General features: G+C 37.7%; 1 protein-coding gene across 1 annotated transcript; it reads right to left on the minus strand.

Annotated features, from left to right (window-relative positions):
* Positions 1 to 12,033: 12,033 nt before the first annotated feature.
* Positions 12,034 to 71,408, minus strand: ACTR3 (actin related protein 3). The gene is made up of 12 exons (XM_004773362.3): positions 71,087 to 71,408; positions 45,073 to 45,128; positions 41,763 to 41,887; positions 39,122 to 39,232; positions 35,295 to 35,390; positions 33,454 to 33,561; positions 30,581 to 30,724; positions 28,518 to 28,691; positions 19,096 to 19,188; positions 18,768 to 18,893; positions 14,554 to 14,637; positions 12,034 to 13,257 (listed from the first exon to the last, which is right to left on the minus strand). The coding sequence occupies exons 1-12, from the start codon at positions 71,128 to 71,130 to the stop codon at positions 13,162 to 13,164; spliced, it is 1,257 nt and encodes a 418-aa protein (XP_004773419.1). The 5' UTR covers positions 71,131 to 71,408; the 3' UTR covers positions 12,034 to 13,161.
* Between the last annotated feature and the right edge of the window lie 72,771 nt (positions 71,409 to 144,179).

Here is a 144,179-nt window from a genome sequence, read left to right on the forward strand (position 1 = left end):
GGACTCCTTAATCTGTCTACCTTCCCAAACTCAGTAGCCAGCACTTCTCAGTAAGGACAGAGCAAGAGGGACACTATAAAGCACTAACACCAGTCAGAGGAATTGTTTTAAATGCTGCTGCCCTGTTGCTGGGGGGATGAGGGTGGGGGGTAACATTCATGACCACAGTTGTTCCACACACCACTTGGCTGATGTTGAGAGAAAGTGAACACTTTAATATTTACATAACCCAAATATAATTACAAGTGTAAACTTCTCAAAAATTGGGATTTGTTCAAGTCATTTTTTTTAAGATTTTATTTATTTATTGACAGAGATTGATCGATCACAAGTAGGCAGAGAGAGAGGCAGAGACAGAGAGGGAAGCAGGCTCCCTGCTGAGCAGAGAGCCTGATGTGGGGCTCAATCCCAGGACCCATTCACTGAGATCATGACCTGAGCCGAAGGCAGAGTCTTAACCCACTGAGCCACCCAGGTGTCCCCAGTCATGTTTTTCTTAAGAGCCACACGCAGGAAACCCTCATCCACACGTGAGCTTGGGGAATGAGACACACCTGGGCTTTGGGATGAGACAGACTGGGTTTGAATCCCTGCTCTGCTGAGAGCAGCAGAGAGGGTTGCACTTGTACCTAACCACCAAGCACGCAGGTGCATACACACCCCTTCCAAACTGCCAGATTTGTTTCAGTAAGTCACATTCCTCCGCTGGTCTCCCACTAAGCCAGTCACTGAAATCCACCCTACTTAGAACGGACATACGTGGCAACGCTGATCACTGAGACGTAAGGAGAGCTCTTCTGAGAAGCTTGCAGGAAATTTTCCTCTCTTAAAATTAAACGACCACCCAGGACGAGAGGGCTCTTCTGATGCTGGATTTGATTGTCTGGATGTGAAGCCTGAAACAGCAACATCTGTCAACCAGAGGAGGAGACACCCTGAGGACAGAGGCTCTCCACTGAGAAGGGCACGGCAGAAAGATGGGGGAAATGCTAGGGGTACAGGTATCGGTATCGGCAATCAATAACACATACCCCTTCCCAGGCTCTAAGAGGCAGAGATTTCCGGTTCCCCACCAGTCCCCTACATAAAGGGCAAGGCCCAGGGAGAAGGCACTGGAGTAATTGAGACTGTGCTTTTAATGCTGCTACATTCAAATCTAGTAATGTCTTCAGTGGTTTTCCTGAGCTATTTTTAATTGATGGTTTAGTTCACTCTTCTTCAACTGACGTGGTGGATGAACAAAAGTAAATTCGCAGAGGTCTGAAAAACAAATCAGATTGAGGTGAGGAATTGTACATTTACTTCTGCGCATTTTTAAATGCAAATGACATTGTTATTTCCTCAGAGTGGAATCTGACAGCTGATCACCTCTTTGAGTTCCTGTGCATCTATTTATCTCTAATGATACTGCTAACAGGGGGCTTATTTCCACTTACCACACATTATGACAAACACATCTCTCCATTGACATTTAGGTGACTGCAGACAAATGGAGCCATAAAAAGCTTCAATTGCTCAGCGCCTCATTGCCTAAGGATAATTTGTACATTGTAAGGTAGAGGTGGAATTGTGAAGAAAATGCCACAGCCTGCTTCTTTCAAACTTAGTGAAAGTATCAAAGAAACAGCTAACACACAAAGCTGCCTTGATTCAATGTGGAAAGTATTTATTGAGCATCTACTGTATGTACAACACTAGCTAACACTGTAAAAAATTCAGGTGAAATTTTAAGCAGCCAGACTACCCTCCAAAAAGAGATGCTACTTTTGTGGAAGTAAAGTACCTACATATAAAATCATAAAAGTGAAAAAAACACAGCACTGGACTATATGTAATGTACATCTTACGTAAATACATTACACATACACATATACTTAATGCTAGATTTGAGAACTGTCAAAATGGAAAAAAAAAAAATCCAAAAAATGGAAATTGTCAAAAAGAAGAAAGTTTACGTAGTCTCAAATCTGTAATACCAAATAAACTGTTAGTGATACCTAATAAATCATTAATACAACTGCCTTCTTAACGTGTTCCTGAACACTCAGTTAAAATCAGTTTCTGGATCTTACTCTGCTTTGCACTTTTAATGCACTTCTGTCCTAGGCCATCAGCCTAAGACTTCAGGGAAAAATCACTTTTCCTCTGACAATGTCAAGTTTATTGACCCATTACTATGAAGGATGCAGCACATTGAAGAAAGGTGGTAATTTAAGATCCGGGGTGGGGTAGTCAAACAAAAAAATGAAATAAATGAGCTCTGCGACAGACTCAGAGTAAAGCACGGCTGAAAACAGAGGGCTAGACATCAGATCTGGACTGCAAAGTGGACCAAGGGGAACATAACCTTGAAAACTAAAGTTTAGATGTGAAGTGCTATGTCCCCAAACCTTTCATCTGTAGCTCTGTATCTTGTTGGAAACCGAGGCAACTTCTTTGGATCAAAGTAAATTATATTATAAGTGGGATGTTTCATTATTACCGGTATCATTTCAAACAGCAAAATTTCTGACAGTCTGATTTTAAAGAACAAAGTTCCTCTGAGTGAAAAAGCAGTAGACACTGGAAGGGAGTTGTTATGACAAGGGTACAGCTGCAGCATGTCCTTGGGAAAATTGTTTTCCTGCTAACTGCAGTTGCTTTATCTGTGTCTGATGGCAGGGCAAGGCAGATTTATATTTTCTTAGTCTGAGCTAATTTTTACTTTCTCACGTCCATGACAACTCAAAACACACACTGCCTCGCATTTTGGTTAGTACCATTCAGAGCTGTCTCCAAGCTAGACTACAAATACAAAGTGTTGTGTGCCCACCAAGAGCTAGCAGTTGTCTCTGATGTGGTCGGTGGGTGCCCAAAATATTTTCTGGATTTGATTACCAAGAAATAGCAGTATTTCAACTTCATCAATGAGGGCACATCAGGCCCAAGCAAAACTAAGATCAGGGGATATTAAGTAGCAGGTTAGGAATTTCTTCTAGCAACAAAAAAAAACCTCCCACTTCCAAAACAAGGCAGGCCATTCCTCCTTAGCTGGAAGAAACATTTAACAGGATTTCAACAGGAATCCATATAGCAAAGATGCACCTACAAAAAGAACTTGCAAAAGAAATAAGCAGCTAGGCACATGGGTTAGCCTTCTGCTACATGAACAGTATACTTTCAAATCTGCATCATTCGGATTTTGCTCTTTTATGAATGGTGACAGTGATCAGCTTTTTCTATCTTATCCTGCCCTAGGCATACATAATTGCTTAAAAAGGCATAGCCTGTCAAGTTTTATTTGTTCAAGTAATGTCTGTTCAATCATCTCAGTTCAAATATGTCATCATTAAACAATCACACCCATTATAGAGAACACAATGAAACTATTTGGAGTGGAAAACTGTTCTTAACCCCGAAGTACCCCTTAAGTAAAGGGCTTTTGTGTCATAGGAACACTTTCTACTTCCTCTCATCATAAAATGTTAACACAGTTCAACTTATTTGTAAATTGGCCTAGTGGGTGGAAACCAGAGAGCAATCAGTACAAAAAGCTGTTTTTCACAAGACCTAAAGAAATGACACTAGAATCTTCCTATGCATTTAATAATTCTAGGGTAAACTTAGGAGGATTTGGTGAATGCCACAATTCCCATCTCATAATGCAGTTCTGCTTTGCACCAAATTATAAGCAAGAGTCCATGTCAACATTGAGATTACTAAATGAAAACCATTCTTAAAGAACATTCCTTACCAAGAGTTCTTCCAGGTCCTGATGATCAGCCACATCTGGGAGAACGGGCATTCATCTCGGGGTGCGTAAGACACGGGTTCAGAGGCAGCAATGATGACAAATGTCAGCAATGCCTCTCCCTAAAAAAGGCTGCTTTGTTTTCATTCAACATGTGGAGCCCCCTTTTGAGGTAAGGAGCAACATGACACGTGTATTACTAATAGCTGTGTTTTAGAGTCAGGGGGTCTCTGGCCTGGTGTAATCTTCAAGCTCTCCCACGGTAAAGTGACTCAAGGCCACCCAAAATACTTATGCACAAAACAATACATGGGACATTTATTCCATTTTCTCAAAACATTTGTATTTCGCTTCAGGGAGCTTTGATCAATCTGAATCACCATCCCCCAAACTCAGAACAGCCAAGGGACATGGGGGGCGGGGGGCTGTCAAGAGTCAGCTTTGGCTTGTGTTCAGTTCATTTTGAGGTTTATGAGGATGCTCTAAAAGAACATAATAGCACATAGAAAAGAGAAAAATGCTTGTTTGATAAAGTATAACCAGTTTATTTACTACTTGGCTAAAATGCCCCACACCCACTTAACCTTTAATCACTTCCTTCTGCTATTGTTATGTCACTCACTTCTGAGACCATAATGGGTCCAAGCAGGAAAGCTTCTTAGGAATAGGCCATTATCTAGCCAAGAATACAAGAAACCCAGAGGACACAACTATTAGGACTCAGAACACCATAAATTCTCAGTTTTTGCTTCAATTGTTAAGACATTCATCAGTTAGGACAAAAAAAAAAAGTTGAGATTTTCTTTGGAAAATCACTAAACAATAAATTATTAGAATATGTAGTAGAGGAGGGAAGAATCCCAAGTTAATATATTCTGGGACCAAACCCACAATCCTCTCCCATCCCAAAGTTCAAGTTTCTCAGGACCAGACTGCCTATGATAAGTTTTCTGCTCAAGCAGTAAGAGCAACTGACTATACCAATTCATACTGTCATCCAAGGTTCAGTTCAATACATGTAAAACAACTCATGGAGTTCTAGATCACATGTTGCAAAGCAGTAATAGTTTTTAAACTTTGTTTCCAGAAAAGTATCTTCACGTACACTGAATATATTAATAGGAAAATGTGGGACATTAAGCTGATTGTTGCCTGATATCTGCATGATAAATTAAAGGCAATTATCATATCCATGTACCTTCATAGTAAGGGACTTTGTTGACTCTGCAATCAAACTCTGCACCTTTTCAATGATCCTATCACTAAAGAGAATTTGTACAAAGTCTAACCTTAGAGAAACATGGAGAACACTAGTAAGGACTATTTTTTTTTTCATATTTTATTTATTTGACAGAGACCAGGAGAGAGGGAACACAAGCAGGGGAGTGGGAGAGGCAGAAGCAGGTGTCTTGTGCAGGGAGCCCAACTCAGGGCTTGATCCCAGGACCCTGGGATCATGACCTGAAGCAAAAGTAGACAATGAATGAGCTACCCAGGTACCCCTAGGAAGTACTATTAAGAACTAAACTTAAAGCATAAAAAAAGGCTTGAAATGTTACCCAACCCCTTACCTTTTCTGGCTTTCCTTAACATAAGAATATAAATGATGATGGTTGTCCTATTGCAGTTTTAATATATTTTGCTGTGGCCTGAACATTCTTTTCAAGTTCCAGGAGGCAAAAACATGTCTGTTTTGCCTATTATATCCCCACATACCTTGAAAAGTGTTTAGCATATTAAAGATTCCAAATTGATCCTGCTGAATAAATAAATTACACTGACTTACTATCACAACCTAAGGAACATCTTTGTTTTTTTGTTTTTTTGTTTTTTAAATCATGGATATGTTGCCGAAAATGGCATGAAACGGCATTTAAACGGGAACATGAAATGTGTTACTTCCATAACTCAGATCCAACTTGCTTTTGACAGGAGCAAATTTAATTGGAATATATTCATTTACAGATGAGGGGAGAAAAGAGAGACATCTAGTGGATGGACTGAAAGATTCAAAACTCAAAAGCCACATCTGCCTTTCCATTCTTCTCTTGCTAAATGTCTCTGAAAAAAATCATAGTCTTTGTGAAAAGTTCAAGACTACTACTAGAATGCTAATGCCTGAATGAAAATTCTTCTACCTGGGAGTTTAAGAAGTCATTTCGTTCTCCTGGGGGGAGGTGTAGGGGAGTACTTAAAACCATTTCCGTTCATGCTGCAAGTACCCTAAAAAATAATGTTCATAAAGTTGCAACTTTTATAATGGTGAAGGAAAAAAATAGGTAGAAAAATTTAGTGCTGTTCAGATCAAATAACCCAATTTCTTTTGGGAGAAATATTAGAGGCAGGTGAATCCACAGACATACAATTCAAATGTAATCCAAATATGAGTTCATTAGCAGATTACTGATCTTGAGTTTATTAAAACATACATTCATATAAGGACTGAACCATTTTTTCAATGGATCATCTTGAAAGGGATGAATTTTTAAAGGATAGCTATAAATGGATATGTAAACAGAATTTTAATTTGTGCCAAATGTGATTTTAAGAGAGGGAAAGAGAATCCCAAGCAGGTTCCTCTGCTCAGTGTAGAGCCTGACACAGGGCTCAATCCCTCAACCCTGAGATCATTACCCAAGCTGAAATCAGAGTTGGACGCTCAACCAACTAAGCCACCCAGGTACCCCAAACATGTGACCTATTTTAAAAATAGATTTTCACCCTGCCTATATCATAAGTATTCTTAATCACTATCAAAACAGTAAGAAGATCAAAAACACCATTTTCTCAAGTGTTTTTTTAATCCAGAAATTTTTTCAACAAATATTTAAGCTCTTGCCACATGCCAAGAATTGTATTTCATAACATTATCACAAAGTACACTTTTATCTGTAACCTAAAGGTGATTTCCCAGTCTTTAAAACTAATTCAGGTACTTTCTAATTAATAAAAATCCAGTTATATCACTGGCAAGTTTAATTTTCAGTAGATCTGCTACTAGGTACCTTAGTCTAGCTAATCTGGAGAGACACGGCCAAAATGTGCAAGAGTTCTAATACAGTACTTGGCCTAGATCACGACAGTTCAATGCTTCAGAGGTTGTTCTGTATGAAGAGGGGTCTCTTTTATCTTTCTCCTTTTTTTAAAGAGATCATTTCCTTATAACATTCAATTCAGTCTCCAACAGATTTACTGAGTTTTTGCCTCCTGCTATTAGCTCAGCACTTTAGTCTGCTAACTGTGGACATCATGCATGATTTGGTAGACACATTTGATACCTCCCTCACATCAGCAGCATCTACCACAACAATGAGATCAGCTCTCCCAACTAAATGGCTCACTGCCAAGTTTTGAGAAAACTAGTTAATAAACTAAATGCTACTCCATATAAATAAAACATAAAAAGAATAATTACTAATAAGTCCTATTCTGCCCCTAACTACTAATATGGCCTTTGCCAAGTCACTTACAGTATCAGTTGTCTTCCCTCATCTGTAAAATGTGATTAGGACTAGACTAATCTGAAAATTCCGTATTACTGATGTCAGTTGTTTGCATGAGTGGTCTCAATCTTAACCGCATCCACTTTTTTCAGTCCATGTATGAGGACAGCAAATATTCCCATTGCAACCCACCACTATTTCCAACTTGCATACTAAAGTCACAACACACTCACCCAGACCGCAATCACTAATTGCTATTCAGGCTCCTTCTCCCATATTAAAATATCTTCCCTACCTACTTTCCATCTACCAAATTCTTACTCACTGTTCAATGTCTTGGGAAAGTCTGTTCAAACAGAACTGCTCTCTAAAGTACTTTGGTCATCCCAGAAATGTACAAGAGATCCCAATTAAGCATTATTGTACCAAAACAGGAGTCTCATATTTTCTTATTGCACAACCCTCTGAACATTTTTAATTTGTTTGTAAAAGATACTATGTACTCCTAATAAGAGAAAGGATGTACTCTCAATTCCAGTATCAACTTTCTAATAAGACCTCCAAGAAAGAGAAACAATCTACCGTACCAATGATTCTCATTCATTGAAACTGGGAGGAAATTTGGGGGCATCTGGGTGGCTCAGTTGGTTAAGCATATGCCTTCAGTTAAGGTCATGATTTCAGGATCCTGGGGATTGAGCCCGCATCTCTTCCATGCTCAGTAGGGAGCCTGTTCTCCCTCACCCTTTACCCCTCCCCACTCTCATGCTCTCTCAAGTAAAGAAAAAAGAAAAGAAAATGGAGAAAGTTTTGATTTAAGTCATCATCTCTATATTTAGAGATAGGACTAAATAGAGATATGACTCTATTTAAGTCATATCTCTATATGAGATGTCATATATCTCAAAATGGAATCTGGGTTAAGAGAGAATCAAACCTGGTGAACAAAAGCAAAGCTAGAAATTAGTAGAGTTCCTACTGCTGATAGAGAATGGTACCAAACATTTCAAAGCATTTGTTAGCACTGTACAACGCTCAGATTTAGAGTGCACATTATATTACAAAGATTTAAAAATGACCATAAACTAGATGAAGAATTACTGAAGACTCACTTCAGAAAATTTATAATCACTTAATAATCATCCACTGTTTTATATAGAATATCACTGTTTAAAGATAAAATCTAGAGAAACAGAAAAATATAGTAATTTTTACTTTCTTGTTAAATATGGGTATCTTTTAAAGGACCAAAAATTATATACACAATTCAAAGTTTTAATTTCAAAATGAAGGATGGATTTTATATTCACTCATCCATTCATTTATCAAACACATTTATTGAACCATTCCTATGTGCCAGGTAATATGTAAGGCACTAGAAATACCAAATGAATTAAGAATGCTCTCTAATATGTAATTACTTTCTTCAACTATTGTTGGATTTAATATTTCTGATTGTTTTAAGAATGCCAAGAATACACAAAAGACTAATTTTAAACTGCAGCCACACATTTAACTTTTACCATAGTTTTTTCCCCTCAAAACAACCACCATCATCTTTATGAAGAAAAATCCTAGGCTTATGAAGACATCTCTGAAATCTCACTCCTCTGTGTATTTATCACTACACTAACCTCTGAGCTCAGTGCAGAAAGTTTTATTCATAATGAGACACAGTGCCTGAAACACAGTATGCAGTCAAGAAATGTCTCTTCAGATTGGGAGCCCAAACCCTGATGCAGTACATGGGTGGTATAAATGCGTTGTAGTGTTTGAACAAATGTGAAACCATTTCAATTCAGCACCTTAATTTTAATGTAATGTAGAAAAGTCACCAAAAGTGATGGAATGCTGAAATACAGTAAGGATTATTTGTTAAATCAAAGTAACAGTAATTGTTTTCTAATTTTTAACTTCCTCAGTTTTTTCCTTCAGGTGCCATTTTTGCTAAGTCACTCATTTGTATTTTTGTACGCCCCCCCCCTTTTTTTAACTGCTGCACCATTCATTAGAGCAAGATTAACACAATTCTGAAACTGAATAGGTGTTATTTAATTCATTTAATTCAGCTGCAAGTTCCAAGTGCATCAGTTAAACTGGGTTATGGCATGGAGAGTACCACAGACAACCACAGACTTCAATTTATTTCTGTTAAGATTCTATTAAGACCAAGCACATTACAATAAAGTGCCGGTATGCTGATAAATAAATACTATGGAAGAGGAATGAACAATATCGAGGACTCATCAACAAAGAATAGCAGAAATCCTTTTTCACTCAAGTCTACAGACCTTCCTACAGATCCAAAAATTCTTAAGGTCAGCTTAAATGTGATACGGGCCTAATTACAAAAGCAAAGTACTTATTTTTAGGTTTTGCTATGAGAGTCACATAACTTCTTGCTGACAAATCTGCCATGGCCAGGGTGGTTCAGTCCATTAGGCATCTGCTTCAGCTCAGGTCATGATCCCAGAGCCCTGCTCAGCAGGCAAGCTGATTCTCCTTCTGCCCCTCCCACTGCTCTCTGTCAAAAAAAAAAAAAGGACTATATCTTTAAAAAAAAAAAAAAAAAAAAAGGCAAAAATACCTGCCCATGGCCAAGTGTATAGGCTACATGCTATTACACTGAAATATGCTCTAGGGCATAAAGAAGTAGAGGTTTCACTCTGAGAGTCTGTTAAGTATGTTGGTTTCTATGTACTTTAGGTAATATATTTAGTGACATTAACCCAAGTTGGGAATCTACATGCTAACAGCTTCAGAGACTGTACCAGGCTATCGGAGATGCCCAGGCACGGTGATATGAACAAGATAAGGGAATAGAGGGTCACAGGAGTCAAAGCTTGAGCTGGTAACAAAAGCAGAAATACACTGGACTTTATCATGGACTGATTAGTCCAGTATTTAGAGGAACAAGAACTCTTTACAATAGCACCTTATGACACTAAAAATATTTCATCAAAAATGTTACCTGGTACCATCTTTATGATTATCTGAATGAAGAAAGTTTCTATTTTGTAGATATATTCTCTAGGACTTCTCTGTAGAAAATAAATAAATAATAAATATAATAGCCTATTATCCCTATACTTCATATTATTTCTGAAGCTATTTCTACAAATAACTGCAAGAACAGTTATTTCAACTTGTTCAAGTAGCTTTGAAAACAAACCAAAAAATTATATTGGTGGACCTTAACAATACTAGATTGTTCTTTTTTATAAAAAAAAGAAGGCAGACAGGAAGGTGATGAGTTGCAGTATATGCAACTTACTAATGGGTAAAGATTAAGTTGTGAAAACTGGCTTACTGAAGAGTAGGCAAACTAGAGAACCATTATCTACTTTATTTCTGTCCATTAATATTTCCCAATTGATCAAAGCTCTGCCTATTAAAATGGAGACATCAGAAAACACCTTTACTATCACAAATGAATCAATTCTAATAAATCACAAAAACTGCATTGTTAATCTATATATCACCTTCTATGTAAAGTGAATTAAGGTCCAGAAAATACAAAGAATTTGTCGAGGATTATACAACTGTATCTCCCATGTTTTAATAATAACAACAAAAAATAAAAGTTGAAGGAGTTCTATTATCAATTTGTAGAACCAGAATAAAAATTTCAGTCACTGGTCTCTTTTCCAATGTACCACACTCATGCAGCCTGGTATCAAATCAGTGTTACAGATCTGAATTAATCTTGGCCAGAATCTACACTTATATAACCAAAGGTGCTGTAAAATGAAAAATGATATACAGTAATAGGGAAGATGTAATGAAGAAAGAGCACTGTTTCTCTCATACTACAGCTCAGTCCCAGAAAAGCAGAGCAAAAGGGCCAACAAGAAATATAGTAAAGGTCTGAATTTTCTTGTTTCCCTAAAATATATGTAAGTTTAAAGGAAAATTTTTGATTCAGATTTTTTTAATCAATCAGTTAACATCTTTATATAAGTATGTATGAGACTGTAATCTGTAGCTCTGTAAACATGTCTTGAGCTTACTCACTTACTATTCAATAACACTAGGTGGAAAAGACATATTTAAGGTAATGCTAATTATACTTTATTGGACCAGGAGGATGCAATCTTTAATGCTTACCCATTTAGCTCTGTATCAAAAAAGATTTGAAAAGCAGAATGAAGAACAGTATATGTAGCAAACTCCAATTCGTGCTAAAATAAGGGAGCTATACTTCTTTCCATATGCACAGAAAATTACAAAAACACAAAGACATTTCTAACTGAAATAAAATAAGACAAGCTAGGGTGAAAAAGAAAACTACTTTCACTATCCACTCTTTGGTACTGTTTGAATAGTTTTTTTCTTTACATGTTCATGAACTACTTTTTTTAATAGGGGGAAAAGTAAGATCTTTGATTCTGATACTATCACTACCAGAGGATATACACTCTGCTCTTTACTCCCAAAGTTTCACAGAAATGATTAATACAATTTTAAATACCCTGCTTCATTTTAAATAAAATCTGAAGTTTACTCCTCAATTCTATCTTTATATTAAACACAAATAACAAAGACCCTTTACTTGTTCTTTAACTTTTAGATAGACGTATACTAATTCTCTGTGCGTTTTCACAGATAATGAAGTTCAAGTGTGCACTGGCATTAATGCTGAAGTTCAAAAAGGCCTAAAAACATCTTCCATTTTTATTCTTCTATAAATATAACTGGTGAAATTTCAAGTTCACAAGGTATTTTCTACCATACACATTATAGAGATTTCAATGAATCCTATTATTCCAACAGAAACAGAAATCCTATAAGATACATAAACACAAAATAGAATGACACTGCTTCTAAAAAAAAAAAAAAAAAAAAAAAAAACAACTTTAGAAAAGGTAATTCAGTTTTAATTTATTTTCATCACTTTTTCTTCATGATCCAGATATTTTAAAATGCAAAGAAAATGAACTTTCCATGATATGTCAGGGACTGGCACTAAAAAAATTTTCAGACTGCAAATGAGTTATACAAATGAAAATATCAAATGGAGATCCAGTTATCAAAATGAAAGCACTCAACATATTAAAAGTTCACAATTATTTGTTTAGAGCACATAAAAAAGTCAGCTTGCTAACCAATTGTGATTTTAAAGAATTATAGCAGAGGTTTGAAGAAAATAGATTAGTTAACTTATAAAGAGATTAAAGAGCTTGAAACAAGTATTAAAAAGAAATTTGTGCCTTTATTAGAATGGTGTTAGGCTTTAAATATACCAATTTTGGTAATCAAATTTACTTTTAATAAGAAATGACACTACAGAACTGCAGTACTGGTCCAACAGTCTTCTCTTTACTTTTCCTTTAAAGCAAGAAACAGGATTCGAGTAGTCAGAAAGCACTAGCGCGCATCAGTTAATCCAAGATACTAGCTTCTTAGTTCCAAAAGCACTTGCAAAGAAAACCATTGGGGGGCACAAGGGGGTGGAAGCCATTTGTAATAACTGGAATCCCATGAGTGTGTGTATGCCAAGTCTCAGGAGGCTTTTTTTTTTTTAATTTATCCTTTACTTGGTCACTTGATTCTCCTCAAATACTAGTTTTTCTTTGACTTTTTTCCTCAAAGTATAAAAAGTATGAAATATAAACAAGCTCTTGCATTGCACACTTAGAAGTGTACAACTCAAGCATTATAGAGCTATCTACATACCGATAAATCCCATCAAATCTTGGATAATTCAATAATATACAAAATATCAGGGCACAGAAAGAACTAAAACCCACTTCTTTTTGTTACACATAAGATTCAAATATTCAGTCTAAAGAAAAACACTTAATCATTTTGGCTCTCCTCTACATTCGCATGTTGATACACTTATTAAAATATTCCTGTATAATTATGTTTGGTCTTCTTACTTCAAGTCAGGTTTAAAACCTCAAAACCAGCCATCCAGACAAAACAGGTAATCAGAAAGATTATTTCTTCCCCACCTCCCTAACCCCAATAATTATGAAATCAATTTTACGACATGACTCCAAACACTGGATTGTGACGACAAATGCTAGGTCCAATTTCTTCATAATCCTTTTTGGTGTGGCATACTTGGTAGAACTCGGGCTGAAAATAAAAACATGTATTTTTACAAAGGTCAAAAGTGTACCAGCTCTCAAAATACTTTAAAATAGAACAAAATGTTTACTATTAGTCCATCTGGGTATTTAAATGAAGCTTAAAAATTCTAGAAACCGTGACTTAAAAATCAGCTACAAGTAAGTATCAGTAATGAAAAGCAGGATTTAACACATGTCCTAACACACATCCTCCTATCTCAACATGATTCTGACATTCTGAGGACTGGAAGACTGATTCTCAAAAGCTCAACTATTCTGATGAGATTTCCCCACACTGTACAATAAATCAATATTCTAAAAAAGCAGCATTAATTTAAAATGTAAATAAGGGGCACTTAAGAGGTGCAGTTGGTTAAGTGTCTTGACTCTTTAGGCTCAGGTCAATGATCTCAGGGCCATGGGATCAAGCCCGCATTAGGCTCCATGCTGAGCGCTGAGGAGTCTGCTTCAGATTCTCTCTCTCTCCCTCTGCTTCCCCACTCGCACCGTCACTCTCTAAAATAGATACAATTTTTAAAGTAAAATAAAATATAAACTCCTCTTAGTCATATACAAAAACTTCTAGATTGTTTCCTCAATAAAGGTCTGACATAGACAGAGGCTCTCTCTCCCATAACTTCTTCAAAGGGCAAACTTACAAACTCATCAGGTTATGTGAAACAAAAGGAAGATAACTAAAATAAGGTAGAAAGTAACTACCTCTTATGGTAGTTACTACTTCAATGGTTTTAAAAATCCAACTTTATGTAATTTTCAAAAATTCAGATAAAATTTCTTTATCTTATTTAATACTCTGTGTACTACAAGATAAAACACTGATATTTAATAGACAAATGATGTTACATTATCTTTTAAAGAGGTTTTAAGATGTTTTGTTTTGGGGAAATGGCCCTTAGAATAATTCCCTTTACTAACTTTTGAACATCATACTTCCTATGCAGTGATCTTGATGTTTTTAAATATTTGCACAGAAAAAGTAATGACCTTCTGATATCTGTATCATCACAAAATTAACAGAACTTTACCTACAGATTAATTTTAAAACCCTTAAGTGTTCACTCTAAAAAACTGTCTAAGCAAGCAAAAACTAAAATCCAAATAACTACATTTTAAAATACTATGTACATACCAACGTTTCTAATTTTAAAACTTGTTCATGCAATCTACAGCTATATGCGATAAATTTAAAGAAATTTCCCTTGTTATTCTACACTGCATAAATACTGTATTTCTTCTCTCTGGAAAAAAAAAAATCAAATTTGAAATATAAACTTTATCTCACCGTGGAAGCCAGCATGGATCCTCCAAACCAAACTGCATATCGCTGCATGTGGTGTGTAATGACTTGTACATCAATAGGTTTTGGCTAAAAATGACATAGCAAGAGCAGTTCAATAGTAAATTCAAGTAACAATTTCTGTATCATTTAACTGTAAATGTAGGTAACACAAAACTGTGTACTCAAAAGTAAATAAAACTTTAGAAGAGGAAGGATCCATATAAAGCAAAACAGAATACAACAGAAACAAATTAAGCTAATTTTATTTTTAAAAAGTAGTAATAGCCACACTGAAGTGGGGAAAGAGACTAACCCAAGTAACTTATGAACACGGGATTATGACTAGCCCTGTCTTAAAATAAAAACGAAGTAGGGGGACTGGGTGGCACCGTAGGTTAAGCCTCTGACTCTTGGGTTTTAGCTAAGGTCATGATCTCAGGGTCAGAGACCTAGCCCAGCCTTGGCCGGCATCCTCAGGGCAGAGTCTGCTTAGGAGTCTCCCTTCCTCTTCCTATCTTTTTGTTTAAAAAAATAAAAAGGTAAATATTGAACTCCAGTTAGTATTTTTATCACTGTGGTATGGATTAATAATTCTGAAAGCACTATAATATGTATTACAGTTCGAGCAAAAACATAAATATATTGTTTCTGTCAGAGAATAGCATTACAAATATGGAAAATTGGAAGGCTACAATGAACTTCTGGTATTCTGGAGCTAGCAGTATCACTATGAATTAAGTTTTTAATTTATATAAATATAAAATTGGATATAGATGAGTGGGTATATGCATGTGCACAAACATCTCCCAGTTCGACTCCCAAGAAGGCCTAAGGCAGTGACCCAATAACATTGAGTATTTGGTTCTTTTTTTTTTTTAAGATTTTATTTATTTGTCAGAGAGAAAGAGAAAGAAAGAGAGCACAAGCAGGAGGAGTGGCAGGAAGAGGGAGAAGCAGGCTCCCTGGGGAGCAAGCAGCCCAATGCAGGGCTCCGATCCCAGGTCACTGAGATCATGACCTGAGCTGAAGGCAGACACAATGGACTGAGCCACCCAGGCAATCCCCAAAATGTGTTTCCTAAATAGCATTCTCCACTAAAAGAAACAAGGGTGTCTTCAGAAAGGAAGCGGGGGGGAGGCTGATTCCAATATTGGAGAACAGAAAGTACAAGATGAATCTGAATTGTTCTGCTGTATCAAGGAGTAGCAAAGACCCTAAGGAATACTAGGGACACATCAAAAGGACAAAAAGCCACCTTTAATGGCTCCCACTGGCCAAATCTAAGAAAATTTGAGCATCAAAATTAAAGATATTAATAGTATTGATACGCTAATATTTTATTGCAATGATATTAGTGATACAGCCTAAAGAAAAATATGAGAAATCAGGTTTTTATAGAGGTATTACTGAATGAATGAATGAATGAATGAGAAGGGAAAACTCTTCCTTATAGTAAAATGAGACTAAAAACCATAGAAGGAATAACAGAATTTGCAAAATACCAGTTGGCAACTACCACATAGTGGTAACTATTTTAGAAAAGAGAAATGGATGTTAAAACCAGTGGTTCAAAGTCTGATAAGAAACATGATAGCTAGGGGGGCGCCTGAGTGGCTCAGTGGGTTAGGCCGCTGCCTTCGGCTCGGGTCATGATCTCAGGGTCCTGGGATCGAGTCCCGCATCGGGCTCTCTGCTCAGCAGGGAGCCTGCTTCCTCCTCTCTCTCTCTCTGCCTGCCTCTCTGCCTACTTGTGCTCTCTGTCAAATAAATAAATAAAATCTTTAAAAAAAAAAAAAAGAAAGAAACATGATAGCTACATAGTCCGAAAGTATCTTCCCGTAGTATTCTTATTACACATAAAGAAAAAATAACAATTTTATAGAGAAACCCAGCAGAAACAACTAAAACCAACTGATCAAAATTAACATCTGGGACAAATTACACCATGTGTCTAGTGATATAACAAACTAAAAAAGGATACAACATCATTTCTGTAGTATTACTGCCAAAAGTACATAATCTAAACCTAACTAATCATGAGGAAATACCAGACAACCCCAAATTGAGAAACATTCTGTAAAATAAATGGCCTGTATTCTTAAAAAAAAATGTTAAGGTTAAATAAGAAAGACAAAAAAGGGGTTTTGGGTGGCTCAGTCAGTGTAGAGTCTGCTTCAGATTCTTTCTCCCGCTCCCTCTCCCTCAAACCCTCTCCACTCAAAAGCACTTACGCACACTCTCTCGCTTGCTCTCTAAAATGAATAAATAAATGGAAGAAAGGAAGGAAGGAAGGAAGGATGAATGAATATAAAAGAAGACTGAGTACTTACTCCAGATTGAAGGGACATGACAGCAAATTAATGAACTGAAACATGCAATCCTAAGATTGGATTCTAGACCAAAAAAAGGTGTGTTTTTGTTTTCTCCCTTTTGCCATAAAGGACAATAATGGAAGAAGTGGTGAAACGTGAATCAGGTCCATAACTAGATTTTTTACTTTATCAGGTTAGTTTTGTGACATTTGCAATGTCCTATTTTAAGACACACACACTTAAGTATTTAGGCGTGATGGGACATTATACTTCCAATTCATTCTCAAATAGTTCAGAAAAAATATTTGCACATATAGGTATGTGTGTTTATTTGTGTATGTAGGTATCTTTGTAGATATAGAATAAAACAAATATAAAATGCTAACATTTGGAAAATCTAGGGGAACAATATATAGAAATTCCTATTAGGTTCTGTACGTTTTCTGTAAGTATGAAATTATTTCAAAATAAAAAGTTTAAAAATATTTACATGTCATAAAAAATGGCATTATTTTTTGATTAAGAAAAGTTATTTAGTTGTCATTAAAAATTACAAATTGAAAGGCAATAAAGTCAGATTTAGATACAGATACATAAAAATGTGATGAAAATCCCTAAAAATATAAAGTAAAATAAAAAAGAAGGCAGAGTCCTCCAGTAAACTGGATTTCTCCTTTATCATTAATGTCAATACAGTGCTAATATCACTGAGGAGGGAAAAAAAGTCCTCATTTCTTATTTTGAAATGTACAAAAAGCCTAAAAATGTGAAATTTTTACTTTACTAAAGTACTATACTAATAAACAGCATTTGTTTCATTTCATTTATCTATAATGAGCCCATTACAAACTAAACAACTACTTTGAAACAAACTTTTTTTACTGTGCTCCAAGGGTAAGTTTAAGATAATCAAAATTTAGGGACTGAAAACAGTCCGCAGTCATGCAATTTCTAAACAAGCAGCAAACCATAGAGGATTATGTTTTATTTTTAAATAATTTTGAATGACTAGTAGTCTCAGATGAAGCCCTAATTCTTGATAATTCTCCAAGTTGAATAAAGCTTGTTTTTATTTAGCAATGTCTCCTCTAAGTCAATATTTTGCTTCAATATTCTAAACTGAACAAGGATGAAACATAACATTTACTGAAAAACTATCTCATAAATATAGAAAGCAAGCATCTGAGAATTTAAATTCATTTTGATTTTGACAGCAAATCCAAAGTCCAGGACATGTAAAAGAAGTTATTTCTGCTAAACCACCAACTGGATTTCACACTATGAGGCTGCTGTGGGGAAGCTAGAATGAGTCTGTGCAAGCAGGATAAACCTCACAACATCAGCTTCTCTATCAACTAGGCTTTGTTGTACTGCTATAGTATTCTTTAAAATTGTGTGGGTCCTTATGGAATATTATCCCTAAAATATGCAAGGAATTCTTCTCTATGTAAGTTATCCGTGAGATACGTATGAAATATTGTCACTCACACAGGCTAACAATATTTTCCATAAATGTTGATACCATCCTAGAACAATCAAATGACCAATTAAGGACATGATATTCTTGAATGATTTCATGTATGTAAATCCTTTAAAACTATATGTTTTTACATGCACAGTTAAAAACATGACCTGGGTAACCTAAACTCATGATAGCAACTACCCTCAGGAGGAAAAAGAAAGGATGGAAACCAAACAGAGAAAGGAAAAGATCTAAGGAAGGTAAGATACTCTTTTTCTAATATTTTATTTCTTAAAATAAGATCTTAACCACTTTCCATTAGAAAACCTGACAGAAATCCTCTTATTTCCCTAAATAAAAGCAGAAGTTGGCAGACACCACCCATCCCCACTACAATTATCAAGGCACCCTCAACCCTCCCACCAATATCTGAAAAAACCAACCTTCAATCTGCCACCACTCAATTCCTCACTTAATTTCAGCCTGGCATCTACAGTTCTTTTCAAATCTCTTTGCAAGCGACGTCCAAAGTCCCTGAACATGGTTGAACCTCCAGAGAGGACAATATTCTATATCATTGGAGAAAAATATATAAGTATGATTTTTATTTAGAAAGAAAAACAACAAATTTTAAGACATATGAAACAGTACTAAAATCTTATCATAGGCTTTTGAAGAGAGGATTTTTAAATTTAATATTCAACAATGGACAGAAAAATAAAGAAGTTTTTTTAAAAGAAGACCTTGAACAATTTTGCTGTAAATACTGACCTTGTAGAGTGGACGTCTGACATCGATAGGGCAATTCTGAATTACTTCATCTACAACTTCTGAGATAGGTTGAGTAAAGTCTGGATTAGCAAACTGAAAAGTAAAGGTGGATACATGATAGAGATTAGATCCCTACTTAAATATCACAATAATAAATTAAAAAGTTTTGAGTTTTTTTAAAAAAAGGACTTTTTACAAACATAAATTCTGGTCTCTAACTCAAAATTAAAGACTCTGAAATCGGAGGTTTCAGAAGAAATCAAATTATAGTAATGATGATATATATCATTTCATAATCATCAGAATAGCAAAACTGTAAAAGCACACGTATACCATGAGCTGGTAAAAACCCAGAGGCATGCACATGAACAGCACTCTGAAAATCTGAGTTGACCAGCACATTCGTATTTGAGGTCAAAAAAGGAAATGCCCAGTCTTCTCATTTCAGCTTTCATACTGTAAGTGTCCTTTGCATGATCTATTTAGTGCCACAGCTTCCACATTTTTGTGGGTAATTTTGCTATTTAAAAGGGTCTCTGGGGCACGTGGGTGGCTCAGTCGGTTGGGGGTCTGCCTCTGGCTCAGGTCATGATCCAAGGGTCCTGGAATTGAGCCCTGAGTCGAGCTCCCTGCTCCACAGGGAATCTGCTTTCTCCTTCACCCTGCTTTTGTGCTCTCACTTAATCTCTCTCAAATAAATAAAAAATCTAAAATAAATAAATAAAAGGTTCCCCAATCACAGTAGTGCCAAAGTGCTATCTACTATTCTTAAGCTTAAGGCTATGATATATGTCATGGAGAAAATACAGTTTTGGATAAGGTTCATTCAGGCATGAGTCACAGTTTTGCTGCTGGCCATGGGATCAAGGCTAATAAATCAATGATATATACTAAATAGCGCATCTTTAAACACAAATAATAGCTCTATGTTCACCTGACAAAAGTGTTGTAACCTAAAGCTCCAAGAACCTAACCCTGTTTCCTGCTATGAGCAATGATTCAGTATTCACTAATTCAGTGTTCACAGCAACTTTTTGGAGTATCTACTGTGAATAATGAGAATAAACTATATACTCACATGATGATATAACACAGTTAAACTATTTCCAACAGCTGACACTCAAAAGCAAAATCATTTTTAAAAAGCTGACTTCAAAAAAACTTCAGTGATTCCATACATGTAAACCCTTTAAAAATATGTTTTTCTGAATATATGTACAGTTAAACACATGAACTGGATATACACTAAAATTTAAAGCAGCAACTGCCCTCCAGAGGAAAAAGAAAGAATGGAAACCAAATACAGAAATAAAAAGGTCTAAGGAAGAGAAGACACTCTTTTTGTAATATTTTACTTTTTAAAATAAGATCTCAATACAGTAAATATTAAAATATTAATATGTATTTATTTGGAATGGAAGGTACATGTATTACACAAAACTTTTCAGAATTCTTTAACAGACTGGATAAGGTGTGAGGCAGAAAGCAATTTGACAACTTCAATTATTATGGAAATAGAATGAGGTTAAATATAATAATTTTTTTAAAAATGTTTATATATAACAAACAGGCCTTACCAGATAAAGGGCTAGTACCCAAATTCCATAAAGAACTTATAAAACTCAACACTCAAAGAACAAATAATCCAATCAAGAAATGGACAGAAGACATGAACAGACATTTCTGCAAAGAAGACATCCAAATGGCCAACAGACACATGAAAAAGTGCTCAACATCACCGGCATCAGGGAAATACAAATCAAAACCACAGTGAGATACCACCTCACACCAGTCAGAATGGCTGAAATGAACAAGTTAGGATACAACAGATGTTGGCAAGGATGCGGAGAAAGGGGAACTTACACTGTTGGTGGGAATGCATGCTGGTGCAGCCACTCTGGAAAACAGTATGGAGATTCCTCAAAAAGCTGAAAATAGAGCTACCCTACGACCCAGCAATGGCACTACTGAGTATTTACCCTAAAGATACAAATGTAGTGATCCAAAGGGGCATGTGCACCCCAGTGTTTATAGCAGCAATGTCCACAATAGCCAAACTATGGAAAAAACCTAGATGTTCATCAACAGATGAATGGATAAAGAATATGTGGTATATACACATACAATGGAATACTATGCAGCCATCAAAAATGAAATCCTGCCATTTGCAACGATGTGGATGGAACTAGAAGGTAGTATGCTAAGCAAAATAAGTCAATCAGAAAAAGACAATTATCATATGCTCTCTCTGACATGAGGAATTTGAGAGGCGGGGGGGGGGGGTCATGGTGGGTAGACTGGGAAAAAAATGAAACAAGATGGGACCAGGGAGGGGAACAAACCATAAGAGAATCTTAATCTCACAAAACAAACTGAGGGCTCCTGGGGAGCTGAGGGGTAGGGATAGGGTGGCTGGGTTATGGACACTGGGGAGAGTATGCGCTTTGGTGACAGCTGTTAATTGTGTAAGTCTGATGATTCATAGACCTGTTCTCCTGAAGCAAATAATACATTATATGTTAATAATAAATAAATAAAGCTTAGCAACAAAAAACCCCCTTTTTTAATATACAACAAACAGGTCTTATAAAAGGAGAAATAAGATTAAAGAGGTCTTCCTTTCTTTCCCGTTATTTATTTTTATATGCATGCTATGACCCTCCAAAATCATATAGATAGAGAAATGTGGCTTAATCTGAACGTTGAGAACCCAACATATAGACTATTTGTTCTGTCAGAAGCAGTCCATACTGTATTCTGTGGAAAAATAGGAGAACATAACTCAGGTGGCTCTGTATGCCATGTATAGACAAGCTTAGTTAACTGGCAGGGAATGGCTCAGTCCATAACTAACTAGAATGAGCAAAAGAATTGGCACCCTGAAAATTTTATTTTGTCATCTGTAGAAACTCTCTAGGTTCTGACCACGAAATTTCTAAGGAAACTAAGTTCTCAAAACATGCTTTTATGATCCCATAAAGATACCTCAACCTGAGACCTTGATATGAGATTTAATCCCCAAAATGTGGACAGAGACCAATTTGATAGAAAATATGTTCCAGGCTATCTTAATACAGTATCAACTTATTAATACTGAACTTACAAATTCTCTACATTATCTTTATTAGCTATATTCCTTTAATATCTACCTAAACAACACACACATACACATACCCTCACAGAGGAGCACATGTGCTCAAGAGATTAACCCTCCCATAATTCTTTCCTTAACCTTTAAGACAGTTTCTGCTGTAACATAAGCAATAAGACAAGAATAGAGTAATTCATTCCTGTGCTGGGCCCTTCTCATAGCAATTTTTAATCAAGAACATACAAAAGAAAGGATTTATACATTCTTTAAATATTCACATATTCTGGACCGATCCACAGATATTTTGATTTAGAAAGACATGAAGTCTGATTTGAATACATCTTCACAAAAAGCTCATGGACTATTATGCTATACAGAATCCCGGATGAGAAGAAGAAGAAGATGTAATAAAGCAGCAAACATGGATACTTAGTAAGTAAACAAAGGAAAAGAGTAAGAATTAACAATAAATTGTTGTAGGTTACTTAATACTTGACTATGCTCAACCTAGGGTCTCCACTAAGACTATTTTTAGGCCTTTTGTTTTCATTTTCAGCAAAAGGGTTAGTCTTTCCTCTAAATGCTTTCTGATCAGGTCTTACTACTACTGTAAGTGGCTATCAAAGGAGGAGTACCTTTTCTCTCTTCTGGAAAATTTATAGAGAATACACCCAAGTCAACAAAACAGTCCAAATAGCTTTGTCAAAAAAACTTAAATTTCCTTCAGAGAAAAAAAATAAAAAAAATTCAGAGTGCCAAGTCAAGCTTGTTCCTTCTAAAAACAGTTCTTTCAAGCATCTGTGATGAATTTAGCTATTCAAAAAATAAATACCCTTACTCTTTCATACAGTTTATGTTCAGTGTCCAAGTTTAGATACCTACACTTTCATCTAGACAAAACAAAAAACAGAGTGAAGATTTCAAATGACAGAGGAACTCTGGCACAGAAATATCTAGAACTACAAAAGACAGAATCTTAAAATTCACTTGGGAAGTGACACAGTTCATAGGTTATAAAAAAAAAGTGTATTCTGGAAAAACATGGTGAACTAAGCACACGTATCTCAACTTGTTCTCCCTACTAAAAGCAACAAAAAAGAAATTTTTTTAAAAAGGAATAATCCCAAATGTATGGAGAGAACAGAACAAGAAGAAACAGCAACAAAATCTGGCAAACTGGAATCTGGAAAGCAGATGGACAAGACATGCACTCCCTCCAAAACACTTAGTAAGTCATCAGTTGGGAAAGCCAAGAATAAGGCTGTTTTCTATTAACACTCCCCTCCCCCAAGAACTGGCTGTACCTGTCAGCACTGAAAGTGAGGTAGAAGGACAGGAAGGAACACTGGTTAAAAGTCTCTGTGGGAAAGAAAGAATCTATGAAATGCCTCCTCGTCCAAGGAGAAAGGTGACTTACCTATTCTCTCAAAGGAATAAATTAGAGCCCGGGGACTCTTATAAATGGCTGAAAAGAATGAAAGCTGGGGGTTTTTAAGTGAACGTATGCAGCCTACTGCTGACACACAATGTCTGACCCTCTTCCCATTTGACTGCCAACCTCTACCCTCCAGGCAGCAATCTTTCTGGGACTATGTGAAATGATCTCAAGAAACATGCACAGGGCATTCCCCCAAAGAAAAAAACATAGTCTTCAAGTCCCATCCACAAAGCTCAGATTTCCAATCTGATTTTTAGTGTTCCCTTCTTAAATGAGTGGCTCTCAAAAACCTCTAGCATGAAAAATACAAGAATCAAAACAAAGAAAACAAAGAGAAAAAGCAACCTGGAGAAAGAGACAAGGCAGAAAGAAGAAAACTTCAAAAAACCTAGACTAGGGCGCCTGGGTGGCTCAGTGGGTTGAGCCGCTGCCTTCGGCTCAGGTCATGATCTCAGGGTCCTGGGATCGAGTCCCGCATCGGGCTCTCTGCTCAGCAGGGGCCTGCTTCCTTCCCTTCCCCTCTCTCTGCCTGCCTCTCTGCCTACTGTGATCTCTCTCTGTCAAATAAATAAATAAAATCTTAAAAAAAAAAAAAAAACCTAGACTAATATCCTCAGAGAGCCAGAAAATATGCAAACATGAAACAAGAACAGAGCAGCATAAAAAAGGAATATTCAAGAGCAGACATAGGGGAGCCCTTGAAAATTAGGTATGTTACCAGAAATAAATTCAGTTAAATGTTCAGAAGATAAAACTGAAGAAATAACCTAGAGAGTGGAACAAAAAGTACAACTAGAAGAGAAAAAGAGAGTACATCAGAATGTTAGGGGAACAAAGGGACAATATACAAGTATATGGAAAGAAAAAAAGCAGGCCCTATAAAAGGTTTAGGAATCAGAACAACTTTTTACTTCAAGCTATAACAGGGAGCAACTGAGCTGAGGCTTCAAAATGCTGAGGAAAAATGATTTACAATCTAGAATTCTATACCCAATTATCAGACAAGCATAAAGGTAAAATGAGTACATTTTCAAACATGCAAGATCTTGAAATTTTCATCCTTCATGTGCCCTTTATATCAGGAATCCCAACTGGAAATGATTTCCACCAAAATGAAGAATGATAAAGATATGGGATAGAGGGAATTAAGTGAGAGACAAAAGGAATCTCCACAATGATGGTGAAGAAAGATGACAACTCTTTACCAAGTGCAGAAGGAAACCGCGTCTGATTGGGAAGTAACACATGCTCTGGAAAATTAAATTGATTATAAAACCCTATGCATCTGAATATCCTGAGAAGACAGTTTTAAAACTGGAAGGTAGAATTCAGAGATGAATTAAGGATCCATTATTTTAAAACTACACAAACAAGTTACTATTTCCCATGGAAAACAAAATATAGGACAGAAAAATATTTCATGGTAAACTACATAACTCATATTTGATCAGAATTTGTGTTCAGAAGATCTAATTAAAATTTGTGTTCACAAAAATGTAAGCACTGCATTTTTACCTAACTAAAAATCACAATGTAATTACTGGGACAAAAAGGTATGGAAAGGTACTGCTTGTCATGGCAAAAAAAGAAAGGGAGAAAAGGCAATCCTCTTCCTCCCTATCTGGAAACTGACAGAAAATGCCTAAAACTGAAAAATGCAACCAAAGCAATGTGTAGCAATGGAGGCAATCACCAAAACAATCAACTAAAAAAGGCTGAAGTGCTTACCTCTAGGAAAAAAATAGAGAAGTATGCAGGACACTCCTAGTTTTTGTTAGAAGTTCAATAATCAAGACTTTTGAACAATGTGCATATGCATAACTGGTTTTAAAAAAGAACTCAGAAGAAGAGAAAAATATGGATTTCTACAGAAGAAATAATTTACAAAGAAAAAAATGCTATATAGAGTAAAAGATGTCTCAAAGTTTTAAAAAACTTAATAAAGAAAACTTAGCTTATCAAATGATAAAGATTAAATTAAAGAAAAAATATTGCATATAAAACATTAGCAGCAAGGTAAACTGACATCCTGACAACTATCCCTTTCCTAAGCAACACAACACAACCAAAACAACAGTTTATTTATGTATCTAATATGTCAAAGATTAAGACTGTCAGGACCTTGCTGAGGGTGTAAGTATTCCACTCAAATGCTTCCTCCTTTAAAATCCAAGATACCTCTTACCTCCCACACTATTATCTATCTTGTAACGATCCTATTCATCTAGGACTTTGGTTCTGGTTCTTCTGCAATTCTCTAATTCCTGTCCTCCACATGGAGGTTTAGTACGTCTCCCCAGTATTTCAACTTCAACTGATGTTCCTTAACCTGTGACCTTTAATACGTTCAACTTCAGCAGTTCACATATATATGACCCCAAAAGAAAATATGACCTGACTGCCAGCTACACAGTTATCTTTTGATCTTCTTAAATCACTACTAACACGACAGAGAAAATTACAAGAAAGGAAAAATGCCCAAGGATGAAAAGAGAAGGTGAGTAAACATGAATGAAATACTTCAATTCTGTTTGGAAGAAAAAAAGGAATGTTACATCCTAAGTGCCTCCAGAGGGCATACTGCTAAGAAGTCAATTCATTCACCCTGGAGAACCTTGGAAGTACCCAAAACTCAAAGGATAAGAAACCACAAAGAAAAAAAGTAAAACAAGGTTTTACAAAAAAACTGTTAAATTTCTCTATATAGAAATAGACCCCCAAGATCCCTTCAGATTACAGTTAATTATACAACCTCAATGAATAAATGAAACAAATGAACAGAGAGAAAATGACACAAATGAAGAAATGAAGTAAAAATTTAGGAGCAGCTCAATTTTAAGAGAAAAATTTACATTACAATTTTGCCTCTAAAGCAAAAAATATTAACAGGTAAAATAATATTTATATACTGTAAAACTACTGATTTAGCTAATAACTGTAACATAACATACAGACAAGCTGAAGGAAGAGGGTCTAAGGAAATACCAACTAACCTAAAAGGAAGGTGGTAGACAAATTACTTATGTTGCTATGTCAAGAAATAAGAGGACAAATATTTGGAGATGTGCAGGTAATTGCCAAGAGTGCGGGCTAAGTGAGAGCTAGTGAATGCTCTGCGGAACATAGAAAGAGTGAGAGTAGGGGTGGAGGATGAGGAGTTGCTATTTTTATTTAAGCCTGTCAGTGTTCTCTTAAAACTTTTAAAACTATGTACATACATCCTTTTATGAATTTTTATTTTAAAGACTGCAAAGAAAACGTGCTGTCTAAACCTTAAAACACCCATATACTTGTCTGGCCACAATGCCTTATCCCAGGTGCTCGCTCCCTCCTTTGCTCCCAATTCACGGCTATATGCCAATTCATCATGATCTCTGATCCCTGCCCATATCTCCTTCACATCCAGCTGTTCAAGTTACACACATGGGAATCACAGATTTCTCATATTTACTCCCCTCACATCTAAGTAATCAGTAAGTCACGTTGATTCTATTGCTTTTTCTTATCCTTTCTCAATCTTATTGGCCTGAAATTACTTATCCTTCATCTGGAAAACTGTAATAAACTTACCTGTTTCCAACACAATTCACACCCCTATTTCAAATCCATCCAAACCAGTGCTATCAGAGTGATCTTTCTAATCTGTGTCATTTGCACTGAAGATCTCTACACAGAATCCAGAACTCCTTTCTATAGCATATTAGTCCCTCATAAACACCCATCTGGGCCCATCTCCTACCAATCCCTTCCTTTCTAATTTTATTACCTAGCAATCTCCTATCCCAAACTTCTACCCAACCTATCTCTTCTGCCAGAAAGATACTTCCCTAACATACTTGCCTGACAAATATGTATTCACCCTTGAAGTCTCAGCTCATAAGAAGCTTCCTTAGTTCTCCCCAGCAGACTTAGATGCTCTTTGTTTCTATGCCCTCCCCAAATCCATGTATTTATTGAAACTATGCCTGTTTAGATATCATCTTCCTTACTCTGAGCTCAGTAAGAGCAACATAAAATACTTTTTCATCTTTAAATATTCCATACTTCAACTGAGACCATGAAAATTATATTCACTATTTGCTAAATGGGTAAACAATATTAAAAAATAACTTTTTAATGCCTAGTAAGCACACTTGGCATTTAATGTAATTCTATTAACAACTTTCTTCTATTAAGTTACCAGAATAATTTTTCATATTAAAAACACACCTTTTATTTACTTAATAAAACCTCCACGTTGCTAACATTTTCATAGAGACAGAAAACTATTTTGCTAATAAATATTTTGTTATGACAGTCGACTAACAGTTCTTGGTTTAATGGTTATTTTATACGGGGCACTGGTAGTTCTAGAACTTTTCCAAAATACTTTATTTAAATGGTCATAAATTTTAGGGGCTTCCCTCTTTTCATGATCCCACATAAGCCACAAATATTAAAAAGACAAGTTTTAGTTTTCTAAATATACAAAAAATAAGGCGCCTGGCTAGCTCAGTCGGTAGAGCATGAGACTCTTAAATATACAAAAAATAGTAACTTGTTTAGCCTATTTCAACATAGGAAACTATTCCTCTTGAAAATAACTCACAATAGGGCACCTGGGTGGCTCAGTGGGTTAAAGCCTCTGCCTTTGGCTCAGGTCATGATCCCAGTGTCCTGGGATCGAGTCCTGCATCGGGCTCTCTGCTCAGCAGGGAGCCTGCTTCCTCCTCTCTCTCTGCCTACTTGTGATCTCTGTCTGTCAAATAAATAAATAAAATCTTAATAAATAAATAAATAAATAAATAAACTCACAATAGCACTTTAGTATAGGAAAAGTTTCTGAGATTAACTCCTCCCTGAATTTCTCAAAACAATCCTATCTGGGGGGGGGGGGGGGGGAACGGGACTTACCTCTGGATGAAAAAAGATTTCAGGTCCCAAGAATCTCTCATAACCAACATCAATAGAAAATTCTTTCTTTGAGATAGCATTGATTCCAGTATATTGCTTGATCCACTTTGATCCATCTGTGTCATACTTGTTAAATTCTTTTACTAAATCTGGGCAGACATAACTATAGCGCTCCTAGGAAAACAAAGAAATGAGTAATTATTTCCTCATTTTAGGAACAGTAGAAAAGGATGACATATTTTTGGCAAACCAGAATCAAATGAACAAATATCGTTGGAAAATAAAATTAAGAAATTAAGCTGAAGATAATTTCATGTTAGGACATTAATTTATGTTTAGTACAAATAACTCATCTCTCATTTCTTATACATAATTCCTAGCTTCATACATACTGAATAAGACTTGATCAACTGAAGAGACAACCTCTACTATCTCAAGGTTATTTTATGAAAACATTCATTATTGTCATTCAACTTCTTATGCAGTTCCAATAATTAATGGAGTCTGCGTTATGAAGAGGAGAAAACATAAAATAAATACAGAACTAGAGAATAAGTAAAAGTTGATATAACCCACAAATTAATATAGACCCTTAATCCTTAACACCTTCCTGGAACAAACCTGAATATGATCTAAGTAAATGAGCAAAAGAAAAAAGGCTGAAAACAAAAACTATTCTTTTTGACTGTATCACCTACAATGCCAAATTGCCACTTTACTGATTAAGTCCTAAGTAAAAGTTTTCATTAAAAATGCAATTCAAAAATGTTATGAGTTGTAACATTCTATTTACAATTTATGGACTCCTGAATCCACGTTTCATTTTTTTTAAAAGAAAAACACACACTTCATATATTTTTGTTCATGAAGAATTCTAATCCACAATAGATGCAAATACTATTACTAATAATATAAAGACATATAAGGAAAGAATATGGAAAACAAAGAACAATTTGATGTTATTGTAGGTCTTTTTCCAACATCAAAAGTAGGAATTACATGGAAATTATAATTCTTAAAATACATTCAGACTGAGCATCAGTATTCTCTAAAATAGATTTTAATCCTTGGTGCTTTTGTTATTTTTTAAACCCCACAGGCTTCCCAAAGATGCTGAAGCAGTATTCATGTTAATTTTTCACATATTTAATTTTGATGCCATCCTTTGGGTTAGTTTTGGCAGCCATTTGATAATTCCCTTACTACTAGAAAGCAGTAAACTCCTTAAAGTTATTTTTGCTGCGGGATTTTTGCTTTCACATACTGAAAACATATGAGAAACCCACTAAAATTTTTGTAGGTATGTTGGCAAATGATAAATTTAAAAAGTGATTCTAAGTATTTTGACAGTTTACATAAAAAACTGATCTAACAAAGACTTATATAACATACAAATTAAAACACCTTAAATAGTCTTCACGTTTTTCTTTTATTTGCTGTATCACGTGAGCCAAACACCACCTCTATTCTAGTGAAATGAAACAATTACATCAAAAAAAAATTTTTCAACAGAAAATTGTTAGGATTAAAATAAAGAACTCAGGGGCGCCCGGATGGCTCAGTGGGTTAAAGCCTCTGCTTTCCAATTGGGTGGGCTCTCTGCTCCGCGGGAAGCCTGCTTCCTCCTCTCTCTGCCTGCCTCTCTGCCTACTTGGGATCTTTGTCTGTCAAATAAATAAACAAAATCTTAAAAAAAAAATAAAATAAAAAATAAAGAATTCAGTGAAAAAACTGAGATACAAGAACTATGAAACAAACTAATTATTTTTACTATGGGGAATAATCACAAAAATGTATGCTGAAGTCAGCTGGTACAAATGTTCTTGACTCAAATGTGAAATGTGGAGACAACAAGGCACAGAGCTGATCATCCCGCAAAATCTCCTTACAAGAAATAAAGAGAAAACATATATATAATTAAGGGTATTAATTTATAACTGGCTAAGTAAAAAGTTTTCTTTTTTTTTTTAAAGTACCATTCTTCACCTGAGAGTTTTCATGTTAATATTGTAAATCTGATTTTAATTTCTAACTGAATTACACTTTCATCATTACTTTTTTACCTTTACTGCCTTAGCAGTTTCCAAGGATTGCTCTGGAGGGATTCCTACTTCTCGGTCTCTCAACAACTGCTGAATAAAATATGTTATATCTCGTCCTGCGATTGGAATGTGCTTAATACAGCTGCCAATCACATACCCTTCGGCCTATACGGGGGGGAAAAAGTGGCAAATTTACTTTCAGTGATTTCAAAATTAAAATAACCTAAATAATCATCAAAGATTAATTTCTCAAGTTAGTGTGTTTATATTCCCAAGTATTGCTTTATCCCAGGAGAGTTCTTCTAGTCTTTATTCTTCAACCATATTCCTCACAATACTGTATAATTTATAATACTGTACAGATATTATGAACAAGAATGGCCAGCAACTTAGATTATTCTTTCACTGGTAAGAGTTTATAACTAAGACTGAAATGACTTAACAACACAGAAATGACAAATTTCTGAAGTTTAAATGTTTTGATAGGAGACCAGATAGGAAATTATTTAAAACTCTTTAATAATTTCAGTAAACAATTTAGATAGCATTGTAGGAAATCTGATCGTTAACCCACAATCTCATTTTTCCTAATGAAGCAGGTACCAATTTCACAAGGCAAAGGCATTCTATGCATTATTATAATGCCAAATAATTAAATTCTACACAATTCATAAATTTACGGATATGAGTCAGAAGTACAAAAAATAATGTAACAAAATTAAATTTCATTAACAAAGAGTATCATCTGGCCATGACAGAGTATTAGGGATTGGATTTAATCTCTCACATTAAAGGAAAAAAAAGAACAAATTAAACGAAATAAACGTTTTCCGACACTAAACAGGCAGAATAGGGCAGTGTTCTCAATGAGAAGGGAAAGCAAATAAGATGAGTGCTATAAACAGCCCATCTCACTGCCTAGGAAGAGTTGCTAGGCAGCAATAATGGGAGGAAGAACCCAAGCAGAGTCAGAAAGTCTCATTAAGTTGAGGATACAAAATTTAGATTTCAGGGAAGTCTACTGCTACAGCTTACATGTCAAACTACTAAAGCTAAAATAGCTACAGTGACACAGAGCTCTGAGATGTGAAAAGTAAAACCTTAGCTGACTAGTAATCATCACATTCATGTTAGGAAACCAACATGGCCAGAGAAAGAACCTCTAGAAAGTGGGAACAAAACAATCCTCAAAGCTTGTTGTAGCTGGGAATAGTTTACATTCCCATTAGGCAGTGTAACAAGACCTCAAACACAGGACACTGAGTAGAATCCTCAGAAGAGTGCCTCAAGAGTGGGGACAAAGTAGGACCAGACAAAAGATTGTTCTGGACTTGCTCAATAATGTTTAAAAGGAACCCCTGAAAGAATCCAACTGATTCCTAGTAATTTAACTGTATCCCAGGAAAAATAACTCAAAGTATCTTTAAAAGTCCCCAAATCCAGGACATAACAATGTGAACATACAGTACCCAATGAAAAATTATACAGAAGCAAGAAAGCTGGAAAATGCAACCCCTGACTGGGAAAAAAAATTAAGAGAAAGAAACAGAAATATCAAAGATAATAGCATTCATAGAAAAAGACATTAAAACAACTACGATATATTCCTCATAATCAAGAATGGAATCATGAATGGAAACATGAATGAGAGAGAAAGAAAAGATGTAAAAGGATCCAAAGAGAACTGCAATGGAGAAAAATAAAAAATCTAAAATTAAAAAATACCCTAGGGCGCCTGGGTGGCTCAGTGGGTTAAAGCCTCTGCCTTTGGCTCAGGTCATGATCCCAGCCAGGGTCCTGGGGTCGAGCCCCACATGGGGCTCTCTGCTCTGCAGAGAGCCTGCTTCCTCCTCTCTCTCTGCCTGCCTCTCTACCTACTTGTAATCTCTGTCAAATAAATACATAAAATCTTTAAAAAAAAAAAAAAAAAAACCTTAATTTGCCATTAAGAATTGGAAGCACAAAAGCCTTGGCAGAAAAAATGCCATCTCTGACAAATAATCCAATCTGATGCATTTTTTTAATATACTTTACTAAATACAAACCATAAAAAGCACAATTGTAACTTGACCTTTTTATTCCAAAAAAAAAAAAAATTTTCCAGGGGCATGTAGCTGGCTGAGTCAGTAGAACACGTGACTCTTGATCTTGGAACCTTGAGTTCAAGCCCCACACAGGGCACTGAGCTTAATTACAATAAATAAATCAAAATAATTCCCAAAAGTCATTAATGGCCATATGCTTATAACAAATTGTTAGTTAGCTAACCTATGCACCAAACTGAAATCTGTTAATTAAGGATAAGAGAGACTACCAACTGGCTAATACATGTAACACAGACACATCCAAACTAGAAGACAGAATTCCAAGTTTAAGAAAAGAAAGGCATAGTGGCACCTGGGTGGCATAGTCGGTTAAGCATCTGCCTTCGGCTCAGGTCCTGATTCCAGGGTCCTGGGATCTTGCCCCCGCATCAGGCTCCCTGCTGAGCAGGGAGTCTGCTCCTCCCTCTCCCTTTGCCCTCTTCCCCCCACCACCACTCATGCTCTCACTCGCACTCTACAAAATAAATATAATCTTAAAAAAAAAATGCAAAATATCTTTTACCATTCCCGTTACATCTTCTAATTATGAATTAGAAACAATTTCTACTATTTTTAAATCATATCCTAATTATAGCACAAACCTACAGAGCAGAAGAAAGATTTTGGAATTTCTTTATAGAATTTTAATATTAACTTGAGCAAAACACAGCCCTAGATGAACAAATGGCCAAACGAGTGCAAACTTTTCAAATGTTTAAAATTTTTTAAAAGTAGTATTAATTCGTATCATTTAACTCTGCCAGATATGTTATCTGATAGGACTATTTGGTAATTTTTAAATATCCTTACCACTGGAATGACATGGGTGACACCATCTCCACTGTCTATTACTGTACCAGTCAATGTCCGTTCTCCTACTTGTCTTGAGGTCCAAGAGGCAGCTAAGGCAAGAACAGCCTTAGACCAAAAAATATGACAGGAAAGAAAATAAAAACAAGCACAAAGAGTTAATAGAAAAAAATATTTCATGGAGTACTTCAATTTTAAATGTGCAGTTGACTCTGGAGCAACACCAGGGTTAGGTGCGCTGATCCCTCCAACACAAGCAGTCGAAAATCCAAGTATAACTTCTGACTCTCCAAAAACTGAACTACCAAGTGTCTACTGTTGACCAGAACACATAAACAGAAGATTAACACAGATTTTGTATGTTATATCATATACTGTATTCTTATAATAAGAGAAAAAAAATGTTAAGAAAATCATAAGGGAGACAAACATTTATAGTACTCTACTGAAAAAAATTTGCATGTAAGTGGACCTATGCAGTTCAAACCTGTACTGTTCAAGGGTCAACTACAGTCATCTCTGACAAAAAAATACATAAAGTAATTTACATTACGCAATAAAATTATTCGCATCCTACAATTTAAGAAAAATGTAACAAGCTTGTATTTACTTCTAGAGGCATATTTGTAAATTTCCCATGTTTTTATGCAGGCCAAAATGGGGAAGACTAACATCATGTATCACAGCACTAAGACTGCTAGGACTTAAAATTATGTTTATATGGGCTAGCCTGTATACAAACCACAAAGTGTAAGTAAGATAAAGAAATATACAAACAAAATATATGTATTCCATACATAGATGGCTATAAACAAGTATCTATATCAAGATAAGCTCCAAAGTTTTAACTGCAACATGCTTTTAGGAATATATAACAAGTTAGTTAACCACAGGAAAAGCCATTATACACTTGTAAATATCATGAGTTAATCAGGAAACAAAGTTGATGAAATTATATTTTTCTATGAAAAAGACTGGCATGGACAATAAAGTATAATTCTTTTAAGTTTACAAATTAAGAAATTAACACAGCTAAGTCATTTTTTAAAAACAGAATTTCATACAATCCAAGCCTCCAACAAGATATATGTCCAATAATTAAAAACAGAGCTAAACTTTCACCTATTTGCAATATAATAGCTGAAAGGGGTGGGCGCCATGGCTTAGTTGGTTAAAGCGCCTGTCTAGTAATAGCTGAAAGGGACCTACAAAGTTATCCAGGACATCCTCCTATTTTAACACAGAATCACACATCATAATCACTGTTACCTAGGAGAACTATACAATAGTTTATATACCTATTAAGCATTTGTGATATGCTAGGCATTACATTTACTACAGGGTAAGAGGTGAGCTGTGATCCTGAGAGGTGGGAAAGAAGCCATTCCATGAAGATACATTTAGAAAGTAAGCTCAATATTAATGAAATTTAATTAATAAATTATTACAGGAATTTATGACATAGAATACAGAGGGGCACAAAAGAGAAAGTGGTCAAATATATCTAGCAGTAAGTGAATCAAAACAATGAAAAAAGGATACAACAAACATTTCAAGGATAAACGAGTATGAATATAAAGTTCTTGACCTGAAATAAACACTTGGTAAATATTAATACCCTTATTTCTGTCTCATGAAAAGCCTTAAATTATCTACAGATCAATAACTTACTTCCTTCAACATTTCTCTTTTACAAACTCCTATTTACTATGATTTCTAAATTATTGATTCAGGAGAGAACAATAATATGCTCTGAGGTCATACAAAATATGTATTTAAGAGTGAATTAACCAGATAAAAATTCAAGAGTCAAGCTTATCTTGACTTGTGAACTTTCTTACCTGCACAGCAATGTACAAGCCTGGAACATTGAAGGATTCAAACATTATTTCAGCAGTATATTCCCTGTTTTCTGGAGTATTCAGTGGAGGTTCAGTCTATTAAATGGAATAACATTTCAAACAGACAAAACCAGATTATTTTGACAACTTTTAAGCAATTTTTAAATAAAAAATGTTAGAAATTTTATTTAAAAATCTTAAATTTAGAGATACAAAGACAGACCAAAAAAAGAAAAATTTTATAAAGAATTCAAACAGACCTATGAAAAATATATGAAAAGAATATAATCACTCACACACAAAAAGAGAAACCAAATTTCTACATTACACCATTAAACACTTATAAAAGGAATGAGAGGGAGAAAGGAGACCTGGTCAAATCATCTTATAAAAAAGGATAATGACAGACCTCCAGCGAGACTTAACAACGGTGTTTCTAGTGGCAGAATTCCCACCTATGTAATGTTTTCAGCAGGATGTACCAGGTCTGTTTATAACCACAGTAAATAAGCCAAGATTCTACAAATTTATGCCATGCTTCTTGGAAACTGTTAAGTGATGTAACTGTTAAGAGTATTAAAATGGAGATATTTACACAGTTCTCTTCCATTTATATGACCGTATACTTCACTTAGAAACCTGCAGATTTAAGTCTGGGCCAAAACACGTTCTAATGAGGCAAGAGAGGACTAAGGAAACTGTACTTGCAATCCTGTACTTCATGTTTCCCATATGCCTCGTGATTACTTAAATCATTTAAATTATTACAGCTTGAAAATGGGTAAGGTCTGATTCTTATGAATCTGATCTGACAATCCTTGTTTTCTCAAATATCTAAAATGGAAGGCAAAATTTTCAAACTTCAGAAACGCAGAGGAATGATGTTTTTGACCTTGAGGTAAGAAGGACTCCTTAAATGTCAAGAACACAAATTATAGAGAAACATGAATAAAACTTGAATTCATTGCATTAAATCTTTTTGTTAATTTAAGAAAACACTGTAAGGCTTTTTAAAAAAAATGGTCAACTAGGAGTAGACTTTGTGCCTACATAAAACCTTTAATAGCTAAAACTACCTGATGTGTTTAAACTTATTGAAAGCAGTTTTGGAACTATTTTTCAAGACTTTGGAGATAATTTAGTGACAGACACATACTAAGCAAACTGAAAAAAATCAAGTTAAATTATAAACTCTAAGAAAAACACTAGTTCTATATAAAATAAAACATAATCAGAAGACCTCCCAAGGAAAATATACTAACAGCTAATAAGCACATAAAAAAGTGCTAAACATCATTAGTCATCAGGAAAATGCAAATTAAAACCAAATGAGAAATTTTACACACCCACCAGAATGGCTAAATTTAAAAAGACTAACAAACCAAAGGCTGGATAGAGCAACCAGATTGCTAACACATTGCTGGTGGGTGTGCACAAAGGTACAATCCCTTGGAAAGAGCTCTGAGAATTTCCTATAAAACCAATCATGGACCTACCCTACAACACAGCAATTCGGTATATAGGTATTTATGTAAGACAAATGAAAACATGTCCACAAAAAGACTTGTATAAGAATGTTCACGATAACCAAATTTGTAACAGTCAAAAACTAGAAACAGCCCAGGTCATCAACAAAAAAAAACGGATAGTGAGGCACATTCATACAACAGAATATGATCCAGCAACAAATTACCAATATATGCAACAATGTGAATGAGTCTCAAAGTCTTACCAAAGAGCGTAACTTGTGCAATTCTATTTATATAAACCTCAAACACAGACCAAACCAATCCGTGCCAGAAAATGAGAACAGTGGTTGCCTCTAGGACACAGGGGCAGGAATTAATCAGGAAAGGGCAGAGGAAAACTTTCCAGGCTGATAGTAATGGTCTGTATCTTAATAATGGTTTAGGTTACACAGATGTATGCATCTGTTAAAAACAGAAGCTGGGCAAACTGTATCATGCATTCTGTAAGACAAACCCATCTCACCATTTGTTTTTGTAAACACGATTTTACTGGAACACATTTAGGTATCATCTAAGGCTGCTTTCCTGCTACAACAGCAGAGCTGCAGAGACCAGATGGCACTCAAAGCCAAAAATATTTACTATCTGGACCTTCAGAGAAAATCTGCCAATGCATGATCAATACCCACAGAATTGCAGAGTTAAGATATATACATTTTATAGCATGTGAATTTTATATATATAAAAGAACCATAACCAAATAATGTACTCTAAGTGATGATACACATGCTTATGTATTTAGGGGTGAAACTACTCCACCTGCAACTCATTTTGAAGTAATTAAAAATATAAGATGGAGTGACAGATAACCTGATAGATATCATAAAGCAATTATAATAAAATACTTGGGTCTAGGCTGTGTACATGCAGGTATTTAAAGGTCTTTCAACTTTATGTTTATGGTCTACCCATAAACAATATTCACAAATTATAATAAAATATAGAACATTGATTTCATATAACTATATTGTAAAGAGGGGGAGAAGACAGGGATTCTGTGTTAAGAGAAGGAGGGTAAAATAAAACCCTCATCTTTCCCACTTAGGAAGTCAGTAGGTAGTGTGAAGTATTTAAATAAACAATAAATAGAAAACATGTTTAAATTTATGAGATAACTATTAAAAAGCTCTTTAAAAATTTAAAGAGTGTGTCTCTAGATAATATGAATCAAAGGCTGGGAAAGGCGAGGAAGGAGAGTGCTACTTGTTTTTTGTTTTTTTTTTTTTTTAAAAGATTTATTTATTTATTTATTTATTTGAGAGAGAGAGAGAGATATCACAAGCAGGCAGAGAGGCAGGCAGAGAGAGAGAGAGGAAGGGAAGCAGGCTCCCTGCTCAGGAGAGAGCCCGATGCAGGAGGGACTTGATCCCAGGACCCTGAGAGCATGACCTGAGCCGAAGGCAGCGGCTTAACCCACTGAGCTACCAGGCGCCCCAAGAGTGCTACTTTTTTTGTTTTAAATCTCAGAGCATTTGATTTTTGTAAACTATAAACATGCAGTGCTTTGGTAAAAGTAAGTTTAAAAATTACACTGTATTGGGCGCCTGGGTGGCTCAGTGGGTTAAGCTGCTGCCTTCGGCTCAGGTCATGATCTCAGGGTCCTGGGATCGAGTCCCACATCGGGCTCTCTGCTCAGCAGGGAGCCTGCTTCCCTCTCTCTCTCTGCCTGCCTCTCTGTCTACTTGTGATCTCTCTCTGTCAAATAAATAAAATCTTAAAAAAAAAAAAATTACACTGTATTTTTGCTGCCAAGAATTACTAAAGAAATAATAATCAGGCCAGTTATTAAAAAAAGGCAAAGTGCCATATTTCCAACTTTTTTTGAACCTTACTGTTCCTATCATAAAGATTACGTATTGGGGCACCTGGGTGGCTCAGTGGGTTAAAGCCTCTGCTTTCGGCTCAGGTCATGATCCCAGAGTCCTGGGATCGAGCCCCGCATGAGGCTCTCTGTTCAGCAGGGAGTCTGCTTCCTCCTCTCTCTCTGCCTGCCTCTCTGCCTACTTGTGATCTCTGTCTGTCAAATAAATAAATAAAATCTTTAAAAAAAAGATTACGTATTAATTATGAAAAGAACTTTTTCTAAGTGCCTAAGCCTCAGTACTTCAACATATTACAACCCTACTGAAAACTAGAACTGGACGATCTTAAAGACAGTACAGCATTATAACAAAGTCTTTTAGACATGGGACAATTTAATAAACAATAAAATATGCCCTAGTGAGTACAGATGTGATAAAAACATTCTCATTAAGTTTCTTCGAAAATGTCCTTGGTGAAATTTTAATTTGTACTTACCAAAAGAAAATAATGGTCTTCTGGTTCTGCCCTTAAATATTTAAAAATCACTTGCTCCATAAACCTTTCCATCAAGTCCCAATCTTCAACTATACCATGGCGAATTGGCCACTATTAAAACACAAAACACAAATGAAATCCTTTAATGTCAAAAGTAAATAAAACTACCAAAAAAGGAGATTATTAAATCAGGACAGCATTTTTTAGTGTGATTTAATGATACTGTAGATCACCCTTAGGAGACGCATACTTTACTATTTAGAGAGCAAAGGCATTGTTCCCCCAACATATTTTAAGATGGTTCAATTAAAATACATAATGTAAATATTAGGAAGTGCTCACTTCAGCAGCACATATACTAAATATTAGAAGAGAACCATCAGAGCAATTCTGTGATAAACAAACCAAGAAGGATTAAAGATTATTATATACAGTGGGCTTTAACAAAGAGCTTAATAATAATCTGAGCACAAAGAATCTAAAACTAAGTAAATTTGGTACGTTTGGTTTTTTTTTTTTTTAAGATTTTTATTTATTTGAGAGAGAGGGAGAGAGAGCACACAGGTGAGCAGGGGGAGCAGGAGAGGGAGAAGAGATTTTCAAGCAGACTCCCCACTGAACCCAACCTCAGGAACCTGAGAACATGAAGTGAACATGAACCAAAGCAGACGTTTAACTGACTAAGCCTCCAAGGCTTGGTTTTAAAAGAGGAAAGCAACAGCTAAAAGGCTCCTGAGGAAAAAGAAAAGGAAAAAAGACTGAGAGAAGTTTTTTTGTTTTGGTTTGTTTGTAGCATATGGAAGACTTAAAAATGTATTTAAGAGAACAGAATCAGTGCAGAAAACTCTGGCCTCTTAACTCACTGACTTCATCACCTTCAAAGATTTCTTTTTGCTGTTTCAATCTTTGTATCACTATCACATCTCTAAATTCCTAATACCCAAATGCATCCCTCTCTGACCACACCTTCTTCTCCCCCTACCACACTCTAGCAGCCCGCTATACTTCTGATCACAATTACACTTGTAGTCCACTGGCTCTAGTGATTACTCCTTAGCCATCAAACTTGCCCAAAGACACACAAACACATACATAGAGTTTAGATTTTATGCTCCATCACTTTGAGTATTCTTATTTCCTTTTGTCATTCCACCTATCAAAACCCAACCTAGCATCATCCTTCACTAACCCTGCCTATTTCCACAATGCTGATAACTAATTGTGTGGTTAAAATTAAGAATTCGTAGTTGCTATTCTCAAATGAACCTAACTTTGCATGGCAACGCAAGTCTTTGTTTCCCTACTCTGTTCATCTTCACTCTTCACAATAATTTTAAATGTTCTCCCTATCACTCATTGTTTTACCTTCTCCCCCTACAACTTGGGCAGCAGAGATGATGTCACCATGTATCTCACAGGGAAAGGAGAGGACAAAAGTCAGAAGTCAACGTCCCTTCACCAAATCTATAAAACTGATTCTGTACTTATCCATTTCACTTTTTTATAATATGAGACCCTCCACATTCCAATTAGATCATCTGTGCTGTGGATCCCATTCCTCTAGCTTTCTCAGAGACCTGGGGATTGAACTACATCTTTCCTTTTACTGAAATCTAGTGGCTCTTTCACGTTATCATTTAAACACCTCTTCCATCTTAACTCCACAACTTGTCTATGCAACTATCTCTGCCTCCCAATCATACCCAAACCTCACTGAATATTACTGTCATTTTTTCCTGGCCTAACACTCACAATCCAACCTACCTGAACCCAGCCTCACTGAGTTCTCACTCTTCTAAAACTATTCTTATTAAGGTTACAAATGACATCCTTGTAGCTAAAGACATAAATACTGTATGGGTTCTAGCTTACTTGATAGCGCAGCAGCATTCCACACTGTTTACATTCCCTCCCGTCTAGTGCAGTCTCTCTAACCAGAGCTTCTCAGTCTCCTTCTTAGGCTTTTTGTCTTCTACCAAACCTAAATGGTACACTGAACAGGCTCCATCTTGGGCCTCTCCCCAAGTATACCCCCCTAAATAATCTCACCCTTTCTAGAGGTTAACTGATACCTTCCAAATATTTGTCTCCAGCTGTCTTATTTGACAGCCTAACAATGTGTAAGACGTCTCTCACGTACCTCAAATACAACATTCAAAACTAACATATATCTAGATGTGGCAATGTAGAGGCAAAAGAAAGCCATTCACATCAACAGCTTTAAGATCTAACAAGTATGGAAAAGTAAATACTGCTCATTTGGGTGAAAATTCTCCTCCCAGGACTAAAAAAAAAAAAAAAAATGTTAAAGTGAGACTGGGAAAAGCCACAGGGAAAAAGAAATTTCTATGGTGAAGAAGTTGAGGATATTAAGCCTGTAACTGAGTAAAATTCCAGATTGCACAATCACTGGACTAATTATTTTTGATGATTTTATTTATTCATTTGTGAGAGAGAGTGAGCACTAGCAGGAGAGAAGCAGGCAGAGGGAGAAGCAGGTTCCCAGCCAAGTAAGGAGTCCAATGTGGTACTCGATCCCATAACCTGAGCCAAAGGCAGACTCTTAACTGACTTAGCCACCCTGGCATCCCAAATTAATTTTTTAAAAAATATATTATTGTTATAAATCATAAAAATATACCTTTGTTGCATACGTAGGTTTTTCTATTGCTTCATCACCAATGAAGAAGTCTAGGTCATCAACTCCTTTCATCACCCTCCTTTGAGCTTGATCACCCACTTTTGCAGACTCCTTAATAGCAATACCTTAATAACAAAAGTTATTTATACATGTCAAAGTTTATTTTCAAATGAGACAGAATTTTAACTCTGGTTCTTTCAACATAAAGTATTATTAAACAAAACATGATCTAACATACTTAATCTGTTAAAGTTAAAGCACAGAGATCGTTTAAGAAATTGACAACAAAATTCATTTAACACAATGAAATCTCAACTTCCAGCCAAGGCTTCAAGTGTAAAAAGCCCCCAAAAAAGTACTGTTGTGGGAATGTTTCAGTTGCATTTTTTAAAAACTCTGTAAGCTCTATTTCGATTTAAATAAAATTATAATCCTACAAAGTCAATCAATATATATACTTGATGGCCAATCACAAAGAAAAAACTAAAAAACACTAAATGAAAATAGGAAAACTGAAGGGGAATTTTAAAAAAAAAGCTGTCTTCCTATTTGCACTATTACAGACTTGCAATTTAAAAATAACACTGGCATTGGGTTCTGTTAAACTCTAATCACATATACAAAGGGAAATTTCAAGTCATTTAGGTAAAAATCAAAATAATCCCCTCAAATTATTTCAGAAATCCAGCATACTGTTTTTGACCTAAAGTTGTGACATATTTTAAATTAAGTTATAAATTTCTGAATCTGTCAAGCAGTCATTCATTCAAAATAGTTACCTGCATGCACTTAAATACTACACTTTTATTTAATAACAATTATTATCCCTAATAAGATGGATAGAAAATACTGAATGAATGACATTCTAAATCCAGTTTACTCCTTCAAAATTTTAGAAAGCTTCTCTAGTATTTATAATGTACACAGACATCAAGACAGCTCATTCTAAGTTCCCTGAAAAACTAAGATATATGCAAATAACCTTGAACCATATAAACAAGCTTTCCAGATCAAATATCCATGCTCATCAGTAGCAATCAACTGTATCTAAACTGGCTATAAACACTGGACTTGCACCATTAAAATCGGTGGGAAAAAAAACCCCAAATCAAAAACCTTCTTTCAATAGGAAAATGGATTTTTAACATGCTGCAACTTCTCATAAGACAGACAATGAAAACTAAAATTGCATATTTTGGCAGAGATGAAAACAAAGACTGCATACAATGGTGATAAGATCCTAAGGTTCAAAAGATCAATATATGGGTCTCCAATAAAGACAACACAACCACTTAAGAACATAAAATATCAGTAATCTCATGAAATAAATGTATAACCACAATATAAACCTTATGAAAGATTATAAGTTCTAAAATAACAAATTTGGCATTTTATGGGTTGAATTATCTTCCCAAAAGTTATGCTCAAGTCCAAACCCCCAGTACCTCAAACTGTGACCTTATTTGGAAATAGAGACGTGTGAGTTAAAATGAGATTATTAGGGTGGGCCCTAATCCCTTATGACTGCTGTCCTTATAGAAAAGGGAATTTGGACTCAGTCACACAGAGAAGACAGACAATGTGAAGACAAAAAGAAGACAGCCATGTGACTAGAGTAGTACAAACACGAGCAAGGTAATACCAAGCACTGTCAGCAAACATGGGAAGCTAAAAGAGGCAAGGAGGGTTTCTCCCCTAGAGCTGTCAGCAAGATTAAGGCCCTGCTGACAACACCCTGATTTTGGACTTCTAGCCTCCAGACTGTAAGTTCCGAATGTTTTAAGCCACCCAGTTTTTGGTACTTTGTTATGGTGGCCTTAATATATGTATGTATGTATGTGTGTGTAAAACATATATATAACATACATAATATGTGTGTATATTACATATGCTTATGTATATTATTTATATGTGTGTTATATGTGTGCGTCTATATATATAGGTATGTATATATATGTGTATATATAAGCTTCCCTTTTAAATACAAATTTGATAATGCATTTCTCATATTTCATGTTTAATTATGTCCTTGCTACATTAATCACAAAACTACTGACCTATTCATATCCAATGAGTGCCCATTTGAAACTAAAGATTGGCAGTTTTTGATAAGCCCAATAATTCCTACCTTGCTCTCAACTTCACTGATTGAAACCTAAGTTTCTTTCACTACTATCCTACATGTTTATTTTTCTATTTCCTTATTTTCAGAAATTAAGAAGAATACACAAAAATATTTATTCACATAAACTCCTGTGTAAAACTGTTCTTTGGTGTGTGGACGTGATTACCGTTTGCCAGACCTGGGCTTACTGACATCCCTGATGACATTCCTGAGTCCGTGTTTTAAAAGAAGGATGACATCTCATTTTTAGAGATGAAAAGCCTCTGGAGCCATTGCTTGGTGACATTCTAGAAGCCAGCATCACCAAGCAATGGCTCCAGAGGTTTTTTCATCTGTACATTCAAGTCTTCATATAGCAGTAGAACAAGTAGATCAGAGGTATTCCTATATAATGTACAAAAGGTGAACTATCTGAAAGTCAAAAGTACAAAAGTATGTCTATCAAGAACCAGATACATAATCTATACTAACAAATAAGAACACTAACAAACCAAATGTGAGAGTATTTCTTAAAACCACTAACTACTAAAAGTTGATGGCCAGCCCAGTGTGAAGTTAATAGGACAGAACAAAAACAATGGAAAATCAATCAACATCTCTAAAAATGAGATGTCATCCTTCTTGTAAAACACGCAGGGATGTCATCAGGGATGTCATCAGGGTTGTCATCAGGGATGTCAATAAGCCCAAGCCTGGTAAACGGTAATCACGTCCACACACCAAAGAACAGTCTTCACATATATGTGATGGAGGATGCACTACTTAATATTTAAATCCACGCATTGTTAACAGTAATATCCTCAAAGCAAAAAATATTTAATTAGCAGCTCATTTATTTTTGTCTTTTTAAAAGGAGAGATTTGGTAGATTTGGTAAACAAAGAACTAAACAGCTAAAATGAATGGTGAGAGGTTTGGAAACGAGGTCACATTCAGCAAACCATGTTTTTTTTTTTTTGTTTTGATTTTTTGTTTTTTCTTTTTCATAATTTTATTTTTTTATAAACATATAGTATATTATTAGCTCCAGGGGTACAGGTCTGTGATGGTTTACACACTTCACGCAAACCATTATGTTTTTAGAGAGCTAAATCTTATACAGTATCAGAAACAATTATCTTTTACTTTAACTACTACAGAAAAAGATCTTTAAATCAGCTTATTTGTGACTTAAAAAAATACTTACAGGAAGGGATGATAAACTGTGGTTCTGTATTTCCAGCATATCCTAGCTTTGTATACCTGCAAAACAAAAAGGGAAATTATAAGGATTTCACTAATATCTTAGCGATTACAAATTTATTTCTTAGATTTTCATTTGTTATTAAGTGTAATTCCACTGTGGGTAAATATACAAAATTCTATAGCTTCAATGTATTTAAGCATCCCTACTTTCCAAAGCTGTACCAAATTTATACCCACAGCTTTTAACAAATTCTACTTCTAGAAACAGATCCTACAGGGATATTCATACATATGTGAAATAATATGCAATAAGACCATTTGCTATAATCTTGCTAATAACAGCAAAAGACAGCAAATAACTTAAACAAGATGTGAGAAACTAGTTAAATATGCTAAATTTATACTGTTACTTTATGCAGCTATTAAAAAAGATTGAGGAAGCTTTTTATGGACTAATATGGAACAATCTCCAAAATGTATTGTTAATTGAACAAAGCAAGGGACTGAACAATGTTTTAAGTATGCTATAGTTGTACAAAAGTAAGGGAGAGGAGTAAGAGCATATAAAATAATTTGATTGTACGGGCACAGAATATCTCTGGAAAAATATAAAGCAATCACTAATTTCACTTGTCTCTAGGGAAGGACCTGAGTAGGTGACAGGCAGGAGTGATGAGATTTTTTTTATTAAATATTTTTCATACTATTTGAATGCATTACTATTCAAAATAACTGTAAATTTTAAATGTTTTGCCACAGTGGATTCAGCCTATAATCTTACAACAGGAAAATAATAACAATGATGATTAAGAACTATAAAAGCTGAGCTTTGATAAGCTGCATGTTGTGGGCTACATAGGAGATAGCTGGACTTCTGTGGCCATGCATGAAAACCTATTAATGAATACTAGACTTTAAAGAGAAGGGACAGCATTTTACATTATTCCATATTCAGATTCACTGCTAAAGAACAGACAGGTAAATTGCTGTGAAATTCTTGAATTCTAATAATATCTGCATAATTTTTCCCCCTAATATAAGAAGGAAAAAAAAAAAGTCTCTTTGGGGGATATTTTAGTCCCAAAACTTAAGTTCAAGAACTAATTGTGTTGAGTATGCTAAATCACTAAAATAAAAGTAGACGACATAAACTGGTCCAAATGGGATAATGGTCTGACTAAACCTCTTCCAAGATTCCCCACTGTTCACGTTTGAAAAATCAATAAGCAAAACTTCTTTGCAAGGCATACAGAAGAGCTCCCTTAATATCTGGTTCTTTATCACCTTTTCCAGCAGCCCTGACACACTACACCAGTCTCCCTAGCCATAAAATGGCTAACAGTCTCTGGACAAACCAACTCATTTGCATGGCACAAAGCCATTACCAACACTGTTCCAACTACAAGAGATGCTCCCCTTTCGATGCTGAATGCAGCTAAACTCTTACCCATCCTACAAAATTCAAGTATCACTGCCTCTATATGAAAACTTCCCAAATCTTCCAACAGTACACTTTGCCCCTACAGTAGACAAATGGAAATGACTTATGTCTTATTTACAATAAAGACTTACAAAACAGGATAGTCTATAACAGTCTGAGCCACAACACCCTAAAAGTCTACTCTCTTAACACCTAATTATTCCTTCATCTAGTCTCTCCACCTTTTTTTTTGCCATTAATCACCAAGCAGTTCAAGTCATTATACATAATACCCTTATAGAATACCTTACTTCCAATTTTATGACCCCTACAAAGAATAATCTCCCTAAAAATCACTGCCTAACTCAAAATCCTCAAATGAAGCTGTACTGCCCACAAAACTTGTTCCCATTTCTTTTTTTTTTTTTTTTAAAGATTTTATTTATTTATTTGGCAGACAGAGATCACAAGCAGGCAGAAGACAGGCAGAGAGAGGAAGGGAAGCAAGCTCCCTGCTGAGCAGAGAAGCCCAATGCGGGGCTTGATCCTAGGACCCTGGGATCATGACCTGAGCAGAAGGCAGAGGCTTTAACCCACTGAACCACCCAGGTGCCCCCACAATTAAGCTTTTTAAGTGTCTCCCATCATTTGCTTCCATGAATTCAGCTCAAAATACACTTCACTTATTACTCATTTTCCCCTACATGACTTGCAATTTCCCCATCACATGTGATCCGTGCTTACATTGCACCCTCTCAAAATGCTCCCACCACTTAGGACTCCTCCATGAAGTCCTTTCTGATCATTTTAACTATCAGTAATTCAATAAACTCTATTTCAACAACCACTCACTATACAGGCCTATATTGTTATTTTCATGTGTGTAAATACCATCTCCTAAATATGGCAGTAAGATATTTGAAGTAAAAACCATATTATAGTAGAAATTCCCTTAAGAAAACCTCCATTTATCAAGTTCACCAGATTAATCAATATTCCATCCCTGGTCAAAATCAAATCCCCTAGGCTGAGCATATTCAGCAATAAATTACTTTCAGAACAAACACTATAAGAAGAGTCTAATGAAGGTAATATAGAACAGTCAATACATAACCAAAATAAGTGTGCTCTTCCCCAAAAGACAAAATTAGCTACCTATAACATATCAACCATATGGATATACCACAACATTTAATCATTTCTACTACATTTATAATACCATAGCCAAATAACTTCATGACACTGGATTTAGCAATGATTTCTTGAATCTGATACTAAAAGCAATCAATAACAAAAAAATAAACTAGACATCATCAAAATTTGTAACTTTTCTGCACCACAGGACACCATCAACAGAGTGCAAAGACACACATGGAATGTAAAAAAAACAAAAACAAAAATACCCCACCTACACCTACAAATCATATACACGCAGTTCCCAACTTAGAATGATTCACCTCAAAATTTTTTGACTATACAATGGTGCAAAAGTGATATGCACTCAGAAACTGTACTTTGATTTTTTAATTTTGATCTTTTCCTGGGCTAGCAATATGCGGTATGATATATCTGGTGATGCTGGGCAACATCGGTAAGCCTCAGCTCCCAGTCAGCCACATGATCATAATAAACAATGGATACACTTACAATCACTCTGTACCCATACAACTATTCTGTTTTTTACTTGAGGAAAGTAGTCAACAAATTACATATTACCTTATTATAAAACAGACTTTCTGTTAGATTATTTTACCTAAATGCAGACTAATTTAAGCTTTTGAACATATTTAAAGTAGGCTAGGCTTAGTTATAATGTTTGCTACTTTAGATATACTAAATACATTTCAACGTAGGGTATTTCCAACTTACAATAGGTTTATCCAGATGTGAGCTCATTTTTAAGTGAAGGAAGATCTTTATTTGATAAAGAGTTAATATCCAGAATACACAACGTACTCCTATAACTCAACCACAAAATAAACAATACAATTAAAAAATGAGCAAAGCACTTGAATAGACATTTCTCCAAAAAAGAGATATACAAAAAGCCAATACACACAGGAAAGATGCTCAACATCATTAATAACTAAGGAAATATAAATCAAAACCAAATTAAATGCCAGTTCATACCCATTAGATTGGCTATTACAGAAAGGGAGGAATGGAGGGAGGGAGTGAGGGAGGAAAGAGAAAAGAAAAGAACAAATGTTGGTGAGACTGTAGAGATACTGGAACCATTGCACATTCCTGATAGTAAAGTAAATGGTACAGCTGCTGTAGAAAACAATGTGACAATTCTTCACATAATTACTATGGGATCCACCGATGCCATTTCTGGGTATATAACCAAAAGAAAAAGCAAGGGCATGAAGACCAATATCAATAGCAATATGATGTATATAAGCCAAAAGGTGGAAGCAACTTAAATGTCCACTGTCAGGTGAAAGGATAAACAAAATGTAGTAAATACATCATACAGTAGAATATTAGCCTTAAAAAGGAAGGAAATCCTGGCACATGCTACAACATGGGTGAACCTTCAGAACATCATGCTAAGTGAAATAAGCCAATCACAAAAGGTCAAATATATTATGATTCTACTTATATGAAGTACCAAGAGTAGTCAATTTATAGACAGAGAGTAGGACATACAAGTCAGTTTGGAAGTTCCGGTTTGAGAAGATGAAAAAGTTCCTAAGATGGGGGAGACAGTTGCACAACAATGTGAATATACTCAATGCAACTAAACTGCACACTTAACAATGTTCTGATGTGTATATTTTACCATAATTAAAAAGAAAAAACCTAAACTTTGTAGCTACGTGAAAAATAATTAAATTGGGTACATGCCATACCATACATGCTTAAGTAATATAAATCTAAATGCATCAAAGATTAAAGGGAAGAAAAATTAAACCATAAGTCCTAAGATATAGGATAAAATGTAGACTTTCTAACTAAAATTTAAAATCCAGACACTAAAAAAGATATTTCAACTACATAAGAATTAAATACGTCTTCACAAAACATACCAAAAGTAGCCAAAAGAAAAATAACCAACAGAGAAAAACTGTACTCAAAGACAAAGAATTAATCTCCTTAACATATATAAAGGAAATCCAGAAGGTGATGATAAGGGAGAAAGGGAAATAAAGAGGAAAGGAGAGAAGAAAGAAAGAAGGAAAGGCAAAAGACAGTAGCCATTTGAGGAAAAAGAAATAGAAATAGTTATAAATGAAAAGGAGCTCAACTCTTTGGGCTTAAAACAATGCAGATTGAAAGTACACTGACTGAGATAATGTTCATACATTCATAGATGGAATGCAAGATAATAGTTATTTTGGAAAACATTTGAACATTCACTTACCATATGACCCAGCAATTCTACTTCTAGTACATACCCCCCCAAAATAAAAATGCATGTCCACACAAAGATGTGAACACGCTTGTTCAAAACAGTATTATTCATATGGCCCAAAACTGTAAGCAAAACATATGTTCATCAACGAGAAAATAGATAAACGAGAGTAGTATCTTCATATAAACCAAAATTACTCTACACATGAAGAATTTAAAAATGTAACCCATTCTCCAAGGAAAAGTATTCAACATAAGACAAAATGACCCAAATGTTGGAATTATCAGATAAAGACTGGAAAGAAGTTATGACAATGAAATAAAGAAAAGTGCACTTTTTTTTAGGGAAGTGCACTTATAATGATTAATAACATTGTAAACATCACCAGAAACTCTAAAACTACATAAAGAACAAATGGAATTCTAGAACTGAACAATGTAATACCAGATATACAAAAATCACCGAATGAGCTAAACAGAACACAGGTTAAAGAGGGTAAAAGAGGAAATAATCAGTGAACCTTAAAGCAGATCAGTAGAAATTATCATCTGAAAAAGAGAGATTAGAAAGAAATTGAAAGAAGAAACATGAAGAAAAAAAGAACAGAGCCCCTGAAACTTGGGAGACAGTATGAGAAAGGTGATATACTGAAGTCCCGGACAAAGAAGACACAGGGTAGTAAACACTTTCTGAAGGAATAAATGACAGAAAACTTTACCAATTTAGTGAAAGACATCAATTTATAACCTAGAAGGCTCAAACAACAACAACAGAGCAGAATAAATACAAAGAAACCATACTTAGGCACATCACAGACAAACTAAAAATTAAAGATAAAGAAAAAATACTGAAAGCAGCCAGAGGAAAAGGTCCATGAACAGGAAACAAAAATTCAAATTACTACCTCCTTCTGAGAAACTATGAAGCCCAGAAGACAGTGGAAAAACATTTTTGAAGTCTGAAGAACACAGGGAAACAGACAACCCAAATATCTATAGAAACCAAAATATCCTTCCAAAATGAAAGTGAAATAAAGACATTTTCAAACAAAAGAAACTCATTGCCCTGAAACCTGGACGAAAAAAGTTTTTCCACACTGAGGGAAAATGATACCATGGGACAGTGAGGCATTAATAAAGAACATCAGAAACAGTGAATACGTAAAGGTAAAAGATTTTTTTTACATTTAGTTTTTTGAACATACATATAACTAAAGCAAACACTATATTATCTTATAGAGAATTATACTGTATGTAGAAGTAATATCTATGACAAACAGCATAAAAGGACAGTGGGAAGCTCTGGCATGGGAAGCAGCAGACAGGGGAGTTAACAGACTTCCTGAGATGTGGGGTCTCTACTCTTTGCATGAAGTTTTAAATTAACTCTAAGGAAACAGTGAGTACTAACTTTTCTTAAAGATGTATATTGTAGTCCCTACAGCAATCACTAAAAAATGCCAAGAGGTATAGTTAAAAGGCCACAGGTAAATTAAAATGGCATTCCAAAAAATATTCAATAATTCAAAAAATAAATACACAAAACAGCACACCTAAGTCCAACCACAACCATTATTACATTAAAAGAGACAAGAGATTTTTTTGTTTTAAAAATAATAAAGTAAGTAAGCCCCAACTATGCTGTCTCCATACAAAGATGGAGAATGAAAATGGATAGAAAGCAAAAAGCAAGCCTTAGAAAGCTGGAGTGGCTATATGGATATCAAATAAAACTGCTCTTTAAGAAAAAGAGTAAATACCAGAGATAGAGTAACTTTATAATAATAAAAGGATAAATTCATCAAGTCTTAAAGGTCTATGTGCCTATTAACATAAGTTTCAACATACTTCAAATGTTATCATAATTGAATGCTGAGATAATTCAACTCTTACAGTAGGAACTTTTGTCACCTATCTCTTAGTTAATGGATAAAATGATACACACACACACCCCAAATCAGTACAAGCATAGAGGATCAACATTAATAACGATTTTGATCTAACTAATCTTTACAGAATATACTCAAGAAATACAAATTATGAATTCTTACTAAGTACACATGGTACATTCATTTGGACCATGGATGAGTAAACTATGGCCCAAAAATAAAATTCTACCTGTGCTCCGTTGTATCACTAGTGAATTTAAAATAGTTTTTACTTTTTTTTTTTTTTTTTTTTTTTTTTTTTTTTTTGGGAGAAGGAAGAGAAGCGAAGAGAAAAGGTAGGAGAGGAAAGCAGCAGCATAAACCATGCCTGGTCCACTAGCTTAAGACAAAGATGGTATGTGGCCCACAAAGCCTAAAATATTTACTATTTGGTCTTTTACAGAGAAGTCTGCCAATCTCTGACCTCGACCATATGCTAAGCCATAAAACAAATCTCAATAAATGTAAAAGATTAAAATCATAAATACATTGTTCTCTGACCAAAAAGGAATTAAGTCAGAAACCAAGAGCAATAAGGTACCTAAATAAGCCGCATACATTTGGAAATTAAACACTTCTGACTATAATCCATGATTCAAGAAAAAAAAATCACAAGGGAAATTATTTTAAGTTGATTAGCAATGAAAATAAAAATTTTAACATCAAAATGTGTGGGATGCAGCTAAAACAGTGCTTAAAAGGAAAATTCCAATTTTCAATGCTTAAACTGGAAAAAAATGAAAGGTCTAAAATCAGAGACCTAAAATTCCACCTTAAAGTTAGAGAAAAGAAAGAAAGTAAACCCGAAAAAAAATAGAAATAAACAATAAATAAGATGGGAAAATCAAGTTCATAGGAAAGAAATAGAGAAAATTAACAAAAAGATGGTACCAGGAAAAAGGATGATCAAGAAAAAATAGTATGGAAATTGCCAGCAAAAAGAGTGGAAAGCTGGTTAACACTACAAATAATAGATATGAAAATGGTTAAAAAAAATTATAAACCATCATGCCATCATATTAAACTCAAGATGTAATGGACAAAATTGCTTCAAAGATACAATTTACTGAAATCAACACAAGATGAAACAAAAAAATCTATCTGAATAAGCCCATAGTTATTAAAGAAATTATCACTAACCTTTCCAAAAAGCAAACTGCAGGCCCAGGTTTCACTGGTAAATTCTATCACTCATTTAAGGAAGAAATAACAATCATTTTATATAAATTCTTTCAGGAAAAGGAAAAAACTCATCCCAAACCCTTTCATGAGGACAGCGTAATTCTAATATCAAAATCAGAGACAGACATTTCAAATAGAGAAAATGGCAGGACAATATCCATCATGAATACAGCCGCAAAAATCCTCAACAAAACAAATACAACAATATGCCAAAAAGATACACATATACTGTAACTATGGAAGACTTAACCCAAGAATCCAAACTTGGTTTAATAGACAAAAAATCAAGCCTCTGCTTTTTTAGAACATCTCAATTAATTTCACTAGTTTGAAAACCACTCCTCAACATGCTATGGTCTGATGCCTACTTACCTCCGCAGATTCCTCTAAATACCCACTTCACTTTCATAACCCTCAACCCCTGCAAAACACAGAGTTATATCTGAAACGCATAGTTACACTCTTATAAAAAGTCTTGATAACTGATTAGGAATAGCACACATAAATCCTAGCACTTACATGACATAAATGCTCATTCTTCTTTCCATCATTGTTTTTGTTTTATTTCACCCCAATGCTTCATTTCCTCACAGGCCCTTTTCAAATCTCTCATTTTCATCATCCCTTTTGGAGACATTCAATTTTCATAGCATGATTCCTAAGCAAAATTAGTAGAGTCCTAATGCCTTCCAACTTGCCATTTTTAAATAAATGGTGTGTACTTATGTGTGTTCGTGTGTGTACTTGTATTATTGCTTATTACCTTGCACTTGTTACCCTGCACTACCTTAAGAATACTTTCAAACCTAGTCCTTTTTTAATGTCAATTCTAAACAGGAAAATTACACTTTGTGAATACCCTGAAATCTCAAAGATACTTTCAAAAGTGGTATCTTTTTTTTATGTCAACTGTAAACAGAGATTTACATTTACATACAAAGTAGAAATAAAATTACACATCAAAAATTCTATTACAGAATGCTAGAATATGCATACATTAATTCTTCAGGAACTCTACAAAAGAAACAGTAAATTATAATTGTCTCCGGGCAGCACGATGGAGAGAAGGGAGAATATTGTTTTCTAAATTTACACTGTTCTGTCTTAAATGATCTAACAATACACATTACTTTTTTTTTTTTTTAAGTAAAAGCACTCTGAACTGACTACATTTGCCCATCATTAAAATTTTAATAATACCGAAAAAATGTTAAGTTTCCCAACCATGCCTATATCCCCTAGCCACCCAGGTGCCATCCCAAGAGTAAATCTCTTACATATCCCAAGGATCATTCATACATGAACTTGCGTATGTATTACTTTGATTTAAAACATGCTCTTGGGCAAACTATGAGTACACTTTCTTTACACTCTCCCGTATTTAAAAAGAAAGTGTAATTTCCCAAATGGTTTTTAAAGAGACCATAAAATGAAAAAGGCAAAGCTATCCTACCTAAGGTTTATGAAGTGCATAAGCACAATACAATATTTTGGAAAACTAAACCAACCTTTGTGACCCAAGGCAGCAAGCTAAATTTACAAAAACTCCCTTAAGTATACAGCAATGAAAAAAATCTCCGATGTTGATCTGGGCCAGCAAGAAGGGAAAAGGAATTGGAAATGGCTTAGAGAAAAAAACAGAATTCAAAAAACACTTTTGAAGTTATCAAAGACTTGGTGACTAGAAGAATGGTAGTGGAAATATAATGAAATTATAAAAGAGAGATGACCTGCACTGGGAGTAATGAATGGCAAAACACAAACAAGTTTTATGTAAGAAATGCTTGGTCTATCATGCTCCTAACTGCCTCTGGGGTAGGTAAAAGTAGATCTGAGAATGAGAATAGTTATCAATAACTCACTCTCGCTCTTAAAAATAATGAAACAAATATGATAAAATGCTAGCAGGCAATAATTCCAATAGAGGAGTATCTGTCCTATTATTCATTGTACTTCTCTAAAAGAAAATAATTCATTTAAGGAAAGAATATTTTCAAGTAGTAAAATGCATTATGCTTGTTAAAAACATTAGCATCCCTTATGTTGGATATTAGTTTTGATTCTACAAATTCAAATCTTCCTTATTAAAAGCATGTAGTTGACAAAGAGTACTTTTATTTAATACAATGGTTCATATTTCTTTCTGCTTTGAAAACTATCTCAAAGCAAAAAGCTATCTGAAGATTCTAATATGTTATTAATACTGAACCACTAAATGGGAACAAAATCTTAAAAATAAAAAAGTTTGAAATTAACTAGAATAAAAAATCATTACAGAAAAGAACAAACATGTATTGACACTATCACAGTAAATCCAGTTAATAACCTACAGCCTATGTAAGGGAGAAACAGCACTAGAATTTTAACCTTCCATGTTTCCACAGTCTTAAACCATATAACAAAATGAATATAAGACTCTCAAACTTTAGGACAGAAAGAACCTTAATGATCTAGTGCAACCCAGTTTTCCAAAACTTCTGAGTATGAACCACCACTAATTTAAAGCTGAAAGAATTCTATCGCAATATGACCAGCTTCTACCTTTACCTTGTCATAAAAACAAAGTATGTATTATGTATAAATATCAAATTTTAAATGAAAATGGAGGTCCACTGCTTAAGTTCTGTAATACCTCAATTCTCAGCTATAGTTTTCTTTGTACTTCTAGTGTTGGGAATTTTTAGAACGACAATACAGTGGCTAATTCACAGGGAATATTGGCTATAAAGATAATTAGCAATTATTTGAAAAGAATTTCCAATGCCCTCCAATGTTTTTCTCACTATATTAAAGTAAATGTTTAACGTGACACACACAAAAAAACTGATAGAACTCCAGGTATAAGAAAGGAGTGGACTCCTCTGTGTAAAAAGAAATTATATTCTCCCATTCCTTTTAGGTCTAAAACATAAAATCTAACTCCTTTTCACTAGTGAGGAAGAAAGAATATGGATCTTAGAATCAAAAAGTCATGAGTGAAATGTCTGTTCCACCATTTACTAACTCTAATTCATAAGGAATAAAACTGAATTCACTGTCATGATGATTAAAAAAGGTAACAGTAGATGGCACTAAATATTCAGTAAACTCAACCCACCCCCAGATCATTTTCCTTTACCCAAGAGACTTCTTTTATTTCTCTACCCATCCCTATAATTTTTCTTTCAAAGACAGCAATGTTTTCCCAACCTCTTTGCAGGTACACCAGTCCAACTATCCACCACTTAAAGAGGTATTATTCCACTTACATGAAACGACCACAACAGGCAAATCCATAAAGACAGGAAATAAATTAGTAACTCCCAAGGGTTGAAGGCAGGGAGAACAGAGTTTGACTATTAAATGTGTATGATGTTCTTTTTGGGGTGATGAAATATTCTAAAGTTGACTGTGGAGATGGTTGCACAAACTTGTGAATAACTCAACTATACACTTTAAAAGGGTAAATTTTAGGTATGTTAATCATATCTCAATAAGCTTCTTAGAATAAAGTACAAGATTCAGATTGATACTGCATAAGTTTAACTTTCATCAGTCTTCTGCTTAATGATCAACACAATCTACTGCCAATCAAATCAATTCTAAACCATTGTTTCCCATTTAAATCCTTCCCAAACAAGGCAAGATAAGTAAAATTAACTACCTACTGTCCCACAGCTCCAAACAGGGTCAATTCCAAGCAGGCCAATCTCCTAACTGATCACTCCCTCAAACACTTTGAAATTCCTGCCTGACTTAACTTCATCAATAAAATATTTAATGATCATTATTAAATACTATGCACAAGGCCATAACTTGGAGAGAGTGAACAAAAAAGTTATCCTACCATCATAAAGCTTCCAATTTAGCTTCCGTTAACAAAGCTTTCCCTCCCTTCCATCTATCATAACCTATTATGATTTTCCAAGAATTTGAGCAAGTTCAGCTCCTTCATAAACCATCCTCCCAAATACTACAGCCTTTATTAATCTCCAATTAAATAATTATATACCATCTTCAGTTATTTCACATACATTTGTTTCATCTCTGAAACTAAACATAAGCCTAAAGAATCATGTCATAACTTTCTGTATGTACCAAAATATTCAGCGTAGAACTGAAAATTCCAGTGATGAAATAAGAAGTTGATTACCTGCAATACCTTTTTTTTTTTTAACATATATCAATAGTTCATTACTTTTTATTGCCGAGTATTATTCCATGGTACATACCAGTCTGTTTAATCATTCACAAATTAAAGGACATGTGGGTTGTTTCTAGTTTTTCTAGTTTGGGTTGTGGGTTTTTTGTTTTGTTTTGTTTTGGGTTTTTTTAGTCTTTTAATGGCTTTACTTGGGGATTTTTTTTAAATTAACATATAATGTTATGTTTCAGGGATAAGGTCTGTGATTCATCAGTCTTACACAACACCCAGCAGCACTCACCACAATACATATCCTCCTAATGTCCATCACCCAGCCACCCCATCTCCCCAACCTCCTCCCCTCCAGCAACCCACAGTTTGTTTCCTAAGATTAAGGATCTCTTAGAGTTTGTCTCTCTCTCTAGTTTCCTCATTTCATGTTTTCCTTCTCTTCCCCTATGATCCTCTGCCTTGTTTCTTAAATTCCACATATCAGTGTGGTGTATATACATACAATGGAATATTGCCCAGCCATCAAAAAAAAAAAAAAAAATGAAATCTTGCCATTTGCAACAACGTGGATGGAACTACAGGGTATTATGCTAGGTGAAGTAAGTGAATCAGAGAAAAACAATCATCATACGATCTCACTGATCTGCAATACCTTTTCATAGTAATTTTAATAATAATTGCCGTTGTTACTCTATATCAATTATTTTGCTATGTGCTTTATATTTTCCCTCTTACCAAAACCATGCAAAACGGATCTATTTCCATATTGGGGAAACTGCACCTCACAGAAGAAGAAACCACTGCAAAGAAATATTAAAGCTAGATATGAACTCAAGATATCTATCAAAATCAATGACTTTTATACTGTCTCCTTTAAATATGAGGGGGTTACATCCAAAATAAAACCAGAGAAAGGACTAACAGTATAGTTTGCCGTGCTAACTATGGGGATCTTCCTCACTTATACTTTCTGCATCAGTTTCATCTCTCTCAATATCTATGTTAGAGGATTAGGTATCAAATGAATTAACAAATAACAGTGCCTGGCACACAGTATGCACTGAATAACTGCTGGATATTATTTTTATTTTCATCACCATAAATCACCATAATGAAGTCACCAAATATACTTCCTATTCTCATAAGCTTGGTTTATGATAGATTATGGCTTCATACTACTTATGGCATAAAAACCAAAGCAGTGCAGAATTCAAGGTCTTTCAGATCTCCATAATCCTGGGGGTATAGCTCAGTGGTAGAGCACTTGACTACAGATCTCCATAATCAGTTCTAACATATCTTTTGAATTCAACTCAAGAAGCACTTACTATCATACAACAGCCTCTTTTACTACTCTCCTATACTATATCAAGTATTCCACTACTTTTCTGTACCATATTGTATATCACTATTTCTTTGTACCATACCAAACCTAACATATCCAAATTTCAACCTATACTCTTCCACCTCACTTTGTTTCCTACCACTGTTCTCTCACCTCGTACGCTAGTCTTATTTCCGCCTATCAATACTTGATTCAACCTTAAAGGCCTACTTCAGTTATTATCTCTACCAGGAAATCTTTTTTCATCCTCCCTGGAAAAAGTAAATTTTCCTTCACCTATGATTCCAAGAAGTTTCATTTACACCTGCCAGAGCATTTACCGTACTGGTATTATGTGATGTGAGCTTCCTAGACGGCAGGCACCATTTCCTAATCATCTTTATATTCCCTACAACAGAAGTATGGCAAAAGTATGCATTTGCTCAGATGCTCACTAGAGTTACTGAAAAGCAGTTTTTCCAACTATCAACAAAAAAGATGCAAAAGCTATTTATTTCCTACTTTCTAGGATTTTGTCATATATCAATAAATATATACGGCCCATTATCTCTGAAAAAGAAAAAAATTAGCGCAGCTCAAATTCTCGTAGTTATAATTCAGGTTTACTATTAAAAAAAAAAAGTTTAAAGAAATGGTCTATCATATTACTGAATTTATCAAGTTGGTCCTACTTTCCAAAATATTCCATAATCCCCAAATTCCTTGACTGTTACACCTCTGTTCTAATGAAAAATCCTGTATTAGTCACAACATCATTAATTATTCCTTTAATAAACTGTCCTTGATTCACACATTTAGAACGAACAGAGGGTGAAACACAGGGTTTTTGCACTTTTGGGAAAAAAACGTGTTAATTCAAACTGCTAGTTATTAAAAAGGATTAAGCAGTTATCAAAATGAAGGAATTTAAGGCAACATAAAGACTAATGGACAAAAAACTTCCCCATCCTCATCTTTCTAATGACAGTGGACACGCACTTTTTCTGCCAGCCTCAAATTCCCACTACTATTTTGATCAATCCACCAAGGATTAAGTCTTTGCAGGACATGAAACCTCACATCCCTTTATAGAAGGAGGGACCTGATACTGATACATTCCATTTCTGCCACCTACTACACATAACATGATCGATATCAAATCAATCTGAGCTCAGGTCAGAACTCTGAATCTTGACTGAGTAAGTACAAGATGAAGAGATGTTTTAGAATTTATATCGCTAGTATCTAGTTGCAGCATCCTGCCAACTTCCTGCAACATGACTTCGACTGCAGACTCACGCGGCCTGGTCTCTGTTTTCTCTGCTTTTCTGAGCCTGGTTCTCCAGCCTTCCCATCAATTTTGTGATCTAAACCATATCCTTTCAGTAATTACTTTTTTGGCTTGTATTAGCTAGATATTTTGTTGTTTGCATCCATGATTTCTCACTTATATAATCACATTACATTTTCTTCGTTTCTACTTCTCAGAATCTTCCTATCAATTTAAATCCTGCTTCACTACTAAAAATAAAAAAGTTTTGTTTTACTTTCAAATCCTGACAAGGCTGCTTGAAACAAGCAAAGCAGGTCCCTTCAAAATGTATTTTGGAAGCAATAAAATTCTCAACTAGTCTATTATCTGAATAACAAATTAATCAAGAAAAGAAAAAAGCCAAGCCCAAATAGGTTTCCTTTGCTTTGTTACCACTATCCTTTTGATTAATATGAAGCAAAATTTTAAAATAAATACTTTCAAAAAGGAAACATAAGCTTCTACTACAACTGTGTACTTTTTAGATGAAATGTATCAAAATTCATCCTAAACTCCATAGATTAACAATCTCTTTAATTCTATTTGGGGGGGGCTACTTTCTGGTACCCCATGTGTTTCTCTTAATCTATATATTTACTACTTTCAGATCAAATACCTAATATTAAGTATTCTGAGTCTAATAAAAGAAGTTTCTTTTTTGTAATCCTACAATCTTAAATCCTTATTCTTAAATTTAACTTTCATTTTTGGGTTTGTTTTTTTTTAATGCAGGCATTAATGAGAGAAATAACTTTGTAATGAATCAATTATTCAAACTGTATCTTCAGAAATATGTATACCTTTATTCTGAAGTTATATGTAATTAAACATTTCCTTAAGTGAGCTATCTTGAATTGACCAGTAACCGTCAGCTTTATCATGTTTCATACAATGTCTGTCCTTACAATATTCACACAGTTAATAAACAATTCTATGTCAATTAACTTGCTTGTGTTTTGGGTTAATCAAATCAATGAATTAGTCACTAAGACTTTCCTACATATCTCATATTTGTACTAAAAACTAACAGTTCTAAAAAAATTTTTTTAAGATTTTGTTTATTTATTTGACAGGGAGAGATCACAAGTAGGCAGAGAGACAAGCAGACAGAGGGAGGGAGGGGAGGAAGCAGGCTCCCTGCCAAGCAGAGAGCCCGATGCGGAACTCGTTCCCAGGACCCAGAGATCATGATCTGAGCCGAAGGCAGAGGCTTAACCCACTGAGCCACCCAGGCACCCCTAAAAATATATTTTGTTAAAAAAAAGTATGTTTAAATTTTAATACTCTTCAAAGACTTGGTTAACAATTTAACCACTGATACTGAATATATCCCAACCGAACCCAGTATTAACAGTGGGTTCTGGAACCAGACTGCCTGAAGTCTCAATGCTAGATCTAATACTTAACTGTAGCTACAATTTAATTGAGCAAGTTACTTAATTCTCTATACCTCAGTTTCCTCATCTTTAAAATAGTTATTATATCACCTACACATCATAGAGCTTCTGAAAAGGTTATGCAGAATTATCTCAAAAATGTAATTCCTAAAGGACTTTGAAAGGCTGATCTGTACACATCCCACGTAATGTCTTTAAAATAAGTGATAACCAAAAACTAAATTAAGTACTTCTAAAATTTAAATGCCTGAAACAATAAAAAAGCATATTTCCTTAAAAAAAGGCATTCATTTGGGGCGCCTGGGTGGCTCAGTGGGTTAAAGCCTCTGCCTTCGTCTCGGGTCATGGTCCCAGGGTCCTGGGATTGAGCCCCACATCGGGCTCTCTGCTCAGCAGGGAACTTGCTTCCTCCTCTCTCTCTCTCTCTCTCTCTCTCTGCCTACCTGTGATCTCTATCTGTCAAACAAATAAATAAAAAAATCTTTAAAAAAGAAGGCATTCATTTTATGAATAATTTCTGAATTGTGTTAAAATGTTATGACGGGAAACAAAATTAGTTTTGCATCTGTGCCATCTACTATGCATCTGTATTACAATAAAAACACTTAAAAGATTTCTGAAGAATGTACTGAATCAGGCTTCAACAAAACTACTTTAACCATTAAAAAAAATACACTGTTATTTCAACTGGCAAGAAGAAACTTCAACCACTGTACCTCAAAAACTCTTAAGAAAATTGAACTCAACAACGCTATCAAATGATTACTAGGAGCAATCCTAAAACACATTTCTCAACTCTGGACCTCTGTCTCATTTATAAATAAAGAGCAAGTTAAATTATTTCTCAAAGTCTTTTCGATCTCCATAACTCTATGTAAGTCATTTAGGCACTTCCCTTAATTCACTAAAGTTTCACAAATACACATTAAATGCTATTTTGTAGCCCCGAAATAACTGAAGTTAAAAATGCTTCAAGAAAAACACATCAAACTTATACTAAGCTCTAAGACTTTAAGTAAGCAAAAAATAAGAGTTTTATCACAAACCAATACTAAAAACATAGTAATTTTACATAGTTCCAAAACCAACCCTAAACTGTAAGGTCTTTTGCACCCTAATTCCCCATCTTAAGACTTTCAATTTCCTTGTAGTAATCCCTCATTCACACTAAGTACTGTAACTGAAAAAGTCTTAAAGACACCCTTATCAAGGGAATTGCATTTTCACAATGGGCAAGATGACTTAAAGGAGAGAATATTTAAAGATGTAACATTCAGCATCAGATCAGATAAAATATTTTTGCAAGGATGTGTTAGACGTAGAGAGGAGTTAGAAAGGAAAATATATCAGGCCACACAAATTCAAGGCTGTCCCTTTACTGGTTATAAAGAGTATGTAAGAAAGACCTGAGTTTAAGGCAACAGTTTTGAAAAGTTTTGAAAAAAAATCTTCAAAGAAAATAAAATTACAGGAATGATCCTTTGGAAAAATTAAAATACTATTTGTCTTTTTTGTTCTGGTATTAATCCATTATGGATGTATCTTTCATATATTTATTGTATAATATAAAGGTCCATATAAAGATAATAAAACCACCAGCACACAAAGTAATATCAGTCACTATCATATTTTGGAGAACCAAATTTAAACATTAATCCAATAATACCACCTTATCTTGTGCTGTTACTTAATAATTCATGAATTTATAAGTGCTTGGTAAACTATAAAGCATGTTAATATAGTGTTATTATTACTTAACTGCTTTGCTCTTGCCTCTATGCCAGTGGCTATTACAAATCAGTAATGTCATAAAAGAGCCTGCAAGTTCCAAGAGAATTACAGACAAGCATTCAAATGCCTTTATAATACAGGAATTTTGTTTCAGAAAACATACTGCTTGAAGCTACATTTTAACCATTCCAAACTCCTGCCCCTACTCCAATCATTCAGCTGTTTTGACCTGCTGGAGGTGGGAAAGCACATTGGATAAGGAGGAACACTGTGGAGGGAAATTTACCCCTATGCTGAGCTAAAATCTCCTAAAAAGATTCTGCTTTAAAGATGTAAAGCAAGGGACGCCAGGATGGCTCAGCTGGGTAAGCAGCTGCCTTTGGTTCAGGTCATGATCTCAGCATCAAGTCCTACATCCCACATCCGGCTCCTTGCTCGGCAGGGAGCCTGCTTCTCCCTCTGACTCTGCCTGCCACTCTGTCTGCCTGTGCTTGCTCACACGCTCTCTCTGACAAATAAATAAAATCTTTAAAAAAAAAAAAAAAAGATGTAAAGCAAAAGGATGAAGCAAAAGACCAGCTGTCAGCACAGCTGATCACTCATCATTTCAAGCCATATATGCTCACTCATTCTTCTCACTGTTATGCTCAAGAAGCCAGATTACATATGGAAGATTTTCAAAAGAAGGAGCATTAATATTCAATCTTCTTGCTATTATTTTATTAGCTTCAGCTTATAAATCACAATGATGATTGCCACATCTCTATCTTCATTCCTGAAGTTCCTGTATTTTTAACTTCCTTTAGAATATTTCCAATTATGATCGTCATCCAAATTCAGTAACAAATAACAATTTCACTCAGCTTCTTAAAACTAACTCCCTTAACTGTCCCGCTCAAACTCAAAATCCTGACATCTTCATTGATGACTACAATCCACCACAATCAACTGTCAAGCCCTAGCTATACCTTCATCTCTCCAAACAGCAAAAACATTGTGTGCAAAGAACTGTTAAGCCAAGCACTGCAGAAGAAAAATACCCATAAGACACAGTGTTCCTTTCCTTAAAAAATAACAATTCAATAAAAAAGAGCTAATTGATAACTATAATAATTATGATGTATCAAGTTTTTACTATGTGTCAAGCACTGTGACTAACCATTTTCATGCATTATCTCAAAAAACAAGAAACGGGCGCCTGGGTGGCTCAGTCCTTAAGCATCTGCCTTCTCCTCAGGTCATGCATGATCCCAGGGTCCTGGGATGGAGCCCCCAGAGGGCTCCCAGCTCAGCAAGAAGCCTACTTCTTTCCTCCCTCAGCCTCTCCCTGCTTGTGCTTTCTCTCGGTATTGTCTGTCTCTGTCAAATAAATAAGTAAAATCTTTTTTTTTTTAAAGATTTTATTTATTTATTCGACAGAGAGAGATCACAAGTAGGCAGAGAGGCAGGCAGAGAGAGAGGAAGAAGGAGGCTCCCTGCTGAGCAGAGAGCCCGATGCGGGACTCGATCATGACCTGAGCCGAAGGCAGCGGCTTAACCCACTGAGCCACCCAGGCGCCCAATAAGTAAAATCTTTAAAGAAAAAAAGAAACAAATGAAAAAACCCCACTCAAAAGGTAGATACTATGATCTCCAAATTAAATATGGGAAACATGCGACATGCAGAGTCTGAAGCGTACAAAGTCATACAGCTAGAAAAGCTTGAACTCAAAAACAGCTATGACTACAAAGCCCTCGCTAACCATAATACAAAACAATATAACTGCAGAAGTACAAACAAACAAACAAAAAAAGCAATGTTTCCCAAATCTATCTCTTCTGCTCTACCCCTACTGCCAATATCCTATTTCAGAATTTCTGCAAAGCTGGTGCTGAGAGGACTGCTTAAAAATTTTCTAGGAAGATCATCTAAATTTATATTCCTAGGTCCAAGCCCTGAGATTCTGAGTCACTGGGTATGGGGTGTTTCCCAGGTAGTTTTTTTAAACCATACCCTAATTCTTGTTCCTTCATTCATTTGCTTGTTCATTCAACAAACATGTGAGTTCATATTATGTATCAAGTTCCATAACTTCATCCCAAATACCTAATCTACATCCAATTCAACTGCATTTCATTCTGCAAATATTCTAAAAGCCCTATTTACAACATTTAACTCCTCTTGTAAAGGATTTTTATTTCCTATCAAGTAAAAATATTTTGAATCAAAGTTCTGCTGACACACAATGAAAACCTGGTACAGTAAGTGCTCAATAAATGTTAATTACCCTTCACAGTATGTAATCTAGATTTGCATTATTACATGATCCTCAATTCCAACGGAAGAGGGTGGTGCAATGTATGCTAACAGGGCTAAATACAAAAAGCAGCTACTCTCTGCTGCATATGAACTTCCTTTTCCTGTATCTGTCCAAATCCGTAAAAGGAGAGCATACATCCTACCTTCACTGCAACTTCCTTGACTCTTCCTGACCACAATAATCTCTCATACAACCTATAGAGCAGCTATTACTATCACAAAAGTAAATATCTTAACACTTGATAAAGTGCAATTTTTTATCATCCTAATTTTTTAAAATAATTTTTAGCTCTTATCTCATTAAGATTCTTTTTTTTTTTTTTAAAGATTTATTTATTTATTTGACAGAGAGAGATTACAAGTAGGCAGAGAGGCAGGCAGAGAGAGAGGAGGAAGCAGGCTCCCTGCTGAGCAGAGAGCCCAATGCGGGACTCGATCCCAGGACCCTGAGATCATGACCTGAGCCGAAGGCAGCGGCTTAACCCACTGAGCCACCCAGGCGCCCCTCTCATTAAGATTCTTGAAATCAGACTGTATTATACATTTTCATTACAATTCCAAGAGTGTCTGACCTGCTGCCAAATCTATAGTTAGCCTTGATTTGGCAATACCACTTCTTCTACCTGTGCAACTAATCCTTAAGTTACTAACACTGCTTTATGCCTTTACAACATCATAAATGAATTTTCTCAAAAAAATATCTAAATGATTCATTACTGTTAAAGGCTCATCCTCTATGTAAGGAGACTATTATATAGAGTAGGGACTATATCACATTTATTTGCTACAATACCTTGGGCAAATAGTTTAACCTCTTTAAACCCTAATTTTTTCTGCTTTAAAACAGAGATAATTCTTAGGTTGATGTGAAAAGTAAATGAGATGATATAAAGCACTGGGTCTGACATGTAATTCTTAATAAATATCAGCTGTTAGTATTTCCTGATAAAACGCAGAGTAAATTTTTTCCAGAATTTCAACGTAAGCAAAGTAACATGGAAGTAAGCTAGGAATTCACATATACTATATATATATATCTTTTACATACATATAATTATATATATGATAGATATACATATATACTAATATAAATAAAAATCTGAAAGATTTCCACAAGAATTCTCTAATTCATTAAATCTAATGCATAAGGCTAAGATTTATAATAATATTTTAAACAAGAAGAGAATTAGCCTTACTAATAAAAACAAAGAAACGTACATAATTCTGATAAGGGCTCAGGAATCCCCACAGTGTAACAGAAAGAACACAGGGCTTCAATACAGAAAAGCTTAAGTTCAAATAGCAACTCTTACCAGCTGCTAACTACATGCCACTAATAAAGTAATTTATATTTCTCCAATCCTGTTTGCTCATTTGTAAAATGAGGTAAAAATGACTGTCACAAAACTAACAAGATAAATATAAATCCTGGCCAGCATGTCCTCCGTAGTGCTCCATAGTGGAGCTTCCCATTCTGTGCTTAAAAATAAATTTCTGAACTATGTCTTACAATTAGGCTGGAAAGTTCATTAGATAAAATATATATACACAACCCAAAGTCTGTATTTCAACACAGAATGTGCATGCAGGGAAAGAGACTGGTGGGGAAGGAAAGGAGAAAGATTTTAGGTAAGTCTAAGTAAGAAAGTGACTTCTCTTTCATTCCCATCACCCATTTACCCCATCCCCCGACCAACCTCCCTTTCTGTAACCCTCACTGGGTATCATATTAAACTAATGAATAATTGAAAATAATATTAAAAACTAATGATGTACTATACCTTGGCTAATTAAATTTAAATATTTTTTTAAATGCTCCAAAAAAAAGAAAAAAAAAAGTGACTTCTCAACAGGAGCCTGTTACAATTACTTCAAAGGGCATACAAAACATGACCCCTGAAAGAATAAGAATTTCTGTGTTGTTTTTTTTTTATATATTTTTTTAAAGATTTTATTTATTTATTTGACAGAGAGAGATCACAAGTAGGCAGAGAGGCAGGCAGAGAGAGAGAGGAGGAAGCAGGCTCCCTGCTGAGCAGAGAGCCCGATGTGGGACTCGATCCCAGGACCCTGAGATCATGACCTTAGCCGAAGGCAGCGGCTTAACCACTGAGCCACCCAGGCGCCCAGAATTTCTGTGTTTTTTATTGAAGGCACGGATTGCATGGAGCACTGGGTGTAGTGAAAAAATGAATACTGTTATGCTGAAAATAAATAAATTTAATTTAAAAAAAAGAATTTCTGCGTTTTTTGGTAACAAGAAGATACTGTAAATGTTTCTGCCCTTGAAGATAGCTGGAGAAATAGTGTTGTTTTTAAATATTATGTACAGAATTCACATAGTTAACATGAACTTCCCACTGTTTTTCCCCACCCACTCTCTCTTCCCCACTGGTTCTCAAAGAAGATCATCCTATTTGTACTAATTGCTAGAATGTGGCCACAGTATGAATTATATAAGCTCCTCATCCATTGACTCTAAACAAAATATTTATGCTTACATTTTAAAATTATACTAGGAAGCTTATGTCAATTACAGAAATTCCTGAACTCATTATAAATCTGAATATATCTAGATACCAATATATAGCTCTCCAGCAGGGCCATATTAACCTCTGCTATCATAATGGAAATTTACCACAGCAGTACTGATCAGATACAAAAAAGAGACATGGGGCACCTGGGTGGCTCAGCTGGTTAAGTGTCTGCCTTCAGCTCAGGTCATGATTCCAGGGTCCTGGGTTCGAGCCCCACATCGGGCTGTCTGCTTGACCAGATGCCACATCTCCCTCTCTCACTACCCCCTGCTTGTGTTCCCTCTCTCACTGTGTCTCTCTCTGTACAATAAATACATAAAAACTTTTAAAGAGAGAGAGAGACATAAAGGGGAAAAGGAAATTTGACAATGCAGAGCTCTATAATTGAGCTATAGCGTTAAAACAAGTATATAAGGAGTTCCTTTATTTGGCTTGAATGTTGAAGAAGTGAGTGAAAACATACAAAAAATAACTTAAGATCCTCTTAAACTTTGCAAGTGTTACAATTTCATAAAAATGCTTTTGAAAAAAAAGTTTCCCTCACAACTGATAGTTCTGTAATTTAGTTCTTAAGCAACCAGTTCTATCAATGAAAATCTCTACACAAGTATTTTTCCTACAGCACTATTCCAACGCAGACCAAGAAAGTGTGCAGAGATGACATCAATATGAAAGAAACAATTATTTCTAAATAATTTTCCAAAGGAGTTTTTTTTTTTTATGATCTCAGCTTAGGTGATTCTTTATCTTATGTGGAGATAAAGGATCTTTGCTGAAGAATCTCTAACTTTGGTCTGGGGTTTAAACTGCGTGTTTCCTAACTCTTAAATAGCTTTTCTTATTGGTGAACACTAAGTTTCATAGATGGCCACTTTTTCCAGTCATCTTTTTCCTAACTTATATGATGAAATGGAACAAGCAACCAGATTCAGGTTATAACTTTTCACTTATTTTTTTAATTTTTTCACTTATGTTAAGTGGGTAATTGTAATTATAGACCAAATAGATGAAGCATTCTCTAAAGCACAAATTACAGGCACACAATTTGCATCTGGGGACCACAGTGCTCTGGAACATAAAACTCCCCGTGAAGGCCTTACTTAAATATGCTTATCACAGTCCCAATTTCAAAGAGCTATCCACTTCGTGCTAATAAAGCTGCAGGTGTGACTTTCCAGGAGTTGCATTAATAGGCAACACAAAAGACCAAAAACCTTTTGAAGACCAAAATAAATGGAGCTCTGACAGATGGTTAAAAAAAAAGGTGAAAGGCAATGGGGAATCCTAATTAGTTCCATTTAAATCATGAGTGTCCAGTTAACTACCTCACCTTGTGAGGTAAAATTAATGCATTCAAGTAAAATGTAATAAGGTAGTAATAACTGAAATATTAACACAAAAATAACCCTAAGTATGGACTGAACCCCTCTCACATCTCCTGGTCACTCAGCATGTGTTTCAAATTCAGGGTTGCCCTATCAGAAGGAGGTCACTTAAGGACAGTTAACCTCAATGAAATACCTAGTATACTAACGCAAAAATAACCAGAACTGATTTCGAAAGGGGAAAAACAGTGAGAAAAAGTAACATCTTACTTGTTACCATGTTAGTTGTTAGGACTACAATTATCTACACTAATTTTATTAACAACCCAATAATTTCTAAAGCATAAATTATTAATTATGTAGCAGTATTTTTCACTTTAACAAAACACACCTGAAAATTCCTTCTCACTCGGACTAATCTAATTTTAAAACTGACCCTAAGCATGAAACTACTCACCAATTTGAGGAGGAAAAAAAAGAAAAAAAAAATATATATATATAGGCTCAAGAACATTAGACAGGATTTAAAAAATATTTAATAAGCTGTCCATCAAAACAATACATTTAGAAGTTCCAAGGCTAAAGTAGGCTCTTGTTTCCCAAAGGAAAAGCTAATAAATCGGTGTTTCCTCATGCACGGCTGGGATTTTGGAAAGGCACACTACCAAAGTTCAGAGCATGAAGACTAGAGCTAGAGCTGTTTTACAGAGAACAAACCGAATGAGGCGTCTGTGTATACAATACCTTAAACAACAAAAGTCTGGTGAATAATGAAAGGAGGGAAACTTCGCTAATACTCTACCTCTCATAACCCCCCGCCCACTGGATTATTTTGGGAATTAGAAATATAACCATATATCGGCACAGGACACACACTCCCAACACTGCAACATTAAGAAGTCATTCCACATTAAAATATAGACAGTATTTCTAATGAAAATACAAAGTGTGCCAAAACTCTAAAATGCGTGTTTATGCACTTTAACGGCAGTCTACAGTTAAAAAGGCTATCCTACAGATCTGGTAACTCCATGAAAAGCAACCATGCCCCTTTAGAGCTCTACACCTTCCTTCTCGATTTTGAGATACCTTCACAAAACGAACGCACACAACCTATTTTCTTTAGTGCTTCCCGTCCTCCCGCCCCACGAAACATCAATGCATATATATTTTTAAGTTCACATAAACTGGTAACTGGCACCTGTAATTCAATGTTTGGAATACGCTTAATTTTGAAAGTTCTAATAAGATGTGTTCAGGTTGGAAGCGAAAAACTACCTTATAAGGGTATAAAAGACTGAAAGCAGGAAGCGGCTTTGACAAAACTAAGGAAGTTGCAGCGCGCTTGCTCACTGGGGGACTTTTTTGAGGCAAGAGAAGTAACACATGACATCTTTCTCTCTCAAATTAAAATGTGACTTGGTCCACCGGTATAGGCGCAGTAGGAGATGGGAAAGACCGGAGTCGGAATAGGAGAGGAGGTGGGTGGTCAAATAAAAGCCCCGACCTAGGTTCCCATTTTCAGAGTCTGATTCTTCCCTTTCCCCACCCACACCCCTGGGCAGAGTGTTGTCACAGCAATCTTGCAAAACCTACAAGGAGTGCTTCTCTTTTCTCGCTCCTCTGCCGGCTGTCCCCGCGCTGGATCCACTCGGTCCCCAAATCCACGGGCAGGAAGGGACATGGAGGCAAAGGAGAGCCGGGTGCACGGGGTCTGAGACCACCCCGACCGCACCGCGGGCCCTGGAGGGGCGACCGGCCCCACGTCTCCTTGGGCGGCGCTGCCCACCGCGATGGGGGAAGGGCTGGGAGGGGTCGCACGGAGCAAGCCGCTCCCAAGGGGTTTCTCGGCCCCGCGCCCCCGCCCCGGTCCCAGCGGGTGAAGCCAGGCAACAAGGGAGGCCCTGGCTCCGGGCCCCACCCCTGGCAACACGGCGCGGCTAAGATTGACACGGCCGGCGGCACCACCTTGCCGCAGCACACATCTGCCGACCTCCACCCACCCCCGCCATTTTCCCACCTCCGCTTCAGTTTCCCCACCCCCTCCCCCGCCCGTCAGCCCCCTTACCCCGTGCCACAGTCCACCACACAGGCCGGCAGCCGTCCCGCCATCTTCCTCCTCGCCTGCTACTGCCGCTGCCGCCGTCTGCTCCGTGCTGATTGGGGCCAGGGATTGGCGGCAGGAGATCGGAGCTATCTGACCATCCACAGCCGGGCCGCCGTCTCCGTCCGGGGGGGGAGCCGGGAAGCCGAAGCAGTAGCGAGAAAGCAGCAGGCTCGGTCAGCGGCTACCACTTCCGCAACCCAGGCGGGCAGACAGTCCCCGCCCTGCCCCGCCGCGGCCTCCTCCCCCTCTCTCCCCTCCTCCTCCCTCCTGCCCCCACCCTACAACTTCTTCCCCCCACGCCGCCTTGCCCCGGGAAGCCAAGATGGCCGCCGGTGCCGCCGCCCCGGCCAGGCCAGGCCCAGGCCGCGAGCGCTCCCCCTTCCGGCTCCGAGCGGGAGGGGCGAGAGAGCATGCGCAGTGACGTGCTGCCGCCCGCTGCCGCTCACGTCCCGACGTTAATGAAGTCCACTTCGGGTTTTCCCAGAGGGTAGGGGCGGGGAAGTCGGCCGGAGCCTCTGATTCTCCTGAAGCTGGAAGGGTTCTTTAGTTTCAATTACTAATGTGCTAGGATGGAGGAACTGCAACCCCCAGCCGCGAATATCTTCTCCATTTCCCCGGGGAAAACTGGCTTAATAGAAAACGTTCTACACACAACCTTCTTGTAACTTGGAGAGTCCGCTTTTCTGGGTGGAAATGAGCGATATCAGACCGAGGGTGAGCACTCGGGTGGGATGGGTAATCAAAGGCTTGCTCCGTATCCCTTCTGCCTGCGTGCGGAGTTTTTAGTCATTTACACCTGTGCATTGTTACATTGCACAGGACAAGTGTTACAACATTGTCTAGATTGTAGGCCACCCCAGGGGCAGGCCTGTACCCACGAGGAAGACAAACCTCCTCGGAGTGCGTTCTACATAATGTTCTCTATAAACGAACGGTCCGTTATTCAAGGCTTTTGGATGACGGCAAAGATAACCTCTGCAATAGTTCAGGCTTTTACTGTTTTACCAGCAGGATTATACCAAAAAAATTAGGAAAAAAAGGTTAAAAACTGGAAAGCCTAGAACAATGGTTTTCAAACTTAAATGTGCATCAGAGTTACCTGGAAGGCTTGCTGAAACAGATTGCTGGGCCACATGCCTGGAGTTTCCTGTTTAGGCGGTCCGGAGAAGGGCCTGGTAATGTGCATTTCCAACAAGTTCTCGGGTGATGGCGTGGGACCCCACCTGGGGAACCTAGAAGTTTAACAGCTTTCCACCCGATTTATCTTCCGGTAAATCATCAATTTGCTTATGTAGCTGAAATAAAAAATATTTTCCCTAAGAAGGGATGTCTTATTCACAACAGAAGTTAAAAGTAAGTTGTTAGACTGGGCTGCGAGATGGAAAGTGGGCTTTTCACCTATCTGACAGGTAAGTATTGCTCACCTACTCAATTATGGCAGGGACCCTACTGCTCCTGAGTAGTCATTGGGCACAAAATAGATAAGGTCCTTATCTCAAGAGTTCACAGTTTAGTGGGAAAACATAAATTGTGTTAAAAGCAATACCAGAGAGCAGGGGGCTATGAGAAATGAAAATTAAGGGTGGGAGAATGGGAGGGAAGTGGAATATAGGGAAGGCTTCTCTGACAAAGTGACATTTTAAAGATGAGGCAGGAGATAGGGAAAAGGGTGAGGAGGAAGGGGAGCCCTCCAGAACAGGAAATGGCAAGTCAAGGACCTGAGGTGGGAAAGAGCTTGGATCCTTTCACCAATTCAAAGAAGACCCAAATGGTCAAAGTGAAGTGAGTCAGGGAAGTTGCAATGGGAGATTGAGCCAGGGAGATAAGAAGAATCAAAATACAAGGATTTGTAGACTTCTAAAAGCAGCCTGGAAGCCATCAAAGAGATTTAAGCAAGAAAAGGTGGCTGCTTGGTAGAGAATGGACCCCACAAATTAAAGATGGAAGTGAATGGTCTTATAATACATTGTGTGCTATAAACCAGGGATAGGAATTATGTGAGCAGTAACATCCAGATGGGACCAAACATGCAGAGAGACAACTTAGAGAAATCATCATCACCAACTAGTGCCCAGCACATCCACAGCTACTCACAGAAAACAGATAAATAATCCTCTGGGGAGGCTTTCCTCAGTGATTGTCTTCCAAGAAGTCATGCAGAAGCGGTTCTCTGTTCAGATGCATAGTTGCTTTTCTCCCTACATTTTAGAAGACACTAAGTGAGGATTCTTTGCTGCCTTTCACAACAGCAGATATTTAAGGTCATTTAAGGTCATTTCATCTTTGAGAAAAGATACCTGAAGATCAGCTGTGTCAGAAAAGGGAAATGTGGGTTGGTTGGGGTAAACAGTTGTTTCCAGCAATACCAGTAGTAAGTCAGGAGCAAAGGATCTTACCAAATGGGTCCTGAGAACAGAGGTTAGGAACTTAAACAGGTCCATCAGGGAAACCCACACTGGTGGATCCTCAAGATGGCTGCTCACATACAGGCCATGTGTGGTTTGTCACAGAAATAGTTACATCAAGGGTCAGGAACTGGAATGCTCCCAGGGTCCAAACAGGTGCATTATGTATAAAGAGGACCCTGAGGAGGTTTGGTGATATGGAGAGTCCACATCCCCACCAAAGGCAGTAGAAAACTTGCTCCACAGAGATGTAGACGCAGTGTTGCCCAAACTTCCCTTTGTGGGGGGATAATCTATATTTTTTATCTGTTGGTAACTAATTCTCTGCAGGCTATATCTGACCTGCAGGCTACCAGTTTTCAACTGTTTGAAAAGTTTTCAACTTTTGATCTGGGAAGCTCTTCAACATTTACATAGAGATTGTATTCAAATATGCAGCTCAGGTCAGTGCTAGATACTGTATCTCATCAGCATAAGGGAAGCTTCTAGGATAGTCTCTTTCATGGAGTCAAGTCTGCTCTTTGTAAAAGATGCAACTGTTAGAAACCTTTGGAAGCTTCTAACACTCACTATTTATGCTTGTTCCTCATAATTTGTCTACCCAAAAACACTTTGCTTGCTTAAGACCCCTCCTACTTCCTACTTCCTAGTGCCAGAATTGGTGAGCCTCTGGAGTGTTGCTGTGGTTCAGCCTTCCTCAGCGTCATGCAGCCTTCAGATGCACATCTAGCGAGAGTGCATCTGACCACCCTATTTGCATATGTGCCCTTCCTCCTCCAAATACAGAGAAGCAGAGGATGTCGGAGCTAGAAGGGCTCACAGAGATCATCCTTAGACAAGAAAAGGAAAGCAGTGGTGGATGGGTGGGGTTTGTTTGCCCCATACCCATTCATCCCTAATAGCACCCCAATTTCCTTTTAGTTCAGATCAACTTGTCACTTTCTAAGCCCGGTACCCAACATTTCAAGCATTTGTGAGTCTTGTAATATCTTTCCAAGAAAGCCCCTTTTGCTTAAATTGGTAGTAATCAGCTTTCATTGCTTACATCAAATTTAAGAATACTAAGTGATACAGAGGACAACAGAATTTAAGTGACTTTCCCAGTATCTCAGAGAAACTAGGGAACAGGACCCGGACCAAAGCCCAGCTCTTTTCAGGGCTCTTTAGTTGTAATGCCACAGCATTGTTTAATTTTGACTGATATACTAGTTAACCAGTTACTGTGAGATTTCCTAAGTTATTTGTGTTTTAAGGCCAATTTAGCAAACGTTTCTGGATCTTAAATGTCCAAGAAACTCACGTATCACTCAATCTCCATTATGTTAAAATGAGAAATGTTATTATTTTTTTAAAGATTTTATTTATTTGACAGATCAAAAGTAGTCAGAGAGGCAGGCAGAGAGAGAAGAGGAAGCTGGCTCCCTGCTAAGCAGAGAGTCGATGCAGAACTTGATCCCAGGACCCTGGGATCATGACCTGAGCCAAAGACAGAGGCTTTAACCCACTGAGCCACCCAGGATCTACATGATGTTGTTGCTTTTAAATCAACATAAGTACTTGCTGCAAGGATGACTATTTGCAAATTAGCAGACCAATCAAATCCACAAAGAATATTGATTAAGGGCAGATAGATAAATGGTCAAGCTGTCCATACAGCCTAATGGTGAGAGGAAATGGCTGTGAATCTTGGCTTCTCCCTAGTCCCATTGTGTGATCTTAGTCAACTAACTTAGTGTAGAGACAGCACTGAACTTAGAATCAAGACACTTGAGGGTGGGGATTCCTGGGTGGCTCAGTTGGTTAAGCGTCTGGCTGTTGGTTTTGGCTCAGGTTGTCATCTCAGGGTCGTGAAATGGAGCCCTGTGTCAATCTCAGAGTGCAATACAGAGTCAGCTTAAGATTCTCTCTTCCCTTCTTTCTGCCCTTCTGGCTCATGCACTCAAGCTCTGTCTCTCAAATAAATAAATAAATAAAATCTTAAAAAAAGAGAAAGAGACTTGAGAATGAATTCTTTAATCTATTTTAATCTATAAATTTGCAGAAATAACCTATGGGGTTGTTTAAAGCTTGAATTTTAGGAAAGGATATTATAAATTAGAGAATGATCTTATATGGACAAATCAAGAGGACGGTGGTGTAATTTTAAATTAATGACTCTTACTTATTACCTAGACATACAGACTTAAACATCCAAAAATGTGTCCTCCTCATCACAGAGGTTATCTTGTGGCCTACATGCTTACTCTTTTCATGCTACCATTGTGCAGAATATTTTTAGAAGATCTCCTACAGACTTGCCTTCAGAGCCCATGGCACATTCTCTTAAATGTCTCCCTTGGTGGCTGGTCTTGGCCTTTTGTGGTTAGATTTGATTTTGGAATTGGTCAAAAGTCATTTGTGTAAGAGCTCAAGTTCAGTGAATAAAATGGCAGATCAACTAGAGCTGTTTTTTTGATGGAACTGCTTTGTGTGACTATAAAGTAATAAAACTAGTTTTCATAAGTGACTTTCTCAACTGCTACTGCCCACAAACTTCTAAAATGAAGTTCTGGAATGATTTTACTCCATGGCTACATCCCTGGGATAAAATATCTTATACTCATTATATGCTTCATTTCAATTGAAAATATATTTCATATAGTAATAATATTGTACAGTGTTTGAAAGGAGGTGAGAATCTGTGGGACCTATCACTATCTGGTCTCCATCACCACTGCAAAAAAATGAAGTTTATTTAATATATAAATCAGTTGGAAAGAAAATACAGGTTAGACTCCCTCACCCCCTCCCACATACATCATATTACATATAAACACAAGTTGCAGATAGACTACATAAATCTTCAATATAGAGTAAAATCCATATTCCTCATTGTGGTCTGCTAAGCCCATTGTATCCGGGTGCCTGCCTCCCTTTCCAACTTCTCCTGTCCCTCATGAGTTAGCCACATAAGCCTTCTTGCTCTTCCTCACACACACTGAGGCTGTTTCTACCTGTGTCTTTTCCCTGGACTTCTGTCCTATCATTAGTTATTCCAGAATCCATTTAAATTTCATTTGCTCAGGACAGCCTGTTCTGACCACCGATTCTCAAGGAGACTTTCTCACTCCCCCATGTCACCATGTTTTAATTTTCTAATGAAATGCCTTTTTTATATACTGGTTTATTTGCTTATTATCTATCTCAACCAGAAAAACATGCCCTCTAAAATCTGAAAAGGAATGGGCTGATAACAAGTGCACAACAAATATCAATTGAATGAATTAGTTAAAGAACAAAAATAAGACTCTAAATATATTAGAATAAAATTTAGGAAAATATTTGTATAATCTCAAAGTGGGAGAGACTTTCTTAAGTAGAGACTCATAGCTATTAACAGAAAGACTTGGTTATATAAACAATTGGATTTTCATTGGCTAAAGCTTTTTCTAGAAATTATAGATTAAAAAAATATTTATATTACATATAACAAAGGTTAATATTCTAAGAGTTAAAAACAATAATTAAAGTGCAAATAATCCAACAGAAACATTGGCAAAGGCTATTAACATAAACTCCCTACAGAGGAGTAAGACAATTAAAATAGACAACTATCATAGAAAAAGAGGCTTTTCATTGCTGATAGTAAGGGAAATACAAATTAAACAATGGTAACATCTTTAACCCACACTTCACAACATTTAAAATGAGAAAAAAGAGGCACCTGGGTGGTTCAGTTGGTTAAGTGGATGCCTTGGGCTTAGGTCATGATCCCAGGGTCCTGGGATGATGAAGCTGGGCTCCTTCTCAGCAGGGAGTCTATTTCTCCCTCTCTCTTTGTCCCTCCCCCTGCTTATGCACACTCCCTCTCACTCATCCTCTCTCAAATAAATAAATACAATCTTAAAAGAAATACGATAAAATGAGAAAAATATGCAGAGCTGATAAGTGTACATGCACTTGCATTGTACACCGTTCTGAGAACATGAATTGCCCCACTTCCTACGAAGTTAGCCATTGATCTCAATTTTTTTAATTTATGTGTATTAGTATGTATTAGTCTTAGGAATCCCATTTTGGTGAATCCTAAAAAAATAAAAGTACTATAATAGGAGGGAGAGAAGATTATGATCATGAAGAATTATTTTTAAAATTTGGAGTTTTAGAAATACATTCTTTTTTTTTTTTTAAGATTTTATTTACCTATTTGACACAGAGAGAGAGCACAAGCAAGCAGAGCAGTAAGCAGAGGGAGAGGGAGAAGCAGACACCTGCTGAGCAAGGAGCCCAACGTGGGACTTGATCCCAGGACCCTGGGATCATGACCTGAGCCGAAGGCAGACACTTAAAGGACTGAACCACCGAGGTGCCCTAGAGATACATTCTTCAAGTTCCTCTCTGACCAGGTAAATCTCAGGTTTCTTCTAACATAGAAGAAGGGGAGCTTGGGTCTTAAGAGGCATTCACAATCTCTTCCATATGTCAGTAATAACCTGCAGGACAATGTAGCAGAGACTGGTATTTTGTCTTCTCCTTAGTAACAATACCTGAATTTTACTAATGAGCCTGTGTGCCCCAAAAAAGGCAATATTTCTCAATTGCATTTGCAGCTGATTGTGGCAGTGCAATTAAGTTTTGGCCAGTGAGATACAAGTAGAAGTAGTGGAGTTTCTAGAAAATAACTTTAAAAAAAGTTTACTCAGAATACCAATTTTTTCCCCTTTGCTTTTCTTCTGCCTACACCGTGGATAAAGTACCTGGAGCTCTTCAGCCGCTATGAATGGTTAACTGACCTTGAGACCAGGAGCCATGTCCTAAGGAAGATGGGGCAGAAAAATGGAAGGAGCTCAGGTTCCATATGGCCCTGAAGTGCCATATTAGCCCTTGACCACCTACATTCAGGCTTATTTTACATAAGAGAAAAATAAACCCTTAGTGGTTAAGCCACCATAATTGGGTGTTTTTAGTTATATGCAGCTGAATCTCATCCTGATTGATAATGCCGTGGGTGATCAATAGGGACTGGAGAGACCATATTAAATTCGAAAGCCCATACAGCATCAGTAATATTATCGCCATGTAGGCATGTGGAGCCAGATCTTCCAGTTTTTCATATTAAATTTTCCCCAATATTTTGCCAACAAAACGTTTTCTTTGCTGTATCTAGACCAAAGGCCACCAGTTTGTGACCTTGGATTTGTAGTGTGATCTAATATTTGGAAAGATGCACAAAAGCGGGGGGTAAGAAAGGGAGAAAGGAAGGAAGCCCTCCTGCATGACACAAAATGAAGAAACCTTTTAGAACCTCTAAAAGTAAGGAGAGTTTAATTCGAGCCCAAGTGAAGACCGCTGCCTGGGGAACATGTTCTTTACAGGGAAGAATGTGCTCCAGAGAATGAACTGTCTTTAACAGAGTTAAGTACTTTCTACATCTTATCAAAGCTCAGCAACTTATAGATTCACATATAGAGAGGAATCATGAATTTTATCGTAAAGCATTGCAGGCAGTGGGAGCACTGATGGATATCTCAAGGATAAGACAGTTTCCCATTAGGCTACTCATTCACAAAGCAGATGTACAATGCGTGCATGGCAGGCCATAAATCAGGCTCTGGGTTTGAACAAAGTTTATGTACAGTCATGTTGATTTAGAATGAAAGCTACAATGGCTTCCTTTGTATATCAGGCCTTTAAAGAGGTTTTTTTTCATCACTATATATGTACCTTACCCTCCCCTTTCCACAGTCTTGCTTTCTGTGGTTTCAGTCACCTAGGGACAGCCACGGTCTGCAAACAGATGACACTCCTGAAGTAGCCTCAAAGGTCAATAGTAGCCTAACACCATATCACAACACTTGTGTCGTTCGCCTACTTCATCACATCACATAGGCATTTTATCATCTTACGTCATCATGACAAGAGCAATAAGACATCTTGAGACAGAGTGAGAGAGACCACAATCACATAACCTTCATTACAGTATGTTGTTATATTTATAATTGTTCTGTCTTACTGGAAGTTATTGTTAACCTCTGACTGTGCCTAATTTATAAATTAAACTTGATTATAGGCATGTACATACAGGACAAACATATATAGGGACCAGTATTACCCACGGTTTTGGGAATCCACTGGAAATCTTGGAATATATTGTCCAAGGATGAAGGGGACCACGGTACCTACTTATATGTGGTTTAAACATAGAGACATTATGGAAGATTGCACAGAAAACAATGGAAATCTAAAAGGAGATGCGACTGAAGGGGGAGGTTATTGACTTTTTCCTTTAACTCTGAATTTCCTGTCTTGTTACAATGAATACACATCAATTTTGTAATATAAAAAGTCTAATAAGATAAGAGGAAAATTGCTGAAGTTAGCCAGACTGAAACTCTAATGCAAATGCCACAACATAACCATAGAAAGCTTTTAGGATAACCCAGTCAGAGGAAGTTCAATTTGTTTAGGAGCAAGTCATTAATTTAAGTATTAATACCTAAAACTAGAAAATACAGATTTGAGAGGGAAGGCATACACATATTATAGGTTACAGTGACTTTTGTTAGGTGTAGATGAACTGGAGGTCACATATATATGCCTGTCAATTACAGAAAAAAATGCTCCAGGAAATGGTACCCTCATTATTTTTTCAATGAAAGATAAAAAGAAGTACATTCTTAGTTCTCTAAAATTACATTGTGGCTCAATGTGTGCATTGCATTTAGTTTAACACATTATGCTATTTTATTAAAATCGATTCTAGTTTTGGAGTAACTCAGATTTTTAAATATTTATTGCTTTTTTTTTTTCCTGCTTGCCTCTCAGGCATTGCAATGCTCTTGAAAACACATATTTCAAAAATGTCCTGGCTTCTCATTCCAATTTAAAACTGCATTTGGTTCCAGTTTGAGGAGAAGAAACTAAATTGTGAATACATTTGTTGAGACACATTTATTTTCATCCTTTGGTAGATTTGACAACCTGTAACAGTTCTCACATTTCTGGAACAAGTCCACTAATTATAGAAGAAACTAATAATAACAATATGATAAATAATAAATTACTTAACTGTATGGAATTATCCAAAATGAAGTCATTGAACTTTCTCCGTGTGCTTGTTCCCCCCAACCCCAACCTACCCCGACATGCACCATGTACCACAACAGCATATATGCCTAGGAAATTGTGATACTTAAATAGTAGTCAACTGCTCTAACATGAAGTCAGTGTTTTTCTCATAGAATAATAATTGTACATGAGAGTCTTGGTATTAACAAATGAGTAAACTGGAGCACAGAACTAAGTGACTTATTTAAGATCTCACAACAAACTAGTACAGTGTATCTCTACTTAAATATGTCTCTAGAGGTTCATAGATGATAAGAGCTATATTGAAAATCCAAACGATTGGGGTGCCTGGGTGGCTCAGTTGGTTAGACATCTGTCTTGGGCCAGGGTTCTGAGATCCAGCTCAGTGGTGAGCCTGATTCTCCCTCTTCCTCTGCCTGCCTCTCCCCCTGCTTGTTCTCTCTCTCTCTCAAATAAATACATAAAATATATTTTTTAAAAGAAAGAAAATTCAAACAATTCTTGCGAACTATAACAAATTCAATGATGTTATAAAATCTTGGCATAATTTCTAGTAGGTAGAGACACTTACGATGGTAAATTAGAGAAGCCAAACTCAAATCAGCTCAAAAATTAAAAAAAAAAAATTCTTTAGAATGAGTGATTTCAAATAAGTGTAAATTCCGAGAGGCAACTGGGTTCAAGTGTCGCTGGATGCAAAGCTCAAAAATAGCAGAATCTGCCTCTCTCTTTTTGGCTTTGCCTGCCACTGTGGTCATTCTCAGGCAGCTTTACTAACACAGTGGCAAAAGCGGCCTATGTTCTAACAGTTCATCAACAGCGGGGCAGAGAGCACATCTTTCTCAATGGCCTGAACAAAGGAATTGGGAGTAGCTCTCATTGGCTGGTATGCATTGGGTGTCCTTCCTGGCCACTTCACTGGAGCTAGTTGGCTAAGCCTGAGTCACATACTCTACCTCTTCCCTACAAATTCCATCAAAAAGAAGTACCTGTATAGGAAGTGGAGGAGGCATAGTCACACAGCGGAAAAAGTGCTTATTACCCAAATAGAAGTAATGAATATAAGGCAAAGAAAAACAAAATCTATTAAATTTACATTGAATCGTAAACTGATATACAATTAAGTGCTAATTTCTTGCTTAGTGGTTGGGTGCTCCTGGTATTTTCATTAAAAAAAAAAAAAAACTACCAACCCTCTAGAAGAGGATACTGTAATACCAGGAAAAACTGAAATATGCTGAAAAATATTGTTGAATTTGGAAAAAAAAAGATGCATGGTATGTGTATGTGTATACTGACAGTCCATAAATGAAAACAAAGGCAAAAGAAAAATTAAGATGTTGGACATCTGCCAAACATTACATTAATTTAAATGCTTAATTATTCCCTCAATCCTGTACTGGGAAAGCAATCATTATGTTTTTGCAGTAGCATTTGTTTATTTTGGTTTCCATTTCATCTCTAATGCTGATGAGCTTGTGCTAACTTCACTTAATCGTATTCCATTGGAAGGCATATAATTATTCAGTCCATAAAGAGTAATGGCCTCATACATAGCTAATTTTTATCACAGTGTAACTAGAACTCTGCTCATTCATTTCTCCATTTGTTCATTTATGCATGGGCCAGTTACGAACCAGGAACAACGCTGGACATAAGATTAGAGAGATGAGTAATCTGCAGCCTCACCCCCTGAAGAAGTCAAAGTGCAATGACGGAAACACACAAATAAAAGTTAAAGAACACTATGGCAAGGGATTTGCACAGGTCTTTAGAAGCAGAGGAGGACCCATAACTTACACAGCTGAGAGACCAGGCAACGCTTCAAAAAAGAAGGTGTAGGGCATTCTTTCCAGGGCAAAGAGGGTGACAGGTAATTCTGGAGAGAATGACATGTGCGGCAACACAAAAGCTTAAAAGGAACCGTGGGAGTTTCAGAAAAAGGATATAATTGTGGCTGTGGTATAAGCTGTGTACAGGGTCAGAGTCAAGGTGAATGACTCCTTGTGCTAAGTTTGGACTTGATCTTGCAGTTCGAAAACCCTGGTTCCCAAACTGGGACCCAGCTGACAGCAAAGAGCCATCTGGAGAGCTTGTTAAAAAGACAGATTGCTCAGGCACCACTTCCGGAAATTTGCGTTAAGGAAGACTGTGTTTTAAGAAATTTCCCTGTGTGATTCGGGAACATATGCAAGTTTAGAGAACCACTGTGGGGATCCTTCAGAGGGTACTGGGAAAGAGAATAACATGTTTTGGAAAGACAGCTCCTTGCCAGTGGAAAGTTGCAGTAGAGCAGGTCAAAACAGGAGATGGAGAGACCTGATTAGGAGACCATTGTGATAGAACAAATTGAGAAATGGCTAGCACCCACACGGCAGCCAAGGCAGTGGGGGTGCAGAGGAGGTGAACGCTCAGATATATTTCTGAGAAATGTAACCCTCGGGACTAAATGATCTGTTTGATGTGGGAAGTGGTGTGTGGGGGGGGGGGGGGGGGGAGGCGGGGGAATCTACTTTGCGAAGGGTGTCCTTGAGAACCGGAAGTAAGAGGCAAGCAGGAGGTGTGGCTGTGTGTACCGCAGGGGGATGTTAGCTCAAGGTGGGGGACCAAGCTGGAGCTTGCCAGGGGCAGGAAGCCAAGGCTTGGGACTGGGCTATGCAAGATCCAGAGGCTCGGTTCTGAGCTTCAAAACTTGCTGACGATCTTCACCTGGGGATACCTCCCTTCTTTGTGCCACTTGGGGTCCCTGCCAATAGTTATCTCTCACAGCCCCTATAGTAGCTACTTAGGCTTTTTCTCTGGCTTATAAACTGAAGCCAGGAATTATGTGACTCTATGTTCTTAGAGCCTAGCCTAGTGCCTGCACATACTTGATGCTTATGTTTCTAAGTAAATGAATTTTATTAATTACCTAGATACAGCTACAGCCTCATTATATCTGTACAGGTTAGGGCTTCGTGTGTGCGTGTGGGGGGGGCGGGTATATAAACTTATATTTCTATAATTGTACATGCTTCCTTTATTACTTTCCAAAATGCACATTTTTATGAAGAATAAGAGTATGCCAGATACAGGGCTTTCTTCCAAACACTAATTATTGCAAGATGCATGTGTAATTAATGAACCAGGCATCTGCCGCAGATATTTAAATTCTACCAAAAAGAGCTTGATTAATAAAAAATTACTTTCTAAAACTTTTAAGCTAATTAATTAAAGACAAGGAGTAATTTTCAATTCAATTATCCAAATAAGTGCATGTGGATCTACAGAGATTATTTTTAAGTAGAGTGGTATGTACTTCAAGGTATCAGTCTTTTTCTCATTGGTAGTACATGGAATAAATAAGAGAGGCTAAAGCCCCAAGGAGTCACTACCATGCAAAATAAATAATAGGACAGAAAATGTAAGGCTAACTGAAAGGATATGTTTTCACTTTCTTCACTGATTGGATCATTCTTTTTTTTTTTTCTTTAATTCCCTATTATTTTTGCCTTCCTTATTGCAGATGAGCGCCCACTGACTACTGAACTGGAACATCTTATTTACAGGGTTTCAAATCAACAGAAAATTCAAATACTTACAACTTCCCTTTATAATCTACCCTCATGAGAAAAAGCAATGACAAGTCAGCAAGTTAATATCAGTAATTACAAAGTACAATTTCCAAACAGATGTGGGAATTAACATCAGAGAACCAAAAAATGTAAAATAGCAAAGATATCAGCAAAAATTAAGAGAAGTATTTTGAGGGGTACCTGAGTGGCTCACATGGTTAAGCACCTGCCTTCTGCTCAGATTATGATCTCCAGGTCCTGAGATCAAGCCCCAGGTTGGACACCCAGTTCAGCGGGGAGTCTACTTCTCCCTCTCCCCTGCTCATGTTCTCTCCTTCTCTCTCTCTCAAATGAATAAATAAAATCTTAAAAAAAAAAGTAATTTTTGGATTCTAATGCCTACATTTCAAACTGGTTATTTGTACTTAATTTTTATATATGGATACCAAATTATACCTCTCTATCCCTCTTTAACTCTTTGTTATTTCCCCGTGTGTGTAAATGCATTTGATATAACCTAATACTGTGAAAATTTGTAAGTTCCTGTTTCCCCTGATCTCCAGGAGCTTGTTTTATGCTTCTCAACTTATAATTTACAATATGTATGTGCTAGTTCATTGCCCTTCTCTTGCTCTGTCTATATTGAAGGAAGTTGGGTCTTGCCAACTCCATTTGCTAGGCTCCTTTGCCTATGCCACAAAGAAATTAGCACAATGAGGGGCGCCTGGATGGCTCAGTGGGTTAAAGCCACTGCCTTCGGCTCAGGTCATGATCTCAGGGTCCTGGGATCGAGTCCTGCATCGGACTCTCTGCTCAAGCGGAGCCTGCTTCCCTTCCTCTCTCTCTGCCTGACTCTCTGCCTACTTGTGATATCTCTCTCTCTCTCTCTCTCTCTCTGTCAAATAAATAAATAAATCTTAAAAAAAAAAAAAAAGAAATTAGCACAATGAAAGATAAAAAGACAAAGTAGGAACACTGGCAGAAGAAGAGGAGAAACCAAGGTATTTCTCCTCCTCTCCGACTCAGAGAGCTTCCCCCACAATGGCTGCTTCTCTGTGATTCTTATTTCAGGTCTAGCCAGAATCAATGGCTCTAGGACTCTGTTGACCCTAGGGATGGAGAGGAGAGGCTTCCTGCTATGGCTACTGGCTGGGGTGCCCATCCTTCTCCAGTTTGGCTTTTCGGTCCTTCCAACACATTTGTACCTAGTTCCTGGTGTTAAATTCCCTCAACTGACCTACCTCACTTGGGCTCTGATTTCTGGTTGGACTCCCATCTCATACATTGAAGTCACAATACCTGGAAAGTGGTTAGGCAAAGAACAAAATGATTATCATCACGGAAGAATTTATGCAGGTACTGCAAGGCTCACATCCAAAAATGTGAGATATAAAATAACTAATGAACGTGTTGTTGAAAATATATAATACAATGGAAACAGTTATTTAATTTTTTAAAGCCACTTTCACTTAGTTCTTATCTTCATTCATTAGTAATCTCCCATCAATAGGGAAACTGTGGGGAATGGAGCAGAGCGAACAAAGAATCATGCCCACGCTGAGCCCGAAATAGTTCCAAGTAGAATTGCCTGTACAAAAGAAAGAGAAATGTAATCAGCACTCAGGGTAGGAAACAAGATGCATTTACATGGTTACTGTTAAATAACAATGAAGACCTCTCTGAAGTCCCCCGCAGCTAACTCCCCAGACACTCTTTCTTTCTCTGCATTAATCTGACCTTCCCAATATACAAAAGCAGTCAAGCTTCATTGGATGGAAGAGTCTAAGACAGTTGTCAGTGACCTAAAGGGCCTGGGGATGAGCCATCCTTTGAGATAGGCTTTGAAATCAGATTTGGTGCTCTATGAAAAGTGGACGCTGTGATTTCATGATCTTGGGCAGGGTTTGGTTCATCATGTCTAGCTCCCAAGCAAATCCATTTCTGATTTTGTTGAAGCCACACTGGAAGCCCCATAAGGGGCCAGTTTTATTCTCCAAGGAGTGATGGGTCCTGTGTTGGTTTCCTGGGACTGCGGTAGCAAAGTACACAATCTAGATGGGGGGCACTTAAGCAACAGAAATTTACTGTCTCACAGCTCTGGAGGCTTAAAGTCCAAGACCAAGCTGTGGGCAGGGGGGCTCCCTTGTGAGGGTTGTGGGGGAAAATGTGTGCCAGGCCTCTCTCCTCATTTCTGGTGGTTTGCTGGCAATCTTCTGTGTTCCTTGGCTTCCAGAAGCGTCATCCTGATCTTGTCCTAGCATTCTCCTTGTGTGTGCATGTCTGTTTCACACGTGTGCATTGTCTACCCCAATTTCCCTCTCATCGGGACAGCAGTCATTTTGGATTAGTGCTTACCCTGATGATCTCAGTTTAACTTGATCACCTCTGCACAGATCCTATCTATAAATAAAGTCACATTCTGAGGTCCTAAGGGTTAAGACTTCAGCAAATCTTATTGAGAGGAACACCATTCAACCTCTAACTGGCCATTTATACAGATTAGCTCATTGTTTCTTGCTGAACTTTTCTTCCCACACCCACCTACCCATTTCTTTCCACCACAGCCTTCTGGCAGAACTTAGGTCAGGAGCCCATTTGGTAAACTCATTCACACTGAAGCATAATTCACTAGAATTGTCTTTGTCTATTTATAAAGTATAACAGTCCAAAAGGATATGAAGCAGCAATAAGAAAACAATAAAGTTTAATATACTGTCCCTTCTGGAAATATGTACCTTTTATCAAATCACAAGAATATACCCATTCCTCACTGTAATGTGAATGGTAGCAACACTTTTTACTTTAAAAAGTTGCTAAGAAGCCCTTGGTTTTCATTGTAATTAACATAAAAACTGCATTCTCTATTAATGGCAGAATAAGGTTAAGATTCCATGTTGTTGATACAATGGTTTGCACTCATAATTTCTTACTGAAGATTACTGTAAACTTCTTTAACACTAGCTAAAAACATAAACACTGCTGAAGGAACTGTAAACTTGGTAATAGCTACTGAAACATTATTTATTTCATAAATGGTGCAAAAAATTGGCAAGATATTTGAACCACTCAAAGGAGCAATGGCTTTTTTTTAAGTCCATACCCTCCTATAATGCCTCTGCCCATAGCATTTAACCCACTGAGCCACCCAGGCACCCCTACCCATAGCATTTAAAAGCCATGTTTGCACCCAATGAAAAATTTATTTTTTTAAGCTAAAAAGTGTGGGATATGATGGCACCAATATCACATTTAAGAAAAACTTAAAAATAAAGTGACACTAAGAACTCAAAGGTAAGATAGAACAACTTCATGCTCTAAAATACAACTGATTCGTAATATTCACAGAATCGATTTTCTAGAGCCTCTGCCAACCTGGAATTAGCAAATAACTAGGCCATCATTCTTTGGGAAGGACAGGGTGCAAGGCTCTGGTCACAACTTTTTGTCAACCAAATGCATAATCTTATTTTGTATGTGCTTCTTTTTAAAGGCACATTCCTTAATATACGTTGCTGATTCATGAATAGTGAACCCGTGGCCAGCAACATCGTAACTCATGCCTGAATGAGGCTTGTCTAACTGTTTTCCCCTTTGGGCACATCACGGTCTTCTTGCACTTAGGAACATTAAACAGCATGTCAGGACTCTGCTTGAGGGCCATTTTAAATAGCAAAATCAACTGCGAAAAACACAAAAATGTGAAAAATTAGCACTAGATAAACCACAAGAGGGATATTTGTTTACAGTATCAGAGCCAAATCAAGAAGGCAAAGAACCCCCTTGTTGGACCTTAGCTGGGAACATGCCCAATCAGCAACTCAAATTTTGCCATTCTGTGCATATCTGGGAATGACCATGAAAGTGGCATGGGTATTGATTTTGGGGTTACAAATAAAATTTTTATTGAATAGAATTCTCAAACATGGAAGCCATGAATACTGAGATACTTTAATCTGGCTTCCATGACCCATAAGTTGAAAGAAATAAAAAAAGGCTCTATTTGTCTCACAAAATCAGTTATTTACATTTAAGGTTCATATTTGTAAGCTGAGACCTTGTAGAGTGGTGGATAAGTACAATGTTCAAGTCCTTCTACTGATTATCTGAGTGACCTTGGGCAAGAAGGCAAGATCTCTGTGGGCCTCAGCTTCTTATTCATTAGAAGGTTTGGACTACAGCTAAAACATGTGTGTGTGTGTGTGTGTGTGTGTGTGTATAAATATATATATGCATACATTCACATACGTATATATATATATATACAGATACTTTTCAAGTTATCTTAGAATTCTAACACACACAACAATGCTCACCCATAAATGTGTTTACCATCAGGAAGACATATAAGAAATAATACCCTAGATAGATGGAGGGCAGTGGTGTGATGGGAGATGTTTCACTGTATTTCTTTTGGTGTTTGAACAATGAAAACATATTAACTATTTTAAAAATTAAACTATATAAAGAAGGAAGAGAATAAGAATTAGACTTTAAGAAGAAGGAAGGGGAAAGGAGGAAGAGGTATTTTAAGCTCAGATGACATTATGACCATTAGGTCACAGGGTTTTCTTCTTTTACGTATCTTTTTATAAGTCACATATTTATTAAGGACTTACTGAACACCAGGGACAGTACTAGACATTATTCATTCTATTTAATTTTTTCTTAGGCCTGTGAAGTACTTATTAGGTTGAATCACACGAAATTGCTGATTTTTAACGATTTTGACCTACACAAATGTCTGTTGCTTACATTTAACCTAATGTTAACATCCTCGTTTCAATGATGAGGAACCCAAGGTTCCCAAAAGCTGAGTAACTGCCCAGCAGCACACACAGCTTCGAAGGCCCCTGACCTGAACTGAGATCTGTTCCCAGAGTCATGTGTATGAATTTCAGGCCATGAAAATAAATGTACAAGAACTTTTTTTCTTTTCCTATATGTGACCTTAAATGCCACCAAGTGGCAGAGATGTGATATCCATTAAGTCAGGATCGTCTCCTCTCACCACTTCACACTCACTCCCTAGAAGTGCTACACAGATGCCTCAGGCTCAGGAGCCCTGGGGTCTCCCAGTCATTCCTTCTGATTTCCGCTCCTTTTTGGCAGGGAAAGGGAACTCTGGGATCCCACTCCCTCCTCCTTAGCCTTTGGGGGAGTGCCACATGTCCCCTTTGTTCTCAGGGAGGAAGTATACATCACAGACTACTTTCTCTGAAACCACCACTGTCTTCCTCACTGGGTCTCCTGGATGCAGACCCTTAAACTAGTTTCAAAAGGCAGAAAAGTCAGGATTTGACATATTGTCCACAATCCAAGGCTTGAGTCCTTTAAGGCATTGGTTTGAAATTTCAAAAGCTTAATCTTCTACATTTATAGACTCTTCTCTTTAACTCTTTCCTGCTTAGAGTTTCAAAGCCTATTTTTCTAACTAAAAAAATAAAAAAAAATCAAGAATCTATGTTTGCTTTCATTCTTTTCTTAAGGCAATAAAGGCAAAAGAATTAGTAGCCTGAAAGGTGAGTGTCTGGGAAAGTATAGGGGTAACAGGAAAGAAGGAAAGAATGGATGGGAAAAGAGGAACACATAAGTTAATGTTCAAAATACTGTCCTGCTGCATACGTGTGCTATTCTTCTCTCAACCTGACTTCTCAGGTCATCGTCATGCATAAGGAGAAGGGGTGCCTGGGTGGCTCAGTCAGTTAAGCATCCAACTCTTGATTTTGGCTCAGGTCCTGATCTTAGGGTCCTGAGACAGAGCCCTGCATTGGGCTCTGTGCTGGCCATGGAGCCTGCTTAAGATTGTCTCTCTCCCTCACCCTCTGCCCCTCTCCCCAGCTCACTCTCTAAATATATAAATACATAAATAAGGATGAACAAGAAGTTGCATAGACCCAGCTTTATTTGAAGAATACAGGGTTAGACCATGGAAATATGGTTACAGTGATTTTCATTTGTGACCATGTCTAGATTAAAACAAGAAGTTGCCAGTCTTACTAAATAGAAGGGATCTTTTTAGGCAAGTGAAACTGAAACTTAATTTCCAACCAAGAGTTGAATAGCAACCTGGCACTGATTGAATAGGAAAGTCCATTGTGGCTGCAGCTCTGTGGCCCTTTTGCTTTGCTTGTGAAGCAGTTCTTTTAGACATAGATGGGGTGCTGGGCCACTATTTAGGCAAGACTCACATAAAAAGAAATCTATCAACATGACATGATAAATCAGAGAGGAGAGTCAAGCAAACAGTACTGCTATGCTGCATCTAAATTGTAAAAGTGAGGAAGGATGGGGAAAACTGTAATTAGAGGCATGTGAACTCTCTTGTAGAAGGAACAGCAAAATATACTATATTTGAAATTATAGTGGGAACTTGAAGTCCTAAGGAGATGGGAATAAGAATAAGAGAACAAGAAGAAGGGTAGAATAAAAGGGAAAAGGCACAATGTGTGCTCAGACTCAGAAAAGTATTTGATTAGACACCTCTAAGAATCAGAGAAGGAACAGCAAAAAAACCCCATTTCTCCTAAGTACAGTAAGAGATACAAGGTTGGAGAGGAAAAGAGTGAGAGGTGGTGGGGGAGGGTTTGACACTAACAAATTTAATGGAAGAAGAGTGAATGTAAGAGAAAAAATAAAAATTGATTTTTTTGAAGTAAAAATATTTTCAAGGTACAAAGTCCCTTGGTCAACCATTAATGTTTAATTTAGATTATACAACTTTATCGCACTTACTATGTATTTTTCTAAAAATAGTTTGAAGGTGCTACCCAACCTTCGTGGCCACAGTTCAGAATACAGTTATGGAGTCTCATATAATCCCAGATAGTTTCTTCTCCTGAAGGCTAATTTTGTTCTCTACCTGCCGAACTGAGAAAAGAAGCATGCGCGCGCCTGGGTGGCTCAGTGGGTTAAGCCACAGCCTTCGGCTCAGGTCATGATCTCAGGGTTCTGGGATCGAGTCCCGCATCGGGCTCTCTGCTTGGCAGGGAGCCTGCTTCCCTCTCTCTCTCTGCTTGCCTCTCCGTCTACTTGTGATTTCTCTCTGTCAAATAAATAAATAAAATCTTAAAAAAAAAAAAAAAGAAGCACGAGTTATTTCTTCACCAAGGAGCGATTGTTAAACCGGCTCTAGTTCTTGAAGGCGAGGCAAATGTATGGATGTTTCAAGTTTCTCTTATAAAGGTTTCTCCTGAGGACACCTGGGTGGCTTGGTTAAAGTGGCCTTTGGTTTGTTTGGGTCATGATCCCAGAGTCCTGGGATTGAGTCCCACATCAGGCTTTCTGCTCAGCAGGACTCAGCTTCTCTCTCTGCGTCTTATCCAACTCATGCTCACTCTCTCTCTCAAATAAATAAATAAAATCTTTTCAAAATAAATAAATAAATAAGTAAGTAAAGGTTTCTCCTTGCACAAAGGATCTCTTACAATTGTGGGGGCACTTTATGCTCTCAGCAGTTTCAGATGACTGACTTTGTTGGCATTTTGGTAAATTCTATCATAAAGGGCATTTTCTACAACATGTGTTTTCACATACTGCTTTTCCACTATCAAAACCAATAAAATATTAGGCGTGGTTAATTCATTAGTTTCTTATACCCTAATTACTCTCAACCTTTCTCTGTTTTCCCTCAGTTTTGTCTTTTTCTTTCCTTCTGACTAGACAGCTTTTTAGGCCCCTGGTCAGTTCTGTTGACGTTCTAAATCTCTAGTCTTTCACTTGGCAAAGTAACACAAAACCTAGAAGACTGAGAAAAAGTCCACAACGGGGTAAATATTTGGCCCCCTGATACTGTAATCAACTGCTGCCAGGCCCTACATTGGTACTGTGGGAGCCACTGTGGCCTTTTGAGGTAGTCAAAGTGCATCAGGGGTTATCAACCAAAGATTTAAAGCCAGGCTAGACCTGACTGGATTTATCACTCAGCTATGTGGCATCCTACATGAAGTAGTGATATCCACTTGATACCATTTATAAAGTTTCTAAGGGCACTACAGTTCCTGCCATAGAATAGGCATTGAAAGAATATTCATTCCTCTCCCCTACCCACAGCAGACTGTTGAAGTGCTGAGTCACTCACAGGTTACATGACAAGGGCTGGGGTTAGATCTTCCTGACAGAAATAGAGGTGGAAACTCGACCCTCACACCCTAGGGTCATTGTGCAGTGCTGCTGAACTCTGACCAGCCCACCAAGCCTGCTGAAACCAGGGCATCAACTGACACCCAAGTGGATGACATAATCTCCCTGGGGGCAGCCCATAATCCCAAAATAGCCTAAATGCATACTGTAATTTCAAAGAAGACCACCCTAATTAGCCCCATAATTACACAACAACAAATGCAGATATTCCCAGCCAAACAATATCACTCAGAACTTTTAATTTGTTAATGTGAGACAGACAAGGTTTAAGTGTTTGGGCTTTAAAACACTTAGCGCCTGGGGCACCTGGGTGGCTCAGTCTGGAGTCGGGGGATGGAGCCCTGCATCAGGCTCCCTGCTCAGCTAGAAGTCTGCTTTTCCCTCTGCCCCAGACCCCGCTCATGTTCTCTCATTCTGTCTCTCTTGAATAAATAACATCTTTAAAAAAAAAAAAAAAAGACCTACCTGCTTTCTCCTTCCCTAAATCTCATCTGTGAGGAACTCCTAGACCTCTGTCTCTGTCTGGCACATGTTCCCTGCTTTTCTACTTCAGCACTTAATCTTAGGTCTCTAATAGTCTTATTATTTATGGTTTTTTTTAAAACAGCATATAAGAAAAATTAGTGTCAGCCTTTGTGGAAAAGACTTGGCCTTTCTTCCTCTAGATAAGAAAGTAAAAGAAAGTCCCTGTGAACACAATAGGACAGATGTTGATTCTCTGCATAGAGAAGAGAACAAAGCTGGCAGAACTGGACTGGAAGGTAGGAAGAAGTTGCTTCAATATTACAACTGATCTCTGGGGCAGACAGTGGCTTGGTTTCCGTGAGGACACAGTGTACGTATATTGGCCAAATACTGCACTAGCTACCAGAGGTGTGAAGATGAATAGAAATGGTCTTTCTCCTAAGGACTTCAAAGCCTAGTAGGACAACTGAAGCACAGAGTACCAGACATCATGATTGCAACTGATGCTAGGAAAGATGCAAAGTGAAAGTATTCTGGGTCATAGAGGGGAGCAGTCAACTGTGATGGGGAGAGGGGAGAGCAGGACACCTCATACAAAGGGTAATAATGATATTAATTAGGATCACCATATTGGGTCTAGCCAACTGTTATTTTTGTGAAAATGAAAAAGAAAATTACAGCTTAGTGACATTTCTGGTCTGTCCTAATTCTTATACCTTTTCTTAAATGATCCTTTCACTTTATCCATAAAGTGGATATGTTACAAATACATATTTTTATATTTTACAAATACACATATGTGTATGTGTGTGCATTACATATATGTGCATGGTTGTATGGATATGTATGTAGGTGTTTGTACAGAGAGATATGTTAGAAATATTGTGCTTTCTTTTATGACTTGCTTCTACTTCTCCAGCCTGTGTTAAAAGGGTTTAAATATGCTTGAAGTTATGTTTCTCCATGGTAGATATTAATAGTGATTTCTTCTAAATAAGTCAAAATCGGAGTTGGTATGCATATATATACATGTACCCCTATTAACACTAACCCCCCCTCAAAAAAACCCCTTCCTTTCTAAAACTTGGCATCTTTGTTGTCTGTCCTGTGTTTTCTTTCTTTTTTTTCTTATTTCTATTTATTTGACAGACTGAAATCACAAGTAGGCAGAGAAACAGGCGAGGGGGGTGGGGGAAGCAAGCTCCCTGCTGAGCAGAGAGCCCGATGCAGGGCTCGATCCTGTGACCCAGAGATCATGACCTAAGCCGAAGGCAGAGGTTTAGCCCACTGAGCCACAGGCGCCCTTGCTCCGTGTTTTCTTCACTGTGTTTCTTGCCAGCATCATACAGCCTGTAACTCAGCAACATGCCTCAGGATGCCTTATCAGGGACATCTGGAGAGGTTCAGGACTGTTTGTTGTCTTCGCACGCATTCTCTGTCCCAGCTTTCACGCTGCCACTTCCAAATAGGTGTGCACTTTGGAAAGCGCCGCGGCTGTCTTTGTTGCGAGGAGACGCCCTGTGGCCCGCGTTGCTCTCAGGAGCGTTTCCTGTTAACGGAAGAGTTGCCGGAGCTCTCAGCTTTGACCTGTGTGTGGGAAGCCGGTCCTCCTTGAGCTCTCTCCGAGTCACGCTGATCCGAGGAGAAGGCATCTGTCCCATTCACCTTTTAATAGGAAGGGAGCTTGAAGGGGCGTAACCTGATAAACAGTCCTTAACTGGAGCCAAGACTGCTTTGTCCAGTTCCCTAAGCGGCCTCCGCAGCCGCCACTACCTCCCTCCACACCCGCCCGAGAGTGGGGCAGCCTGGGCTGAAGCTTACCTCCTTCTCCCGATTCTTTAGGCCACAAAAGCACTTTGCAAACGCTAATGCATTGCGCAGACAGAGAGTCATAGAGTATGATTGCAGTTATGTTAGAAACATAGCCCATTCAAGACTAAAGGCTTTCTTCGGAGATCACACCCGCCCGGCTTTCCTTTATCACCGTTTACGTGAACTGCTTTGGAACTAAGTTGCCCTGCTGTTCCCTGGGTTCGTTTCGAGACTGCCCCTGTGACGCAGAGGCCCCAAAGAACACAACTTTTCAGGAGTGTTTCTTTATTTTAAAAAAATGATGAACATTAATATTGCTTTCCTATTATCTGTGGGATTTTTTTCCCCTGCACTTATAAATACCTTCAAATTTTAAAAAAAATTAAAAATACCCCAAGCAGAACTGCATATGTGTGAAAACATACACAATTAATGTCCAAGAAGCAAGAACCCAATTCTGCTGAATTCACTGGCTTCTAACTTTTCCACATTTATCTTCTTCCTTCTAAAAATTGCTCTTTTCTTAATTTTCCTTAGTGTATCCTATTTATGGTGAAGAAAAATATGCTTATAGGACCATATTTATAATAGGCAACTGGGAATAATAGGTGCTAGATGCAGAGATTAAGAAGACTAAACTGGAGTGCCTGGCTGGCTCAGTCACAGGAGCATACTCTTGATCTTGAGGTTGTGAGCTCCTGCCCTGTACTGGCCTAGAGGCTACTTACAAAACAAATTAAAACATAAAATAAAATAGTATCAAATACATGTTAAAAAAAAAGAAGAGTAAATCTAAAAACTGTGTTAATGTAAACATGAAATTTTAAAGAGTGGCATGCCAAATTGTATATTATACTATGATTAAAACCGGGTAAATATTATATACATACTCTGTGTGGGGTGTGTGTGTGTGTGTGTGTGTGTAAAGGGGATGGATAAAATTATGAAGGAATCTGAAAGAACAAAAAATTATTGTATAGTAATATGGGAATTATGGGTGGCTTTAAAAAAAATCCCTTGTAGGGGTGCCTGGGTGGCTCAGTGGGTTAAAGCCTTTGCCTTCGGCTCAAGTCATGATCCCAGGGTCCTGGGATGGAGCCCCACATCTCGCTCTCTGCTCAGCAGGGAGCCTGCTTCCTCCTTCCTCTCTCTGCCTGCTTCTCTGCCTACTTGTGATCTCTGTCAAATAAATAATAAATAAAATCTTAAAAAAAAAATCCCTTGTAGGGGCACCTGGATGGCTCAGTCTGTTAAGCGTCTGACTCTTGATTTTGGCTAAGGTCCTGATCTCAGAGTCCTGAGATGGAGCCCCATGTGGAATAACGCCCCCCAGGAAACCCCTTGTGGAGCCCTGCATTGAGCCTCTTGTTGGGCTCCTCCCCAGCCAGCCAGCCAGCCACACAGCCACCCCAGCCAGCCAGCCAGGCAGCCAGAGAGGAGCCTGCTTAAGTTTCCCTCTCCCTTTCCCTCTGTCCCTCCCCCTTAACATAAATATGTAAATCTTTTTAAAAAGATTCCTTAAAAATTTTAAGTCTGTTTAGTAATAAAGAAAAGTGAATGCCCTTACATTTATATCTTTGTGGCACTGAGTTTTTCTTTACCTCCCCTTCTTTTAAGTTTGAATTTCTTTTGTGACAATTGCTTCTGCTTCTCCAGCATGTGCTCAAGTGTTCAAATGCTAGATGGTATGCTTCCTCTGTTACACATCCTAGCTCTCATGGATGACTTCTTCTGCCTAAGCTGAAAATGGGGTCAGTTCACAGATCTCCGGCCCTTTCTTAAATTTCGTTTCTCTGATGTGTGGCGTGTACTGTTAAGCACCACAAAGATCAGCCTTACCTCATGTTCCATTACACTCTCTTGCTCTCCACCCTGTGCGCGCAGTGAGGAGACCCTGCTAAGGAGTCTCCTCTTTAATTAATTCCACCCATGGGTGGCCCAATCTTAAATCTGTATTGGTGCAAGATTAAAAATAACTTTCCTAATTCTTTCTTTTGGCATATCCCACAATCCCTCTTAAGTTATCAGGCTATTATTTTTTACTCTTTTTTTTTTTTTAAGATTTTACTTATTTATTTATTTGACAGACAGAGGTCACAAGTAGGCAGAGAGGCAGGCAGAGAGAGAGGAGGAAGCAGGCTCCCCGCTGAGAAGAGAGTCCATTTTGGGGCTCGATCCCAGGACCTGGGGACCACGACCTGAGCCGAAGGCAGAGGCCTCAACCCACTGAGCCACCCAGGCGTCCCCCACTTTTTACTCTTTATTATCTACTTTGTCCCCTGTGAGTCATGCTCTGGGAACTTTCTGCTTGCTAGCAATCAGATTTGACCCCAAATCTGAGAATTTAGAATTACTAGTGATTCCCAATTCCCAGTAGCTTCCATGTCACTATTGCAAATGTCACTGTTAATATACAATCGATATATATGTGTGTATAATATATATGGATGTCAAAAATAATATATATGGATGTGTCAAATATAATATATATGGATGTGTCAAAAATATAAAGTCATGTGCTAGAATGATACACACTGAATTAATGAGAGACACTTTGATATAATGATAAACACTGATGTAGAAGAGAAATAGGGGAGGTCATTAGCATAGAGGCCCTCAATAGACTGGTAATGTTTTCTTTCTTTCTTTTTTTTTTTTAAAGATTTATTTTTTTTTAAGTTTTTTAATTTTATTTATTTGACAGAGATTACAAGTAAGCAGAGAGACTGGCGGAGAAGGAGAGAGGAGGAAGCAGGCTCCCCGTGGAGCAGAGAGCCTGAAAAGGGGCTCAATCCCAGGACCCTGGGATCATGACCCGAGCCAAAGGCAGAGACTTTAATCCACCGAGCCACCCAGGCACCCTAAGATTTATTTTTTATTCGACCTAGAGAGACACAGTGAGAGGGGGAACACAAGCAGGGGGAGTAGGAGAGGGAGAAGCAGGCTTCCTGCCCAGCAGGCCCCCAAATGTGGGGCTCAATCCCAGGACCCCCGATCACAACCCGAGCCGAAAGAAATTCTGTCACAGTGTTAAGATCTGATCAAGTTGAAAGTGGATCTATATTCTCTGTATCTATGGGTGTGTTCCCACATTAGTCTCTATTATTGCCTATGTGCATGAAATATTTCACAATTTAAAAAACGTCATTGTTAAGAGTTTTTATTCCATGGTGCTGGCCATTTTAACTTCTTTATTGATATGTTTTAGAAAACAGAGAATTGAGAGATGTAGGTCATAGATAATGGAACAGGAAACAAAGGTACAGATGTTGAGAAAGGCATAAAGAGGAAGTAAAGTAAGTGCAATACCTATAATTACACTAGGGGAATTAAGAATAGGAGGCGGTCATACTGTGGGGGAGGGGGGAGGGTATAAGTAAACTAAGTACTCATCTATCAGAATGGGAAGGAAGCCCACAGATAAAGTCTGTCTGATAAATGAAGAAGTGGCTATTTGACTGTATTACTGAAAGATAGGGAAGTAATCGTGCAGAGAAATTAAGAATGTTGTTACAAAGTTAAACTTGGTGGCTTCTCAAGTGTGAGTCTAGGGTTTGAGTGGAAAGCTAAGGGGTGGAGTAGGGGTGAGATGTAGCAACAAAGCCTTCTGACCTTTTGCAGTAAGTGCTACAACACCATTGATTTTTTTGCAAATGTGCGTATACACTGCTTTGATTTAAAAGATAGCACAATGGTAAGATCATGGAACCCAAGAAAATGTCCCTCCCTTCAATCATCTGATCAAGTTAGTATTTACTTCTTAAGCTATGTTGCCTGCTTGCTGATAAATTATTTACATCTTCACCCATTAATTGGTATCCCAGGATGATCCTCCGTTTTTCTCTGTTTCTTTTCTTTCTTTTAATTTGTACCCTCTGCAAACATTTTAGCAATGGTTTCTTTATATAAAAATTTTAAAACTATTTATCCACTTAAGGAAAGCTTGTTTCTGATAGACTATTAAGTGAACCAAGGAAGTCTCCTCCAATTCAAATTGCTTAAAACATGCCTATGACAAACAGGGAGAGGTAGAAAGTGGAGATTTGAGAGGGAGGCATGGGGATAAAAGAGTAACCGCTAATGAGCTTTGGAGGAGGGTGGGGTGACAAAAATATTTTAGACTTAGAGAGCGATGATGGCTGCACGTCTTTGCAAATATACTTAAAGGACTGAGCTGCACATGTTATAGGAGTTAATTTTATGGTACGTGAAATGTATCTCAAAAAATATGCCTATGAAAAAATACTATCAGGGAAAAAACTAAAATGATCGTCATGTAATATTCAGGGAGTATTTTTTCTTTCACTTCTCTTAAGCTTTAGTAATGTGATATCACCTTTGTAATTCTGGATGTATTTTAAAGTAATATCATTAACATCAGTGTGTAGTATCATCTCCAATGTATCTAACTTCTCCTCCCAATTCCATGACACATTTTATTTTCCAATGACTTCTTATGTGCGTATTTATTTGAATTTTAACCTATTTTCTTTATAGCTTGGGATTTGGTGTTACTCTTATTCTTGTTTGACTATTTCTTTTTCTTTCTGTCACCTCAATGCTGCCAAATCTTTACTTGTAATTTGCTTTTTCTGCTCTGTTTTCTTCACTCACTATACCACTTTGCTTTGCTGCTTTTCTTGAGTGCTCTCCCTGAAAGACATACAGATGCTTTAACCAAACGGTGACTCTGGGTAGGAGGCGTAAACTTTCCTGCCTTGAATCATTCCTCAGTCCAATCAATGCTGGCAGGCAATCTGGAGAAGGGGTGGGGGTGGAGGGCGAGGGGGAGAAGAACAAGGAGAATAAGATGAGGAGAAATGTATTTACTGAGCCCCTTCCAACTGCCAGGTTCTGTACCTGCATTTTCTCAATATTCCCTCAAGCTGAGGAAGCACTGTTACCCTCTCCTTTTCTTTTTCTTTATTTTATTTTTTTTTAAGATTTTATTTATTTATTTCTCAGAGAGAGAGAGAGAACAAGCAAGCGGAGCAGCAGGCTTCCTGCTGAGCAAAGAGCCCCATGTGGGACTCTTGATCCCTGGACCCTGGGATCATGACCTGAGCCAAAGACAGAGGCTTAACCGACTAGGCCACCCAGGTGCCCCCACCCTCTCGATTTCAATGCAGGCTCTGTGACTCAGATCACTTAAGCAACATGCTCAAGGTCATACAGCTGGTAAATTGCAGAGGTAAGTGTCAGACCCGGTACTGCCTCACTTCAAAACCAACACTCTCTTGCCTTACACCTTCATGTTTAGCTAGGTCAATTTTATTGAAACATATTGTCAAGACAGCCTCCAAAGGTTATACCAACTTATGCTAATGATTACTGAATTTTCATGTTTATTGGCCATGTATATATTTACTGTCAGTAGATTTTCTGATGTATGTTACCCATTTATATAATTTCTTCTCTGAATGTCCTCCTTATTCCCTTTTCCTGTTCTCCTACCGTATTATACATTATTTATAATTCCCATTGATTTATAGCATTTGATCTCTATCATGGATAAGGATTCTTTATTTTCGTGTTATAACTGTGATTTCCTAGATTGCCATTTGCTTCCCAATTTTGTTTATAGTGCTTTTAAATATAAATTATAAAATATATAATTGTTCTCATTTTACCTGGTTTTCTTCATAGTTACATGTTTAATGTTACTCCAAAAAATGATTTTACTACCTTAAGGTTATGAAAACATTTCTGTGAATTTTGTTTTTAGTAGTTTTATAATTTTTTTATTAAAAAAATGTAGGTCCTTAAGCTATCTGGAATTAAGCATATGATATGAGAGGAAATGAACATAATCTCTGTCCTGAACAATAATCAGATATCCCAAACCAATTCATTTAACTTTATATACTGAATTTGTAGGCCCCCTTTGTGGAATTCTAAAGGCTTAGAGAGACCAAATTGAGATACATACACACAGGTCTGTCTCTAAATTTTCTAGCCCATTCCATTGATTTCCTGCCTATTCTTAAACCAGTAGCATGCTGTTAATTTTGAAATTCAGTAGAAAAAAAATCTTATCTTCTTACAATATCTTTTAAAATAATAAAGAAGCCCCCCAAAATCACATGAATAAGTAAATAACTAAGTAAACAAATAAGTATTGCACCCAAAGATGCTAAATGACTTGCTCAAATGCATGTATCATTTAGAGAGAGAGTTCAGAGAGCATTCTGTGTCTGGAGCTTGAGTCATTTATCCATTTATTTAACACAGGTTTCCTGAGCACTAACCATATGCTACAAGTTGTGGTAGTGTCTGAGAAGCCAGCAGGGAAACAAACAAACAAACAAACAAACAAAAAATCCTATGCCCTCATGCGGTTAATGCATATTCAATATTATTATTTGTTCTCAAATAGATATAGCCTCCTTATACCTCTGCTACGTTTCCCAATTTTTGCAAAATACATCTTAGTTATTATTTCAGCATTATTAAAGAAGTTAGTCTAGCACTTTATATTTCATAGCCTCTTTTTCTTGCATATAAAATTTTCAGACTCTACAGTTTCATTTCCTTTTTTTTTTAATGCAAAGTAGTATCTCTTCTATATCCTAATTTCTTTTCTAAAAAACTCTTTGTAGAGAATTCATTGTTAAGGAGCTTAAGGCTTTGTGAGGAAAACCAGTTTAGGGAAATCAGGTCATAATTAAACTAGAAAAAAATAAATATTTTCCTTAAACATATATTAAAATAAAATAATACATCTAGCATGTATTATGCATCTGAAGTTAGTAATTAATTCTCCTTAACCATTTATTGCTTTTGGCGAACTTTCCAGAACTTCTCTTTTATGAAATTTCAGCAAGAATCCATGACTATTTTATTTTATAGCTCATGACATTCATGATGAGCATTCTCCCTATTAGTTTTGATCCCTACATTTTAAATTTTATCACTTGGATTAGTTGACTCCCACTCTGTAGTTCCAAAATGACACTAAAGAAAGTCACTTGACAATAGTTAAATATAGTTATATATTTGGGTCCTGAAGTTGTAGAGATCTGGATTTAGAATCAGCTTTGCCTCAGAATCACTGTGTGACCTTGGGCAAGTGAGGTAAGCTCTCTAAGTTAGATTTCTCCATCTTTAAATTGGTGAAAATAATAATAGTGCTCCATAGTTTGTTGAGAAAATCAAATAAGCTGAATACATGAAGTTTAACAACCAGTGCTTTTCACATGACATGTGTTAAGTAAATGTTAGCCAATATTTTTATTGAGATCATCGTCAATATCCTTACGCTACAAAAAACAGTGGTTCATTTGGGTGATAGAGGATATTCATGGAATGAAGGGCTCTAAGAACCTCCCGGGGACTCGGGGGAGGTTAGGCCCTATGGATATTGGCAGCCATCCAGGCCACTAGCGACATCCCTGGAAGAGTCACTGACCTGAGTCATCTTGGGGAGCTCAGGGATCCCATAACCACTGTGACTCGGTAGCCCTCCACCTGCGCCGCTCCATTTCTATTCCTTCTCATCAATTTCTCAACTCCCTGTGAATACCTTTTGATTTCAGCTTACCAGAGGTTCTGCTTGTTCATAAGGGCTTGCTCACCTTCTCTAATAATGCAAAGCTTCAACTTATTCGCAATTTGTCAGTTCCATGTCACATTTCTGAGAGGTAGAGTCTGCTTGACCTGATGATATCCCTCTTGCACAGATTTTTTTAAAGATTTTATTTATTTATTTTTTTTAGAGAGTGAGAGTATGAGAATGGAGAAGGTCAGAGGGAGAAGCAGACTCCCCATGGAGCTGGGACCCCGATGCGGGATTTGATTACAGAACTCCAGGATCATGATCTGACACGAAGGCGTCGTTTAACCAACTGAGCCTCTCAGGTGCCCTGCACAGATATTCTATGCCAAACCATCTCATAGACCTTAAACACATCCAAAAATTGTTTGGGGGCTAACACTGAGGTGGGAGAACAGGGGCTTGAGAGATTAGGTGGGGGTTACATGGTCATGTAGCATGGAACATGCCTACCCTTCTAGTAGGAGTCACAGGCTTTGTGGTTCCCCCAAGAGACTCGTCAGCGCATAGCTATACTTTGAGGACATTATATCTAATCTTTTCAACATAGCCAAAAAGGAATCTATCAGTCTTCTTCCTTCCATCTGAAGGAAGTAAGTAATTTCCCTTCACCATTATTTTATTATTTAGGCTGGTTTCCAACTTGGTGTAAAATGGGGAAGTTTTTGGCTCAGAGGATCCAGTCAAGGATTAAAAAGTACATGCACAAACTCTGTTTTTCTTCCTATATTATTTTGTTTCCTATATTAAAATTATTCCCTGGGTATGCCTGGGTGGCTCGTCGGTTAAATGTCTGACTCTTGATTTCAGTTCAGGTCATGATCTCAGGGTCCAGGGATCAAACCCCACATTGGGCTCTGTGCTCAGCATGGAGTCTACTTGGGATTCTCTGCCTCTGCCCTCCATGTACTCACATTCTCTCCGTCTCTCTCTCTCTAAAATAAACAAATAAATCTTTAAAAAATAAAATTATTCTCTGCTTCTTTCCTCTCTGACCTCCATAGACAGTAACTCTAAATTTGAGGGATCTAATGCTATCTCAATGACCTGTTTCTGGTTTATATAATGCTTGGCCCATATGTGTATGGTTTATTTTTAGCTCCTCTAGGCTTACTTTGAACTCCTTTTACTTCCTTAGATTCTTAATTTTTTACTTCCTTTAGTTTCAGGACTCATGTTACTATTTCTCCTTCTTCTATCCCTCTGTCTTCAATAGTTCAGGCTCCCTCCATGGTGCTTCTCATCTCCTTTGGGCTTTACCTCTATGGATTTCCCTGGGACCCCTTTCCTCCCACTTCTTCCTGCCTCTGTCACTGAGTTCATGAAGTTTTCTCCTCCATTGACTCAAAGCAAAGGTATCTCTGCTTATCTCTGTACATAATCTTGCTATTATTTCCTCAACAATGTTCATGTTGGCAATCACTGTCCACTTTTGTTTATTCATTTAATTTTATCTCCACCATTTCCTGAAAATCATCTTGTTTTTATCCACATGCTCCTATTGCCCCTTTGTTTCCTATTTCTCTAATGGAATCAGTTAATTCCCTGCCACTCAAAGGACAAGTGATACCAGACATTGCCTGCATTAATTTTCTAGGGCTTCTGTAATAAAGTACCATGACTAGGTGAGTTGAACAACAGAAATTTATTTTCTCATATTTCTGGAGGTTGGAAGTCCACTAATAAGACTGGTTTCTTCTAAGACCTCTCCTTGTCTTGCAGATGACCTCTTTCTCCCCATGTCTTCACATGGGCTTCCCTCTGTGTCTGTCTTAATTTCCTTTTTTTCCTAATAGGATAACAATTATAGGACAACAGTTATATTGGCTTATGGCCCATCCTAATGACCTCATTTGAAAATTACTTTTTAAAAATATTTTATTTATTTATTTGATAGACAAAGATCACAAGTAGGAAGAGAGGCAGGCAGAGGGGGCGAGGGAAGCAGGCTCCCTGCTGAACAGGGAGGGCTTGATCCCAGGACCCTGAGATCATGACAGGAGCCGAAGGCAGAGGCTTAACCCATTGAGTCACCCATGCACCCCTGAAAATTATCCTTTTAAAGAACCTGTCTTCAAATACTATGATATTCTGAGGTATTGGAGGGTTAGCACTTCAACATATGCATTTGATGGAGGGTGGCCATAATTCAGCCCTTAATGCTAACTATTCTTTAAAATACAAACTGACATTTTTCTCCTCCTCCATGATGTCTTCTGATCCCAAAAGCCCACAGTGACACGGTCCTTCTAGAACATGTGTGGGAGTTATTATCCCTACCATATATCTGGTAATCAGTAGTGAGCTCTATTGTAACATCTCTTGTTTTGCCATATTAAGTTATTATGTATGATTTGTGTTGATAATTCCTTCTGTTTAATTTCTCAAATAGGGTAAATGATATCTCTCACTCTCTGAATCACCATATCAGGGCCAGTACTTTGCATGTCTTTTGTTCTCAGTAATTTTGACAATTATAGTCAATGTTCTCCTACTTTAGATTCTTCTAAATTCAAACCACCTCAACACTTGTCATTAATTACTTGTTTTCAGTCAATTAAAAATATGTTTTCCTTGAAAAAGGGCCTTGTTGGCCCAAGTTAGTCAGAACCCCATCAGGTATGAACAAGGCAGATAAGGAACATGGTTGAGGCTGATTCTATAGGGGTCAAAAACAACTGAGATTACTGGTAAGGTTTGGATGGGGTCAGTTCAGGGCAAGGTCCTTGATAAGACCTAATAAGACCGTGGTCATAGGGTGGGTGATGGGGGTCTGTTTGATCGGCAAGGTGAGTATGGAACAAAATACATGCCCAAGTTGCAAGTCAGGCTTTTGTTGGAGAAGCAGGGAGAAAGCATTGCTAAGGAAACAGCACCCAGTGTGGGTTTGAGAAAGAAACACTGTCTTAATGCTCAGGTGGTCAAGAATCCCTTCACTGACAGTGCATAGTTGGAGCAATGACCCATGTATAAGATTTCATTTTTCTAGAGGGCCCAATGGGTGTGGCCTTGCAGAGACCCTCAGTTTCTATCTCATGGAGTCTTGTTCTACTGGTGCCTCACTTTCCCTCCCACCAGGCCTTGATGCATCCTTCCAGTTTTTCCCAATGGTTCCCAAAGACCAGAGGACTTGAGGTCTTCTCCCATCGGGCCACATATGCATCACTAACCATGGCCCCCTGCCCCAAGCAACATGTGTTATGCTCGAGTTTTTGCGTCCGAGAGACCACCAAGGAGCCAAGCACCAATGCAATCACACGAGGGTTTATTTGACAAGCTTAATCTTGGGCTCAAGTATACCTAACACAGTGGAGTAGGGACTTAGACCCCCAGCCAGATTATAGTCAGAGTTTTTAAAGGCAGAGTAGGGGTGGACTCGGCGGTAGGTGAGGACAAAGGGGGTTATGGATGATGTAAGTCTCTAAGGAATTTTAGAAGCGAGGTCTCTAGGACCTTGAGGGGTTAGCTGTTTTCTCAGGAAAAGGTTATTCATTACCAATAATAAAAGTCTTCTTGTGAGACCCTTTAGATGCGTATCAGTGGGTCATATACTTGGGAATGATTCTCGACACTATCTTGGAGGTTTAGAGATAAAGTTTCCTAAAGGAATTGTTAAAGTAGACTTACAGGATTCTGGTCGGACTTGTCGGGGTAAGGGGTAGGTCAGGCTAGGATTGTCCTTAGCAAAATCTCAAGGTGAGGGCAGTTAAGTCCCCAGGCGAAAGCCACTCTGTGTTTTAAGGGCTTGTCAATAGGTGAGGAGTTTTAATGATTTTCTTCTCCCTCTGTTTCCCACATCAGCTAAACTTGAGGTGGGATGGCCTTAATTTTCCCGGCCTCCACACATGTAGCTTCTTTCCCTACAGAACCCTTACCCCTTGTGTCCTTTCTTTTTTAAATCTGGTCATTCAAAATCATTTGTAATGTTTTTAAGTGTATTATGCAGGCCTAGTCAAATATTTCCAGATTGGGACCACAGGTGGAAGATTGGGTGGTACAGAACAATCACTGCACAGAACAGAGTTGTGCCAGAATTGTTCCTCAAATCCAGCTGATCATCAGTCACCAAGGGGAACTTTTAACAAGATCTCAGAGTCCCAGTGAGTTTAGGACCAACAATGGAGGGTGCCATGTGGTAGGTGAGAGACAGGGAGCCACCATTCTCAACCATCTTCAGGTTTGTAATTTGCTAGCCCTGATGATCGCCATCAACATTAATGTTTGCTAGTTGTCTCTGAAGCTCTTTCACAGCAGGAGGCTTGGTCCTGTGAGTTATTAGTCCTTAACAATTCCATCGGGTCCTCTTACTGAGAGCACACTTATTTTTACCAGTGGGCCACTGAATGAAAGAAAACCAAAGTGCTTCTTCTTTAACTTTTTTTCTTCTACGTTGAGCTGTGAGGTGATAATTTTATTTGCATAGAAAAAGACTTCTGCTTTTATTTTTTATTTTTTTTAAAGATTTTATTTATTTATTTGACAGACAGAAATCACAAGTAGGCAGAGAGGCAGGCAGAGAGAGAGAGAGGAGGAAGCAGGCACCCCGCTGAGCCTGGGATCATGACCTGAGCCAAAGGCAGAGGCTTTAACCACTGAGCCACCCAGGCGCCCCTGCTTTTATTTTATTTTATTTTTTTATCTTTATAGAAATCACAATTATAAAATATTATCTGTATTTTATTTATTTATTTATTTATATTTTTTTAATTAATTAATTTATTTTCAGCACAACAGTATTCATTATTTTTTCACCACACCCAGTCCTCCATGTAATCCGTGCCCTCTATAATACCCACCACCTGGTTCCCCAACCTCCCACCCCCCCCCCCGCCCCTTCAAAACCCTCAGATTGTTTTTCAGAGTCCACAGTCTCTCATGGTTCACCTCCCCTTCCAATTTACCCCAACTCCTTTCTCCTCTCTAACTCCCCATGCCTCCATCAGAAAGGATGAATACCCAACTTTTGTAGCAACATGGATGGGACTGGAGGAGATTATGCTGAGTGAAATAAATCAAGCAGAGAGAGTCAAGTATCATATGGGTTCACTTATTTGTGGAGCGTAACAAATAGCATGGAGGACATGGGGAGTTAAAGACTTCTGCTTTTAAAAGGAATGGTTTGAAAAGAACTGGGGCGTAGAGGAGGAAGGAATGCCAGTCTTTGAAGACACACAGACCAGGTTTGAATCCCAGCACTGCCATTTCTCTCTGGGTAACCTTGGGGGAGTTGCTGCATCTCTCTGAGTCTTTTCTTATCAGTATGTGGAGAAAAATAGACCAAGCTTGGTGGTGGTTCTGAACTCTTTGAAGTCACTGTTGTATTCCTAGCTCTTGGCACACACAAAAAAACATTTGCTGAATGAGCTTTTCGATATGTAGACAGTAGCACAGCCCCTGCCTACTAAAGGGGAGTTAGTGTTATTACAGCAAGCAACCCCAAACCCTCTTTTTTTTTGGACTCGTGCTCAAATATGACATGTGCCTCACTTCACAGTTCAGAAAAAAATCATTTGAGGAGACGTGGAGATTTGGATGTGGTATAGTTGAGATGTGGCCAGAGGGCAATTTATTTTGACCTATAACTTTTGTAATTGTGGAAAGTGTTATGCCCCAATAATGGGTCCGTGATTAAAGGAGCGAGACTGATATAAAGCAAAGGTCAAGCAAAGCTTTATTTCGTGCCAAGCATCAAGAATCTAACTGAACGTTCAGGGACACACCTCTTACAAGAGAGGGCGACCCTTCTCTGTTTCACAGACTAGCTTTTAAGGGCAAAGGCCATGCTGTCAGGCCTGGCCATGCACGGGTGACCAAGGAGATTGTCACACACACAGGAAACTCCACAGTGATGCTAGGTGATCAATTGAGTTACAATTTACTCTAGCAGACATTTGAACCAGCCTATTACACCTTGATTGGGATTGACGCCCAAAAAGGTCCCAAAGGGCAGGCCCCATACTCCTTGGTAACCAGGGAAACAGTATGCATTCCCCCCCAATGATCGATGTCTCCACCTGGCCTGACCCACCTTTGTATCTGGGCTTTGTAACCTGAAGTTGGTTTCCGGGACTTGTCTCCAAGTAAATCCCGTGGGGGGAGGGGAGCAGGGACAGTTTCTAAATAGGTCCTTACAGAAAGGAAGACAAATTTATGTGTTATTTGTTCACATAAGGAAAGAAATAGAAAGATTGTAAAAGTAAACTAAAAGTCTCCCTCACATCACCCCATAAATGGTCTGTCAGCCAGCTTAGGGGTTCTTCTTGGATCTTTTACTCACAGTCCCGCATGTGCGCACAAACACACAGACACACACACAGACACACACACGGACACACACACACCAGACCTTCAGCTTTCCATCTAATTAACATATTTTCCTTTTCATTAAACAGATTGCCTCAAACTCTTCTACTGGAGAAATATGTATATTTCTTTTTATTCAACAGTTGCCTCACCCTCTGCCATCTGAGCCCCTTATCATGTTCAGAACAATTCTGATTAATTTATTTAAATCTTTTATCTTGAGAAGTACTCCAGTTACAGCATCTCTCTCTTAGTGGTGTGTGCTGTTTATGCGGCCTGGGCTGAGAGTGGTCTCTCTCTCTCTCTCTTTTTAAGATTTTATTTATTTATTTGAGAGAGAGAGAGAGACCACAAGCAGGGGAAGTGGCAGGCAGAGAGAGGCAGAAGAAGACTCCCCAGGGATCGGGTAGCCTGATGTGGGCATCAATCCCAGGATTCTAAGATCATGACCTGAAGGCAGAGCTTAACCGTTGAACCAACTTCTCTTAACCCTTTGCTGCCCTGCAAAGTTCTCCATTTGATAGCCATTAGTCCAAAATTCTTTGCTTGCCTTTGCTTGCCTGGCAGGACCATCCAGGTTTGGTCCTAGTGGTGTGTGCTGTTTATGCGGCCTGGGCTGAGAGTGTTCTCTCTCTCTCTCTTTTTAAGATTTTATTTATTTATTTGAGAGAGAGAGAGAGAGACCACAAGCAGGGGAAGTGGCAGGCAGAGAGAGGGAGAAGAAGACTTCTTCTCCCTTCACTTCACCTAGTGGTCTCTTTTTCTAGTGTAAACCTCTCAGCTCTTCTAGGGGATGATGAATTCCTTGGGAGTGGAGCCTAAGCTATCAACCTGTTTATCTCTTCTGTCCAACAGTCCCTTAGTCATGGAGGAAGTGCTCCTGTTGGATGAATGAAACTGGAGTTTTAATCTTGTAATGTTTTTTTTTTTAATTTGTCTGGTTACTACTTTTTATCTACAATAAATAGAAGTTGTGCCCAAGGGGCAACTTCCCCTTTTTATAACGGGTAATTTCCAACTGTCTATTATTTTCAAGGTCATCTCTAACTTCCGGTCAAGTTTTTAAAATGTGGATGTTGTAACTTCTCTTGGTCATTTACTTAAATTCATCCTGGGTTTTATTCTGAATGCCCTCGTTTTTCCACTCTATTAATTTGGCTAAAGACAGTCTTAACTTCTGTTCTGTTCTTGCAGAATATGCTGATTTTATAGCTTATTTTTTTGTGACAACTATGTCACTGGATGTGAATATTGGAGAAATTTCAACATCTTCTCATCCACAAGGTTTTTTTGTTTGTTTGGTTGGTTTTTGGTTTTTCTTAGTAAGGACTGCTAGCTTTGGGAAGTCCTGGGTTTGAATCCTGGGTCTGCCATTTAGTAGTTGTGTGGCTGTGGATTACTTATTTCACTTTATTAAGTCTTATTTCCTTGTTTGTAATAATAAAAGAAAAAAAAACACTTCCCATATATAATTATTCAGAGTATTAAAAGAGAAAATGACATTACAGACTTAGCTCAGTGGCCAGTTCATAGATAATGCTTGATAAATTTTACTTAACAATTATTATCTAGGTAGACATTGTGGTCTTTATTCACTCATTTATTCATCCACTCATCCAGTTATTAGAGTGCACCTGTTTTATAGTGAAGCCATTTCCCTAGGCAGACAGGGAAAGAAAAATGACCAAGATATTCTTCTTGCTTTTACTAAATGAATATTCGTGTGTGTGCCTGAGTCTATGCATGTCTTTTACTATCTCCTTATATTTATGCAAACCATGGTGACATAAATTATAAGTGAGCAGTAAGCATTTTTTTTTAAATTGAGATATAATTAACATACAATAGGATATTAGTTTCAGGTGTATCCATGCTTTTTTATGTTATTCATGTAACCAAGTCTCTATTAAATGTTCTCAATACTCAATACTCTAAGGAGCTCAGAAATGCTATACACAAAGCACTCCTTACGAGAAGTTTCTATGAGGTTGTAGATACAAATATAACAAAGAAGGACTGCATATAATTAGGATATCAAGGCACAGCATTGCAAATCGTGGTTCTCAGGCTGCTCTCAGCCAAGGTACAACTGAGGGACTATGATTCACACTCTCCAGTTAATCATGGTTGTCTCAACATTTGCTCTGTCCCCTATTACTCTTGCTCAACAGGACTGAATGAGTATGCAGTGCAGAGATAGGGACAGTTCTGAACTCAATCCTTTGAGCTATGAGGTACAAATTATTTGGCTAAGGTTGAGGAAACAGTCAGAAAAGGGTCATAAACTGAAATGCCTGCAGGAAGTGAGGTGAGCTGAACACAGAAAGCCATTGGGGAAAACCATGGTGCACAGAACTACATACCTTCTGAATAGCGCTGTGCTCACATGGCTCTAGGAATTACAGGACTGGTATCTACAGCAACCCTGGTGTCTCAAAAAACCCCAGATATCTGGAATCTTAGGTGAAATTTTTGGACTTAAGTGTTGATTCAAACAATTTTAAAACAGTGTGAGACAAATCAAACATCAAACGTGCCAGTTTGTGACCAAATTTATAGACCAAAACGCTATTGATTTTATATCCTTGTCAGTTTAAGAAAAAAATTGAACATGCAATTCAGAATGTAATTTATAAATTATTTACATGTACTCAAAAATCTATGAATTCAATGTGAATAATGTCTTCTTTCTTTTAGGAAAAAAGTAAATCTAAATAAATGTTCTTACCTTTCCCGTTTTTACCCTAGTGTGCTGTGGCATGTGGTAACATGGAGACCACTGCCAGGACTCTGGCAGATGGAGGAGTTTGAAGGTCATGGGACATAGAGAAGTGAAAAGTAAGTTTCTCTTGCTTTCTCATGCCTAACACCCAAGTTCCCAATTTCCTTCCCCCAAGCAACCACTATAAATAGTTGGAGGGTTTTTTGTGTGTGTGTGTGTGTATGTGTGTTTGTGTCTGTATGTGTGTATTTTTGTTTATTAATTTATTCAAAAGAAATATATTAATAGCTCCTATGTGCTAGACCCTGTTTTAGGTGCTTGGGGATAAATGCAATAAACAAAACAGACAAATATGGCTTCCATCATGGGACTTTAGATTGTAGTGTTCCTCATGGGACACTAATTACGTTCTGTTGGGGGAGACAGCTAATAAACAACTAAATATTAAATATATAATGAAAAGTCAAGTGATGCTAAGTGCTATGAAGAAAAATAAATGAGGGTGGGGTGATAGACAATGATGGGTAAGTGGTATATAAGGAGGGAGGGTGCAGAGAGAGGAACTAGGAAAGGTCTCTCTAGGGAGATGACATTTGAACACAGATCCGATTGAGAGGTCAGCCTCACTGTGTCTGAGAAAAGCACTCTAGGGCAGAGGGGCTATGAGTTACAAAGACCCTGGTGTAAGAATGAAATAAAATGAGAAACACATGAGGTCAGAACCAGATCGTGTCAGGCTGTAGAGTTCTGGTGAGGAGTCTGGTTTTATTTGGTTGATTGAAAAAACAAAAGTTTTAAACACGGGGATGATGTGATTTAATTTTTCTTTTAACTGGATTCCTTGGGCTGCTCTATGGAGACATGACTTAAGGAAGGAAGCAGGGAGGCCAGTCAAGCAATGAGAAGCTGCTAACCTAGCAGAGGCATGAGATGATGGCTTTCTGAAGGATGAGAGTGATGCAGGGAGAGATATGGCTGGAATTGGGATTTATTTTAAAGGTAGACTCAACAGAGCTTGCTGATGAATTATTCTAGGCACACAAAAATATATATTTGTATCTACCACTCCATTTTAAAAAAGAATTATATTTATTTATTTGAGAGAGAGAGAGAAAAAAAAAATGAGAGAAAGAGCACGAGAAGGCAGGGGTCAGAGGAAGAAGCAGACTCCCTGCTGAGCAGGAGACCATTGGGGGACTCAATTCCGGGACTCCAGGATCATGACCTGAGCTGAAGGCAGTCCATTAACCAACTGAGCCACCCAGGTACCCTGCCACTCCATTTTTAAAACATAAATAATTGTTTAATATACAAGCTCTTCTGCATCTTGCCTTTTGTTGTTTGATATGAGAGACCATTACATATCAGTCCATATTAAAGACATTAATCACTTTATTTTCTGTCTCTCTTTTATTTGTATTTAAGTTAACATGCACATAATGTTGAATACAAATATTTCTGTATGGCTGATTGTGAAACACAACAGCTTCTCATCTTTTACCTAATTGTTTTGGTATTAGTACCCATTTCTCTAGGTAGCATTCTTGCATTGTTATTTCTGGACTTTCTAGTTTTTTTTTTTTTTTTTTAAGATTTTATTTATTTATTTGACAGAGAGAGAGATCACAAGTAGGCGGAGAGTCAGGCAGAGAGAGAGAGAGAAGCAGGCTCCCGCTGAGCAAAGAGCCCGATGCGGGGCTCGATCCCAGGACACTGAGATCATGACCTGAGCCGAAGGCAGCGGCTTAATCCACTGAGCCACCCAGGCGCCCCTGGACTTTCTAGTTTTATTTTATTTTATTTTATTTTTTAAAGATTTTATTTATTTATTTGATAGGGAGAGATCACAAGTAGACAGAGAGGCAGAGAGAGAGAGAGAGAGAGAGGAAAGCAGGCTCCCGGCTGAGCAGAGAGCCCGATGCGGGACTCGATCCCAGGACCCTGAGATCATGACCCCAGCCGAAGGCAGTGGCTTAACCCACTGAGCCACCCAGGCACCCCTGGACTTTCTAGTTTTAAATATAATGTCTTGATTTTCCTTCAGGAAGAGGACCCAGGGAGTAGAACTCCACTCTTTTATCTTTCCTGCCCTACTATATGTACCCACTTTCTATACCCCATTTTTTTCTCCTAATATGGTCAAAATATAATTTTGGTTAGTTCAATATTCAGTGCTGACTGTCATATGACTAAGTAAACACTAATTACCAATAAGTTTGTTACAAACTATGGTTATTTTTATTTGCTGAACAATGTTCTGTTATCCTCAGAGTTACTAAAACCTATTTTTCCCCTTTTGCTTAGTTTTCTTTCTCTTAAGTTGAACATCAAACTCTTTAACAATTTTCTTAATATTCTCTCACATGTTCAGACACATTGAGAATATTTGGCCAATTTCGTCTTCTTAAAGAATTTTCTCCTGGAATCTTTTGATAAGCTCAGTGGTAGATTGCTAAAAAAAAATTGGCCAACAAAGATTCCCTTTCTTATATATCCCTGCTCCCTTGCTGTATAACTTTGAGTACAATTTCCACTTTGAGATTTATTTGGGTCAATGAGATTTATTTGGGCAAATGAAATGTTAGCAAATGTGACATAGTAGAGGTTTGAAAAGTCCTTGTGCTTTGGGCTCTTAGAACCCTACTGCCATGTGAAGAGCAATATTCACCTGCTGGATAAGGAAAGAAACATAGGCCATTCACGTTCATGGCCCTAGCCACTACCCAGTCAGTGTGCAGTGTGCAGCCATCTGGAACCTATCAATTCTAGCTGAACTGCCAACTAACCACAAATGCATAAGTCAGCCTAGCTATGATCAGTAAGATGAACTTTCCAGTAAAATGTGAGTTAAAGATGGTTGTTTTAAGTCACTGCATGTTGGGTTGATTGGTTATGAAATACTAGATAACTGGTACAATCTGCAGTGTGGACTGGTTTGCTTGGGGGTATAACTAATATCCTGCACTCTTCACCATCTTCATCATTGTCTTTTGCTCCCCTGCCCCAAATTGGATTTCCTATTTCCAGTAACCCCTATCTTCCTCTTAGTTGGCTTCTTCCAATGACTTCCACAGAATGGGTATATGAGAAGTAAACTGTTTAAGATCTTGCATGCCCTTCAAGTTAGTGTTTGAGCCAGCACAGCAGGCCTCTCCCTCAAAGACTAACACAAACCCCAGCATATACCAAGTCTACTGGTTAAAGAAAGCTCTAAAACATCAGCTTCTAGCTTAACTTCACAAATAAATAAAAGCATACCTACTTAAAAGAACAAACACTTCCCATTACAAGCAAGGAGGAATTCTGTAGAAGAAAGAAACAGTGGGAAAGAGCAGCCAAAACACAACAACAAAGTATACACAGTATATAACAGAAACACTTGCTGAAGTTTTTGTTGTTGATGATGATATTATTATTGCTGGTTTTGCTGCCTCCCCATCGCCCTTTTTTTCTTTCTCTTTCTTTCCTCCTTTCTTTTCTGGACAAAATGACTAGAAGGAGAAATTCATAACAAAAGAAATAACCAGAGGAAATACACTCTGCCATAGATATAATCAATATAGATATAAGTAAAATGTTGGAACTAGAATTCAAAACAACAACTATAAAGATAGTAGCTGGGATAGAAAAAAACATAAAAGACACTAGAGAATCCATTAGTGCAGTAATAAAAATGATTAAAATCTAGTCAGACTGAAAATAAAAATGTATTACTGAGATGCAGTAAAAAATGGAGGCTCTAACCGCTAGGGCAAATGAGGAAGAAGAGAGAGTGATATAGAAGACAAAATAATGGAAAGTAAGGAAGCTGAGAAAAAGAGAAAAACAACTACTGGATCATTAGGGGAGGCTTTGAGAAATCAGTGATACCATTACAGGGCAATAATACTAGAGTAATAGGAGTCCTGGAAGATGGGGAAAGAGAGAGAGAAAGAGAGAAACAGAAGGTGTATTTGAACAAACTATAGCTGAGAACCTCCCTAATCTGGAAAAGGAAACAAGCATTCAAGCCCAGGAGACACAGAGAAACCCCCTCAAATTCAATAAAATAGATCAACACTCTGATATATAACAGTGAAGTTTGCAAATTTTAGAGATAAAGAGAAAATTCTGAAAGTAGCTTGAGATAAGAGAACTTTAACCTACAACTGTGGAGACATAAGGCTGGCAGCAGACCTATCCACAGAGACCTGACAAGCCTGAAAGGACTGGCATGATATATTCAAGGGGCTAAATGAGAAAAATATGCAGCCAAAAGTACTATATTCAGCAAGGCCGTCATTCAGAATGGAAGGAGAGATAAAGAGCTTCCAGGACAAACAGAAACTAAAAGAATTTGTGATCACTAAACCAATGCTACAAGAAATATTAAAGGAGATTGTTTAAGCAAAGAGAGAACCCAAAAGTAACATAGACAAGAAAGGAACAGAAACAGTCTACAGAAACAGTGACCTTAGAGGTAATACAGTGGCATTAAAGTCATATCTTTCAATAGTTATTCTGAATATAATGATTTAAATGCTCCAAACAAAAGATACAGGGTATCAGATTGGATAAAAAAGCAAGACCCATTGATATGTGGTCTACAAGAGACTCATTTTATTTTATTTTTATTTTTTAAAAGATTTTATTTATTTATTTATTTGACAGATCGCAAGTAGGCAGAGAGGCAGGCAGAGAGAGAGAGAGGGAATCAGGCTCCCTGCTGAGCAGAGACCCCCGATGCAGGGCTCGATCCCAGGATACTGAGCTCATTACCTGAGCCGAAGGCAGAGGTTTTAACCTACTGAGCCACCCAGGTGCCCCAAGAGACTCGTTTTATTTTATTTTTTTAAAAAAATTTTAAATTAATTTTTTAAAAAGATTTTTACTTATTCATTTGACAGAGACCACAAGTAGGCAGAGAGGCCAGAGAGCCTGATGCAAGACTCAATCCCAGGACCTTGCAGGCGTCCCGAGACTCATTTTATTTTTTATTTATTTTATTTTATTTTATTTTTTTAAGATTTTTATTTATTTGACAGACAGATCACAAGTAGGCAGAGAGGCAGGCAGGGAGAGAGAGAGAGAGGAAGAGGCAGGCTCCCTGCTGAGCAGAGAGCCCAATGTGAGGCTCGATCCCAGGACCCTGGGATCATGACCTGAGCCGAAGGCAGAGGCTTTAACCACTGAACCACCCAGGCGCCCTCTAGACTCATTTTAGACCCAAAAACATCTCCAGGTGAAAGTGAGGGGGTGTAAAACCATTTATCATGCTAATAGACATCAAAGAACAGCTAGGGTAGCAATCCTTATAGACAAATTAGATTTTAAACCAAAGACTGTGATGAGAGATGAAAGGGACACTATATCATACTTAAAGGGTCTATCCAACAAGAAGATCTAACAATTCTAAATATTTATGCCTCTAACTTGGGAGCAGTTATATAAACCAATTAATAGCAAAATTTAAAAAATCACATTAGCAATAATACAATAATAGTAGGAGACTTTAACTTCCCCCGCACTGCAATAGACAGATCATCCAAGCAGAAGATCAACCAAAAAACAAGGACTTTGAATGATACACTGGGCCAGATGGACCTCACAGATATATTCAGAGCAACAGAATACACATTCTTCTCAAGTGCACATGGAACATTCTCCAGAATAGATCACATATTACGTCACAAATCAGGTCTTAACAGTACCAAAAAATTGGGATTATCCTCTTTATATTCTTAGACCACAGTGGTTTGAAACTTGAACTCAATTCCAAGAGAAAATTTAGGATGAACTCAAATACTTGGGGGCTAAAGAACATCCTACTAAAGAATGAACCAGTCAACCAGAAAATTAAAGAAGAACTTTTTAAAATTCATGGAAGCAAATGAAAATGAAAACACAACAATTCAGAACCTTTGGGATGCAACAAAGGCAGTCTTAAGGGAATGGCATAGCAATACTGACCTTTGTGAAGAAACAAGAAAAGTCTCAAATACACAAATTAACCTTACACCTAAAGGGTCAGGGAAAAGAACAGAAAATAAAGCCTAAACTCTGTGGGAGAATAGAAATAAATAAAGTTTAGAAATAATAAAGATTAGAGCAAAAATCAGTGGAATAGAAACCAAAAGAACAGTTGGAATGAGACTAGGAGCTGTTTTTTGAAAGAATTAATATGGTTGATAAACTCCTAGCTAGACTTATCACAAAGAAAAGAGAAAGGACCCAAATGAATAAAATAATGAATGAAAGAGGAGCGATCACAACCAACACCAAAGAAATACAATTATAAGAACATATTATGAGCCATTATATGCCAACAAATTAGGCAATCTGGAAGAAATGGATGCATTCCTAGAAACATATAAACTACCAAAACTCAAACAGGAAGAAACAGAAAACCTGAACAGATCCATAACTTACAGCAAGGCAACTGAAGCAGTAATCAAAATCCTCCCAACAAACAAGAGTCCAGAGCCTGATGGCTTCCAAGCGGAATTCTACCAAATATTTAAAGAATTAATACCTATTCTTCTAAAGCTGTTTCAAAAAATAGAAAGGGAAGGAAAACTTCCAAACTTGTTCTATGAGGCCAGCATTACCTTGATATCAAAACTTGACAAACAACCTACCAAAATTGCTAACAATTACAGACCAATTACAGACTAATATCTCTGATAAACACTGATGCTAAAATTCTCACCAAGATACTAGCCAATAGGATCCAACAGTGCGTTGAAAGGATTATTCACCACATTATTCACCATGATCAAGTGGGACTTATTCCTGGGCTGAAAGGGTGTTCAATATTTGCAAATCAATCAACGTGATATATTTCATTAATAAAAGAAAAGACAAGAACTATATGATCCTCTCAAATGATGCAGAAAAAGCATTTAACAAAATACAGCATCCTTTCTTCATTAAAACTCTCCACAGTATAGGGATAGAGAGGACATACCACAATATCATAAAAGCCAGCTACAAAAAGCCCACAGCAAATACCGTTCTCAATGGGGGAAAACTGAGAACTTTTCCCCTAAGGTCAGGGACACAACAGCAATGTACACACTCACTACTGTCGTTAAACATATTGCTAGAAGTCCTACCTTCAGCAATCAGAGATCAAAAAGAAATAAAAGGCATCCAAATTGACAACGAAGAAGTCAAACTTTCATTCTTTGTAGATGACATGATATGTTATGTTGAAAACCAAGACTCCAGTAAAAAATTGAATGATTTCCTACAAGAATTCAGCAACGTGGTAGGATATAAAATCAATGCACAGAAGTTAGTTGCATTCTATACACTAAAACAAGACAGAAGAAAGAGGAATTAACAAATTGATTCCATTTACAATTGTACCAAAAGTCATAAGAAACCTAGGAATAGACCTAACTAAAGAGGTAAAATACCTGTATACTGAGAACTACAGAACCCTTATGAAAGACGTTGAGGAAGACACAAAGAAATGGAAAAACATTTCATGCTCATGGATTGGAAAAACAAATATTGTTAAAATGTCTTTGCTATCCAGAGCAATCTACACTTTCAATGCAATCCCAGTCAAAATACCATTGACATTTTTCACAGAGCTGGAACAAATAATCCTAAAATTTGTATGGAACCAGAAAAGACCTCGAATTGCCACAGAAATATTGAAAAAGAAAACCAAAGTTGGTGGCATCACAATTTCAGACTTCAAGCTCTATTACAAAGTTAAAATCATCAAGACAGTATGGTACCAGCACAAAAAAACAGACATGTAGATCAATGCAACAAAAAAGAGAACCCAGAAATGAACCCCAACTCTATGGTCAACTAATCTTTGACAAAACAGGAAAGAATGTCCAAATGGAGAAAAGATAGTCTCTTCAATAAATGGTGTTGGGAAAATTGGAAAGCCACATGTGGAAGAATGAAACTGGACCATTTTCTTACACTATACATGAAAATAAATTCAAAATGGTTGAAAGACCTAATGTGAGGGGAGTCCATCAAAATCCTGGAGGAGAACACAGGCAGCAACCTCTTCAGCCTTGGAGGTGCACTTCTTGCTAGACATGTCTCCAGAGACAAGGGAATTAAAAGCAAAAATGAACTATTGGAACCTCCTCAAGATAAAAAACTTTTGCACAGCAAAGGAAATAGTCATCAATACCAAAAGACACCCAACAGAACAGGAGAAAGTATTTGCAAATGTCTTATCAGAAAAAGAGCTAATATCCAAGATCTAGAAAGAACTTACCAAACTCAACACCCAAAAAACAAAAAAATCCAGTCAAGAAATGGGCAGAAGACATGAACAGACATTTCTCCAAAGAGGACATACAAATGGCCAACAGACACACGGAAAAATGCTCAACACCACACGGAATCAGGGAAATACAAATAAAAAACACAGTGAAATACCAACTCCCACTAGTCAGAATGGCTAAAATTAACAAGTCAAATGACAAATGTTGGTGAGGTTGCAGAGAAAGGGAAACCCTCCTACACTGTTGGTGGGAATGCAAGCTGGTGCAGCCACTCTGGAAAACAATATGGAGATTCCTCAAAAAGTTGAAAACAAAGCTACCCTACAACGCAGCAGTTGCACTACTACTAAATACTATAGGTATTTACCCCAAAGGATACAAATGTAGTAATACGAAGGGCCACCTGCACCCCAACATTTATGGCAGCAATGTCCATAAGAGCCAAACTATGGAAAGAGCCCAGATATCTACAACAGATGAATGGATAAAGATGTGTGTGTACATGTAATGGAATATGACTCAGTCATCAAAAAGGATGAAATCTTACCATTTATATTGACATGGATGGAACTGGAGGGCATTATGCTGAGCCAAATAAGTCAGTCAGAAAAAGACAATTATCAGACGGTTTTACTCATATGTAGAATTTAAGAAACAAAACAGGCTTATAGGGGAAGGGAGGGAAAAGTAAAATAAGACGAAATCTGAGAGGGAGACAAACTATTAAGAGATTCTTAACTATAGGAAACAAACTGAGGGTTGATGGAGGGAGGTTAGGGAGATGGAGTTACTGGGTGATAGGCATTAAGGAGGGCACATGATAGAGTGAGCACTGGGTGTTATGGGCAATGAATGAATAACTGAACTCTACATCTGCAACTAATGATACACTATATGTTAACTAACTGAATTTAATAAAATATGTTTAAAAAAGATCTTGCATGCCCTTTTAAAAATTCTTGTATTTAAATGTAGATTGGGTATACCATTCTAGGTTGTTAATTATTTTCCTCAGAATTTTCAAAACCATTATTCATTGCTTTGTAGCTCTCTTCTTCTTCTTCTTCTTCTTCTTTTTTTTTTTTTTTAAGATTATTTATTTATTTATTTGAGAGAAAGAGGACATGAATTGGGAAGCGACAGAGGGAGAGAGAATTTGAAGCAGACTCTGCGACGAGCCCAGAGCCCAATGTGGGGCTCGATCCCATGACTACAAGACCATGTCCTGAACCGAACCAAACTGACTGAGCCACACAGGCGCCCCTCTTTGTAGCTTTCAGTGCTCCTATTCAGAAGTTAAAATTCAAACTATGTCAAAGGCTGATGAGACTCAATATCTGAAATAAAAAGACACAGCTGAGGTTACTGCTTGCTATAGGAAGGAAGAGCTACTGTAGGCAGCACAGTCTCTCTAAGCAGGGCAGACTGCCCAGCTTGTCTAGGGTTTGGGGGAAGCATGGAGTTCAGGGACTGGTGGACTTGGAAGGCTTCAGTGGGTTGCTATCATTTGTAGGGATTCTTACACTTCCTTGGGTGTGTTTGTTGGAACAAATCCATTCCTGAGTGGTCAAAGGTCAAAATGAAGGATTCATCTGATTCTTTGACTGACAAAGGCATGTTTACTAGAGAGAGGGGACTTTGATCAATTAAATGTGTTATAAACAGTTTTAATGGCTACTTGTTACCATGACTACAGAACAATAGCCTTTACCTAAGTTTTTAGAAACATTTTTATTCTCACTAATTCCCGATCTTATGTATATGATCTAGACATTTTCTTTCCTCTTTATAATAGTGCAGGATCTTCTCCTCGCCTTCAGTATTTGACACTAGACTGCTCTCTTCTTGGTGAATGTTTCAGTCTGGAAACTCAGATCATTAACTATCTCCTCTCCATTCTCTCTTTCTGGCCTTTTTAAAAAATGCCAATATTCCTTCATCAAGTTCCTAATTGTCCTAGTTTTATCTCCTATTTTCTGTTTCTTTCTTTCTTTCTTTCTTTCTTTTTTCCTTATGTTTTTGGAACATTCTATTTATTTACCTATTTGTTTATATTGGGGTAGAAATCCGTTCTTGTTTCAGAGTTATGGTAGCTTCTCTTTGTGAGGTTTTTGACATTTATTTGATTTTTTTTTTTTTTTCAAAAACCCTTTTCTATCTCTATTTTATTTTCAAGCTCCTTAGTTAAAGTCTTTTCTTGGACCTCTCACAGTTTTTGCACCTGATGATATTGAAGACTGAGATTCTGTGACACTGGCTGGAAGCTTGAATATATGAGAGGGGGCCTGGTTGGGTGTGAGGTTTACTGCAGGAGCATCAGGGTGGGTTTCCTGAATGAGAAAACTTCCAATGTCAGTATCTTTCCCATGTCATATCTCTCCTCATGGGCTAGCTGTATTTCCTGGAGAAGGCTTTTTCAATGTCCTGCCAGAAGGGTGAAAGTCTAGCTTTTCATGTGTTGGACTCAGAGCAGAGAAAGACAGATGTGACCTGTTCTGCCTCTCAAGCTAATCTGCATACATTCCCTTCATCCCCTATTGTTATTCCAGCTCTCACCCTCAACTGTATGCACGGGTATTCTTCCACTCGAACCACCTACTTTCCTTCTTTCTGAAAACAAACCATCACTCTTTTCCAGTGAGCAAGGGGCGGTTTCTGGGATGCTGCACAGATCATTGACGTCTAGGGATCCAATCCCTTGTAAAGCACACTTTGTAACCATCTTCCTTATTAAGGCCATACTTTTGCTCTCATATCCACAAGGACCTGCTGCCATTAGTTTCTAGGTCTTTGGATATTCTGTCAATCAGGTTAGTTGTTAGTTTTCTTTGTTGAGTGACTAGATTCAGTTTCTCAGCTGTTTATTCTATCACTCTGTATTCATCTGCTTCCAGCTTCCAAAATGATCTCTTCTCCAGTTCTCTCCATGCATGGAATGTAAGTCTTAAAATATCCCTTCACTGGTTGTGGTAGTGGGGTCTTAGGTAGGGGAGCAAGTCGAGATGCAAGTTAAATCTCCTATCTTCCTATAGAACTTGCTTTTCATTTTCTAGTCATGTGAAGTATGTTAACGGCTTCATAATTGAATCTAACTTATAATTTATTTGTTGTATATCAAACACTGGTTTATGAAAGATGGCTCCAATTACAATAAGCTTAAAGCAATGCTCTCCTCCTTAACAAAACAGAAGAGAAAAGGTAATTCACTAACCCAGTGAAGGGGGACACATAATTATAAATCAAGATTAATATGCCTGGGAATATTCTTTTCATGCATTTGTATGCCCCTGCTAAAATGCATATTGCATAATCACCTTAATAAAAAAAATTCCTAAGCTTGTGCAAACTTGTACGAGAGGTGTAGTCATGCATAATCTCACACTAAAATCTGCCAAGACAGTGTGTACTATGGAAGTTATAATTTTAGGTTTCATTCCACACATTAGCTCAAAGCTGGAAACATATGTGCTCATGAATCTTTGTCAGGTTAATCACTTTATCCTGCTTCATCAAAAGGTTAATACAGCCTTCCTCGCAACCTGTCACTAGAGTAATCTGCTTACTAATCATATGATAAATCACACACAAGGTAAGTTAATGTCATTCCGTAAGTAAATGTTGCTCTGTTAATTGTAGTCATTTTTTCCAGACGTCTGCTCTTCAGCAGCCTTTGGGGGATGGCTGGCTTCCTTACCCAGAGCTAAGTCAGACAACAACATACTGTAACACTGTACAATAAAAATAAACAAGAAGGTACATGTAGACAGTTACTCCTTCTCCCTTGGAAATGCTTCCTTATTCCCTAGCTGAAACCATGATCCACTCTCCCCACTTTAAGAAAATCTTCCCTTGGGGTGCCTGGGTGGCTCAGTGGGTTAAAGCCTCTGCCTTCGGCTCAGGTCATGATCCCAGGATCCTGGGATCTAGCCCTGCATCAGGCTCTCTGCTCAGCAAAAAGCCTGCTTCCTCCTCTCTCTGCCTGCCTCTCCACCTACTTGTGATCTCTGTCTGTCAAATAAATAAAATCTTTAAAAAAAAAAAAAAGAAAAGAAAATCTTCCCTCGATTTTGCCACCTCTGGAAAGCTTCCTTTGACCTTCCAGAGGTTTTTTTTTTTTTTTCCCTTCTACTTCCATCCTCTTTCATTCCTGAGCAGTATTTGCCAAGAACACTCTGACCCTCTCTATTGCAAGATAACTTATGTAACAACTCAAACAAAGGACTTGAGACTTAATAGGAAATCTTGATTTCCCACTTCAAACCTAAACTTTTCCTTTTTTAACCATAACTCTGCTGGTGATAATAATAAGCTTTTATTGATACTATGCTAAGTACTTTGCATATGCTCTTTTTACCATCATAATAGCCTGATGAAATACAATCTATTATTATTATAACCAATTTTTAAAAAAAGATTTTATTTATTTGGGAGAGAGGGCAATAGAGCACACAAGTAGGGGGACCTGCAGAGGGAGAGGGAGAAGCCCGCTCCTCGGCAAGCAGGGAGCCCAATGCAGGGCTGGATTCCAGGACCCTGAGATCATGACCAGAGCTAAAGGCAGAGGCTTGCTTCACCGACTGAGCCACCCAGGAGAAGCGAAATACCCAATTTTATAAATATGATAACTGAGTCCAGAGAGTTCTGTAATTTGCTAAAAGAAAAACGCTGGCCAATGGCCTGCATTTATGGATACATGTGTATCCATGTATGTGAATGGTACTTCCATCTGTCTAGTTACCCAAGCCAGAAACTGAGGGATCAGTATTAATTTATCTCTTTTCCTTTCTCTCTACCTTATTACTATCTTAGGCCAGGTTACCACCTTTTCTCACCAGAACCAGCCTTCCAACTAGTTCTATTCGTGTTACTTATAGACTATTGTCCATATAGCCAAAGAGTGAATCTGATAAATCTGCAATCACAAGAGATTTTTAACAAACTTCTTTCAAAAATCGATTCCATGCAGTCGAAATAGTCCTATGGATAGAGATGTCTCTTTATTGTGTAGATAATACAATTAACCAAACAAATCTGATAGACATACCTGGCAACAATACTCTCGTGCCCCATGCCTGCCGCAAGCACTAACTTTATGCCGGTTGGTATACTCTAGAATTTATATCCCTTAGCCCTAGCTCCTCTCCTGAACTCCATTCCTGTGTTTATAGTTGTATACAGGTCATTTCCCCTTTATATTTTGAGAATACCAAATTTAACATGGCTAAAGCTAACTTCATCATCCTGCTCCCGCGACCCCAGAATCTGCTGTTCTTAATCCTCTGCCCTACCCGCTCACTTGAAACACCCATTCTTAAAAAGTCAAACATCTTTGGAGGCAAGGCCCGCATCTCTTCCATAGTCATGACCTATGGTCCAAGCGCAGAGCCTGACATGTAATAGGTATGCGGTAAATATTTTCGGAATCACTGGAAGACTCCACCCTCTCGCTAATTCCGTATCATTTTCATTTTTTATAACTGTAATTTCCCTCGAAATCCATTCTCTTTCTACTTTGGTTGTGATTAGTCTTCTTGACCAGTCACTTCCAGAGGCGGTGAGAAAGACTGAAACTCCCAGAGTTAAATGACAAGGAATCCCCTAGCAGTGTTTAACAACAGCCGTGTTAAAGGCAAACTGCTTCCTAGTCAGCAGGAAGAAGGAGACCTGGCTGCAAGGTTCTTCAGCTATTAACATAATTGAGAAGGAATGTGCTGATCAGACGGGGAGCTGGTGTAAGGAAAACACTGCAAAAGTTAATAATGCCAACAGTGCCAGGTCAAGCTGTGCTCAGGATGCCTTCCAGTCCCAAGGGCTCAGCTTCTTCTGGTGGAAGATATCACCCTGTTGTTTGCAATTGTTATTGTTATTGTTGTTATTGTTATAGCATTTAACTTTTCTAGAGCCCAAACTAACCAAGCTCTAAATTTCTGAGAATCCTACAACTAACTATTCCTTCAACTACCCAAGTTCGGATTATAAAAATCATTGCTGACTCTTGTTCACCTTTATTCTTCATATTGACTTGATTGATTGATGTGACTCTTTCCTTTTCTTTCTCTTTTTTTACCCTTGCCTCCTCCTTACCAACCATAATTTATCAGGTGGTCATTAAAACACAGCCAGATTAACCCTTCAATTAGATCTCTTTGCCTGAAAGTGCTGAAACCTATAGCAGTGGGTTTCAGTCAGGTGGACTTCTCCACCCTGCCCTGAACAGATGATGCTCATACTTGCCCCCCAGGCATTTCACACAGGGTGGCCAGATGGGAACCATCCCTCAAAGACCCATTGCCACCTTCAGACCTTTGCTGATATACCTGCCTTACACAGATTCCTTCCTTCTCCGGACTTCTTTAGGCCCAAGGGCATTTGGGTGAGGTGATTTACCATGAAGCTAATTAAAGCTTGTATTTGAAGGCCTCCTCCTTGGACAACCCCTTCCAAGACTGTGCAACTGATTTTTTTTTTATTAAAGATTTTATTTATTTATTTGAAGGACAGAGATCACAAGTAGGCAGAGAGGCCGGCAGAAAGAGAGAGAGAGAGGGAAGCAGGCTTCCTGCGGAGCAGGGAGCCCGATGCGGGGCTCGATCCCAGGACCCTGAGATCATGACCCGAGCCGAAGGCAGCAGCCCAAACCACTGAGCCACCCAGGCGCCCCTGTGCAACTGATTTTAATGAAGATTTTGTATTTTGTATTTTTTTGTATTTTTTGTATTTTTCTCTCAAAGAAAATTCTCCAAGTTGTAAAAACCCTGGGTCCCACATACTCTGGATCTATCCCTGCATTTAGGCATTTAATATTTCCTTGAAATATTTTTTAATTGGTTAATGTATAACAAACTTGTTTTCCTAACTTTGCAGGAGCTTCTTGCCATGCAATGTTATATAGTTTACGATGTGGCAGTTAAAAGGATCATTGGTGGAATTGCACAGATTTATATCCAAAAATTACCTTGGCCACTTCCTTGTTGTGTGGCAAGTTTCATTTCAGAATTTTATTGAGCCTCATTTTCATCTGTTAAGTGGGAATGATTACAGCAAGGACCACTTTATGACTTTCAGAGTTCTAAGGCTCTTTGGTCCTCATGGGCCCCTTAAAAAAATTACAAATTATATTTTATGACTATGTGGTATGAAGACTAATACAATCCAGGGAGGATTATGTTATTTTGGGAAGGATTATTTTCAGGAATAGATGAGATAATGCATATAAGGCAATTAGTGACTTTGCCTGACACAAATTTGGCATCCAGTAAATATTAGGTATCATCACTAGGCAAAGCGCCTAACTCAGTATGTGGCATGTAATAATTGTTCAAAATATGGTGAGTAGTCAAAAAGAAAAAAAAAATGGTAGGTATTCTTACTATGTTTTTAAATGTTATTTTGCTTATTTTTTTTTATGCCTGGAAAGTTTTTCTTGTTATTTGCCTGAAATTATTTGCAATTATTTCTTGTTTTAAAGGAAAGATAATCCCAACAACATTCTGAAGGATATTCTTCAAAATATGTGGCTCAGATCCTCAAAAGTGTTAATGTCATGGGGCGCCTGGGTGGCTCAGTGGGTTAAGCTGCTGCCTTCGGCTCAGGTCATGATCTCAGAGTCCTGGGATCGAGTCCCACATCGGGCTCTCTGCTCAGCAGGGAGCCTGCTTCCTCCTCTCTCTCTGCCTGCCTCTCTGCCTAACTTGTGATCTCTCTCTCTGTCAAATAAATAAATAAATAAATCTAAAAAAAAAAAAAAAAAAGTGTTAATGTCATGAAAACAAAGATCAAGTACTGCTAATGTTAATTTTCTGATATTGATAATCAAATATACATTAGTCTGAAATTAGTTAAAATAATTAGTTAATAAGTACAGGTAATGTAAAAACATGGTGATCCATTGCCAATAGTATATAAATTAATATGACTTCTCTGAAGGATAATTTGGCAATACTCTTCAAATGCAGAAATGCATGTACCCTTTGACCCAGAAATTCTATTTCTAAATAATTATCCTACATATATGATTCCACATGTGTGAAATGATTAAAATAAAATGATTGTAGGTATTCATTACAAGTGGAACATTTGGAAAGAGCATACATGCCTATCAGTAATGGAATCCTTACATGAATTATGATATATTCATACCACAGAGTAAAATGAACATAATAGACTGTTCTAAATGTACTTTTTGGAAAGAAGTTCAAAGGAAGGGCAATTGAGAGAATAAAGTTTAGAAAATTGGGCAGAATCTGCCCCCGGCATGTGGGAAAAATATGTGTTTATGCATGTATGTGCATTGATTTTATGTGCTTTTGTTTATATTCTCTGTGTATAATAATTCTCTGTAAATAATACATATATTTGTTTATTTCTATATGTGTTTATATACAGATTTTTAAATATATTTATACATGCATATATTTATAAATGCATAGAAAAGCTCTGCAATTGTTCAGAGACAGAGAATTAGGTAGACTTATTGATGTTGGTATGCCATTTTCTGTTTTTAGTGTTTTGTGCAATATTCAGGCATTACCCATCCAAAAAATCAAAGAGAAAGGACAATTTGGAGAGCCAATCTGAAATCAGTTGAAAGGAGTGAACATTTGTTAATAACATGAGTGCAAGCAGATGGAGAAGGATCTTGTGCTGAACAATACTCCAAATATAGAAATAGTGTTCTTCCCCCCCTCCCCCAAAGGCACAGGAACAATGGGGCAGGAAACCAGAGAAAGTCAGACAAACATGGCATGTTCAAAAATCTGTTTCCAGCTTAAATGGTATCTTTGTATGGGGTGAGGATTATCATAGGGCCCATTTCCTCTTTTTTGCAAAACTTAAAAGTGGCTAATTTTATTGGTATGTGAATTAAACCTCAATTAAAAAATAAATATATTTTCAAGAAGTCAGTGATGGTGACACATCCATACCATGGAATACTACTCAGCAATTAAAAAAAAAAAAAAGAAGTATTGATGCATACAAAAATTTGAATGAGTCATAAAGACATGCTGCTAATTGAAAGAAGCCAGTCTCATGAGGTACACGCTGTAAGATTCCATTTATATGACATTCTCAAAAATACCACTGTAGGGAAGAAGAACAGATCAGTGGTTTTCAAGGGCGAGGCATGAATAAGTGTAAAGGGACAATAGGGTGGAGTTATTGGGGACGATGAGTTGTTCTTTATTTGGATAATGGTGGTAATCGGACAAATCTATGCATGTGTTAAATAAAGTTCATAGAACTCTATCTCAAAAGAAAAAATAAAATGTTTTATTATATAATTATTTCTTTAATAGAGCTTTAAAATGCTGGAAAACAAAAACACTCTAAAGTGTGGGGACTCTTGCAAGAGTGTAGTCTCAAAGTAGAGTTCATTTTGGATTTTGAATTTAAGTTTTCTTTCTATACCAAAAGTCAACGAGGTTTTTTTGCTGGTGATCATTTTGTGGTCCTAATTGTCCTGTCCTCTTTCCACATCGTAAACGGACCCTCTCCATGACTCTCAGAAAGAGTCAGGGAGTCATCCCAGCCCTATGTTTACAGAGGCACAGGGGCTGCACGCAGTAATTGTCCTCCCCTGGGAATGACCCAGCCAAGCAGACACTGGTGGATGGTTACAACACACCCAGTAACACCCTTCTACAATTCACTCACAGCACACCCTAGATGCTGATATGAGGATGACACAACAACAGCAAAGAGGTAGGGATTCTCAGAGAGTGTCAGATCTAGTAAAGCAACTCTGGCAAAGTTCCTTTCCCCAGAGCAGCTTTGCTGCAAGAAAAATCAAGTCAAACAAGCCTTCTTAAGACAAAGTGTGAATACCAAGGGCCATCTTTGTTCCTGGTGACCAGACTAAGTAAGTATGTGTTGATAGGAACTATTATACGTTCTCTCCATTCCTCACCTAAGCAATTTTATCTTCTTGGAGATGTAGATAGAGAAAAATACCTGCCTATCCTTCTTTTATTTCCCCTGCTGGTATTCTTTAATGGCCTGCTTATTTCACACATTGATGTAAGGCTTCATCCCAATCACCCTAGAAAAAGCCACTTGTATCAAGCAGGAAGGGCTGATGGTTTGAATTATCCCTCCATGAGAGAAGAAATTATCCTGAGGAGAAGGCTGTAGAAAGAACTTCTCTATTGAAGGGAGGGCTCTGGATTCAGAAGTCTTGAACCTGAATCCTAACTCTAAAATGTATCAGCCGTGGAACTTTAAGTTAGTAACCGAACTTCCGTGGCCTTAGGTTCCTCTCTGTTAGTTGCAGGTGCTAACAAAGACTCTTTGAACTGTTAAATGGAAAAATATATGTAATGCACCTAGAGCCAAGTCTGATGCTTCATGTATATTCAGAGGGTGTGACCATTTTCATATGCTAAGTCATCTTCATGTGTGTGAACATGAGGGGTTGGAGGTTCTTGGAAAGTGTTTAAATCCCTTTTTATGCTCAGTTCCTTTACTCTATGTAGGGTGACCTACAAATTTCCCAGGGCAACTCCCCCTGCTTCCCTACCTGGCCAGTGTCCCATTCCCTTACGGCCTTTGCTGATCAGCCAGTCAATCCAGTAAACTAATCATCACAGAGATGTTAGTTGACTTCTTAGAAATCTAAGAAGTATACTCCAGTCTGGAAGCAGCTGGGTCCATCAGCAGCCTTCAGGGAACACCTCTTCCCACACAGATCAGCCTTGCAACCTGGCTGTGGCTTCCATGGGAGTTGGCCACCTTACACTAGTGGCTACTTGGGTGGGTAGGTGAGGTCATCGTTTTCATACTCCAGGGTCCTTGTGCCCATTCATGACACCGTATTTCTGCTTCCCAGACTTTTCTCTCCCTTCCATCCCAGATCAGAATGGAATAGGGCTCATTAAAAATGTATGGGGTAGTGCCATAAATACCAACTTCAGGAGCTGGGTTTGGTCTGGAGAAGAACCATTAGTAAAGATCAACTGTATGTTCAGGGAGCCTTTAAACAGCCACTGCTCCATTGGGTGTCTAGTATTTATTGCTTCCTCAATCTTTCAGCTGCTCTTTTGTTGATTTTAGGAAGACAGGGGGAAAGTCCTATGAATATTTATTTTCTGCCCTGTAATATATTTACTATTTGGCTTGAAAGTTTAAGTTTTGTGTTTCGTACATGAATTATGAATAAAAATAAAAATCATCACCATGGCTTTCAGGCCAAACGTATATTATCATGCAACAATGTATTATGTACAAGAATATTACAAAAATTGCAATTCCTAGAAGAATTTGACACAACACAATGACACCACAAGATTAAGATGGAGCTATGAATGTAAAAAGAATCCTTAAGTCCCCAGGACCCATGAATATATTAGGGTACACTGCAAAGACACATTAAGCTTGCAGACAGAATTAAAGTTGCTGATGAGTTGACCTTAGAATATGAAGATGGTCCTGGATTCTCTGGGTGAGCCCAGTGTAATTGCAAAAATTCCTTCAAGTGGAGGAAGGTGGAAGAAGGTGAGATCAGGGAGGAATTTGAAGATGCTGTACAGAAAAAAAACCCTTCCCCTTCTCTGTACCTATCTCGATCTACTGCTCCACTGTTCTCTTATCTTTCATAGCTTAACTTCTTGAAATGGTTTCTGCATTCTCTGCTGAGACTTTCTTATTTCTCGTTCATGACTTAATTTTTGATGCCTGACTTTTCCTCTATGTTCTACTGAAATTGTATCCCCCAGGTCACCAGTTATTTCCCAGTAGCTAAGTCCAGTGATAATTTTTTTTTTTTTTTTTTTGGTGCTCTTGTAGACCCCTGAAAACTCCGTTGTCCTGAGATAGTCCCATCCACACTGGACTTCTATAGTCCCACATTCTGCTGCTACTCCTCCCATCCTTCTGGCAGTTCCTTTCCAGTCTTATTGAGGCCAGTGGTTTCTCTGGCTGTTCTCGAAATGATATTTGTTATGATAGATACTCCTTTTATTCTACATACTCTTTTGAAAATCATCTACATCCAAAACCTCAATGAGAAAGCATATACAGATGATGCCCAAATGTATGCCTCCCATACAACATTTGTTCCTGAGCTCTAGACTTTCACATCCATTTTACTCTCTGGAAACTGCACATGGTGGTTTCACAGCACCTTTTTCTTAGGCTCTGACACTCTGATTTGGACTCAAGTAGTTTATTTTGGAAGGAGGTGACCCCAGGAGACATTCTAAGGGAGTGGGAAGTAAAACAGAGAAGGGAGAAGAGCCAACAGGCAGTGTGTTAATGAGCAGGCTATCACTGTTGGCCACTGGTGCTCAGTCTCCTTGGGGACCCTCTGAGACACTGGATGGGAGACACCACAGACTTGATGCATAGAGGGACAGGAAAGCTGAGCCACTCATTCATCTGTTCCCATCCCTCACTGTTGATGGTCACTCCTGGCACATTAACTCTCTGGAATTTCACGGCTGACTGCATATGTCCTGCAGCCAAGCTCACTCAAGTGGCCAAAGAATGACCTCAGGCAGAAGGATGCAGGAACTATCTGCAGACAACTTCATGGTAGACTAAGGGGACACAAGTAGGTCACCGACCTCAAATGTACACCTCAAATGAATACCCCAAACTGAATTCAAGGGCTTAAGCTCTAAGCCTGCTCTACCTCCAGGGTTTCTTGTTTTAGTAAATGATCCCACCATCAACCTAGTGTCCAAGCCAGAGACCTAAGCAATCTCAATATCACACTAAATACCCCTCTTTCCTGTCCCACCAATGTCACATCTGTCACTAAATCCTGTCAATTCTACCTTTTAACATTTTCTCACATCTGCCCATCTGTGCATTCCAGAGCCAATACATAATCTCAAGTGACCATAATCTCTTATCCAGATATCTCTATAACCTCTGCCCTGGTCTTTCCATCTTTTATCTCTAGATTTTGTCTCTCCTCATCTATATTCAACATAACAATCGGAGTGGCCTCCAGAAACAAATCCAATCGCTTTCCTGCTAAAAATAAGATTTAGCTACACTGTCCATGGAGATAGAGGTCACACTTTCTAACACATTTTGCAAGACTGTCCATGATCTTGCATTTGTTTGCTGCTTTATGTCTCCTTCCCTTATCTGTGCAATTACTTTCTACTCTCAGTCCTTCAAATATGTCATGTTCTGTCCAACATCAATGCCTTTGCTTGTTCTGTCTTCCTCTGGTTAAGACCAACTGCCACTGAGGTCACAATTACAAGTCCTTTCTTCCAGGAAGTCTTCCCTGATCTTCCCACTGTGAGATTCCCATACTACCCCGTGTGTTTCTGTCATGGTATTTCTCACACAAAACTGTAGGGTATTTACCTAAGGAGACCCACATCCTTTCCCCAAGACTGAGAACTCTATTAGGTGAGGGGCTATGTCAGTTTTGATCATTGCTCTATCATTGGCACATAATACATATCTGCAAAAGAGGTCTCTCCTTCCTATAACAAAAGCAATAAATATGTAAATTTGACTGACTGTTGACTCTTTTCCAAGTAGCTGAAATCTGAGAGCCCAAAGCAGTTTCTATATTTGAATACCACATAGTAAAGAAAGACCTGTCTTTGAAGTCAGTGGACCAGGAGAAAGTGTGAGATCAATAGACGTACCTCCCGCCTGCTGTTGGAGGAATTTATCATAACTCTGAAGAGTATCCAAGAAGATATGTTTCCTGGAAAAATCAAACCAATGATCTTTCCAGAGCCACTACTTTTAGTAACCCAGTACAATCGGTCTATTCATCTTTCTGGTAATGATTTTTTTTTCTTCTCCTCAAAGCACTCAATTCATTTTCCATTGCTGACATGTAATCCAGAAATAATAGAGGTCGGTTTAGTATAACTCATATCCAAAAAGGGAAAATGCCAACACCCTGAAAGAAAAGCTCTGAATTAAGTATTCCCGAAAATAATTCTCAGCAGTTCAAGGGATATAAAAAGGCCTATTCAGCTGTAGATGGTATTTCTTTTTGTTGTTTATGATAAATATGGTTCCCTAGTAGAAAGTTATGTTTGAAAATACCGCTTTGGCACAGTCTTTGTAATTACATCCTAGGATTCAAATGTGAATATTTTTTTCTAGATCTGTTTGCTAATAAAGTCCTATTCAGAGGGACTAAAATTTGAACCAGTCTTTAAAAACTGTAAACACTGGGCTGTGTAGGCAAAGCCAATGATGAGAGACCCAGGGAACGTATAACAAGAGCAAAAAATAAATCTTTGTTGTTTTGCCATTGGGATTTGGGGGTTCTTTGTTTCTACAGAAGTGATAATTTCCTGTCAACCCTCTGAGTTCAAAAGCAGTTGAGAAATGGACACAAGAATCAGACAATTGGAGAACAAAATACCCATCTTAGGACTCTAAAGGGCCAGTTTGGAGAACAGATATAGATATCAGCCTCAATTGGGTTCTTTAGTAACTTTCTCTCTGAATTGACTCTACCCATCCCAAACTTCAAGTCTGCCCATTTGAAGGTCAGATCCTGATGTAAAAATTCATCTCATGGAGAAAAAGAATGAGAAATTCTTGACAAGAGGTAGGGCAGAGAAAGAGAACACTAAAGCACAGGGGCCAAACCGAGAGTGTTTGGTTCCTTTCTCTCATTCTAGAGATAAGGCAAACCCTCCAGGAAAAGCATTCCCCCACTTGTCTGTCCTGAGGAGAGGAACTTCTTTCCCCAGAATGGAAAAACTCACAGTTGAAGGAATGGGCTGTTGATCCGATGAAGCCAAGAGCAAAAGCGAAAGGGATTTATAGGGTCTTCTTTTAACTCAAATTAGCTTTAAAATTCATGCCATGTGGCATCTGTCCTGGGACATAGAGAGTGCAAGATCATCCATCTTCAGGGAAAGGAGGGTCCCGTACTTCCTGGGATTGTGAGATGCTAAGTCAAATAAAACCATATCTGGGTAACAAGAGGTTCATCTGAGCTCCAAGACACGATCTGAAAGAGAAAAAGTCCTACGGGACAACCTGGATAGAGGAATGTGAAAGACAGTCCTATTATTTTGACTTAATTTAGACAAAGGGCTCTAGAACTGATTACAGGCATATCAGCCTCAAGGATTATAGTAGCTGATAATAGAAGATCATGCTTTACTGCATTTTCCTTCCTCAGTGGCTGCTTTCCCCATTTACCAAGTGAATGGTGTGTAAAACTCTTTGTTTACATCTGGAATATTATTGTAGGTTTCATGATAGCAGTAGTATAGAATTTACCTTAGTTCATGACAAAGGAGTGTCTTGCTGAGGAAGTGGGTGACACTGAAGCTGAGCAGTTTTAAGGTCGGGGAGAAGAAACAATGGTGGAGTGACACCTTGGAAAAAACAACCAACAAATCCTATGATTGTCATGTGGTATTTATCAATTGAGTAACAAACATGTGTTTGGCTTCCAAAACAATGGGAATGACGTTGACCTCTGCCAAGTTGTAAAACACACACACACACACACACACACACACACACACACAGTCTTATATAAAGTCAAGATAGTAGATAAATAGATAAATAGGAAGGAAAGAAAAAAAAGAAGGAAGGAAGGAAGGAAAGAAAGAAAGAAAGAAAGAAAGAAAGAAAGAAAGAAAGAAAGAAAGAAAGAAAGAATTTCTCCTCCTTTTAACAAATTTATAAACCATTTAACAAATTGAGTCATTTTTGGTCAGATGCCTTTTTTAAGTGTAACAAGTAAGAAACCACGAGGTCATCATGTGAAAAGAAGACTCTGGCATTACATCTTTCATTGTAATTATCTTCTGTGCATGAATAGTGGAGCAAAGTTTTTTATATTAGTTTATTTTTGTAAAACAGCCTGTTTCAGCTGATCCTAGGACATCACTTGGATGAACTACACAGAAGCTAAGAGACTGTCCGGGTAGGCCAACATCATTGGTTTGGGTCTTGAAACTTACTCTTTCTTTTGCATAAAATTTTTCTGCTATTTCCTCATATCCTTCACAGTGTTTTGTTTAATATGTAGGGTTCTAAATAAAATCCCACAGACAGTTTGTTTTGTACAAATTTTCAGATGGCTGGGGTTTTTTTCTTCCGAGGTTTCACAAACTCAAAACGTTAATGTTTCTCATTGCAAAAGGAACTATGTGTTTTCTTAAATGTTGATTACTAATTATGAATGAATGTTATTTCTTCCCTGGAGAATATAAGTAGTTTAATTTTGATGATAATTATTTAATATTCTATTGTTTCATTCTGTAGGTCAGATTTCAGTTCAGATAGTGTTCATAAATTCTGTTAAAAGGATGTTTCAGAGAGCTATGATTAGCTTCTAGAGAATTTTTAGCCAGGAAAACATTTAGCAGTTTGAAAGGCCCTCATTAATGAACACCTTTTATCAATAGTTTTAATTTCAGGTTAGAATGTGTGATTTTTTGGTTTTGCTTGTTGGCAAGCATTCTATTTATACCATAAATTTCCCTGTGGGTTTCTAGTATGACTCTTATATGTGAGACAGAATTCTACCAGTGGTTTCTGGTGCTTTTAAACTTGAATTATGATTTACTGTCTTGGATTGTTTCTGTACTCTGGTCATTTTCCCAAGGTGGGAAAGGGCAGCAAAGAGCCCCAGGACTCCAGGGTGGGGTGGGGGGGGAAGGGAGTCCATTTTTTGTAGGAAAAGAAATTGTAATAATTTCTTCTTACTGTAGCCTATTTATTACGAATAAATACAGATAGCAGCTTTCCATGGGCCATTTGCTCTAGCTCGTAGTCCTAACTTGCCTGGCACTGATTGGGGTTGATGCGGGGATTTCAGTGCCAAAACCTATAAAGTTCTAGATAAACCAGGACACGCTGATTACCATAGGTAGCCCCAAATTCTGAAAGATTGCAATCCCTAATTTGGATAATTTAGAGGTCTGACTACCATAATGGAAATATGGATATACAAATGCAGCTAACTGTCTCCACATTTGCCTTAAAATGCCCCAGGGACACCGTATCTGTTTATGGCCCCAAGAGGGTCGGGGTCTTCTCTCAAAAGCCGCTTTCTTTTCTTAACTGCTGACACACTACTAAGAGGTTCATTCCTCGTGTTAATAGTCTAGCCCTACACACGAGGTGGGTTGCCTTTTCCTCTTTAAGGTTTTTAATAGGTTTATGAAGTAAATAATAATAATAATAACATTACATCCATGTAATATTTAAATAAGCTGCCTTCCGTTTTATTTTTAAATAGTTTTATTTAGACATAATCCATTCATTTAAGAAATACAGATCCATAGTTTTCATATATTCACAAAGTTTTGCAACCATCATCACAATTTAAGATTAGAAAATTTCCATCACCCCCAAAAGAAACTCTTCACCTATTAGCAGTCACTCCCCACTCCTCCCCCAACCCAGCCCCTGGAGACCACTAATCTGTTTTCTCTCTCTGTGGATTTGCCTATTCTGGACATTTCATACAAATGGAGCCATACAATAGGTGGCCTTTTTGAGTCTGGCTTCTTCCACTTAACATAAGTTTTCAAGTTTTATTCACATCTTAGTATTTCATTCCTTTTTATAGCTCAATAGTATTTCATTTTATGCATCTTTCTCCTTTCGTCCATTGATAGGTATTTCATTTATTTTTGCTTTTTTGGCTGTTATGAATAATGGTGCTGTGAAGACTCATGTAAAAGTTTTTGTGTGAACATATGTTTTCAATTCTTTGGTTACATACTTATGAGTAGAATTGCAGGTTCATATAATAACTCTATGGTTAACCTTTTGAAGAACTTGCAGACTATTTTCCTAAGTGGCTGCATCATATTACATTCTTATCAAGCAGTGTATGAGGGTTGGAATTTCTTGACACCCTCACCGAGAATGGTTATTTTCTTATCTTTTATTTTAGGAATCCTAGGGTATAAAGTGGTACTTCATTATAGTTTTAATTTGCATTTTCTAGATGGCTAATGATTTTGAACATCCTTTTACATACTTTTGGCCATTTTTATATCTGCTTTAGAGAAATGTCTATTCAAGCCATCCTCTTTTTAGCTAAATCAAATCAAACAAAAAACAAAAAGAATGTAACACATAAAGTGAACTAAGTTTCTAGGTACAGGATGGATAGATTTAGGTCCCCTGAGCATCTCCTCATTTCTGAGATAAATTAATCTTCTGACAATAGTATAAGTATCATAGAATTTACCTCTGGCCAAGGTGATATATAGTGGAATGATAAAGAGATCAAAAGTCCTTCCAAGCACCTCCACTCACTTTCTCTGATAGGTGACATTTAGAATTCTCGTAGAACTAATAGGATATCAGTGAACCTGGCCCTTGACCCTTCACTCACTGGTCAATCCAAGCATGTAATGCAATCTTTCCTCCAATGGTAAGTCAGCAAGAAAGGACTGGGGATGTCCACCATGCGCTAAGTATTAGAAAGCAGGAGATACCTATTGTTCATAACTGCAACCTCAGTTGGTTGCATTTGGACCTGGTAGGGATAGAGACAACTTATTACTTGGGTGAGGCAATATTTCAAACCATTCTTGCCCATTCGTTCTTGTGATTTAGTTTTTCAGCTTAGTAGAAAGCATTATAGCATCCTAAGCCAAAAGTTTATAATGTACAATGGGGAAGGAAAAGTCCTGGAATACTGATTGGTGAATATACCTTACTGGGGGCAAACTTTAGGATGCTTTGAGGTGGCATAAAATTATTGGGACACATTTCAAGGGAAACAGAGGATGAAGGGTAATTTGGTCATTGATGATTCTGTCATTGACCCACAATGTATACTAAGAGAGGTCTTGTCAGGTGCTCTCTTACCACTCTGTTCTTGCTCAGAACAAAGTAGGGTAGGAAGAAGCAGGGAATGTCTGGATTGATATATCAACAGTATACAAAGGCATACTTTGCATATAAGTCCTGAAGTCCCTCAGTTTGTAGTAGCCTGGAGGTTAGTAGATAAGGGTCCTTTGAGAATATCCCCTGAAGTTGAATTTTTCTAGACCAAGACAGCCTGAGCCTTGGGACAGCTCAGCAACCTCTTGTAAGAGATGGCTGGCTTTGCAGTTTATCTATATTTGTTTCCTCTCTCTTAAATACAGAGTACAAGAGTACCATGAAAACAAACCTCTTTAACTGGAACAACAATAACAATTGGTTGAAAGCTTCCAGCATTCCAAATGTCTCTAGTTTTCCTAGAATTCTTCCCTCCTTTGCTATTGTTGATATTTTAAAACTCTGATATTTTAAAACTCTTATGGAAAAGTGACATACATACCAGACAGTAGAATTTTGTTTCCATTGACATAGGACCTTCATATGGAAAACTAAAAACAAATAAAACACAAGGATCTAAGATGTAGGATCTCTTTTTGAATGTCAGTTGGTAGTGTTTCTTCCTGTGTTCTGCCCCAGACAAAATATTATCTATTCTTTTTTTTTAATTTACTTAATATTAACTCTGTTAGCTATAATTCTGTGGTTTAAAGAGGAAATAAAGCTGCAGGCAATAAAAATACCAAAGTTACTCTGAAACCTTAAACTATTATAATAGAATCTATTCTGTTCCAAGAATTTAAGATTCTTATTAATTTATTTTAAAAAATCTACTGAGCACCTAATGGGTGCCAAGTATTTTTCTAGTTGTTGGAGATAGAGCAGGAAAACAAACAAACAAATAACAAACAAAATGGCCAATCACCTGAATAGGCCTATAACTATTAAAGACATTAAATCAATAATTAATAACCTTCCAATTCAGAAAGCCTGCTGAGCTGGGAGAGAAAAAAAGGGGTCAGAGTAGCTGTTTAAAGCAACAAGCCAAAAACCAGATTTAAGCCTGTAAATCCCTTACTGTGATGGAGTAAGCAGGAATCTAAAGCCGGGGAAAGTGCAGACTCCCTCCTCTTTTGTTTCCCTCACTAAATGGCACACCAGTGAGCGTCTTTGATAGGTTCATGGATTCTGGGATTGAAGCAGGGGCTTGGGGGGATGGAGAGAAGATGACAAGGTTGGGGAGGGCTAGGAGTGAAACAATACTGGCTACTGAGTCAGAGTGGGGGAAAATGTCTTCAAAATTTACTCTCTCCTCTCCCAGGCCCCATAAGGAAGATTCAGCAGAAGCCCCATGAAACTCTGTGCCCAAGGCATCATACAGAGAAAGATAAGAATGAAGGCCCTGGGCTAGATGTGCAGATCTGTGAAGGAACATGTCTGGCCAGGGGCCCTGGGGCCCTGCCTGCACCTCCCTTCAGAAACCCCAAAGCACTGGCTGTGAACCAAGCCTGCTGCAGGAACAGCAGCTTTTCCCTGGGAGCCTGCCGGGTTAGAGCCTTTGAAATCGCCTCTGGTCAGGCCTGAAAAATCACCCGTAGGTTTTGAACCAGGAATGGACTCTTCAGTCACATTCTAGACAGCTATGGGGAAAGCCTGTAACACAGTTGCTATACCACATAGTGGTAAGGGCTAACTTAATAAATAAAGCAGGGGGGCAGATTGGGACTACCGAGAGTTTGGGGGTGGGGGGGATGAGAGCTATTTTAGACAAGGGAAGGCAAAGGAGGCCTTGTAAAAAGGTGGCATGTTGTGAAAGACTTCAGAATGAGCCTTGCAGACACCCAGGAGAAGAGGAGGTCTTGCAGAGGAAGCAGCAGGTACCAACTGCCCAACTCAGAAACCCTTGTGTGATGTTGGAGGAGGCCCATTTGTCTGGACTGGAGGAAGCAAAGCAAGAGGAGCAGGAGGTTGGGTGATGGGGGTGAGAGCTAAGGAGGGACCAGTCCTAATGGGCCTTGTAGCCTCTGATTGGGGATTGGATTTTTTCTCTGAGTGAGAGGAGAAGCACTGGGGATTTTGGGGGAGTGGGGGGCTCAAACTCATGACCCAGAGACCAAGAGTCGCACTGGAGACCACGTGCTCTACCAACTGAGCTAGCCAGGCACCCCCACTGGGGATCTTGAACAGAGGAATGACATGATTTGCCCCTAGCTACCCTGTTGAGAAGAAAGGGCTTTAGGAGAGAAGAGGAGATGTTAAGAGAAGAAGCAGAAGGACCTGTTAGGAGGTTACTGTCATCATCTGGTAAAGAGATGATTGATGTTGGCTTGGACCAGAATGGGGGACTAGAAGAAGGGAGATGTGGTTGGATATAGGATGTATTTTTTTTTGAAGATTTTATTTATTTATATGGCAGACAGAGATCTCAAGCAGGCAGAGAGGCAGGCAGAGAGAGAGGAGGAAGCAGGCTCCCTGCTGAGCAGAAAGCCCTATGTGGGGCTCGATCCCAGGACCCTGGGATCATGACCTGGGCTAAAGGCAAAGGCTTTAACCCACTGAGTCACCCAGGCGCCCCTATAGGATGTATTTTTAACACAGTGTTCCCATTGCATCCATTCTAAACACACATTTTAACATACCTGAAATCAGAATTCGCCTTTCAATGGGGTGGCATCTAATGCTTACTATCTACGAAGGAGTCATGATGTAGTTGTTCAGTTTGATAAACCTTCCAGTGACACAGTCCGGTAATTGCCAGCATCAATCCATAAGTACTGCTATATTGTGACAATTTCCAATTTTAGGTAACTAAATTTCAAAGTTCAGTATATTTGCTCAGAAACACACAATACATGTGGTTTCTCCATTTTATTTCTGGCCCTCGTCCTTTTGTACCTGGACATTAACTTCGTCCAGTTTTCTCCAGGCTCCCCGTCTCTCACATTCAGTGAGCATCACAGACTGGTGCCAGGCTTATCTTCCTGAAACCCAAAGCTGATCCTGTCTCAGGATCAGGTGCTGATCCAGCGCCTGTGTCTCTGATGCTCCGTGGTGCTTACAGAATCCATTCCAAGCTCTTCCGCTTCATACAAGACCCTCCCAATCTTCTCCCACCTATTCTCCAATTTTATGTCCTGCTGTTCCCTAACTTGTACTTCCTCCATCAGCTATGCTGAACTCCGTTTCCTGTGCATCCAGAACCTCCACCCAGTTGTACCACTTGCACCTGTTTCCTCCTCCCAACTGCCGCTCATCCTTCAAGCTCCAGCTCCAAGGACACTCAATTATTCATCTTCTCACAAAACATGTCACATTGACAGTCTAGTCATCTGCTTGCCCATCTATCTCCTCCAGGAGGTTGTGAGTTGGGGATCTCATTAATTTTTGAGACACAAAATCCCCTAAACACAGTGATACACTTGGCACAAAACAAGTATACAACATCTGCAAGTCTTTATTATAAATGCATCTGACCAACCATAGTTTTCTCTTTTGTAAAATGTAAACAGTGATAGAACCTGCCGCATAAAGATGTTTTAGGAGTTTTGAAGATTATGTAAGATAATGCATATCCCAGGGACAAAGAACAGTGCTTTGTACATAGTGCTCAATAAATATTTGCTCTTTTCAAAACTTGTATTGCATTGTGAACAATATTACTTTTATGTTTTAATTATCATAATATACCACTAATCTCATCTGAAAAGTGTAAGACCTATTTTTAAGCCTCAGAATAGGATTAGTCCCATCACAGAAACTTCTGCTGTGTTCAATGAAAAAGAAAAAAAGCAGTGAAAAGGGAGGTAACCCCGTTTTATTTCTCTCTTGCTGACAAAGTGCTAGAATATATGATTATTTGAAGATTCTAAATATAGAGCACTGATGACCCAAAAGCTCTGCTCAAATTTCATTTTTTTTTCTAATAGCTTCTGAAAAAATACTCCCAGGAGTGTCAACTTCTATTGTCAATTTAAGTCGTTGATGTGATTTACAGCAGTGTATTGCATTTTATCTCATTGACTTTATCTCACAAGTGTCTGCTCATGGACAACCTGCTTTTGTCATGCAGATGATAAATGCAGCATCCAATCACTCCTTTAATCTGTTCGCTAATATGGAAATAAGCAATTTAGTGCATTGGTAAAGTCACAAAAGCAGACATCGTTGGGCCTCTGTTAACTCTGACTAATAGGCATGACTCTGAACAATACTTTGATGTGCACTTCTTCTATGACTTACTAATTCTCTTGATTGCTAAATTGACACAGAGGAATTTTAATACATGATTATTAAATTCTTCTAAGGCTTTTAAATAAAAGTATCCAATAAATTTGTCTTGATTGGTGGGTTATTGTTCTTGATTTATAATGGCTCCCGCTTTGCTCTTTTTCTTATGTGAGATGTCAAGAAACTGTAAAGTTTATTGGATGAGAGTCTGTAAAATAAAACTTGGAAAAGTGTGACCAACATGAAATGTAAAGTACACTTGGAGAATATGTTTTTAATCTCGCCCTCCCTCCCTTTCCTTCTTACAGATGACCTTGATTCAACGCTTCATCTGAAATAGGAGCAAACAGGCACTTTCTCCTCTTCCTCCCACTGTATCCCTGCAGCGTCTTGAATCAGGGCCCACTCTTCATACACCTGCTACTATAGGAGAAATATCCCTGCTTCTTGCTAAAGTCAGCCCTTGCCTTGAGCTCTGGAACTCTGGGAACCCTTCCCACTTCTGCTGTTCATCCTCTTTCACCTTCCCTAGGACTTTTCTCCTACAAATAGATGCGTCTGTCCTGCATTATTGATTTCCCTCTCTTGGGGTTTTTCCCCATCAGCCAACAACCCCTAACCCCCCCCCCACCCCGCCCTTTCCCGTCTAGTTGCTGCCCTGTTTTCTTGCTCCCTCATGGCAAAACTTCTCAAATGGATGGTTTCCCCATTCCATCACCTTTCCTCAGTCCATTTCGATTTGATCTTTGTCCTCCCCTATACATGTGAAATGGCATCAGTTACCTCCATGTCACCAAAAAGCAATGGTCACTTTTTGCCTTCATCCTACTTAGTGTCTTAGTGTCAGTTCTCCCAAGTGGCCACTTTCTTCTTGAAATTCTCTTTTTTGGGCTTTGATGATAAACCACTTCCCTGATTTTCTTTTTATTTAACCTCCTATTGATTGTAGACTGGTGACTCCCAAATATATACATTCAGGATGCCTGGAAGCATCTACCTTCAGCTCAGGTCATGATCTCAGGGTCCTGGGATCGAGCCCCACATTGGGCTCCCTGCTCAGCGGGGAGTCTCCCTCTCCCTCTGCTGCTCCCCCTGCTTGTACTCTCTCTCTGTCAAATAAATAAAAATCTTAAAAACAAAAAATATATGTATTCAGATTTGACCCTTCCCAGGATCCCTATCTAAACAAAATTTGGCATCTCCACTTGAATGTTTAATGAGCATCTCATCCCTAATTCTTTATTATGATCACCTAAATATATACATTTAGAATATTTCTGCTATTCACTCTTCCTAATATTTTCTTCCCTCAACCTTTCCCATTATTTCCTATCCTTTCTCCTAAACCAGCCTCCAATAGAATTCATTCCTGGTGATTCCATAGTGCCCAGCAGTTCTCTTTTTAGTAATTAGCACACTTACAGTCAATTATTTAAATGTATTATTATCTATTGAATGTGAATATTAACCCTTTAGTATCCAAGAGACTCAGTCTCTAAGAGATTTTCTATGTTGTTTAGTATGTTTTAAGGGTTCAACACAGTGTCTTGCACATATTAGGAGCTCAATAAATATATTTATTTTTTGTCTTTGTACATCTATGTTACTTCCTGTTTTTCACCATATACAAGTAATTCTATAATCAACATTTGTATTGCTAAACACCTGGCATGTCTTTAATCACATTCTCAGAACAATCCCTAGAAATAGAATTATTGGTTATACTGATACATGTTTTCAAGTTTTTTGTTATAGTGTGGTAGTCTGCAAAATGGTTGTCATTAACTTCTTCCTTCTCTTTATGAGCAAGCCACTTATTCATTAAA

This window comes from Mustela putorius, unplaced genomic scaffold (assembly GCF_011764305.1).
Source record: "Mustela putorius furo isolate JIRA1106 unplaced genomic scaffold, ASM1176430v1.1 tig00003867_pilon_pilon_pilon, whole genome shotgun sequence".
Classification (NCBI taxonomy): domain Eukaryota; kingdom Metazoa; phylum Chordata; class Mammalia; order Carnivora; family Mustelidae; genus Mustela; species Mustela putorius.

Excerpts from the sequence above, each read along its gene's own strand:
- ACTR3 (XM_004773362.3), bottom strand. The coding sequence starts at position 71,130 with ATGGCGGGACGGCTGCCGGCCTGTGTGGTGGACTGTGGCACGGG. Across the intron at positions 39,233-41,762 it reads AACCTACGTATGCAACAAAG|TGGCCAATTCGCCATGGTAT; the intron begins GTATATTTTTAT and ends GTGTTTTAATAG. Across the intron at positions 30,725-33,453 it reads TCACCCATGTCATTCCAGTG|GCCGAAGGGTATGTGATTGG; the intron begins GTAAGGATATTT and ends CCCCCCGTATAG.